This window comes from Citrus sinensis, chromosome 6 (genome assembly GCF_022201045.2).
Source record: "Citrus sinensis cultivar Valencia sweet orange chromosome 6, DVS_A1.0, whole genome shotgun sequence".
In the NCBI taxonomy this organism is placed as follows: domain Eukaryota; kingdom Viridiplantae; phylum Streptophyta; class Magnoliopsida; order Sapindales; family Rutaceae; genus Citrus; species Citrus sinensis.
This window is the reverse complement of record NC_068561.1, coordinates 13,034,539-13,168,077: the sequence shown is the minus strand read 5'-3', so window position 1 is coordinate 13,168,077 and position 133,539 is coordinate 13,034,539. Positions and strand designations below refer to the sequence as shown.

General features: G+C 32.7%; 10 protein-coding genes, 1 long non-coding RNA gene and 1 other non-coding gene across 22 annotated transcripts in view; 6 read left to right on the top strand and 6 right to left on the bottom strand.

The window, feature by feature from the left end:
• Positions 1-39,166: 39,166 nt before the first annotated feature.
• Positions 39,167-39,935, bottom strand: LOC102620570 (zinc finger protein ZAT11). Its single transcript, XM_006480680.4, has one exon. The coding sequence runs from the start codon at positions 39,846-39,848 to the stop codon at positions 39,330-39,332; it is 519 nt and encodes a 172-aa protein (XP_006480743.1). The 5' UTR covers positions 39,849-39,935; the 3' UTR covers positions 39,167-39,329.
• A 4,829-nt stretch (positions 39,936-44,764) lies between these two features.
• On the bottom strand, positions 44,765-48,802 carry LOC102619120 (uncharacterized). 9 transcript variants are annotated; one of them, XM_052443840.1, is made up of 7 exons: positions 47,961-48,802; positions 47,438-47,554; positions 46,749-47,197; positions 46,356-46,647; positions 46,063-46,260; positions 45,491-45,864; positions 44,765-45,410 (listed from the first exon to the last, which is right to left on the bottom strand). In XM_052443840.1, exons 5-7 carry the CDS (start codon positions 46,076-46,078, stop codon positions 45,234-45,236), a joined length of 567 nt encoding a protein of 188 aa, XP_052299800.1. In that variant the 5' UTR covers positions 46,079-46,260; positions 46,356-46,647; positions 46,749-47,197; positions 47,438-47,554; positions 47,961-48,802; the 3' UTR covers positions 44,765-45,233. The 9 variants fall into 9 exon arrangements, with proteins under 9 accessions (XP_052299800.1, XP_052299801.1, XP_052299802.1 ...); XM_052443841.1 differs by lacking the exon at positions 46,749-47,197; XM_052443842.1 differs by having other exon boundaries at positions 46,356-47,197; positions 48,228-48,802.
• Positions 48,803-50,423: 1,621 nt separating this feature from the next.
• Positions 50,424-57,201, bottom strand: LOC102618816 (kinesin-like protein KIN-5B). Its single transcript, XM_006480672.4, has 24 exons — positions 57,037-57,201; positions 56,715-56,898; positions 56,480-56,609; positions 56,217-56,372; positions 55,799-56,136; positions 55,569-55,707; positions 55,204-55,301; positions 54,949-55,105; positions 54,808-54,877; positions 54,646-54,722; positions 54,190-54,243; positions 54,031-54,111; positions 53,840-53,951; positions 53,674-53,760; positions 53,231-53,406; positions 52,967-53,128; positions 52,757-52,864; positions 52,497-52,655; positions 52,329-52,412; positions 52,030-52,235; positions 51,667-51,768; positions 51,459-51,568; positions 51,198-51,349; positions 50,424-51,048 (listed from the first exon to the last, which is right to left on the bottom strand). The coding sequence occupies exons 2-24, from the start codon at positions 56,894-56,896 to the stop codon at positions 50,830-50,832; spliced, it is 3,159 nt and encodes a 1,052-aa protein (XP_006480735.1). The 5' UTR covers positions 56,897-56,898; positions 57,037-57,201; the 3' UTR covers positions 50,424-50,829.
• Positions 57,202-58,029: 828 nt separating this feature from the next.
• Positions 58,030-62,063, bottom strand: LOC102618536 (diaminopimelate epimerase, chloroplastic). The gene is made up of 10 exons (XM_006480671.4): positions 62,042-62,063; positions 61,086-61,519; positions 60,801-60,968; positions 60,550-60,620; positions 60,204-60,261; positions 59,743-59,922; positions 59,072-59,156; positions 58,612-58,671; positions 58,442-58,515; positions 58,030-58,320 (listed from the first exon to the last, which is right to left on the bottom strand). The coding sequence occupies exons 1-10, from the start codon at positions 62,046-62,048 to the stop codon at positions 58,201-58,203; spliced, it is 1,257 nt and encodes a 418-aa protein (XP_006480734.2). The 5' UTR covers positions 62,049-62,063; the 3' UTR covers positions 58,030-58,200.
• Positions 61,893-63,815, top strand: LOC102618251 (pentatricopeptide repeat-containing protein At5g42450, mitochondrial). The gene has a single exon (XM_006480670.4). The coding sequence runs from the start codon at positions 62,095-62,097 to the stop codon at positions 63,658-63,660; it is 1,566 nt and encodes a 521-aa protein (XP_006480733.1). The 5' UTR covers positions 61,893-62,094; the 3' UTR covers positions 63,661-63,815.
• A 3,043-nt stretch (positions 63,816-66,858) lies between these two features.
• On the top strand, positions 66,859-71,308 carry LOC102617970 (serine/threonine-protein kinase AFC1). The gene is made up of 12 exons (XM_006480669.4): positions 66,859-67,154; positions 67,429-67,600; positions 67,874-67,900; positions 68,181-68,334; positions 68,406-68,454; positions 68,572-68,686; positions 68,900-68,991; positions 69,397-69,553; positions 69,633-69,697; positions 70,241-70,338; positions 70,432-70,537; positions 70,857-71,308. The coding sequence occupies exons 1-12, from the start codon at positions 67,047-67,049 to the stop codon at positions 71,013-71,015; spliced, it is 1,302 nt and encodes a 433-aa protein (XP_006480732.3). The 5' UTR covers positions 66,859-67,046; the 3' UTR covers positions 71,016-71,308.
• Positions 71,309-76,494: 5,186 nt separating this feature from the next.
• Positions 76,495-77,759, top strand: LOC102617692 (hypothetical protein). The gene is made up of 3 exons (XM_006480668.4): positions 76,495-76,688; positions 76,852-76,957; positions 77,134-77,759. The coding sequence occupies exons 1-3, from the start codon at positions 76,656-76,658 to the stop codon at positions 77,274-77,276; spliced, it is 282 nt and encodes a 93-aa protein (XP_006480731.1). The 5' UTR covers positions 76,495-76,655; the 3' UTR covers positions 77,277-77,759.
• A 3,304-nt stretch (positions 77,760-81,063) lies between these two features.
• On the top strand, positions 81,064-81,170 carry LOC112498723 (small nucleolar RNA R71). The gene has a single exon (XR_003066141.1). It is a non-coding gene; the product is annotated as a small nucleolar RNA R71 (small nucleolar RNA).
• Positions 81,171-89,331: 8,161 nt separating this feature from the next.
• Positions 89,332-90,888, top strand: LOC102617396 (protein SLOW GREEN 1, chloroplastic-like). The gene has a single exon (XM_006480667.4). It carries the CDS (start codon positions 89,440-89,442, stop codon positions 90,505-90,507), a length of 1,068 nt encoding a protein of 355 aa, XP_006480730.1. The 5' UTR covers positions 89,332-89,439; the 3' UTR covers positions 90,508-90,888.
• A 14,139-nt stretch (positions 90,889-105,027) lies between these two features.
• LOC102617097 (uncharacterized) lies at positions 105,028-111,496 on the top strand. Of its 3 annotated transcripts, none has more exons than XM_006480666.4 (5): positions 105,028-105,552; positions 106,285-106,373; positions 106,562-108,562; positions 109,109-109,289; positions 110,638-111,496. In XM_006480666.4, the coding sequence occupies exons 1-5, from the start codon at positions 105,477-105,479 to the stop codon at positions 111,258-111,260; spliced, it is 2,970 nt and encodes a 989-aa protein (XP_006480729.1). In that variant the 5' UTR covers positions 105,028-105,476; the 3' UTR covers positions 111,261-111,496. The 3 variants fall into 3 exon arrangements, with proteins under 3 accessions (XP_006480729.1, XP_024955946.1, XP_024955945.1); XM_025100177.2 differs by lacking the exon at positions 105,028-105,552 and adding an exon at positions 105,589-106,189; XM_025100178.2 differs by lacking the exon at positions 106,285-106,373.
• Positions 111,497-130,772: 19,276 nt separating this feature from the next.
• Positions 130,773-133,266, bottom strand: LOC102616595 (protein HEADING DATE 3A-like). Its single transcript, XM_006480665.4, has 4 exons — positions 132,963-133,266; positions 132,787-132,848; positions 131,801-131,841; positions 130,773-131,267 (listed from the first exon to the last, which is right to left on the bottom strand). The coding sequence occupies exons 1-4, from the start codon at positions 133,161-133,163 to the stop codon at positions 131,038-131,040; spliced, it is 534 nt and encodes a 177-aa protein (XP_006480728.1). The 5' UTR covers positions 133,164-133,266; the 3' UTR covers positions 130,773-131,037.
• A 210-nt stretch (positions 133,267-133,476) lies between these two features.
• The window catches only part of LOC112498547 (uncharacterized), a 2,118-nt gene continuing 2,055 nt past the window's right edge, over positions 133,477-133,539 (bottom strand). The window contains exon 3 of the long non-coding RNA XR_008055863.1: positions 133,477-133,539. This exon is cut by the window's right edge and continues 525 nt beyond it. This is a non-coding gene — a long non-coding RNA (uncharacterized LOC112498547).

Genomic DNA, 133,539 nt, shown 5'->3' with positions numbered 1-133,539 from the left:
CTAAATTTTTTTTGTTGAACTCTACTTGATATTATATTGTTTTGCACATTTCCATCATTGTGTCGTTGTGAAATGACAAATTTACCCTTATGATGTCAGCAAAATTCTAACGGTGTTATAACAAGAGTAGACCAATGAAAAAAAGTAACTTCAGATGAAGCACTGCAAAAAAAAAAAAAAAAGATTTGTGTATTTTTGAAAAAGATGAAAAAACGGGTGGACGGTAGATAATTTTCTTAATAATTATTAATATTCTTAATTATGTAAATCATATTTTTTTATTAATTTGAATTTGAATTATGTAAATAAAAAATTATTAATAATAGCAACACAAATGAAACATTATTATTGATAATATAATACAAAATTAATATTTTCTTAGAATAATTTTTTTTATTAATTAAATACATATAATACTATTATTTTTAAATAAATATAATAATATTATATTTTCAAATAAAGATAGAATACATTAATATTATTAATTCTCTATGAGTATAATAATATTATTTTTAAGTAATTTCAACTTAGAATCAATGTAAATTATTATTTTTAATTAAATATAATAATATTATATTTAAATATGCTTATTATTATTATTTTTAATAAATTTAATTTATAAAATAATATAATATTATTATTTAAATAAATACAATATTATTTATTCTATTTTATTAAATTTAATAAAATAAATATGTTTATTATTATTATTTTTAATAGATTTAATTTATAAAATAAAATAATATTATTATTCAAATAAATATGATTTTTTTATTTTATTAAATATTATTTATTTTATTTTAAATATAAGGCTAAAAAGAAAAGAGGAGGGAGTGGATTCCCGCTCTCAACTCCCCCCATGGGAGTGGGAATCCCACTCCCCACTCTAAAATTAGATGAGACTCACAGAGTGAGATTCTCACTCCCCTTTAAAAATTATAAGTAAACACAGTGGGAGAGATCCACACTTTTCACTTCTACTCCAGAAAATAAACACTACATAAAATCAATTCATAATGTCTTAGGTAGTGAGATGCCAACAATTTCAGGTTAGGGCATGTGGTTGAAGCACAAACATGAATTTTCATCCAATTAAAGATAAAAGAATCATGTGCTTGTTCCCTATGCTGTGCTAGTACAATAAAAGGAAAATTGAAAATATTTTTTTTCGCATATGCTAAGAATATTAGTCGCGGATTTTAAAATCCGTTAACTGATGATGTGGAAATGTAAAAGATTGATGAATTAAGAGAAACAAAGTTTTTAAATAATGGAAATATTATTGGTAAGTTTGAGTAATCAAAATCAAAATTTTGAATTTTTTTATACCAAACTTAAATATTGTGAATTTATCAAAATAAGTAATTAAAAAAAATTGCAAATAAGAACGTGGTCTATTTCTAACTGGAAGAGCCATGTCAGAACCCATAAAATTTCAGCAACAATATTGACCCATGTTTGGAAATTGAATCGGAATAATTAAAACCGATGGTCAAAATTTGATATAAATCTGCATATATATATTTTTTCCCCCTCTCTATTTTCACTCAACAGCGTCGTACTGTGACCTATGTTTGGGTCGTTGCTCCATATACATTTTGAAACTGGTTAGTTCAGCTCACTTTTCACACCAGTTAGACCAGAAGCAGAACAAACATCATACACAACTTTTTGGAAAATAGAATTTCTGATTTTTTTTTTTCAAAACATTGTTTATTAAAAAAATTGAGCTTATTCCAGTAAAACTAAATTATTATTTAGATAATATTGTCTTCATTTTTTGAATTGAATTTATGGTCTGTGGAGACTTAATTTCAGCATTAATGGCTAAGATATTCTGGCGGAGGGCAATCGTTTTCCAAAAATAGCTGCAAGAATAAAAGATTAGTGCGGTTTGACCTTGGAATATTTTAGTGAACAACAATTGTTCATCGTATTTTGAATGATATTACCAATTTGTCATATATAAAATGTCGTTCAATTAATTTATAACTTCAACTCTGTTCATTTTTTTTTTTTTTTTAATTTAGAAAGGTTCTCGAGCACTAACATTTATCTTTAATCGTCACTTGATTTCAAATTTCAAAGTAATTTGGGTTGCTTTTCCTCTCTCCTGCAACGCGTGGAAGCACTCCATTTGCTGTGTTACATACAGAGTCTGTAACATAGCAAGCTCCCACAATCAGTTTGAACTCCATTTGTGCATCGTACAATTGCGGTACAGGGTGAAGTTGTTCATCTATGGTAAGTATATAAAATTTAGAAATACATATAATACTTTATTAATTAAGATTTAATTTTTGTTTCGAGTGTTGTGCAAAGTGACGGCAAGTTTTTGGAGAGACACGGTTTAGGTTTTGTTGTTTTATTTCTTGTTTGTTTGGCCCTGAGAAAGAACGAGTAGATAGGTTATTTTACCTACTGCAACTTAATTTCGGTACCCATCATTGATTAGCCGTCTAATTTTCTGTTCAGGATTTGCCATTTGATATGAAAGGTTGCTTTGTCAAATCAAACGTCTTCCCCTCCTTTTAATGTTAAAAGACTTTAAGGTAGTGTTTATTTTATCGAGTGGGAGTGTGGAATGTGAATTTTTCTTACTTCAGTATTTACTTACATTAAAAAAGAAGAGTGGAAGTGGAAATCTGTGGGTCTCACTTAATTTTGGAGTGGAGAGTGAGATTTCCACTCCCATAGGGGGAGGTGGGAGTGGGAATCCACTCCCCCTCTTTCCATTTTATCCTTATAAAAATAAATAAATAAATAAATAAATAATATTTAATAAAATAAATAATATCATATTTATTAAAAATAATAATTATATCATATTTATTTTATTAAATTTAATAAAATAAAAATAAATAAATATTATATTTAAATTAATAATATTAAACATTAATTTTAATAAATATTAATTATTTATTCAATTAATAATAATAAATATTTTATTCTAAAAAAATATTAATTTTATACTATATTATCAATAATAATATTTCATTTGTGTTGCTATTATTAATAATTTTTATTCACATAATTTAAATTTAAATTAATAAAAAATTATGATTTACATAATTAGAATATTAGTAATTATTATTAATTTATAAATATAATAAAATATTTATTTTATTTTCCAAATATATTTTTTATTAATTTTTAATTACAAATTATAATTCTGTACATAAGGATAAAATTATAATTTAAAACAATTTATTCCCAATCCAAGATAAAGTAAACAAATAATTAAGATTCTGATTGACAATACATACTTTCATTTAGTCTAAGTAAACACCCTACTCCCACTCCCACTCCACACTCCTAATCCAAGGATTTCCACTTCTCAAGATTCCCATTCCAATCCAAAAAATAAACGAGGCATAAATATTTTGACTTTTGCCAAGGAATGGTAAAAGTGTAAGTCTGTGAGTCTTATTAAAATTGGCGATAATTTAAGTCATAGGGGTGGGCAAATAATGTGAATAGATTTGATTGAATTTGATCCGAATCCAAACTTTTCGATTATTTTTCCAATTTGATTGGTGGTACTTTCTCCGATTCAATCGAATCGTGATTGGATCTGCGCACCTCAATCGCTGCTGCAGCTTGCTCTACCTCGACCCACAGCTTGCTTCATGGTATATTTGCTTCTTGTTTATGGGAGAAACACGTTGATTTGCTTTGCTTTGATCTATTCGAACTCAATCTGAATTTTTGATTTGATCCGATTCGTTCTAATCATGTTCAGATCGGATTACAAGTTTGAATCGAGTTCAAATGACCCCTAACTCGGTTAACCCAAAACTGAATTCGATCGAAGTGGGGAAAAACAATAGTTATAGCCAGTTTTGATAATTTTTTACTTTAGTTTAATTTTGCATTTGCATTTTACCAATACACATTAAAGGGTCCAATTATGATATTTTTGGGTCCCGTACTCTGTAGTCTAGACGTTATAGATATACACATATACAGTCATAAAAATTTGACTATTTGATAGTGCTTAAATTGTGAACTATAACACTTAAGAGATCGTAATCATAGCTCAAATTAAAATAACACATTATTATTTTGTAACAAAACGTTACATTATTTTTTATGTAGAGAAAGTCGTGTATGGCTCCAAAGTCTTGATTTTATGCGTGTTGTCATGCATTATAACATATAAGACGGGGTGTGTCAAGAATTTATTTATAAAATTGTAGAACTTATAAAATAATATGACAAATAAAATCTTGACATGTGTTCCGTCGTACTCCATTAGATGAGTAATAAAGTGCACCTCTAATGCCAATTTTTATATTATTACATCATCAAAATTTACTTCAATGTTTATAGGTGAGTAATGCTAGACTGGTGGCAATAATCTTCAATCCTCAAAACAATAACAGCATGGAAATTCATTTCCTATTTATTTATCTGATTAATGAAGTAAATGACACCTATTGCAGCTTGATGTGACCCGAAAATATATTAGTCATAAATAATCAACATACCGCAGCTAAGGAAGAACTAAATCCATGCACTTGCTTGCAATGCGTTCACCGGCTTCCCATCTACTTCTCTCCCATAAATGAAACAAAGAGAGCATGACAAATTTATTATCAATACAGAATAAAAAATTAAAAAAAGTCTGAAATGTGGACGTCCTCAAATTTTAAATTCGATTTAATGCTGTGTATTATTGTATTGTCAAGTTCTAATTTTAATAACAAGTAGACTTTTTTTGCAATGGAAAAAGATTACTTTTATTATGGAAAAATGACACTTTTGATCCTTCCATAACTTGTTTTACCACATGCGTCTCTTTTAAATTTTTATTACACTAATTCATGCTTGGCAAAAATGTTAAGGGAAAAATGCAAATTATTGGAGGCTGGCCCTGGCCACCACCAATTAAAAAAAAATACTGAAAAATAGAAAACTAAATTGAAAATTTACATATTAATTTGAATTTTACACTTGGCGCCCTTATTTTTTACATTATTTTGTTATATAACCTAATAAATGTTATAGTCTATCCATTATAGTTTCGCTGTTTGGCCTCTTAATTTTACGAATTTTATGTTATAGTCTAATCAAGTACATAATTTTTCATTTGGACCTCTTCATGCTAAAATCATGATTCTACCATTGCATGAACGTGACATTTTTACATATATATAATCTAATCTTAATTTAGATACTAATGTTAAATTTTTATATACTATCAATTTATATGCTGAAAGGTTTTGTTGCCTTTTTAATTCAACGATTTAAGGCCCAACAATAAATGGTATAAAAAAATTCTTACAAAATACAGAAATACAAATATGTGAATCGCCATTTTATCATTATGTAACTTATTTTGGTGTACCAAAAAATTAATATACCATTCATTTTGTTACACGACCTCTCTTGAAAATTAGTATGCAATGTATCGAGGATTAATAATAATAATAATAATAAGTAAAAAAGTCCTAGCTTAGGTGTACTCATAAGCTGAATAAGATCAAAAGTAATATGTCACCAAAATCAGCAAAGATAAATCCTCTACACCGTATACGTACAAAATTGAAACTGATAAGGCAACGTCATTTGACACTAATTAGGTTTTTAATTATTTTTAATTGCTGTTGGGTATAGGGTGATCGTTCCCAAAATAATATAAAAAATAAAAATGGAAATCTTATTTTTTATGTTGCATTTACTGTGCTGTATATTGTTCGGCCGGTCCTTTGGTTCTGTTGTGGAAAAAGGTGCCACGATCCAGATAAATATTTCTAAAAAGTTTTAAATTATTAGATAAATTTATTGGAAGATTAGTACATTTTTCTAGCTTTTCGTACTTTCGGAAAGTAACATAAAAAGCTTGGCATAATAATTAATAATTGATTAACTAACAGGTGTCCGTTGATTACTGCATTTATTGACTCAAAAGCATAAGCCTGGATTGCCTTTGAACACGTGCCAAGTTTTAATGATATGGGTTTATACAGTCACAAAATCAAACTATAAAAAATGGTAAAAAATTAAGCAAAAAAAAAATCCTCTTCAATCCAAACACATATATTATAATGTTAATTAGTGGGATCAAAGGCTAAGTGCTTTAGTCCTCTGTCCCCTGAGATCAACAAAGATTAAATCTGTAATTATCGTAATTAATTAACTTTCTTTTATTAAAAAAAAATGGAAATGGCCAATAGTTGTGAACAAAGTGTCATGATAATCTCAAAGCTAGTCGCTGTGGCCTGTTGGTAGTGGCCCTAAAGAGATCCTGTGAATCGTGCCTGTAACCTAACTTAAAATTAATGGTTAATTATTGACTTGGTAATTTAATTAAAATTTGATAAGGATTTAAATTAAAAAAATCTAAAATTGATCGAAGGACAGACACCTTAGGGGAGGCAGTAGGCAGCGGATTGCGTCATTTGTAAAAGACTTTAGGCTAAGAAGAGAGCCGATAGCTTACCTAAGATTGATTTGAGCTTATCCTTTTGCCAAATGTATATGTATACATTGACTTGAAGAAATTTTAGAAGTTGTTTACATTAATCTACAGTTTGAAATTTTGGGTTTTATTTTAAAAATACTATCTCTATTCATCTAAATAAGAATGAACGTCTTTAAAAAGAAAAAAGAATTAGGTCATACATTTTTTTAATTTTATTTTTGAAGTCGAGGGTTTGAGTGAGAGTTTATTTCAATTTCTTATTTTCTTTGATTTCAGATTTTTAAACTAGACTTCAACTTTGATATGTCGAAATAGATTCTAGTAGATTTATTAGACTTCAACTTTGATGAGTCGAGATTTATTTCAATAGACATAGTAGATTGTATTTATCAATAGTTGTATTGTATTTTCTAACATAGTATTTCAAAAAAAAAAAAAAAGAGTGCTACAACATGGCAAATTATAAAGACCAACATCTAAACTCATGAGCTTATTTGCAATCAAAAAATATGATTTGAATTATCTAAATTGACAAGATTTTTGATTTTATAATTTAATATCATTTCAGCATTTGTTTTTCAAAGTTTAAACGCGTTTTGTAGTTATTGATCTAAAAAATTTTGTTGTTTAGAAATGTTCTTCTTCTTCTTCTTGTTCTAACAACAACAATAATAGCCAAACATTGAATTATTAATATTATTATCTTTTATAATAGAAAATTTTATATTGAAATATTAAAAGCCAAACATCGATTGCTTAACATCTGGCCTACTACACCGTTACGTACCAATTAAAATGCATGAATAACTTGAGAAATGTAATTCAAATTCAAGAATTGTAGACTCAACTTTGAAAAATAACTAAAGACTTTTACATTTGTAACATTATTGTATGTTTTGACCTTGAATATATATTTTTTTAAATATATTCTGTGTCCAAGTTCTAGGAATCAATACGGTAGTTATATAAGATAAAAATTTGAAATTAATTATAATAGTCATGATCCTCATTTATGTATTAATCCAAAATTTGATTCCCATTTCATTTGATAGAAATTTTTTTTTTGACGATCTAAGGCGTTTAATATGATGACAAATCAAAGTCGAATCCAAACTCCTCATTCCATGTTACCCTTTAGTTGGCACATTTGTGATTAATTAGCGGGGTTTAATTATAGTGCTTTAGTAAACAAGTTTAGGCAATGCAAGTACGTGTTTAAAGCACTAAGCATCACTTTTATTTGGACACGTGATAGTGATGGTTTCATCAACGATCCCTTTGACGAAAGCAATATCAATTAATTAACAAGTATTTTTGAAACATGCAAATTCATATGTGGTGCCTTGTGATTCGTCCACCATTATTGATTATTCTTTATTAAATATTATTTTTTCCTTTCAAAATCTTCTTTGTCTTCGTCAATTGTCAATATAAAGAAACAATAGGAGAAATAGCTTAATTGCATACTCCAATTAATTACTTGATTATCTTAATTATCTACCTTCCAAATTGAACGATGCTTAAGATTTTGATTAAAAGTGATTTCAGAATAATTAATAGACCATATATGAATTCTACGGATTATTCGATTATCTTAATTATCTAGCTTCCAAATTGAACGATGCTTAAGATTTTGATTAAAAGTGATTTCAGAATAATTAATAGACCATATATGAATTCTACGGCTCTGAGTGACTTGTCTCTTTGTATTTGATAGCAAAGCAAGCACATGATTCATGTATTTTACAATTTGTAAGAATATTAATTATTGTAACGAAAAAGTTAGTGTTAGCTAGCTCATCATAACTCACACAAGCTCAGGTCTCATTTAAGATTATGGTTAAAACGTTGAAGGAGGTTTATTTCAAAAAATTTGGTAAAAAGTTAATGTTGGGTGACTTTTTTTTTTTTTTATAGATGTTTTATTTTTTATTTTTTATTTTGATAGTAACTTCTAAAGCAAATAGGATGTTGTTTTAATAGAAACTTACTAAATAACTTAACACATAACTTATCACATAATTTTAAAGTTTTTATTGCAACCTTAGTTTTTTTTTTTTAAACAAAAGACGAATATGTCATATTTTTTCATAAAGTATGCTAGCCACAACCTTACCATATGACTATATCAACGTATTATTTATTTTATTTATTTAAATTTATGTACTATACTTTGAATTTTATCATATTTCGGTATTATAAAGTTCATCAAATTTTAATTAATTGAATTTCTTTCACTTTCTTTAAATTTTGTATGTGTGTGTGTGTGTGTGTGTGTGTGTGTGTGTGTGTGTGTGTGTGTGTGTGTGAGTGAGTGAGTATGTGTGTTTATAGATATGTTTAGAAAATTTATTAAATTTGCTCTATAAAAATAATAGGTAAATTAACTTTATGTCTATTTTGGTCATTGCATAATGGAACAACACTTATGTAATAAAGTTTACCAAATACATTTACTTTACTCTTCAAACTCATAGTAATCACAACAATGCAATTTGCCAAACATATAGCTACTTTTTCGTTTAGCAACTTATTTTATTAGTATAGTGGAAGCAATTTATTTTATCAACCACATCAGTCCCAAACTTATCTTTATTATTGTAAGGAAAATTTTAGGTACTTTCAATGTATTGTATATACCCAATCAAATAAGATTTCAAATAGAAAATATTCAACAAAATATTGAAATAGAGTATACATCAAGAGCAAATTAGATTTTTCTATTACCTTTTTGATTTTTTATTGTTATTCTATCTATATTATATATGACGTGTGGATATCACTAAAGTTTCAATAACTAAAATATATATAATCTTTTGCATTATTGCATTATATATATATATATAAAATCTAAAGGCTTTCCATTAATTTAAAGAAATTCTACTTCTTTGTACAATGTATTTCGATTTTAATTAACTAAATTATGCAACTCTAATTTAATTATTACTCTATGAGATATGAAGATCATAACAACTAATTTGTAGAATAAAAAAAAAAAAACATATTTTGTAATTTGCTTCTTTGTGAATGGTTGGTGGCTGTTTGCAAACGGATCAATTTCTGCTTCTTGAAACAAAAGCCGGTGGGGATTGAGTGCGTATTAATTAACATATGTCAATCAAGCTTAGATTAATTTTTTTTTAATTTTGCTTTTTAAGGAAAAAGCTAGGTACCCATGTAGGGTTTCTGGTCCATAACCCTAAACTAATAAAAATGAAGATAATGAAAGTTAGTTTACTTTTGTTTAACTAATTGATGATTAAATATATAACTAAGTTGTACGATTGCTTTTAAAGTATGTATGGAGCTTGTGTGCATCATAAGATGGTTAATACTTTATTATTAGAACGTGCTCCATATAGCGAGAATTTGATTTCCTCACTTTAGTAACCGACACAAGTTTTATTATTATAATTGGTCGCTTGACATGCACTAATACTTTGCTTAGAGGCTTAATTAAGAGTCATCACGTAGGCCTTGTCTCCTCATTAAATCCAACTAGCTCAAGTTTACTCTAGGGTTATTATTTATAAATTTTCTAGCAAAAATGAGAAAGAATGAATAAATTGATTAAACACTATTAGAATATGCTTATAATTTATTTTTAATAATTAAAAAAAAGAAGAGGAGAAATAAAAACAAATCACGATCTGGTGGTTGAATCGAGCACATGCAATTCACGGCTTCGCTTTAATTAGAATGGTTGAAATATTAATGATGAAAAGTGGGTTAGTTTTTTTTTTTGGGGGGGGGGGGAAGTGGGTTAGTTTTTTTTTTTTTTTAGAGAAAGTAATATTTTCATTCCATCAACTATGTGAATAAGTACAAAAATTGGTCTGGAATATCATCCACCCAACAGACAAAATCATTAAGTTCTAGTGCTAGCTTTGCAAGCGAGTGAGCTACACTATTACAATTTCTTGGAGTATATTGCACTTTTACATGCTTTAACCTTTTGATCCGATCATGAACCTCTGCTACAACCCAGAATATTTCAGTTCTTGTGCTTTTTTTACAAGACATTAAGCTCACAACCTCTTGCGAATCAGATTCCATAATCACTGGAATGCAACCTGCTTGCTCTGCTATCTCCAACCCAAACTGAGTTGCTTCAGCTTCTGCATAATCCACTTTATCCAAAAAGATTGTGGTCTTCATAGCTGCTGCTACAACCTTGCCCTCTGGATTCCTTATGACTACTCCCAATCCAGTTCTTTGCTGATCAATCTTCACTGCTGCATCCACGTTAGCTTTGAACCAGCCTGCTGGAGGAGGTTTCCACCTCATTTGGACAACATCTTCATGCTTTGAGCCTTCTTGCATCAGTGGCATTTGGATTCTTCTGTAAGCTTGCACAACTGCTTCTGCTGCCACAACTGATGACTGGGAATCTTCTCTTTTGTTTTTGAAAATGAGGAGATTCCTTGAATGCCATATACTCCAGCACAGTGCAACCATCAACTTCATTTCAGCCTTGTTTTTTCTCCCCGTCATAAATTGAAAAAAACTGCATACATCCTTGTTTTTGCACAGCCCAATTTCTTCTTCAAAACAAGTCAACTGCCATATTTTTTTAGAAGCTTTACACACAAAAAGAGCATGAAAGATGGACTCTCCCATTTTATAACACCTCTGGCACCGAGGGAATTGCACCACCTTCCTCTTCCATAAATTCTCCATAGTTGGCAACAAGTTATTAGATGCTCTCCACATGAAAATCTTTACTTTTTTTGGAATTTGAAGGTACCAGATAGCGTTCCAAAAATTCTGCTTCTCCTCTGAACAACTAGCCATGTCTGGGGTTTTCATCTTTAACGCCAATTGGTAGCCACTCTTCACCGAGTACTCCCCCTTCTTGTCATAGTGCCATACTACTTGATCTGGATTTGGTTGCCTTGGGAGCGGGATTCTTGTAATCTGGTCTGCATCGACTCTAAAAAAATTCTGTTGAATCAGCTCTTCATTCCATTCATGCTTTTCATTAATGAGCTCCGAAACAGATGTCTCTAAGTGCAATTTGGGGGGGGGGGGATATCAGCTTGAAAGTGTCAGGTCTTGGAAGCCATTTACTCTGATACACCTTCACTTGTTCACCATTTCCAATCCTCCACCTCAATCCCTTCTCAGTCACTTCTCTCCCCCAAAGAATGCTCCTCCATATGAATGATGGTTGATAACCAGCTTTTGCCTCCATAAAGCTTGAGTGCTTAAAATATCTAGCCTTCATTATTCTCGCAACCAAAGAATTCAGCTCTTGAATAATCCTCCAACCTTGTTTTGCAACAAGAGCTTGGTTGAAGTTAGACAAATCTCGAAAACCCATTCCCCCTCTACTCTTAGCTTGACACATTTTCTCCCATATTCTCCAATGAATTGGCCTGTGGTCTTTGCTGTTCCCCCACCAAAACCGAGCTATGACTTTTTGCATTTCTTCACAGAGACCTAAGGGGAGCTTAAACACACTCATAGTATATACCGGCACTGCTTGGGCCACGACTTTTATCAAAATTTCCTTTCCACCACACGAGAACAGCTTTGCCTGCCAGCTGGAAATTTTGCTGAGAATTCTAAGCTTGATATCATTGAAGAAAGTGGTCTTGTTTCTACCAATCATTGAGGGCAACCCAAGGTATTTCTCATGTCTAGAGACCAATGGCAGCTGGAAAGTGTCATTTATTACCGAGATCAGCTCATGCTTTGTGTTTTGACTAAAAAACATGGATGACTTTTCGAAATTAAAGATTTGGCCTGAGGTATTAGTATAACAGTCAAACACTCCTTTCAATCTCCAACAATCTTCTTTTGTGGCTCTTACGAAGATCAAGCTGTCGTCCGCAAATAAGAGATGGGTGATAGAGAGCTCCTTGCCGAACTTGATTCCATGAATGTGCTTGTTTATTTCGACTTGGCTTAGGAGATTAGAAAAAAATTCTGCACAAAGAATGAATAAATATAGAGACAAAGGGCATCCTTGCCTTAGCCCTCTTTACAGCTAAATCAACCCTTTAGCTACCCCATTTATCAACACCGAGAAGGATGGTGTAGTTATACATCTCATATTCAGCCCTACAAATTTTGAGGAAAAACCCATTTTTTCTAAAGCACATTGCAAGAACTTCCATTCCACCCTATCATAGGCTTTGCTTACATCTAGTTTCAAAGCTACAATCTCATGCTTCTTCCCTTTGCTAAGTCTTATTTTGTGAAGGCATTCATAACCTATGATTATGTTATCAGTTATGAGCCTATTAGGAACAAAGGCGCTTTGAGTTGGGGAGATAACATGATTCAAAATTAGCTTCAACCTATTTGCCACAGTTTTCGCAATAATTCTGTAAATAACATTACAGAGGCCGATAGGTCTATAATCCCCCACTTGCCTAGGCTTGTCAATCTTCAGAATTAAAGCAATAAACGTATGATTCAAGGGGGTGATATTACCTCCATCATTAAGGACACGCAGGCAGACAGCTATGACTCCTTAGTTTACGGACTTCCAGTGCTTTTGAAAGAAGGCTGCTGGAAGACCGTCCTTGCCCGGAGCTTTTGTTAGGTGCATTTGACTTATAGCTTCTGTGATTTCAGCTTCTATGTAGGGCTGATCGAGGTGTGCATTCATCTCACTTGAAATTTTGCAAGGCATGCCTTTAAGCGCTGACTCCAGTTGATGCATCGTTGGATGATTAGAGGTGAACATGTTGTCGAAATAATCATAAAGGATCCTCTCAATTTCATCAGCTTCTTTCGTCCATTTGTTCCTTTCGTCAACAATTCCTCTGAATTTGTTTTTCCTATTTCTTGCAGTAGCCTTGGAGTGGAAATACTTTGTATTTTTGTCTCCTTCCCGTAACCACACAGCCCTTGATCTTTGTCTCTAGTAAACTTCTTAATCAATGAGTAAATCGTCTATTTGTTTCTCTATTGCCTTTAGTTCAACTCCAGTGCAATATTGTTTACTGCTCTCCCTGTAAATCTTCAGCTCTTGTATCAGCTTTTCCAATTTTTCCTCTCTGCCCCGAAATTCCTCCTTGCTTCACAATTTTAACTCGGCCAGTGAATCTTTTGCTTTCTTTTTAAATTGTGAAATCGGATCTTCGCAATTCCAGCTTCTCTTTGCTTGCCACTCATAAAAAATAATCCCTTGACATTTCTCATAAAGGCTCCACATATCTTCGTAATGGACCCTTGAGAAAGTTCTTTTACTGTACTGCTTCCTTCTGCCTCTTTCTTCCACAATCAACAGAACTGGAATGTGATCGGACGTCCATGTCTCAAGATGCTCTGCAGCTATTTCATGAAACATGCTTCCCCAAGTTTTGCAGCACAGAAACCTATCAAATCTTTCTTCAACCAAGTTAGGGCCAAACCTCCTGTTAGACCATGTAAACAGATAGCCGTTATAGCCTAAATCTTTTAGATCGCATCCATAGACAGCTTCGCGGAATTCCTTTATACTAGCCACACATCTATCATTTCTTCCAGTCTTCTCATCCAACTTTAAAATCTCGTTAAAATCTCCAAAGCAAAGCCATGATAACGAGAGTAACCCAGCTAATCTTTGCAGTAAAGTCCATGTATGACGTTTCTGATCTGTTTCAGGATGCCCGTAAATCCTCGTACACCTCCACAAGCTACCATTTTCAAAGTGAACTACTGCATCTATATGGTGTTGGCTAAAAGATTTTATATCCACCACTACCTCCGATCTCCATAACAAAGCTAACCCACCACTCCTACCTCTACTACTCACAACAAAACAATTATCAAAGTTGAACTTCTTACCTTTATCATGCATTTGCCTGGATCTCATTTTAGTTTCGCACAAGAACAAAATCTCAGGCCTATGCATTTGGAGAATCTTTTGGGTTTCACGGAACGCTCGGTCATTCCCCAGTCCCTGAACGTTCCAGCTGATGACTTTCATTGCTGTCGGCGGGGCTGGCAACCAGCATCCGCCGTTGCTTCTTCCATCCTTGTTGCTGCTGTCATCTCCACTTCTCCATACTGAATCATTTCCCTCCCATTTGTTATTGTTTCTGTTGAGGAGCAAAGTGTAATATTTTTTTGGCTGCACATTCTCCTCCGTTTTTCAACTGAAGTTCTTTCACAATTGTCTTCCTTTGGCCTCTTTAATCTCTTTGACCCGTTGTTTGTATCCATTTTTCTCTCTACTGTTCGAGCCTGGAGCTTCCACTTTCGTTTCTTTGTCTTTGAACTTGTTGTATTCGGCTCATCAGCTTCCCCATATTTTGCTTCAAGTTGGGTTTGTGTTGCGTTTTTTTCTAATTGGGCCTCCTTATCATTTGGGTTATGCACACTTTTGTTTTCTTCCTTCTCATTTTTTCGTTGGCCAGTTCCTCTTTCTTCTTCCCTCTCATTTGTGCACGTTTTTCCCGCCTCACCTCCACTTGTTTGAAAATACTATGTCAACCCCACCTGGTTGTATCAGCTTTTGGCCGCATTTTATTGACTTTTTTGGGTTTCCTGCCTCTCCCATCCTTGGCCCACCCGTATTCTCCTCCTCTTGACTCCGGGTTAACCCGCCTTCGCTTTCTGGATCACTGTTACTATCTCTTGCTTGATGCCGCTGCAAATCTGTGCCGACCTCACCTCTTGTGTGTATTTGCCCCTCGTTGCTCTGTTTATTGGCCTCATTCTTCCACCTTTCTCTCCCTCTGTTCATTCTCAATTTTTCTACCATTGTAGTCGCTCTCAGCCATGGCCCATACGCCATTTCGAAAAGTAGGTTAGTTAATCAAGAAAAGATGCATCAAAAGCTAACAAAATAAATATGTATTAGCGTGACTAGAATGAAGATGAGTAGTGCTTTAATTACGTGGCCCATAAACACAAAAAGGGGTTTCCAAGAAATTTCAATATTATTATAATTAGGGAAAACTTCTTAAACGACCCTAATATGGGATTTCCTAGAAATGTCAATATCGTTATAATTAGGGAAAACTTTTTAAAACAACCCCTTAGATTTGACGTAATTATTCATGTTTTTCTTTTCAAAAACTACTGAAATAAAACTTTTTTTTCTACTTCACACTAGACCTTAGTACTAGACTAAGGTGGCGTTTGTTTTTTTGTCTGAAATCTGAATAGACCTGAATTAGTCTGAATTCTGAATAGGTTTGAATGTCTGAATCTGAATAATATGTTTGTTTTTTCATCTGAATCTCAGAAAATAAGTATTAAGTTATTTTTTTTAACTTAAAAAGCTGAAAATATGTACTTTACATTTGTATCCTTATTAAATTTGAATGTCAAATAAATAATATATTAAATACCACAATATTTTAATATTTATAAGTAAAACTATATTCAAGTGAATACATAATTATTTTGGAATTTTAATAAATAAAATACCATAAATTTCAAATTTTATCGTATATAATATAAAAAAGAAAAAACATTGATATTTTTATGTGGGGTAAATATCTATGGGTGAGTTTTGGGATAGATATGAAAAATAAATTATAAAACATGGATATTTTTGACATTAGCAAGTAATTGACTTAATTCAGATTTCTCCATTAAGTAAAAAGCCAAAAAAATTAGCTTATTTTATTAAGTCAAAATTATCTAAAAAGTCTCATTAAATTATAAAAACAAACACCTCTAATTAACTTAATTAATTAAGTTAAGTTACTTTCAGTCATTAAGTTAAAAAACAAACGCCACCTAAATAGTAAAACGTGTCAGTTGCTTAAATATTTTTATTTTATGCTCAATATTTTTTTTGGGAGTATTTTATGGTCAATATTTTAATATAATAGTATAGTGATTTTTGACTGCCCTAATTTCTGAGATTTGCCACTGAAATGGCATAAGTAGATTATTCATATGTTTTATCAAAAAATAGTATTTGGTAAATTTTTTTGAAAGATGCTTACTTTAAAAATTTGTCTATTTTGATAGTAATTTTTAAAAGTAGGTAGAGGTTACTTTTTATAAGAAGTTCATTAAATAAATCACTACCCTTTTCTATAGTTCCTATTATAACTTTAAGATTTTAACAAAACCACAATTATATCTTACTTTTTCCATAAAATATAATATATAAATAAAAGATAATTTAAATGAATGTCTATTTTGATCATTATATAACAAAATAATCCTCTGATAATAAAATTTATTAAATGCATATACTCTGCTTTTCAAACTATTAATAATTGCAATAACACAATTTACCAAACATCGAGTTACTTATTTCATTCGCACAATAAAGACAACTTTTTTCATTCACACAATAGAAACAACTTATTTTACAAGCCACCACAATCATGGGCGGACCCAATTAAGGCCTAGGAGGGGCTTCATTCGCCCCCCCCCCCCTCGCGGGCTATTAAGTTTTCTTTAAATGTACCCCAAGTCCCTTATGAAAAAGTTAGATAAACAATTTTGGACACTTTTTTCATATATTAAAAGACTTGTAGTTCAATGGTAAGAGTGTTATTTAATGGTTTCCAAATCTTAATTCAAATCCCATTAGTTATATTATTTTATTTTTTAAAATATTTTGTGGAAGCTACTTCGAAAAATGATATTTTCACGTATTTAAAATACTACTTCGAAAAATGATATTTTCACGCATTTAAAAAAATATAATTTATTATTATTATTATTATTTAAAATTTAAAAAATAATAATAAAATTTGAGTTTATAAGACTTAAAATGTATTCAAGTGAACATTAAAAAAAAAATCTAAGTTAAATAAAATTTTTTGAACTAAGCCCCCCTCATTTTAGTTTCTGAGTCCCCCACTGACCACAATCATAAATTGGCCCTTAAACTTTTAACTAAAGGTAATATTGAATTGTATTATTTTTTCCAATAAGAGCAAAAAGAATTATTTTGGGGAATCATGTCAATTTTGTGCAGTACTCTCCTTCAAACGAATTCAAACATTTTTTCAATTCTCAAATCAAAATCACATTCTACACGTCAAACCCAAAACTACCAACTACCATTAATTTTATCCATTTAATGTAAAAGAATACGAAAAAGAATAAATTCTCCAGAATTGAGTAGATAGACATTTCTACACGAAAGAAGTCTTGAAAGACAATGGATTAAAAAAAAAATTTGAATTTTCTCTTTCTGTTAATTTTTCACCCAAACCAATTTAATCTTTATATAATTTTAAAATAAACGGTTAGAGACATTAATATTCGGCGACGTCGATGGTGGCTAGGGTCTTGAAAGCCTGTTCTGCCGGTATGTAATACAAATATCCTTCAACAATGAATAGGTTGTAGGTGGGACAAGCCACATTCGCAAGATGCAACATCTAGAGCTATCAATTGGCCGCATATGCGGTCTGGGTTGGCTTTGCACAGCACCAAGCATGGCCGCGCCACACCAAGAAAGAACTAACCGGTATCTTCGCTGCTGCCACGTTATTGCAGTCACCACTCAATTGCATTATGCCACAAGTACACTTATTATTAAATTTGAAACGATCGTGATTTTAATGATAGTCTAGTATAGTGTGCTATGGCATCACCTAAGACTCGGTTATCTCATTCAGTAGACGTGTGATAGGTGTAATATTTGTCAATTGCATTGGGACCAAATTGCTCCAAAACCTGGCTGTTAACGTTGTAACGACCGTAGGTTTCTGTTATATCTAAGAAGTAGGGTGTTATATCTAAAAAGATTACCTCAAATATTGAGGGATTTCATAATTTTTCCTCACTATCAAGATATGATATTTTCGAGCTTTAATAATTATTTAGAGCTTTGTCGCGTGCTCAGTTAATTTAGCTGTTGAGTGGGTCAAGCAATTACTGGAACCCTAATTCTCAAATTTCTAAAGAGAAAAACTATCTCAAGAGAATGCAGGTTTTAATGATTTGTATAATTAAGATGGTTCCTACAATTTTTTTTTTTCTTTCCGGAAAATAGATTACAAATTGGAGAGTATTCTAGCCGTTGAGATATCCTTTAATAAAAGGATTTCATTGGAGATATAAAGCTAGCTAGCTAGGTGCTAGAGCAATATGGCCTCAAGTTACCTGTTTATTTCTGTGAAAAAACCAAAGCATGATTCATTCATGCATTAAGCAGTATTTAGTAAACAAATCATATATTAGTGCGATCAAGGCTTTTAGTGGTGTTTCCCAAAAGGAGATGTATAATATTTTAGCAAAGACGTGTGAAGATCATTCTCCTTTCCAGCACACATATATATGTTTAATGATTTGGTCTCTCTATTATATTAATTTATTTTTTAGTTTTGGTTCAATAATTGAAGGCATTCATGCGAAACTTCTGCTTTTCTTTAAGGTGAGATGGAATAGATACCAACGTTAATGAACATTAACATTTGTCCAAATAACAAGCTTATTCTAGTGCTCTTTTATAATTTTATTTTTCAAAAGAAAAAACTATGATACGAGCTAGGGTTTCTTCTGCATACCCAGCTCTATAGTGCGAACAAAAATAAAATACGCTGACTTTGGTTTAATGAGTTTAATCAATTTAACAATGCATAAGTAGTGAGAATTATATGTGTGTGTGTGTGTGTTTGGTGAAATGATGATGCGTTTGTGCATTATAGTTTATTTATAATTAATATATATACGCCAATCAGAGAAAGCTCATTCTCTGTTAGTATGATCAATAACAAAATTTCGATCCGAATACTCCATTAATGGAAAGTGTCCTGCGTCCTAATAATTAGTTGGCTTTCATGTGGCCAAGCTAGATTAAAGTTGTTGTGGTCCAATTAATCTTACCTCCTTTAGAAAACAAGTAACAGTGCATGACTCTTCTTATTTGTCACGATCGAAACTTGCTTATTGTTTTAATTGCACCTTAGCTTTTATATTTAATTTTCTTGTCCAATCCCTCCAAAGGAGGAAACGAAAATGAGATTGCGAACTTGCCAGTTATCACATTTGGGTTGGCATTAGTTTTTTAAGTCACAAAAAGCGTGGCCTCACTTTTAAGCCATGTTTGGGGAAGATGATAAATATTAGTTGTGAAAGTGGATTACTTAAATAAAAAAGATACAATGTTTGATTCTAGATTAGTATGATTAGCCAAGCTAAGTGCTCTAATCATGATCCCCATAAATACTCAAGTGGGAATTTCCAAGCACTTTTTATTATCATTAGAGAAACGATTTGAACTTTTAATTAACGGTTAAAGAGCTTTCTTTTAATTGGCTAATCTCAGAACCAACTGCAACATGATTTCAAAAGTGCTTCTCTGCCTCGCCTAGGGATCAAAGTTTGCTCAATGATCCGACAAATCTCTTCTAATCCATCTGTGCAATACAATGATTTAGTGCATATGTGATATAAATACGGATTCAGGGCCTCTCTTCACCTAAGAAATGATTATGATTGTTAATCTAACGTAATAAATTATCTTGATTATCTCAGGGTTTATTTGACTAGCTTTCAAGCATTTTTTATTTGACCACACAAATTCGCATACACAATTAATTTGGGCTTATTTATAAAAAAAAATCTTGATTAAAAATGACAAATAATGTATATATGACATTATGGCTTCAATTGGTACTATTTGTAGGAGAACTATAAATCTTTGATAAATACTTTCAGCTATGATTTATAAGCTAATGTGGTCTATCACGTAATTGTTTGCTAAAACATCAGATGATTATACCTTTACTAATTTCTTTATAAATAGATGTTGCATTAAATTCACTTAATTTTCACGGTTAAAAATCTGTTTAAGAAATTGGTCGTCACAATAAATAAATCTAGTCATGTCACTGACTATTTGTGTTGCCCCCGATCTATATGAAGTTTTCTCCTGCGAAAAGGATGGGGTATCCTTTTAGAAAGAAAGGGTTGGAATAACAGCTAGCATTGATACTTTGATAGCGTAACAATTTTTAAATTGTTAACATATATAATTCATGTGGAAAAGAAAATAGCTGGGTGGCTTAGCTTGATTAGTTTATTAATTAACAATTAATCCAATATGGGTTGCCTTAATCGATTACTGTTAAAAATTTTGAAAAAAAAAAAAAACAAACATAAGGCTCCAAGATCTCTGTGGTCCTTAATATGATGATATATAGAAATTAAGGAATTAAAATGTAATAAGATTATAATGTGGATATATTCCAAAAGAGACTAAGAAAAGTGATAAAGAGTCTCATAAAAAAAAAATGTCTACATTGTTTGAATTTTGAAAAGTAGCTTTTGATGAGCAATGCAATAACAAGCACAATGAAGAACAACACATTATATCTCCATGGCCTTGTGGTCAAATCCAACAAGCACTATGCTTAATTTCTTTTTATTTTATCTATATTCTTAGTTTCTGGCAGATGATACAGAAGATGAAGGAAGAAACCCCATCATTATTATTACTTTTTGTTTTAATCATGCCGGCAATAATGCTTAATTATCTTTAAATCACCCATGATAATTAGCTAAGCAATGACGTTAACTGTGTTTAATTAGCTTGTCTTATTGTATGGCACTAAGCCGGAAACATGATTCACATACTTTCTTATTTAGAATTAAAATTACGACAATTTCGAGGCACTAATTAGTCCATAAAGTGTTAATTCTATATTTATATATATGTGTGCGGCTCTCCTCAGTTGACTTTAATCGATGTACACTTGCTTAATTGGAAAGAAAAGAAAAAAGAAAAAACTAATTTCACATCAAAATCATCAATGATTTATCAAGATAGAAACCTAAATCTTGTTTATGGTATATAAATTCAAAGTTACTAAGAAGTTAGGGTTCCATTATTCTTCTGGATAATTATAGTTTAACTTAGTTAATAGAGTGTTGGATCAACCACCTCCTAGTTTCCATTTGTTGAGGTCAGATTTATATGTTCTGTGGGTCCAGCTCGCCAAATTTGTTAGCAATGATATTGCTTAAATTTTGCCTTCTAGTAGTGCGTAATCTTGTTTAAGCTACTTAGTTAATCACCATTGTCGATTCAACTAATTTTTGGGACTTTTACTAAGTGATAATTAATGTAATTTATAACCCACTTAAAACATACATAAATGAATAATATGTCAATAAAACTCATTTATTTTTGTAAGTTACATTATAAAACTCACAAACTCATTAGTCATTTTTTTTTTACAATTTTTTTAAGAGTAATCGATTAAGGAAACTCATAAGTGAATTGTAAGTTACATCAATTTAACTTTACAAAGCCTCGTAATCTCTCATAATCTTTAATAACTCTTTGATATTACTTACACTAGAGGTGGAAATATAGGGTTTATTGATTCAATGCGAATTAAATGAGTTTGGCTTTGAAAAAATTGAATCGTTTAATAAATGAGTGAATTCGATTCAATTCGCTAATTCAACGAATTGAATTCAGGTTTGAAGATATTGATTCGTTTATTCGTTTAGAATTCGTTTAATAAAGGGATCATAAGCGAATCGAATACATGTCGATTTGTTTAAAATTCATTTATTATTCGTTTAATTAAATTACTTTTTTTTCCTCAAATTTATTTGAATTTTTTTTTAATTTGAGGGTTTTTTGTATTATTAAGGATTTGTAATTTGGTATTTTGATGACTATATATTTAATCCTAGACTATAGATTGGGTTATTTGTATTTTGTTGTAGGATATTAAATTTGTGGCTTTTTAAAATTTTATTTTGCTTAATTTTTTTTATTAATTATATTTTTCTAAACAAATTGTAAAAGAATAATGATTTGATTCGATTTGTTATGGATTCGTACTAGGATAAACGAATAATAAACAAATCTAGATTTTATTCGATTCGTTAATTAATTCTACTAAACGAATTAAACGAATTGAACTGGATATTTGTTTAATAAACGAATCGAATCCGAATCCTGAGATATGAATTTGTTTAATAAATGAATGGAATATGAATCACTAGAATTTTGACCCAATTCATTTACGATTCAATTCAAATTCAATTCGTTCATTTGTTTTACCACCCCTATCTTACACCAGATGAAGTGTTCGCTCTAACAAAAAGATTTCTGAACCAATCGTGTGTCTTTTACAGAGGTTCCCACTTGATTATTTGAAGATAGATTCCATTAGTCAACAGGCTAACTAATTGGGTGTTTGTTGACTATTGAAAAAGAATATGAAGTCAAAGTGGGGAAAATGTGTGGCTGGGATTATCCGACAAGAAAACTTTTTTTTTTTAACGCATGAGAAACTTTCCTTAATTTTTGTATTATTATTTATAAAACAAACTCTTTTTTTTTTTCACCCCAACGATTTTAAATCCTCTCATGGGAAGTTTCTGCGGGATTGAAATAGATACCAACGATAATGAACATTAACATCTGCCCAACAAGCTTATTCTGCTGCTCTTTCATATATATATTTTTTAATAAAACCCTTTGATATGAGCTCGAATCCTCTCAAAATTTGAATTTGAGTGATCAACTACAAAAATTTGCTTGATGATTACTCAATTAAGTCCATAGTGACAGCCCTATAATAAGAATGAAAATAAATAAGTTGACTTTAGTTAATCAACCATGCATAAATAAACAGTCAGAATTATGTGATGAAATAATTATGCATTTCTGCATTATAAAAATCAGAAGGTTAATAATCAGTTTATAGCCCCATCAGTGTAAGCTTATTCGTTATAATCACTACAATCAATGACAAAATTTTCTATCAGAGTAATAGTCCATTAATGGAAAATATTAAAGTGTTCCATTTAATTGGCTTCCATATGTGGCCAGGCTAGTTATGTTGGTGTGGTCCAAAAACTAATAGTGCATGACAACTAATAGTGCATGACACTTCTTAAATGTCACGATCGAAAAACTTGCTTTGTTTGCACAAGTTTTGTTCATCTTAACGATAATGGGATTATCTTTGCCTTTGATAATTAGTTTTCTGGTAGTCTCCCCAAAGGGAGAAGAAAAAAAGTGATCGAGGTTACCGATTTGCCAATAATCAAGTGGGTCGGCATTTTTTGGGTCACAAAAGAGTAGGTGCTTGCAATTAAGCACATGCATGGCCTCACTTTTGAGCCATGCTAATTTTATAATTTGGGCAAGATGTATATATATTGGTTGTGAAAGTGGATTAGTTAATAAAATAGATAGCTGTGACCTCTAATCATGGTCCCCCATAACACAAGTTAACTAATTAGTGGGGACTTTCAAGCACTTTAAATTTTATTATCATTATAATAATGATTTTGAGCTTTTAATTAACGGTTAAAGAGCATGGGCTAATCTCAGAGCCAGGTGCCATAAGATTTCAAAAGTGCTTCTCTGCCCCGCCTAATATTTGTCAAGTTGCTCGGTGATTCTGCAAATCTCTTCTCATCCATACATGCCTATTAGAACAATTCAGTGCATTTGAGATATAGATTTGGATAGAGGTCCTCTCTTCACCTAAGTAAATACGTGATTATGATGAGTAATTTGTAAAGAATAAATACTCATTTAGTCCCTATAATTTGGATAAGTTACATAATTAGTCTTTTATTTTTAAAAAATAATTTAAGAATCCATGCCGTGCCACTTTTGTAGTGTCGTTGGATTTAATTTTCTCAAATTTTTTATACAACTTGAAGAGTTCACAAAAGGAAGATGTGCAATAATTGAAAAATAGAAAATAATAAGAGTAAAAGCTCATTTAATCCCTATATTTTAATATTAGTGTCCATTTAGTCCCTATATTTTTTAAAATGTCTCAAAACATCCCTGCTGTTAAAGTATTGATACTCCTACCGTTACTTTCTATTTCTTTTGGTTTACTTTTATAATACCACCCTTTTATAATAATTTTTTTGTTTGGACATTAATAAAAAGAAAATAATTAAATTACCAATTTAACCCTAAAAAAATTATATTAATTTTTTTGCAAGCACCATTTGCACACTTGATAGTTTGCATACAATTTTTGACAATTTAAAATTAATATAAAATTTTCATTTTTATTTTTAGGGTTAAATTGGTAATTTAATTATTTTCTTTTTATTAATGTCCAAACAAAAAAAATTATTATAAAAGGATAATATTGTAAAAGTAAGCCAAAATAAATAAAAAGTAACGGTAGGGGTATCAATACTTTAACGACAGGGATGTTTCGAGGCATTTTAAAAAATATAGGGACTAAATAGTCACTAATCTTAAAATACAGGGACTAAATGAGCTTTTACCCAAATAATAAAGTAGATTTTAACGAAAACATATTTACATCACAGATTTCTGTTTTTTTGTTTTTGTAAATTAAATGTAGCGAGTCATATTATCACTGGCTAATTGTTTTACCCCGATCTAGTTAAAGTTTTCCCAGCGAAACGGATAGAGATTGAGTAACAGCTAGCATTTATAGCCTAAAAAATTGTTAATATAATTCCTGTGGAAAATAATATACGTGGATGATTAGTGGATGCATTAACAATTACTCCAACATAGCTTTCCTTTAAAGGCAAGAAACAAATGGCTCCAAGAACTTCTCTTCGGTCCTTAAGACATGATTATACTAATCAAGGCATTAAAGTATAATGAAGTTATGATGCAGATTCCCAAAGAAACTAAGAAAAGTAACTCAAATAACATAAATTATGTATATCAATAATACATAGTCGTTGAAAAGCCACTCAAATGAGTTTTCTCGACAGATCGGTTTTGACGAGTACTGCAATAACAATCGCATTAACTGAAGATGTATTAATCCATGGCCTTGTGGTCCAATCCAACAAACACTGAGCTTTCTTTATTTTGTCTAATCTTCTGATGAGTTTTCAAGAAAGATTCCCAATTTAACTTCCTGTTTTGGGTCTTAATCATTCCGGCATTAATGATTAATTATCTTTAAATCCTCCATGAATCAGCTAAGCAATGACGTTATAATTAATTAGCTTGTCTTCTTGCATGGCACCAGCCGGGAACATGATTCGCTTACTTTCTTAATTTGATTAAACTTACGACATTTCCTAGGCATTATTTACACAATAGAGTGCTAAATAAGTTTAGCTCTCATCAGCTGACGTTAACAAATTACAAACCCTAGTTTAGACAATTAAATGATATTATTTACTTGCATAATTGACCAATGAGCAACTGCCAAACCCTTGCGTATTTCTCGATAGAAACCTAAATCTTGTTTATGATTTCTAAATTACGGTTCCGATAATCTTCTGGATAGAAGCCTAAATCTTACTTAAGTTACTTAAATAATAACTGGAATAGTGGTCCTATTGGATCAACCATCTTCAAGTTCCAATCATTGAGGTCATGTTCTTTCGGTCCGTCAAATTACCAAATTTGTTAGCCAATGATATTTGCTTAAATTGAGCCTTGCAGTAGGTAATTTTGTTTAAGCTATATAATAAAATTATCTGCAAGGGTTTGACCACAAATAACTGTATTTAACTGGTCAACCAAATTTGAATTATGAGAAAATTAAGAATTAAAAAATTAATTTGAGTTTTATTCATTGCTACCTTACAAAAAGAAAAAAAATAAAAAGGAAAGCTACTTAATTACATTAATAAGCATTTCCGTTTCACTTAACCAATATCCAATGATAACTTTTATATGAAAGCCGAGTATTATTTAATTTATTTGATATATATAACTCATCACTCTAACAAAGAAGCCTTTAAACGAATAAAACACATACCTTTATTTGATTATTTGATCTTTGAGTTGATGAGAGCAGTAGACATGAATAATGTGGCTTATATGGGCAGCTACTAATATTGGTGCCCACTTGATTTGAAGCGTAGATTAGATTCCATTAGTGAATAAGCTAACCTACTCGGGCGATAGTTGACTATTCAAAAAGAGTATGAAGTCAAAGTCAGCAACTCGTGTGGCTGTGATCATCCGACAACAAGACTTTCCTTAATTGTACATTTTTAATTCTAATTAAAAAGAATTCATTATTAGTCCTGGTCTCTATTGTCAACGTCAGGCTAGCAAATTGATAAATGCATGCCCTCCATACATTTATTAGAAAAGGCTAAGGCCAATAACAACAACGATCTCTTCGATTCCTCCAACATTCTAATCATTGAATAATTTCTGAAATGATCTTATCACCATGTAATAATAAAAATTTAATTATTTATTAATTCTTATTACACTCATATCTGACTTGTAGCAATGTTTTGAACATTATAATTGGACCGGCATTCACATCAAACGGCATCAAAATAGTTGAATTTCTTTCCATAAAAGGAAATTTAGAAAACGATGTTAGAGTTTTTAAATGGCATTATATATAATGTTTCGTCAGATTGCAAGTTGTTAATTATTCTAATTTGAGATATATACATTCATTATAATTTAAGGGATAGTTCAGTCTGGGTGACATAATCTGGTAAATCTGTCTTTTATGAAAGGGTTCTATATGCGACCGAATTTTTAATTTCAGGCTGTATGAGTTTGATAATCAAGTATATGTTGTGATTTTAAAGGCGTTGAACTTGACAAGAGCAACAATAATTGTAGGGATCAACTCTCATCAGCATCGAGCTTTTTCGGATCTATTAAAATGTGGCACTTATTAAAATGTGTGGTCAAGATTTATTCTTAAATTAATAATCTTTTCATCCCCTTCTCAGCCTCTTAAATGTTTTTTTTTTTAATAATTCTATTGAAATTTTTCTATCACGCTAATTTTTTGCTGAGAATGATGAAATTAAAGTTCGAAGAAAAATCATACTAATCAATCTCGACGGCCAGTAACTGTTGATTTCTTTGTGTTTCCATTTTTACAAGGATAAAAATTTTGGTTGTTTCTTAGTAATGAAATAATAGGTTTCAAGCTAGGTTTATAAATGGTGATGATTTCTTTATGGGCCAGGTTCTAAAATTTGTTTAAAAAAAGAAAAAGGAAAAGGAAAAGAATTTGATCTTCCTTGTGTGTTTCTGATTAATCAAACTTTCTATTAATTTTCTGGGACTCATTGCTAAAAAATCAAGTCACAAGACCTTAATCACAGTGATTCAATCCTTGTGGACTAGATGTAACGCGAGCTGACTTTGCGGCATGAGCTAGTTTAAGGGGTAGAGGAGGAGAACGAAGAAAGATGCAGGGAAACCGATGATCAATGGCTTTCTCAAAATTCGTATTATAATGGACAGTTGTTGAAAAGAAGAAACAGTAGCTGATGGAGAAATAGTAATCTGATTGAGGCGGAAATTGTGAAAATCATAAAGATCAGCGAAATGGAATTTTTTTTTTGGAGTAAAAACGTTATCGTTTAAGAGTTTGAGAAGATAGTGAAAAATAATTAACGAAAGAGCAAATCTTGACCGTGTGTTTTAGTAAATGCCAAATGTCAACATATTTGAAACAAAACTCAAACATTGATAAGATATGTGATCACCACCAATTGTTAGGATCTTTCCTTAGGTTTTGTTTTGAGACTCCTATATATATATATTGTCATACTTTTTTTTTTTAAATTTTAAAGGTGATCCTTGGAGTTTGGAGATGCCTGAATTATGCAATTACCGAATTAGTATTGTATTAAATTGTGGCTAATTTAGTGCATGAAGTGATATATGATGGTACATCTTTTAAAAAAATTATTCAAAAATCACTCGACCAAATTCTTAATGCATCTCGCCACTATTACTTATATAGAATGGACTTTGAGAACCAGCTTGATTACTAGTGAAAATTCTAAAAACCAAGCCTAAATCTAACCTAGTTAAACCTTACCAAACTAGCTAGTTAAACCTTAACAAACTACCTTTACTTAATCAAGTTAAATGACGTAACTCAATATCCTGATGTGAAAGATACCTTCCGGAGGCACGATGGTGGGAAGGAACTTGCATCACATGAAAGCTTTGTTAGTTGTTTCTTATTTAAACTGAGTCTGATTTGGCTTTAAAGTAACTTTATAGTAAAAAGCAGTTGTCAGTTATCATTATGCTTTTGTTTTTTTTTTAAATTGAGTTATCGTTATGTTAAGAAATCAAAAATAAACTTTTTGACTGTGCCAACGCGGATTAGTATAATGCAATAAGGTGTAGGGTAGTTTTAGTGACACGAAATTGATGGTAATCGTTTTAATAGATTGCTTTCTAATACTTACAAATTTAATTATTTCCAGTGATGACAAGATTATTTTGTATAGAAACAATTCAGCCTCAGTCATTTTCAAAACTACTTTTGACTGGCATAATAATACTTTTGAACGACCTCATTTGGATTATTATAGAGTTCATGATTGAAAAAAAAAAAAAAAAAAAACTAAACTAAGCTAGGAATGGTCCCAGGGTCGAAGAAATTGGTATCATTTGATGAAGATATAGACAACGAGTAGAGTTTTACACGTATTAATTACATTATGTAAATCAACTAGAGAGCTACTTCAAGGATAAAATAAGAAAAATAATTAATGGAGACTCCAAAAATATCATGAGAGTAATGGTTTTGGGTGACTGTGAAGAAGATAATTTCATATCGATGGATAATATGTTTCGGACAAATTATATACAGAAACTTGAAATAACGCTTACTTAAAGAGTTAAATAAATATACTGTAAATCTTACATTTGAAGATAACTTTGGTTAAGTTTCCATTTGAAGCTGATTTGTCATAATACTCATGTGGGATCGAATTAGAAGCTGCTCATTTTCTGTGCTATTCTTTAATTGGTACATTTGTCATAATCTATTCGACGGCTTAATATATGTGTTTAAAGCACTGAATATCATTTTTAAGGAAGGAGAAATCATTTGTCGTAATCTATTCGACGGCTTAATTAATTGCATATGCTTAAATTATTTGCTTGATTGTCTTTACTTATATAACTTGCTCCCACATTGAACGATGCTTAAAATTTTGATTAAAATTAATTACACTCAATAACCAAACTTGTCTCCTTGTGTTTTAGAACTAATCATGATTCATGCATTAGCATTTAGAGAATATTATTATCACCTATTACAATTTACAAGTCCTAATTAGTGCTCCAGCATTAGGCTTTATTATTTGCTCTCTATATGACGTGTGGAGGTCATTATAGTTTCCACAACGAAAATATATAATTTCTTTTTTTGCATTGTTTTCCAATAGTTTGAAGGCTTTCCTTTTGCAGAAAAGAAATTTTATACTTCATTTTGCTAAGCCTTATAATTTTGTAGCCAGAACGCGTGATAAATGGTTCATGTACACTGTATTGGCATTTTATATAATTGAAACTTCATTAAACAAGTCTAGTGTAATATTTTAGGACGTGTGGAGATCATTAAAATCAAAATTAAATTTTCTTAATTTGTTTGGTTCCTTGTTGAATGGTCGGTGGCTGTTTGTGAATTAATGATCGATTAATTTCTGCTTCTTTAAACAAGCTGGTGGGATTAAGGAGATTGCAGCACCTGTACCAACAAGCTTAAAAATTATGAAGAATATTAGATAGCCCACATAGGGTTTTGGTGAGTAACCCTAGTGAGAATGAAGATAAAGCGTGCTCACTTTTGGTTAATTATTAATTAATTGATTCATAGATATATATATAGTTTACTTCTACGAATGTTATTAAAAGATGAAGCACACATATATGCTTGTGCATAACCTAATTAAAAAGATTAATTTGTGTAGCCTGCTTAACGCAATGACATTATTTATCGAAATTACTGATTAGATTAAGCAAATGATTAGTTAAATCGTGGTTCATGAAGATATAAAAATTACTTAAAGCCCTTCAGAGTTTAGGACAATTGAATCACTGCCGATCATGTGGTCCAAAATTTCTTCCTTTAGAAATCATCCCCAGTTTCAAGATTATTGTTGCTTGGCATGCATGCGTAATAATACTTTTCTTATAGAGACATAAATTCATTAAAGAAAAATAAAATAGAGACTTAACTAAGACTCGTTCACTTAATTATCATTAAAGAGAAAAAATTAAAACGATACATATAGTGCTTGAATCGAACATATTACACATGCAAGGCCTTATCCTATCTATGTTAATAGATCAATAACATTTGTGTGGTGATGAAAGTGGATTAGTTAATCCAAAGAGCCAGAGCCCAGAAGGCTCGTCAATTCAAAAGCTAATTAACCAATTTTTTTTTTTGGTTAATTACCGTGATTAGTGCGTAGGTGTGTTGTGCTTTAATCATGCCCATGAATGCAGAAGTGGGATCGATTTTCAAGAACGTCTGGTACATATATGATGTGATTTGATCTTGAACTTTGTCGAGCATGATGCTCCGCTCTGGTTAAAGCTCAAACATTCTCCATATCTCTCCTCAGAAACCTAATTCAGGAGGAAGCTATAAATGAGATAAATCTGAATAACATTCATGCATTAGTTAGCATTTAATTGACAAAGTTTATGTTAATGAACATTAACAGCTATCCAACAGGCTTACTATGGCGCATTTTCCATGCTCTTTTAGATCTTTCTTAAATTTATTTTTTCTTTCCTTTTAATATTTAATTTGGGGTCCAGTATCCAAGGGAAGAGAGGAAAAAAGAATTGAGAGCTTCCAATAATCAAATCTAGGTTGGCACTTTTCAGTCACAAAGGAAACACATCGAGGGATTTGTATACGCTTTGAAATTGAACACATGCATGGCACCAGTTTTAAGCTATATATATATATATATATATATGTATGTATGTATTTGTGGACAAGATATATATTATTAGTGATGAAAGTGGATTAGTTAATGAAAAAAGTATATGCATTGTTTTAATACACATTATACAACTAATAATGAGGTTCTTGTTAGTATGATTAAGCGGACAGGCTTTTATCATGATCCTCAAAGATACACCAATTAAGCGGAAGTTAACAAGCACTTATTTTGAGCTTAATTTTAATTAAATTAAGGTTTAAAGTGCTTTTATTAAGTTGTTGAGAAGTGGTTGTCATGATACCTCAATCATTGAGTTGCTAAAGGATTCTACAAATCTCTCAAAATTAATCCATGAATTTGTGCATGTGAAGCTAAACATACACACATATATAATGCTTATTTGACTTAGGATTGAAATCTAGGATAAATTTATGGCGTTGTAAGTCAGTTTACAATATTGTAAAAGTTGATTTACAATATAGTAAATCTGCCATGAAATTTAATTCTTAGTTGAAAATATAGAAAATATGAGAATTTTTGGCTTTATTAGTTGTCATTAAATTAAGTTTTTGAATCATTGCAGTTTCATATTGATAACATTTCTGAATGACAAAGAAAACATCTATAATTTTAAGAATATACTCCAATGTGGGTTTAGTTAATAAATAATAAAGAAAAAAATCTATATTTTAAAAAACATACTCCTAATGTGGGTTTATTTAATAAATTAGCTACTCAATAAATTTACAAATGCAAGGCTCCAAAAGTTCGTTAATATGATATTCATTAAGGAGTTAAATATGTATATAATTCAATTATGATGATAAAGATTCCAAAGAAGGGGATATATAAACTCACAAAATTGTCTGCATAGTTAGAAAGGTAACTTAAAATAGTTTCCCTCGCCATCTCTTTTGATGAGTACGTGCAATAACAAGAACATTGAAGAAATTAATGGAGATTAATACATTAATTAATGAAGATTATTTCATGGCTGTATTAAAAAAAAGTTCATGGTCTGCTGCTCCAATATGTACAACGAATACTGGGCTTTATTAATTTATCTAATTTTCTGAGTTTCGCAGATGATAAATTAAAGACTATGTGAAAGCAAGAAGGCCCATTAAATTTCCATTTTTTGTCTGGCTGTCCATTCCAGCATTAATGCTTAATTATCTTTAAATTCTTCATCAATTAGCTAAGCAATGACGTTGAAGTTTAAAACTGTGCTTAACTCGCTTGTTCTCTTGCATCGCACTAGCCGGAAACATGATTCTCTTGTTGCTTTTGATTAAAATTATGTCAAAATTCTGAGCTTAATTAGCTCATTAATTAGTTGACTTTACAAACCCTAGATTAGAAAATTAAAATAATATAATTCATTCGTAGGTGGGGCTATTTGTACTTTAAAAGTTACTTTGAATACTTTCTTATTTCATACACTCATATACTAATTTTGAAAAAATAAGTTTTTCTTTGTATACTCTTTAAAATTCCCAAAAAAAAAATCCTTACTTAGACTTTTTAAATTAATTAATTTTGTTTATTTAAAACACCAATAAAACTACTCAATACACTCTATTCTAAGAGATTTAACATACTGCAATATTATAATTAACCCAAATTGTAAACAAATTATTTAACACAATTTATTTATCTTCAATATTGTATTTTGCACCCAAAACATTTAACAATGAGCAAATAATAATAATAAAAGAAGAAGAAGAAGAAGATCAAAATATTTCAAAATATTGATTTCCTCATTGTTCATCTAAATATTACCTAAGATGTTGGAAATAAAAATTAAGAATTTTACATTAGATAATGGGCATGTGGGTATTCAAAGAAATTATATAATACTGGCTTATAGTAAATTATCCTTAATAATATTCGTAATAATTTTTTAATTAAAATTAGAGTAATTTCTAGCGTGCAAATAGCTCATCCTGGACTCGCTCAATCGATCAATGAGAAGAGTGAAAAAAAAATTAACATTTCTTTATTAACCAACGAAAAATATTAACAAGAATTTACATTAATTTGTTTTGCTTTTGTGTTAATAATTTGATAAATTAATATTTTTTGTTTTAATGACCCAAAATTAATGTCGCAATAATATTATTTTAGAAACAAAGATAAAATAGGAGAATGAATATAACATATTTTATGAATCTATAATTCTACTCAATGCACACACACGTGTGCGTGCGCGCACACACGCGGCCACACCCACACCCACCCCCACGCACACACAACCACACACCTGCACACGAACGCACACATCAAAGTATTTACCCTCATTAATTACATTATAATATTATCTCACCTATCAAATTATTGAAATTAATACACAAATACACGTGCATGCACACGCGCATACACATCAAAGTATTTTGTCACATTAATAACATGATAATATTACCCCACTTATCAAATTATTGTAATTAATACTCACACACATCAAAGTAGCTACCCTCATTAATAACATGATATTATTAACCAACCTATCAAATTATTGAAATTAAGCTTCATTAACCAGTGCAATGGCACCACTCGGCCTTTGGCCGAGTCGTTGATCTGCTGCCCTCACAAGCGGAAGGGCAGCGGTTCAATCCCCCACAAAAGCATTGTGAGAGCTAAAATATTCATAAGTTATTCTCCCTTGCAAAATGCGAGTGGAGCATAGACATCACTCGTCTGTGAGGGTTATTTATCTGGGTATGTACTCCATAGAATTTAATGTAATAATGTAAGTCCCAGTTATATATATCTGATTATAAATATCAATGTAATATCTGCTATAATAACAGTTGTAAATATTTGTGCAATACAATAATACGATGTGTAATTAATATTAGAAAAAAAAAACCAGTCCAATTCTATTCTTTAATGTCATGTTTTGAGGGCCCATCGTACAAATTTATTAGCCAATGATAATGCTTAATTTTAGAATGGGGTAATCTTGTTTAACATTTATAGTTAATGTCACTAAAGATAACTTATTGATAATGACTTGCATGCATTACCTCAGAGCCGACCTTCATTTTGTTTTAAACATTTGATTAAGTTAATTGTTATCGATCGTGATCCCTTGTTCGTTATTATCCTTAGGTTTGCAAATAATACATGCATCTCCGAGGCTGAGGCCAATATCAACGATCTCTTCAACTTCATTCTTATTCTAATAATTTAATAAAAATTTTAAATGCTCTTATCGCTATCTCCGTTTTGATATAAATAATATATTAACTCTTAAATATTTTACTCGGTGAAGTAATATGATAATTAATTAGTCAGTTTCCATATTTAATTAATGGCAGTGTTAGCACTGTAATCGGACCGGCATTACAAAAACGACATTAAAATTGACAAGTTTCTTTCCCCAAGAAGAAAAAAGAAAACGATGTCTATATATATATATATAATTTAAGGGAAAATTAGCAAGACCACTTCCAAGATTTAGAGGCATGATCATGCATATTTCTAAGTTTTCGATGAAGGACACTAATACCTCATTTTAGCTATAATAACTTTTAAATAAAATAACTAAAAATAAATAGAGTGTAAAAAATATTTTAAAAATATAACTATAATATAAATAATTTAATATGTCTAGTAGACTAATATTTTAGTATTTAAAATAATTTAAAAATATAAATTATTATATTTCTTAATAATATATTTATATTTATTACAAATATTTTAAATAAATTTGTGGGTTAAATAGATTTTACAATTAAAATATATATCTCATTTATTAATAATATTAAAATTATTTAGCATAAAATTCAAAATAATTTAAATTCCTATATATTTATTTTCATAATATTTTCTATTTAAAGTAAAATTTACTTTAAATATAATAAAAAATGTATAATAGATTGTAAAATATTAAAATATTTTTTGAAATTTTTAAAATTATTTTAAAATGTATATATTATTATATTTTTTATTATAAAACATTAGAGTAATTTGTTTTATTAATAGAGTTAAAGAATATTATAATAAAAAAAAATATTGATGTGTTTCTTAAAAACTTAATAATTTTTCTGATCGATTATCTAAATCTTGAGAGTTTAGTTATCATTTTTTCTTAATTTAAGGGATATTACACTTTCAATTCAGTGACATGACATGATTAAAGTGAGCTTTTATTATATTCTTCTACACACGGGCAAATATTTAATTTTGGTGGCGTAATTCTGAAAAGCAACTAGTTTATTTTCATTGAAAAGCATTGATCTTGATAAAAGCATTTACTACGATATTTAATTAAGTGAACGAATTCTTAAAACCTAAGGAGGATGCAAATTTCATTATAAGATTTTTGGTTTACTATTGGATTTTGAGAGATTCTGATTAGGTATAACGCATAGTATTAATTGTACCTGGCTAAGCTTAATTTAGCAGTGGAAACTTTATTTAACATATTTATTAATAATTTCCTAGTGTCTTGTCTGCCTCATGTTAAATCTAAAGTAACACAAATTTATTGAAAAAAAAAAAAGAAGTGATGAAGAGCCTGCAGTATAAACATATCTACACATTTGTTTAAAAAGAAACTTAAAATAAATTTTCCTATAATCTCTTTTGACGAGTACTGCAATAACAAGAACAACGCAGAACAAATACATTAATGGAGATTAATTCACGGCCTGGTGGTCCAAATTTCCAATCCAACAAACACTGTGCTTTCTTTATTTTATCTAATCTTAACTGAGTTTTGGAGGAAGAATTCCCCATTAAAATTAATTTCCCTTTTCGTCTTGATCATTCCAGCTAGCATTAATTGCTTAATTATCAATTGGCTAAGCAATGCCGTTAAACAGCGCTTATCATTTATAGCTTGTTTATATTCCTTGCATGGCGCCGGCTGGAAATTACCTGATTCACGTAGTCGCTTGATTTGATTATTGAACACGTGACAAAATTCCGAGGCATTATCCAAGAAACTTCTTACTAACTAGAAGCTCGCTAGTTGACTTTTACACATCCTAAATTAGAATAGATAATCAAAATAATGTAATTTACTTGCTCTGTTGGCTTACGAGGAACTCTCAAAACCCTTGCATGTACGTATAATTTACGGATTAGAATTCTATTACAGTCTTTTCTCTTCTAATTTCTCCTAACCTTTTAAATTTAACGAAAAAATTAACTTAATTGTAAAAAAGTGAAAAAGAGCTGGCGTAATTGTCAACATAAAAATTTAAAATTTAATCTTAAATATTTTTATTTCACTAGAAGAAAAACAATTACTGTGGGATAATCCTTATCCATAATTTAAAACTCTTGTAAATAAGAAATTTAAGGGTTTTAAGTAGCTTGAGTTAGAGTAGTAGCTTAAGTGATATGAGAGAAAATTGGAAAAGATGAGAAAAAAAATTGGAGGTATTTTATTTAAAGAAAAAGAGAGGGAGAGATATGGGCATGAAAAAATTATCAATGAAAAGCTATGCCATCATCTATCTTTAATCCTTGTCATTGAATCATTGATAGATAAAAAATTCAAGCTTGAAAAATTGTGTTAAATTTTTTTTTTTTTTTTTTTGTAAAGCTATGGGATCCAGCCCCGGATCCATCCCCATAACTAATAATTACTTAATTACTGATACGTAATATTCAAGTTATTGGTAATATGAAAGTTCATGGATATAATTTTATTTCTAATTAATTGATAAATATTTTCTAAATTACCCACAAAATAAAAAAAAATTAAATATGTAAGCATGCATATTATGTACATAAATATAACTGTAATAGAAGTGGGGTTTTATGAGTTTCACGAAGGAGTGCCAGCAGTTGAATTCATTTATTTATTTTTTGTCAATTCCATCTACCTATAAACGCCCAAACCCATCAAATTTTATTCTGGACCAATTTTAGCCCATTACAGGGGGAACAAAGGGAAAATAAAAAGCCTTATGCACAGAATTCAGCATAGTCGTAGTGGCCTAATAATCTACATCGGACAACCATTGGGCTCGGTGGTCAAGTTAAGAGTCATGAAGACAAAAGCAATCAGCACGTAATAATTCTTTGATTCATTACTAAAAACTTAAAGGCTTACGGAGTGAGGAATTGATGTTGGATAAGTATGCTTAAAAGTTGTAACATGAAAATATTTGATAAACGTTAATTATTATAATTTAAAAATTAAGTTAATTTAATTTTATATGTATATAATGAAAAAAATTTATATATTTACTAATTTTATTAAAATTATTATTTAAAAATTATATTTACTGGATACTATTAATTTTTATCTTATACTTATGGTTTTTCTTGTTATACAATTGTAGTTTAAAGGTTATAACTCTTTGATACCAAACAAGGCCTAACCAGAGACATTCTATAGAAGCTTAAAGAGTGATAACTGCTGATATATATAATTTTTTTTTTCTTGATAAGGATAACTCATGATTTTATCGTGTCTTCGAGATGATTGCAAATCATTTATTGTAATTATTTATTGAAGTATTCTTCACATTTTTCTGTATCATCCACTTATAATTGTAGTGAAGAGAAGAGTTGTTTTTATTGACTATTATTTCTACATCATCTGGGAGCGACCGTAATGATCTTTTTGATACATTTGAGCACTCTAGCAGATAATTAAGGCTTCATTTAAAAAAAAATTGGACAAATTATAATAACATTCCCGTATTTGTGATCTTTGAATCAACAAGAGTTAGCGGATACATATTATTCCTGATCTGAAGTGAATTGTGAGTTAATTAAAAACATATTGATTAATTGGTCGTTAATAAAATTGAAGATAACAATTTGAATAAATATTTATTTAGTTCCTATATTATCAATTAAGTATGTCTTTGGTCCTTTCATTTTAAAAAAAAAATTTTAAGAATCCCTCTTGTTGATTATATTTTATTTATGTCCTTAATTACCTTTTCTTTACTCTTACAACAATTTTAGGGATCTTATAAAAAAAACAATATTCATTTATCTTAATTTTCTTTAAAATAAAATATAACAAAAGAATTGTGCATTAACTTTTATTTTACTTTTAGCTTTAATTTAATCAAGTTATTATTGATTTCTTACGTTAGAGTGCACTTGCAGCTACCCATGAAGAGCTAACTGTAATTCTCATATTGTGTGCTGCATATGGCCATAGCCATTAAAGGAGGCTCAGTTGATTTAAGAAAATCATTGAGATTCAATCAGAAGAAACTTGGACGGTGAGGTTTCAATAAAGTCCCATTTGCCAGCAAGGCAACAAGCTAACAACATTAATTCGAAGATTATTGAGTATTCAGGAAGAATACGAGTCAAAATCAGCCAATTAAGCTTGAGGCAGCTGGGATCCAAAGCCAATACCAGCGACCTCCGCAGCTTCACCGGCATTAATTTTAATTGAATAAATTAATCTTCAAGTTAATGCTCTTACCTCCATGTTACTTGTATGTAACAAAATTTAAGTTAATTAACATGGAAAAAGCGACTTTGACCAAAAATTGGGGTACAAAATTTTGACAAGAAATATGAAAAGAATAAAATATCTTGATAAAAAGTAAGTTGTGCATAATTTTTTTTATGCCTTTGTCAAAATTTTGTAATTTAATATAATTTGTGATGGGTTATAAAGTAGATTCTTAGAGATAAGGATGTATAATGTGGTGTAATATAAAATGTGATGAGTTATAAAGGAGATTCATTTATGATCCTTTATGATAAGATATAATGTCTAAGAGTGATTGAATTTCCTGTCTACATAGTTCCTCGTCATGAGGCATTCCTGGATATATATATATCTAGCGAACACCCTCAAAATTTTTTTTTTATACGGACACACTTTTAAACCGTGTGATTTAATAGAGTCAAATTTTAACGTTATTTAATCACATATATTTATAGTGCATTAAAAAATAGCTTTATTAAGCCATATAACTTAACAATTTGTCTGCACTAATAAAAAAAATGAACGCAACCCCACGTGTGCGCGCGCACACACACATATAGAATTGTTAACGTGTGTATGAATATTATTATAATTGTTTACACTTGCAAAAAAAAAAGTTAATTTAATCTTAATTATTAAATTCTTGATTTTGAATTCTTACTCTAATTTTGAGAGTTAACGATGATTACATCATCTAATTTTTATGTGTAACATAATGGGCACAATCGCTCTTTCAAGAACAAATTAATTCAATCCTCGTCATCTCTTAAAGAAACATAAAAATTTCATATCATCATATAAGTGTACATAAAATAAATGAAAAAATGTGATAAGTTAACTATGAAACACCCCCCCTCCCCCGACGCCACCAAAAACCAAAAAAAAAAAAATTAATAATACAAGTTATGGCTCCAAAATTAAAGATAATCAAGTCATTAATAGATCAACCTTAGGAACCATCTTCCCAAACAAAGCCTCCAAATCATTCTCTAATGGAGTCAAGTTCAAATCCAATCCAAAAACCCTTCTGCTGCTATTCGATCTCCTTAACACCGGCGGCGACTGCGAAACGATCACGGCAGAATTCAAGCTTTCATTCATGGCGATCCTGTGCCTTCTCATGTGACCGCCCAAGGCCTGCCCCATAGCAAATTCCTGCCCACATATTGAGCATTCATGCAGCTTCGGCTTCGTCGCCGTCGTCGAGCTCAACGTTTTGGTCTCGCCATTGATTAGTCTTGGCTTCTTGTGGCTGGCTCTGTGGCCTCCTAGGGCTTGAAATGATGGGAACTGGCGATTACAAGTCTTGCACTCAAATACGTCGCTCGCCAAACGCTTCTTAATTGGCAGCTTTGCTCTATTGCTACGTGTAAGCAACATCAAACAGTTAGCCAGTGCTAATCTCTCCGCTATTTCTCCATTTGCTAAACCTCCCTTCACGGCCATGAGAGAAAAATAATAATTTTCACACGTAAAATGTCTCTTTATTTAGGGTTTTGTGTAGGTAACGTTTTGATGGAGACAATAAATCTCAAAGTTCTCATATTTATAGGCCTAGAAACTTTGACCCTCGTGTGCTTTCTAAACTTATTTTTTTGTTGTGTTGGAAGGGGTATCTGTTGGAATAAAGAAAGTTAGACTACATGCTTATTTGACGACGGCACAAGTATTCTTTTGACTGAAAAGAAGTTTCTCCACGTTGGTATTATTAATTATTTTATAACTGAAAAATTAAATGAAACTATAGGGATCGAATGGATATTTTACCGCACGCGAAAGCGTAAGCAGTGAAGTGTCTGGTGAAGGAGTTGTAAAGAGACGAGTCCCCGTTGGCGAGCTAACTGTCGCTTGATGGAAGCTTCGTCGGTTCTTTGAACGAAAAAGCATAATTTATTGAAGCCTTGATCTTGCTTTCAAACGCGGGAGCTGGATCATTAAGAGAATGTTCAACGTTAAGTGACAGTCAAAATGGAACAACAATTTCTTGGGATGATTTCTTTTCTTCGTACTAGGAATTAATTTTACACTTCAAACTAAAATTGCTGCCAAAAATGTTTGGATAATAAAGATAATGGTATTTAATTGAGATAATAAATTAAATTTCTCATGTGAGGACGAGATGGTTTTAATTATATAGAGAAAAATGTTGGAATAATTTTTTTGTTGTGTTTTTTTTTAAAAAAAAAAAACTAGTCTTAACAAACAAGCCTCCTCATGTGAAACATGAATCCAATCCGCATGAAACAAAGGTCTAGAATGGTCAAAAATTAATTGACAGAGACAGGAAGTGAGCAGGTGAAGGGCCTTAATTACCTCTGATACAATGATTCTAATAATATTAAAGACACGTGTTAACGTAATCTGGATATTTTATTTGTGTAATTGAGTATTGTTATCCACGATAAAGTGTTCGGTGTTCTAGCCACTTGGGTTTTAGCCGAGTGGTGAATCATTATTTTTAAAGTTGAGGACTATGAGTGTAGTGGTTTTAATTTTTAGTTTTAACCTCTCTCATCTGTGAGGGTTATATGTCTGAATATGTACTTCATAGAATTAATATAATAATGTAAGTCTCAAGTTATATATTTGTGTCTGCTCTAATGGCATTTGTAAATATCTATATAATATAATAATCTGATATGTAATCAGTATTAAAAAAAAAAAAAAGTCTTCGATGTTTTTGGAATATTACTCTCTATTCATTTACTACCTTTTTAGGAAGGAAATATGAGGCCAATGATGAAGCGCCACGTGTCGATATTTAAGAGATTAATTTATCTCGGGTCCCTTGGGTACCCCGGCTACCCTAAGCACTCCGGGGGTATCTCGGGTACACCATGAAAGGATATAAAAGTCTTCGTAAATATGTGAAAGGATATGTGGGCCCCGAATCTCAAAAAGATCGGTTTGATACATGTAAAAAAAATAAGAAAATCTCATGCCGCAAAAGAGGAGACAACCGCCTGTCATGCCAGCGAATCTGCCAAAAGTGTGATATTGTGACAGTTGGGACCACCAGCTTTTCCTGCTACGCCTGTAAAATTACAACGGAATTGTAGAAGTACGCGAGACCACCACATTACGCCTAGCACGTGAATACGCCACAAACTTACTCTCCACTCATATTTTTGAAACATCTAAGCCGTCATACACATGAAAATAAGAATATTCCTGATATGACAGCAGGGAACGCCACTAAAATAGCGCCAGGTGGCACGACGATCGGGGTACACCATATAAATACTCAGGTTTGATTTTTATTAAGTAAGTTAACACACTCACCACAAAAAACTAGGGTTTCTTCAACCTCAAAACCTCCATTACCGAGAGCTTGCAAGCTCTCTAACCTAAGATAACCCGACTCTGACTTGAGCGTCGGAGTGTGGTCGCCGGCCACCACCGACTCCACCTCTGACCTCTTTTTTGGTTGTTTCGCAGGTTTAAGGCGAGTTTCACTAGCCCTCCGTACCTGAAGTCAGACCCCTTCCATATCCACCGTCATCTCAATCCTCCTTCACTCTGCAAAAAGCCTAAACAGCCCGCATGTGCCGAACAAGCGAGGTACCCCGCTCCCCGACAAAAATATAAATTTATTGCTCTTGGGTTGGTTTTGTGGTTTTTTATTTATTGACCCAAAATCAGCCGCAAACAATTGGTGTCGTCTGTGGGGAGTGCGCAAAAAGCCTCCATACGGTGCTAAGCTTGTCGGTACGTGTGCTTGCACAACCATGGCACCCGACGTACCCGCTGATAACCAAATGCTAGGTCATGATGGAGCGGAGGACCACGATAGTGATGAGAGGGGTGACTCGACTAGAAGGGCATCCCGCCTAGAGAAAGGCAAATTTGTTAAGCAATTAGCTGGTATTCAACCCGACGAGGAGCCCGTTACTCATAAACACTTTGAGGATTTGGCTCATGCAATTCTTAGAGCAATAGGATCTCGTGTACCCAAAGCAGCCACTTCCTCGGTAACTCAAGATGTCCTGCCCCCATGCGGTGAGAAGCAGATTATACCAAGATCTGAAATACCGGAAGGAAGTAGACAAAAGCATGGGCTGTCGAGCACCCGTTCAAAGTTTCAAACCGATGACTCTCGGGAAGAACGCTCCACTGCTTCTTGTTATTCCCGTAGCAGCCAGGGTACCAGATGTAAACAAAAAGTCCATGAAGATCTACGGCACAAGTTGAACACCAAAAGAGCTTCCCAAACAACTGCGGCATCCTTAGGTGCACCTGGGGTATCCCGCGATTTCCTGGAAAAAATGTAGTACCTCGACGCTCAAGAGAAGCCCCTTTTTGAAAAATAAAACCCCACCAATGCTCTAGCGCCAGCAGCGTATAACTCGCCATTCACCATGGAGATTCGAACAGCGGTTCTCTCGGAAGCGTTCATCATGCCTCAAATACAACAATACTCGGGTACCTCGGATCCCGTGGAACATGCTGAGTTGTATCGTGACCAGATGATGATTAAAGGAGTGGGCAAAAATGCTATGTGCCGGATGTTCCCGCATACCCTCACCGGACCAGCCAAATCATGGTTTCGATCGTTGAAGGCAGGTAGTGTATCCTCCTTAGACCAGCTCCTAAAAGATTTTGTTCATGAGTTTGGTTATGCATCCACCCAAGATATAACATCCTCCAAGCTTGCTTTCATCAAGCAAGGGGATTTGGAGCCTTTAGCCGAATACGTAACCTGCTTCCACCAAGGGGTGTTGTATACCGGTATGTTTGGTCACCAACATACTCACACTCATTTTGAAAAGAATTTGTGTTTGAGGAAGTTATAGCGGTCATTTCAAAAACACAGCCCTCTTTCATATGGGGAAGCTCGTTCTCGAGCCCTACAACAAATAGAAATAGATGAGAAGTGTAACCTAAAGCGGGAGGAAGACAGAGTCGAAGTTGTGAGAAATAAGAAGAAACCTAAGAGAGCCGAGGTACCTCAGGTACCCTCTCGAGCACCCCGGGTACACAGCTTACCTCGTCCAACCCCACGTGGGAGAGGGCTGAATATTCCTGGTGTACCTCGAGTACCCCAGCAGTCCAATGACATTTATTCGCCTTACTAATTAGGCGCTTGCAAGACAATGAAGAGCTGGGCGGTGGAAAGTGTTATAGACAACTAGTCCTCTAAAACAAAAAAGAGTAGGGCCAATTGAGGTAGATGCGGTTATGAATGATGTACCCGCGGTACCCCAAAGTCCTAATTCAGCGTTAATCGAAGAGTTAGAGGTACCCCTGGATCCCCAGGTGCCGAAGGAAGAAAATGAATGAGCACACACGCTACTCTAAATGAAAAGAACAATTATAAAACACTTATGAAATGCTGCCATACCGAGGAAGTACTACTAATAAAGGGAAGCACTTTACCTCTTTCTATTTACTTTATTTATTTTTCTTCAATGCTTATGCGTTTATAATATTTGATCTATTGTGTGGTGTACTTTATCATGCGGGGTACCCAGAGTACCCTAAACTGATTAGTTGCACTTTTCAATTCTCCAAGTCTCTAATGACATGGGTGATCTTAGGATCCCCCATTTCTTTAAGATAATAGAACATTATCATGTAATGATCTTGGTTCTATCGTTTATAAGTATGTTTTTTACTTTATGAGATGATGTGTATTTTCCTTTTTTATTACCGAATGTGATTGCAGTTAAATTTTCGCCATTAATGTGACTCTATCTTATTACGCCATGTCTTATTCAGCTATAATTGCTCCATTTCAAGATAATCATGGGAACCTGAGGTATCTGCCTCGATTCGATCGTGAAGATCTGTTCGAGGTCAACGTCAATAAGAAAGAATACAACAAATTTAAAGATGGAGGGTCAGAGAAGGCTCGAGGGCGAGGTAAACCAGCATACCTTAGTGCCATGAGGCTCCGTTAAGGTATGCACACGCCCACACCTCCATTCTTTTACTTGAGCCAAGTAAAGAATAGATAAATGAAACGAGGTAGGCAAGCATGTCCTTCAATTTGCATTATTTTATTAAATATTAACTAGAAGTAGATGGCAAAACTAGTATATTTTTAACCATTTCTGCAAGAAAAGAGGCCAAGAAAGTCCTCGAACAAAAAAAAAAAAAAAGGTACATGGGGTACCCAAGGAAACTCCACAAGTCTATTCGAGATACGCCATAACCTTTATTTACATTTTGGTTGCGCCAATTATGAATTTCATTTTATATTATGATGATGCACAGATTATTAAATTTTTGAGATACACCATAATCTTTATTAAGACGAGCAGCGAGCATGTCTACGGAAATCACCACGCAAGCCCCAAAAATACATCAGCGGGGTGCCTGGGGTACCTGAGAAAACCCCACGAGTCAACACAAATCAATCATAAGCAAGAAATTCAATGGCATTTATAGAATTTTAATGCGAATAAGTAGCAAGATTGCCGAGGCAACCTTCCAAAAGATAAGTATCCCAACACACCAAAAGGATGAAACTATACTACAAAGGTACATAAGCAAAGAAAGAAAGCTGCTAAGGCATCTCGAGATAAAACTCTAAATAGCAAGATCAAGCAGAAGAGGGGACATCCTCTACACCGTTCCCCTCAACGGGGGCATCAACAGGAACACTCGCGGTCAAAGAGCTGCTACCCACACGAACAGCACTAACCGAAGGAGATCCGCCTAGAGTACTTGGGGTACCCCCGAAGATTGTTGTGGGCTGTAAGATGGTGGAGCCTGGGTTACCGTCTTGTGCTCTATCACTTTCAGGATAGTCGACTTGTCCATCATCTCCGATTAGCGAGATAGTAGCCCACCGTGCTTAGACTTTACCTCTTCTAACTTCTTGGACATTCAATTGTTCTCTCGGGCGTGGTCGTCCAAGCGCCTTTGCAAAGCCCTGACCTCCTCTCCCAGCTTCTCTTCCCGAGACTGGCCGAGCCTAACCTCACGTCGCAGCCTCTCTACCTCGGTCTGTGCAGCCGAGATGCCACTAAGGTCTCGGAGACCATGGCTAAGGTAGAAAGCCGCCTACACAAATAATAATAAAAAGAAGAAAATGGAGTCAGAACGATATAAAAAAAGAGAGAAAGAGAGTGAGAGGCACTCACGTCATGACAAGCTTTGAGCGCTCGGCTATAACGCTCATTTAAGTCCAATCTATCTGCCTCCATGGCCATGTCAGTGGAAATGCACTCGGAGGAATGAAGAAAGTAATCGGGAAGATGAGATATCCGCTTATTTGCCACCAGGTCCAGCTCACCCTCCACAAGATCTCCAGGAGCCGTGAACAAAGAGCTAAGCTTCCTCTTGTGAGTAGCCGGGGTACCCCGAGAACTCCCAAAAGATGAGACGGACAATTTGCCCTTGCCGCCTGGAACGACGGGAGGTCGGTCACCTTTTACTGAGGTACCCAGGGTATTGGAGGAGCTGCCGCTCATGCGACTGAAGAAGGCGTCAAAATCTTCGGCAAAAAGGTCCATACCTATCCAACAGCAAGTAAAAAAAAAAAAAAAAAAGAGGTGAGACAAAGAGACAAATCATGAAAATAAACAACAAAGTCGTCATTAGCAAAAAGGCACATTAAGAAAAAATAAGAGATGATCACCAAAACAAAAAAAAGAAGGAAAAAAGTTTGTTCAAATAATGGGAACACCCCACAGAACCAATGAAGGCAGGGTACCCCAACAACACCACATAGCTGTACGTGAATCGCCCCCCGAAGAAGACGAAAAACTCTTCTCGATCAGACCAGCTCTCGTCAACCGGCTAGTGCTCAAAACATCACCATCACTCTGCAAAAACTGGAACTTCTCTGTAACACCACTCACTTTTCTCCCCACTTCATGAACTGGGCATGTTCCCTTGGTCCAAGTGATGTCTGCAAAAATCCCAAGAAACAATAAATAAGAAGAAAATTCATGCGAGAAATGTATATATAAATAGAAAGGGAGAGAAGAGGAAATAAACACATACTATCTTCATTGAAAAAGTTCCGAACTTGCACAACTTCATTCCCCGCTGGAATGCTCCTCCCCTACTCGTCCTCAGCCACAAACCACCCATATCTGTAGCCCTTTTTCAGCAAGGGATCCAGTCTCACCAAATTACCATGAACCCCTTAAGTAGCAAAATAAACTACGGATAAACCAACGGGCTTCTTCAACTGATAAAGCCCCTTTAGATCTCCATAAGAAATATCCTCCCCAAAAATATCTAGCCACAGAACCTCCAGTCCCGTGAGCAGTCTCCAACCGGGTAAAGATAACTGTCCGGGAGTAATTTTCATCTCAGTAAATATTTTTCTAAAAAATGGCTGAAGAAGTAAACGGAGACTTAGGTCAAAAATGTCAATATGGAAGGCAATACCTTCAGAATGGGGGTGCTCAGGGCGCTCACCCTTGTGAGGTACCCTCAGGTGGACAGAAGGATGTATGTTATATTTAGCTCTAACCCTTTCTAAATCTCTCGGAGTAGCCGGCCTACCCCATAATGCATAGAGCTTACGAGCTACAGGGACAGAGGGAGAGATTAGGGGAGGTTCTGGAATGCTGACAGGAATAGGAGATTTGGGTCTGGAAATCTTTGCACGAGTTTTTCTATGGGCTGGATTGGCTAGGTGTTTCCCTTTAATCTTTGATTTTTTACTAGGTTTGGTTCGAGATAACTTAGGACTAACTGAAGGGGACCCATCGTCGTCACTAAGGGATATATAAGGGGCTGAATCAGAAATGGGAACCTCCTTACTCGTCTCCCCCGACTCCCTGACCACATTACGACCCTTTTTTCCCAACAATTTTTCTCCCCATCTTCTTTCCCTAAAAACACAAGACACAAGTTGAAAAAGAAAGCCTCCACATCAAAACATACCCCCACAACTTCAGACCTCATCCATCACAAGCCAAACACCAACATCCACCAATAAAAGCATAAATAAAAAAGAAAAATGCCAACACTTTGCATGAAAACTTGAAACAAATCTTGAAACAAATCTAGAAACAAAGCCACAACATTATTTTTCAAAATAAAGAAGCAAAAATAGGTATAAAAATTCATACCTAGATCTCACCGAGAGCAGCAAATTTCAGTCACAAAAAAGTAAGTTTTAGACTATAAATCGCCAAGAGAAGTCACAGATCGCCAAAAATTGCTTAAAAGATGGAGCTGTGCAGAGGCTGTCATGGACACAATGAAATTCGTTAGAGATAAAAAGAAAAAGGGAGAGCCTGGAGATAAACAAAAAAAAAAGAGGAAGTCAGAATAAAAAAAGAGCTTGGATGATATAAAAAAAATGGGGAGAGCCTGGAGATTAAAAAAAAAAAAAAAAGAGGAAGTCAGAATTAAAAAAAAAAGGGAGCTTAGATGATATAAAAAAAATGGGGGGAGCCTGGATAAAAAAAAAAAGAGAAGAGAAGAAAGAAAAACATGTGCTGCATGGAGAAGTATGTGTGTATACATATATTATAATAATAGTTATAATAAATGTGATAAAAAAAAAGAAGCCAAAGAAAACGCAGTAGAGGAAGAAAAGAGAGAAGAAGAAAAAGAAGTGAATGCGGGGGAGAGAAACATCACGCCAACCTGCGGGAAGGAGACCTCGCTGGAAGCCGTGAGACACGGCCGCGCGCCGGGCAGATCGGGCATCGGAGATCGCCTCAGCAACCGCTAAGAGCCCGCCGAAAACGCGCAAAAAGAAGTGCAGCCGAGAGGGAAGGAAAAAGAGAAAAAGAAAAAAAAGAAGAAGAGAAAAGTAGAGTTGACCGAAAGAAGGGAGAGAAGCAAAAGAGAATGAAAAAGTGATGGTGGGCCAAGAAAGAGAAAGGAAAAAGAGAAGTAAATGAAGATTACCTGGAGGAGAAATGTTAATAGAGTCTGGAAGAAGATAAAGAAAAGAGAAAAAGGAGAAATGCAAAAAGAGAAAGAAAATGTGATGGTGGGCTGGGAGCAAGCAAAGAAAAAAAAAAGGGAGATGGATGCCGAAAGGGCAAGAAGCAAAAGGCAGAATAAAGAAGAAAAAAGGGAGATGAGGAGGCGTTGGAAATTGGAGAAGAAGAGAAAACAAATTTTTTTGGGGATTGCAAAATGAAAGAGAGTAAAGTGGAAATAAAAACGTGTAGAAGATGGTTTGCCAAAAAAAAAAAAAAGGAAGATGACATAAAGCCTGTGATTGAAAAGATTTGACTAGATTTGAAATTCAAAAGCCAGAGCAAGAAGAAGCCACGGGAGGCAATTAAACTTGATAGGAGATTTTTTGGGATTTTCAAAATAAAGTGGTAACATAAAAGGAGCGGAGCAGGATTAATTCAACCTGACAAATCATACTTTATGAAGTGAGAGGTTAAATAATTTTTGCAGAATGGTGTTTTCAAATTCAAATCATGTGTCAGGTGGTTACCGCTCCCTCAAGAAAAGCTGGAGAGACGTGAAGACATGCATCAGTTTGATGTTTCAAAAAAAAAAACCAGGGGGATGTTCCTCCAAGAAGACATGCATTAGTTCAGTGTGTAAATATCACCACGTGTCACGCACAATTCCTCTAAGAGTTTCTTGTGCATCAATTACATTCGCCACAAAGAAACTAGGGGGATGTTATTTAGGAAGGAAATATGAGGCCAATGATGAAGCATCACTTGTCGATATTTAAGAGATTAATTTATCTCGGGTACCTCGGGTATCCTAGGTACCCTGGCTACCCTAAGCACTCCGGGGGTACCTCAGGTACACCATGAAAGGATACAAAAGTCTTCGTAAATATGTGAAGGGATATGTGGGCCCCGAATCTAAAAAAGATCGGTTTGATACGTGTTAAAAAATAAGAAAATCTCGTGCTGCAAAAGAGGAGACAGTCGCTTGTCACGCCAGCGAATCCGCCAAAAGTGTGATATTATGACAGTTGGGACCACCAGCTTTTCCTGCTACGCCTGCAAAATTACAACAGAATTGCAGAGGTACGCGGGATCACTCCACTACGCCCAGCACGTGAATACGCCACAAACTTGCTCTCCACTCATATTTTTGAAATGTCTAAGCCGCCATACGCATGAAAATAAGAATATTCCTGACATGACAGCAGGGAACGCCACTAAAATAGCGCCAGGTGGCACGGCGACCGAGATACACCATATAAATACTCAGGTTTGATTTTTATTAAGTAAGTTAACACACTCACCACAAAAAAACTAGGGTTTCTTCAACCTCAAAACCTCTATTACCGAGAGTTTGCAAGCTCTCTAACATGAGATAACCCGACTCTGACTTGAGCTTCGGAGTGTGGTCGCCAGCCACCCTCGGCTCCACCTCTGACCTCTTTTTTGGTTGTTTCGCAGGTTTAAGGCGAGTTTCACCAGCCCTCCGCATCTTAAGTCAGACCCCCTCCATATCCACCGTCATCTCAATCCTCCTTCACTCCACAAAAAGCCTAAACAGCCCGCACGTGCCGAACAAGCGAGGTACCCCGCTCCCCGAAAAAAATATAAATTTATTGCTCTTGAGTTGGTTTTGTGGTTTTTTATTCATTGACCCAAAATCAGCCGCAAACACTACCTATCACTCCTGTATATATTTTATTATTATTAATTAAAACACACGTGTGATAAACAGTAAATAAAAAATAAGCAGTGTTTCAAGAGTACTTGAGAATTTTATGCTTTGTATACACATCCAACTACACACTCTATAACCGTATTTGTGAAAAAGTGGACAATAGTCGCTATCTAAATATCGAAGGGGAAAAAAAATGGCACGTGGTTGTTAAAGAATTATATATGTCATGAATAATTAAGTCATGCAAGAAAGGATCAGCAGTTATCATCAGCTAGCGCCGCCGGCTGAAGTAATATTCATGAAATAATTCACTTATAAATAAATTAATTTATCTCTTTAATTCGGCGACTAAGATTTGGTGTGAAGCATTTATTCCTATATTGAACTAAATTAAAAAACAAAGCAATTAATACACACTTCCTGTAATCCACAGACATGCGGTTGCTTTTTGAATGAGCAAATTAGGCGATGGCAATAATTTTTCCAAGCTTAAGGCGTTAAAAATTGACTTGTCACATAAATCAGTTGAGATTGTCCAAGTGAAGCTGCTTTGGAAAAAATGAATAAATAAATAAAAAAGACCAAAATGGACAGAAGTCCAGCAGTCAATAACAACCAAATTGCTCCTGCCTCCTGCTTCTAAAATGTTCAAAAACTCTTTGGCTAATCGCTAAAGCTTTCAGGTTTAGTTAGCGGATGTAACTTGTAAGTTCACAGGAATAGTAAAAATTATTGTTACAATATAATAGACCATATATATATATATATATAAAATAATGGTATCAACTTCTTAACAAAATATGCAGACTAACATGGCTAATCTTAGAATTGAACTCATCGGTTGATGAGCAAAGGGCGAAGCTGCTCTTGTTTAAACAGTTCCGATCATGTACCAAAAAGCTTGAAATCAATTGACATCTGAGAAAGGAGTTCTATTAGGTGAAGCTGCCATGTGCAGCAGCTGCGGGATCTTGCTTTCATGGTGGCCTAATTTCGATCTGTTGTTGTCTGAAATGTTCTCTACTTGGAGATTTTCGAAGGCAGGCGTTCTCATCTCTTCTATGGATGCCAAGCTGGGCACTGTTATAGCTCGTTTCTTTGGTGTCGTGCTAGTGTGCTGGTCAACCTGTTCATATAAGAATGTGTGTACAGTTCTGTGAGGACTTCATTAAAATTCAAAGGTACATTTTCAAGGAAATGTGAAAAATAGGATTTAGGGAATCAAACACTAGTATATTTCAAAATGACGTGAAAATTCGGGCAGTCAAGACTTACCATGTAATCTTTTGTGAAGCACTTTTCTGCTTGGTTTCTGATGGTTGATAAGTTTTCACCATGCTTTTCTTGTACGAATTTTAGTTGATCCAAGCAAATGGTAGTTATAGAGTCAATTTCCATCTTACTTTCACGATCCCGCATTAGCAAATCTGTCAGGCGCACACACAAGTGTTATTGGTTTAGGCACAAGAAGAATACTCAATTTCATAGAGGAGGAGGCAAGGAGCTCTTTTCTGGTGCATAACCAGTGAGAATTACCATTTACAGACACAACGATATCACCAGCTTTAGCACCAAAATCCATATCCATTGAAGAACAAGCAGATTTAAATTCTTCATGTGCGGTTTGATTTGCACTAATATTTTCCCTGTTGAAACACTCATGGTATGATAATTCAACTTAAGGGGGAAAAAACAAGAAAAAGGATAGATTCAGATAAACTATGGAATGAGAAAAAGCACTTACTTTATAGCAGATTTGATCTCCGCAGTGCTGCTTGTATTAAGATTCCTTATGTACGATTGAGCATATTCCCACTGCTGCCTAGAAGAATCTACAGTCTTTGAGCTGCTTGCAATGAAAATATGAGTACTTAGCATTGATTACAAAATACTTGCATTTCAATGAAATTGAGCTTAATCGCAACTACTCTGTGAAATGAAGGTAAATCTTGGCTACCCCCATTGGGGAGTAGCCAGCTATCCCCGTTTGATTGGAGAGTTTAGAAAAATCTGCTGTCAGATACTAGGATTTGTAAACTTATATAGGATGAGGAATTTTCCTTTTCTGTTATGATTGTTAAACAATGTAAAAAGGAAAATTGCTGACCACTCTTGGAGGCTGTTTTCCATGATAGCTCTGGACTCGGCTGCTGAGAAAGTGTCTTCCATGAAATGACTTTCCACATTTTGTATGTATTTGCTCAACTCCTTTCTAGCATCGGTTGACACCTGCTGCACACTAGAAATCTCATTTTGCAATCTCTTATTCTGCTGTATATTTGTGTCTTGGATGTTACTCGATGCCTTTGAGACCTAAAGATTAAGATATAATGTCAAGTACAAAATAATGGAAGCTGTTCAAAATTCAACAGACACTCCAAGAATTGATGATATGACTCATCTCACCATAGCAGTTTTCCGTGATGTCAAATTTGCTAATATCACGGCAATTTTTTCCAAAGCATCTTTTTCCTCCTTAGCAGCCTCTTCCTGTTTGTACAGCAGTGGGTGTTTGTCAGTCTCTATACTCCAATTAATCTTTACATGAATCCATTCTCCAGCATAAAACCTTACCTTAAATGTCTTCTTGAAGTTATCTAATTCCTTTGATTTTTCAGTCTGACTTTCTTCAAGAATTGTCTTGAGTTTAGAAGCCTGACGATGGATGTCATTGAAAAAGTCCGTAGTTGCCTTTGAAATTTCTTGTGAAGAAATCCAGCTCCGTTGTAAACCCTGCCAATTCCAATAGAATGATCTAAATTAAATAAAAAACTAGAGACTCGAATGATATACCATCAGTGAAAGGAAATAAAAATACAAAGGTGCCACCACACCTCTTCTTGTTGTTGAGCAGATAATGCTAATAGCCCTTTTTGCTGACTCAGAGAATTCTTGATGTCCTCAATAACCTCCTTGCCCTCCGACACCATGGTAACAAGAAACTGTAAACCAGGAAAAAAAAAAAAAAAAAAACAGGAGTAATTTTAGCATTTCCATTTGAAATATATTCAAGGAAGAAAAATTATTCTCCTCTGACTCCATACTTGCTCAACGGCCATGGTTTGAGACGAGACTTTAGAGCTTATCTGCTCCATGTCAGAGGATGCTTTCTTTTGCATTGAATTATCAAGTTCCTTCAAGAGTTCTAGGCCTGCAGTACATGTCTCTGACATTTTCTTAATCCTTGATTCCAAGATATGTGTTGCCTGTCAATCATTTTATGGTCAATTATCATCGAGATAATCTGATAATAAAAAATAATAATTAAAAAACAGAAGAAACAACAATAAACAATTTTGGTCTCTTACATCGCATTTACTTGCTAGGAATGACTGAGCATGCTCTTCCATGCATCTTAGTTGTTGCTGTTGTTGAGAAACTGAACCAAGAATGGTCTTGTGCAACTCTTTTAAGCTCTGATCTAGCTGAGAACCAAATGATAAAACAAGGCTCTGATTTTCTGCTTCCATCCTGTCTTTTTGATCTGTAAAGAGTTCAACAGTTTCGCTTATTTTCATGAAAACAACCCTTAAAGACAATGAATTTAAGATGTGCTTATGTGCTTTCAAACTATATTAGCCAATTTCAAAATCAGATTACTAGATCCATATTTAAAAGAAAATAAGATATTAACAAAAACCTATAGAACATTTTGAACTTCATTTAACGCATCAAAAAGATTTATGAGAAATACACGTTAAGAAATATTCATTAGTGCTATTTTAAACAAGAACTGAACAGTTTTCCATACCTAACTTTGAGAAGAGTGAAGTTATATCCTCTGATGCATTTTGCAACTCATTTCGCAACTCCTTTGCTTGTTCAATTATGGATTTTTCTGTTCATGGAAATAGTTTTTAATATATAGGTAACACATAATGGTAGGTCCTAAATGTTGATGATGATTAGTATCTTACCAGAGCATAGCAACTTGGAGATTATAAACTCCTTTTTCTTGAGAGTCGATAGGGCTATCATGTGTTTCTCTTGAAGATCAAGCAATGCTTTGCTTCTATTTTCCAGATTTATCTGGAGAAACATTCATTACATTATTATCAGAAGACAGACAATTGAGCACGAATAAGAAAACTTTTAGCTTCATGATTACCTTGCATTCCTTGAGCTCGCTTTCAAGATCTAGTTTCTGTTCTTGCTCAGTGAGATACAGTTCACGGAATCTGTCAACCTCCTGTAAGAAGGTAAGAGTCTCTTAAACTGCCGCAAGCATCGTATATGAGAACAGGAGAGAACGAAAATTAAGTTATACCTTCTCACTGAGGTTAAGGTCATTCTCCAATTGCTCGATCTTCTCAATCCTTGCCTGCGAGGTGTGTTCATCCATATGCATTAAGATTTCCAATCAAATCAAGTTCCATGTAGGATTGAGAATTTCATTGATAATTGCAGGTCCTAAAATTACTTCATAAACTGAATGACAAATGGTTTATTGGATATTGAATATATGTAGATCAGCTTTTGTGTTTCACATTTGGTGTGGCCTTCAACTTAGACATAGGTTCTAAACTTTTTTCCTTTTTTTTTCCCTCTTTTGAGGATTTAGTAGATTAATTTAATGATTTGGAGAAAAGTGATAGCTTGAGAGTTTCATGACTGAGGATATTTGTGACTTCACTAATAAAAAGATGCATATGAATCTATAAAGCACTAACAATATGGTCTATGTATTAAAAAGATGTATGGAACTTCATTTTTAAAACTTTACCTTCTTTTCAGCTTCCTCCTGGGCATATCTTTCATGCGGAACGTAAACACCATTTTTGTCCCTAGCAGCTCGAACATCTACACATTAATTTTCTCATGGATAATAACCAAACCCGCTCTTTGTTTATGTAGAATAATCTACAAATGCAAGAATATGTCAAACCTTCTTTCATTCTCTCAATTTCCAAGTACAAATCCTTAAGCAGCACAGCTTTGGACATTTTTTGGTTTGCCTACAAAGATAAGCTTCATCTCAGTGGAAAGAATGAAATGTAAACAAGGAAAAAGAAGTTGATGAATAAACCTCTGGTTTATTTTTAATGTTCTTAGCACGGTAGGCATAGTCTAGAGTGCTCATAGTTTCTTCCAAAGAATGGGCAGATGGAGAAATTGTAGCAATGATGCAAGTTTTTGTTTTCCCTCCCAAAGAATCTCTTAACAGCCTTGTCAGCTTGCTATCCCTGTGCAGAAATTTTGGCAAACACGAAAGAATAGTTGAGAAAAGCAAAATACAAAAGAACCAGAGTACTTGAGTTAGTTGGCAGGCATCTGAAAGAACCTATAAGGAATATGGGCAGAATGTTCCACAAGAGCATTTATGACACGGCCCAGTGTGAGTAAGCTCTTGTTTATTTCCCCCGCTTCCCTTGCACGACCCTGTAGTTTAGTTGAAGATTTAATTATAGTAGCCATCATAAACCTGAACTTAAAGGAAAAAAAACTAAATAAAAAACTTGTTCGGAAGCCTGTTCTTTACAAAATTGTATGCATGAGCTTCTTAGATTTCCAATCAGTAATTTCTTGCAAAACTAGATATTTGAAAACTTATAAAAGACATCACAAGTTTTTGTTCTATATAGCTAATAAACAATCAAATTAATCACCAGAAACATAAATTCTTATATCAACTAGAGATTTTCATACCTCTCGTGCACCTGAACGAGATATATTTTCTGATCCTGCCAAATCAACAAGATTAAGCTTGCCACATTTAATAAGCTCCTCATCTCCAACGGCTGCTTCTTTAATATGAACAGTAATGGAAAAGACAGAATGGGAGCGGCTGTGAAAGAAAAGAATCTAATTTAGCAAAATTTCATTTCCATAATTCAAAATTTGTGTGTGTGTTGAAAAATAACAGAAAAGAATTCGACCTGCTGCGCTTGTTTAACAATGTATCCGCTGTGCGCCTTTTTGCCGATCCCCTTTCCAAGATGGTATAAATATCATTTGCACTATATACAGCTTCTTCTTCAAGGCCTCTTACAACCACACAACCCTTTCCATCCTCCATCAAGGAAATGGGTTTCTTCTGCTTGTCTTCAGTAGATTTTGAATGATCTTCCTGAGCTAACAAATCAGTTATATCTTCATTGTACAGCTCTAGAAATGACACTTTCATGCTATAGTCAGCATTCTGAGCCTCAAGTGTATCGAAAATTTGGCGAACTGCTCTTGGAATAACACCAGCCTCAGCAGGTAGATCCCCACCCTGCAGCATTTCATGAGACTAAAGCCTCAGCAGGCATCAAAAACATGGACGACTAAAACTATATTTTGTCTTTTTTGTACCTTATTTCTCATCCCACCCTCCATTGTATATGTTTTGCCCGTGCCTGTCTGCCCATACGCGAAGACCGTGCAATTGAAACCGTCGAGAACTTCATTAACAATGGGAACAATTGCTTGGTCGTATATCGATCTTTGTTGTGCTTTTGGTCCAAAAACCTAGCAAAAAATTTAAAACAAGATAAGACATTCACATTTAAGCACGCAACTCAGAAGTCAGAAACATTCAATTGCCTAAAGCAATCAATACTGAAACAGGAGCTTACCTTATCAAAAGTAAAGACTCTGTCAATTTGCTTGTTGGCAACACTTTGCAAGACAGTAACTTCTCTTTTATCTTCACTACATGAAATCACTCTCGGTACATTCGATTTTTGCTCATCATCACTCAGCGGCCTGATTATATCACAATTGAATTATAGCAATAATCCAAATGAGTCCAAGAATTACAATTATTTGAGACTTCACAAAAAGCAGAGAGGTAGGCAATTGGAATTTGACCTGCATCTTAATAGAACTTGCACATTGACCTCTTTATCTCTATCATGACGATTTGAATTCCAATCGGATCCTCTTGACTCAGGACGACGCCGTTCGGGACGAGGCGTGAGGAAAGGAGACGGCGATGGCGTTAACCCCGTTCCAACTTTTCTAAATTGATCGGGAGTGAGTGACATCATCATACCTGCATCATATCATGAAGATACCAAAACCTAATTTACTCTTTATCACTCAGTTTTCAATATGAAAAATAATCAAAGACGTTTCTTTTTCTTGTAGAAAGTTTAGAAAAGCTTCCAGTACAAAGAAACCGGCAACTTACCGCGACTGTTTGGCTGAGAATCTGAGATGAAGGAGCGAATTGGAAAGAACTTTTTGATCGTGCTTTTGTGTTTTTCACTTTTAAGAACTCTTTGTAATGAATGATCGAAGATTATTATGCTTTTGTTTAAGTGTATCGCAGGGAGTTTTTCAAATTAAGCAAGGGGCTTGATTCTGTAACGGCTAGTTTGGGTATTTGTAAGGAGGAAATAGCCGTTGTAGGTAGCCTTGGCCTTTTTTAAAAAAAAAGTGGGCCCCGTGGGTTAAAATTTCAAATGAGGCGCCTCACCTTATTGCGTTTTCCGGTTGAAACTTCAAAGTGAAAACTTTACTCTAATTGGAAATGGAGAAAAGCTATCACCAATCTTATGAGCTCTCAATTCTGTTTAATCAACTTCTTGTAATTATCAAGTAATTATCTCAAAATATTCATTTCAAACTGACGTGATGCTCCATCAAGAGGATTTTGGTAAGGCTTCTTCGGAGGTAACGTCACATCCCTCTTAATTGATAATCTTGTGGTAATCATTTGGGGCTTATAACGATAATTTAGCCCGAACAAGAAAACAATAATGACCGAATCAAAGTCATTTGACAGTGCAGTGTGTCGTTTCAAATGCTACAGACTACAGTATTACCATGCGCTATTTTTTGTCGGCTTTATGACGCTATTAGGGCCAAATACCCAATAACCCAAATGTTCCAGAACACTAGAAATTCCCACTTGACCAGACTACTAGTACTGTGGATCATTTTAGAGTAAATACGAGAGACCATATGGTATCTTGAAGACACAGATTAATTACTGTATATTTGACTAAAGGCCGACTACTCATCCTCCAGCCGAAATATATACATGTATATATATATCAAATAAGACTTCCAACCTTTCAGTTATCGTCTTCAATACACAAGTTTTCATTGTATTTGCACCCAGATCTTTTGGCTACCCTGATGTGCACGGTTGAAAAGAGAACCGAACTACCAAAGCATATTAATGCGTAAAGCTTCAGCCTTAAGAAAGTAAATAAAGTCATAGACAGCATTCACAGAACTAGAGCACGGAGAATACAAAAATTTTATTCACATTCGTACATCTTTCTAGCTAACAATGCGCGTCTGCAAAATTCAGGTAATCTGAGACAAGGAAGTTCTCGACAATAAATTAATTTAGCAGGACCGATCCATAAAACACTACTTCTGCCGGGCCAGTCATATATACATGGTTGTCTTCCTCCTCCCACTCAATATCCAATGGCCCTCCAGGTAGACCGACAGTGCATCTCTGTTTACCGAGAAAATTGGTAAGTACGAGGAAAATGAAATACAAACACAAAGAGGGATTTTGGGATTGTTATGGCATCCTAAATGGTTATAACATTTTCTTATTTCCATGTTAAACTTACTCTCTCGGCATGACCCTCAAGAACTGCTGCGACCACGACTGCACAAGCACCAGTCCCACATGCCAGGGTTGCTCCTACAGTTAGAAAGAAAGTCATGAAACTTTTAGCATAACAAAATACAATAATCCCATGACTTTTAGCACAGTGAAACATCGGCAATAATTACTAACCAGCCCCACGTTCCCAAACACGCATCTTCAGTTGTGAAGGAGAAATAATCTCCACAAATTCTGCAAATCACATCAGACAAAATTCATGACAACTCAGTTTATGTCATGACAAGGCGAACTTGTGTATTATGATAAAATGCAAAAGGAAAGGACCAAGATCCAATATGTCCTAGGCATGAAGATGAAGATATCATATTTACCACTTTTTCTTTACTAGCATATGCTAGGAAGTTTACCAAGGTCCACAATTTTAGAGGCTTTGAGCATTAATGATACAAAGTTTAATTCAAACCTTGCAAACTCATTTACAGTCATAAGACTGCAGAGTTCAATTATAACTTTACCAACACCAATTCTACAAATGAAATGAACAATAATTTTAAATACAAAACCTTATAAAGGAAAGTATTGGACTCATTTCCAGTAAAAAAAACATCTCCATAATAAGATAAAATCTAACCTGTATTAGTTCGTGCTGGGAACACAGAATGATGCTCAAATTTAGGACCAATTTCAGCCAAGTTTAGTTTATCAACCTTCAAATTCTGTTCAATAGCAATCATTAAGCAAAGAGATCACTATCAGAGAAATAAATGAATGAGATTGAAAAGAAAAAGTTACACTAGAATGAGACAAGTACTTCGGATAAGAATAATTATACAATAATCTATGAGCATATAGAACATTTTTGCACATAGTGATGAGAAAGAAGCTGCCCAAAATCAGAGATTGAGAAGGAAAAATACATTTTGTTTAAAGCAGCATGAACTTTGTTAATTCTTTATACTCTTTCTCCCCATTCTACTCATCATTTAGACCAGTGTAATAGTAAAAACATTATGCCAACAAAGCTAATAGAGTTCTAGCCTTATAGGATATGCGCCATGCATGAAGTTATTAGGCCCTACAAACATAACAAAATTGTTTCTAATAGTTAAAATGCTTGTGATACATTTATCTATAGAATATTTTTACTCAGGTTAACGTTTACTTCAGTGATAGATACTGTACGATTGATGGCTTTATATATGTCAGAGAGAAATAGAGCAAAAAGCAATACCTTAAAAGATATAACAGGATAAACCCAACAAAAATATCATTCTCACATAACAATTTATTCAGAATGCATACCTGCCCTTCTTTTGTACCAAAGGTTACACAGTGAGGGTTTCCCATGCTAACACAAGTCACATTCCATTTAACACCATCAACATCAAGTTCTGACTTAACAACAGATTGATCTTTATTTGCTGATAAACTTGTAGGTACATCTGAAGCTTTAAGTATTGGTTCACCCATATCCACTTTGACCTGAAAATGCAACAAGTGACTGATACAATAATGATACACACACAAAAAGGATAAGGTAGCTTGTGATACAAAAGCAGAAAAGAACTTGAATTGAAGCACAACATAAAAAGCATGCCACCAGAAAAAGCAGATTGATATTTTAAGTAATTATGTTGCATCTTGTAACTGCTTCAAAATATACAGAGCTTTGCCACATGACATGTTTAACGTCCTCAAAGCACTAACATGTTAAGAAGTTAGGAGGATTGCAAATATGCAATAAAGGATTCTGAATAACAAACCTTCCCGTCATCTTGAATTTCTGGAACAATGAGACCAGCTCCAGTGTGGACAGTGAAACTGCATCAATTACCAAAGGAAAACAGATTAGTAAATACCCTCCACGAATAATCAAGATGGAATAAAATAATTAATTGCAATATAATATTTTTCAAACAGTTTCTTTTTACTGAAATTTCAATATCAGTTGCAACTTCCAAATTAATTTTCTCCAAAAATTGACTTAAAAAACAATTGGCAAGCACAGCATACAATTTAAGTTTGCTTATGTGCTGTACTGAGTGATATCCTAGCAAGAATTATTCATTGATAAGACAATACAATGTAAATCCAACTGGTAAACATCACCTTTGCTTCCCATTTAAATTTTCAAGCTCAGCAATGAATCTGGCAAAGCATCGAACTCCATTGCCACACATCTAGAAGACAGAAAAGTGATCATTAAAATCTGACCAAAACTCAATAAATAGCAGCTACACACAGTTTCCTCAACAGTAGAAAATTGTTTTATTCGATCAATATCCATCACAGAAGCAAACATCGCAACATAACAAATTCACATAGATCAACCACACAGGGAATTAAACAAAGGGCCAAACCTCTGGCTCGCTACCATCAGAATTGAAAATTCTCATTGTATAATCAGTGCCATTGACTCCAGGCATGGCGAAGATCACTCCATCGGCCCCAATGCCAAAATTCCGATCACACAGCTTCGCCGCTTGCTCCGGAGTTATCCTAGGTTCCGTAGAATTCCTGTTATCAACCTATTAAAGAGATAAAGATTTGAGTAAAAATTTTGTAATTTGACTAATTTCTAAAGAATTGCTAAATTTTCTCGGGAACCAAGCAGAAATGGAGAAGAAGAAAGAGAGAGTTAGCACCAAAATGAAGTCGTTGCCGAGGCCATGGTACTTGACGAAATGAAGGAAGCCGCTCTCTCTGCGGTCAAGAAAAGAGGTTCGCGAAGCGCTCTCCGGAGCGTGAATGCTGCTCATAGAAGATGCCGAGACGCGGAAGCTAGGGACTTTGAGAGTCAAATTGGAACTGAATGGTCGAGTCAACGAATAAGATAAAGAGGAGGATCGAAGAGGATTGATTGGAGTGGCAGAGCGGCGAGTTACGGGCGTGACGGAGAGTGAGCGCGTGGTGGTTATGGCCATGCTCGATGCTTGCTTTGACGGCTTTTCTGTTTCTGCTCTTGGTCGCGGTAATGTCAAATGCGGTGGTTGGTTTAGTTTGTGTGATACAGTGCCGTTACGTTGAAAAGAGAATCTAGGTTTTGTTGCAAGAGAAGAGACGGTATCCTCTGCATTTCCTGCAGAAACGTTACCGTATTATTTCTAAAATAAAACATCTTGTTACGTTACATAATTTTTGTACACCCGTTTATTGAAAATCTAACTGATATGAAAATATAAAATAGTAAAATCTTATTATTTGTACAGCAATTGGATTTTTATCTAAGAATTACATATGAGGCAATGTATAAACAACCTCTAAATCAAATTTTTTTAATTATTTATCTTTTCATAATTTGAATTCGGGTGATTTAACTGAAAAAAATTTCATAAAAATCACTAAGCCAAACTTTTAAAGACCTCACAATACTGACATAAGATTGATTCACACATCACATATTTACAGGATAAAAAAAATCTTAATAGTAAATCCCTTAATTTGAATACATAGTAAAAATTATTATTACTTTTGTATTAATGTCAATTATGTTTTTCTTTGAACCTAAATAGAACGTAATTTGCATTAACACTAGTGTTTGTACTACTAAAATCAGCATGTGAATGTTACATCAATCATGCATTAATGGGATAAAGCGAACCTTTCATGGTGTGATTGGGAGTTCAAAATCAAGATAACCCGCCAAAATCACACATGATCCAACTATTATGTATATGCAGATCATCTCTCTCCCTTAACAAGCTCAGCAAACTGCACTCTTTAGCCCCTAATTACCTGATTGAAACCCAAAAAGCCAGCGTACAAAAACTCGAAACCCCAGCTATTCGAACGGACAGTGTTAGCTGCGGTAGCGAATCAGACAAATTTTCGAGTGTTCACCAAGTGTTCGATGAAGTGCCTGACTTAAATGTGGTTTCCGCCACAACCATAATTGGCCGTTTTGCTAAGCAGCACCACTATGAAGAAGCCATATATCTCTTTTCAAGAATGCTTCTGTTGAATATCAGACCCAGCGAGTTCACTTTTGGATCTGTAATTCCCTCATCAACTGCTTTAGAGGACCTTAATTTGGGCAAGCAACTACATGCCTGGGCAACAAAGGTGGGACTTCAGTCGAATGTATTTGTGGGGAGCGCTATTTTGGATCTTTATATCAAGCTGAGTTCAATCGAGGAAGCTACACGAGTTTTTGAAGATACTCACAATCCAAATGTTGTTTCTTATACTACTATGATATGTGGGTTATTAAAGAGGGAAAGGTTTGAAGATGCTCTGAAGCTCTTCCAAGAGATGCCCCATAGAAATGTTGTTTCGTGGAATGCAATGATTGGCGGGTATAGCCAAACGGGCCGTAATGAAGAAGCTGTAAATCTTTTCATTGAGATGTTGAGAGAAGGGTTGGTGCCGAATCATTCGACTCTTCCATGTGCTATAATTGCTGCTGCCAATATAGCCGCACTTGGTATGGGCAAGAGTTTTCATGCCTGTGCTGTCAAGTTCTTGGGCAAGCTTGATGTGTTTGTTGGCAATTCTCTAATCAGCTTTTATGCAAAATGTGGAAGCATGGAAGATAGTCTCTTGGTTTTTGACAAACTCACCGAAAGGAATATTGTTACTTGGAATGCTGTAATATGTGGTTATGCACAGAATGGAAGAGGAGAAGAAGCTATAGAGTTCTTTAAAAGGATGAGGATCAATGGTATTAGACCTAACGGAGTCACTCTTCTTGGCCTGCTATGGGCATGTAATCACACAGGGCTCGTTGAAAAGGGTTATTCATATTTCAGTCAAGCTAAACTTGAGGATCCCGGTATGCTAAAGCCTGAGCACTACGCTTGTATGGTTGATTTACTCTCGCGTTCAGGGCGTTTCAAGGAAGCTAAAGAGTTTCTTTATGATTTGCCTTTCGATCCTGGAATTGGGTTCTGGAAGGCATTGCTCGGAGGTTGCCAAATTCATTCAAATGTTGAACTGGGAGAATTCGCAGCACGAAGAATCCTGGCATTAGATCCTGAAGACGTATCATCTTATGTGATGCTATCAAATGCACTCTCAGTGGCTGGTAAATGGGATAATGTATCCAATATAAGGCGAGAGATGAAAGAGAAAGGAATGACGAGAGTTCCAGGTTGCAGTTGGATTGAAATCAAAAGCAAAGTTCACGTTTTTGTTACTGGAGACCGGAACCATCATATGAATGATGAGATTTATGCGGTATTGAGGTCTTGTACAGAGCAAATAAGGGAGTTTGAACTTTGAAGCTTCAAATTTTCTTGTAGGTTATTGAATTTATCTACATTAGCTTAGACCTCAGTGCTATACTATAATGAGAATGAGAATGTAATATTCTTTTTGCGAGATTATAAGTTGTATTTATTTGATAATCGATTTTGGTAATTTTATATATATATATCGATATTGATGGAGCGAGGCGTAGCGGAAGCGAGATTGATTGGATAGAAAACACTAGATATTGTTCTAGTATTAGACCAAGTCAACGTGATTAGCTTACGCTCTAATCAAAGCGTGATTAGATATCATTCTAACCAGGATGACTCAATGAGATTTTTAATAACGCATAAAGTGAGATTAGATGACGCTCTAATTCAAACAACTCTACAAAAGAGATTTTAATAGATAATCCTAGAGGGAATTATAAAATGAGAGTTTTATTGAATAATTGAATCTGAACTTTTCAAAACAGTGACAATGCCTCTCTATTTATAATAGAGGAAACCCACTTCCCTAAGTTAACTTAAAATGAGAAACTAAATCACAATTATAATGAAAATAAAAGACTAAAATACATACTATAATTGACTCAAACTAAAATAGAAAATCCTAAAACAATAAATATTCTAGAATCCTAAATTACCTAAAATAACTTAAATTAACTTCCTACATCATTCTCCCCCTCTTAAAAGAAACTCATCCTCGAGTTTAAATACAGTATGTAGGATGAAACTTATAGTGTAGGTGCAAATAATCTTGTAATTCAAACTTGTAGCCTTACTCATCAATCTTCCTCGAAACTTTGAAGTATCCAAACTTCATCAACTTCCTTCACTTGTACATTCTTTGAGCTGATGGCAACTTCCAAGAATGAACAACGATCAAATAACTCTTGCCCTTTCCCAATTCTCGCTCAATGCGCTCTCCAATAAATTTCACATTTTCAATCAAATCTTCTTCAAGCACAATCTTCTTGTCTTCAATGTGAATAGGTAGAACTATTGCAATCATTTCAACTTTTTCAACTTGATTTTTCTGCACATCCTCGATCGTACTATTAGGGTTATGTAGAAATCAAGGGTAGGTTGTTCTACTTCGTCAAAAATCCCAGAGAGATTAAAAAATTCATCATCTTCAACACTTGTCTTGTCCTCCAAGGAAACATCATGCAAATTCTTGCTCTTGTCCTCCAAGGAAACATCATGCACATTCTCGCACAAATTTTCTGATTGAAACTTCAAATCAATAATAAATTGTACCTTTTCCTGCGGTATCTCACGCGAGTCTTCTTCCTCAATGAAAGGAGAACTCTTTGGTACATCTCTTAGCACTTTCATAGAAACACGCCATTCCTTGATTAAATTCTGGACTTCATCAAGTTTCTTAATCGCATCATCAAAGTTTTTTTGTTGTTGTGACTCAATTTGCGATTCGATTTTCTTGGCTAAATGAATTGCGTGTTGTAAATTGTAGATAGTGTATGTAGGCATTCTTTCTTGAATATGCAAATTAAGCCCTTTAATAAATCTTGTAACTGTATTATCTTCAGGCTCATAATAATAATCACATCCATAAAGTCGTTCATAAGCATAAGAAGAAATGGATCTTGTATCTTGCTGTACCAAACAATAATAAAGAGGGACAAACTCGGATCGCGAAATACGCTTTATACGATTCCATGATCAAACTTTGCATTTGCCTTGCTCAATTCGAGAAATTTGCAACTCATCCTACCATTATGAAGCACTTATGCTTAATCTACTAGCAGCAAATGATACTTGTTTTTCTTTGGGAGTTCACCAAAATAGAAACCAATGCTCAACCTTGTCTAACCAATCAAGAAATTTGTCCGGACAAGTGTAAGCAAATAATAACGGCACATGATAAATAGGAGGACAATAATGGTAATTTGCCATTTAAGTTTCCACAAAATGGCAAACTGTAATTAAGGCTCAACTCTCAGGTTTGGTATGATCATTTTTCAGAGTGAAGATGGTAAGAGAAGGTGGTTTTTAAAAGAGTTAGGGGCTAAATTAAAAATTAAATAAAATTATCGGGTGAAACTGTAATTAAGCAAAAATTTATGTTTCCTGTGACGGTGGTTGGAAATTGGTTCTGGAAAATTTGAGGTCGGTGAGTGTGATGGTGGTGGCGGTTTGGCTCAAATAATCTCAGATAAACCAAAAAATTGAATTAAATTGGCGGCGGTTGATGGTTGTTTGTGGCGGTTTATAGCCGACGTTTAGAGGCAAAGGGCGGTAGTGCTTTCGTCGGTAGAGGGTGGGGATGCTTTTGGCGGTGGTGGTCGACGGTGGAGCAACGGAATCGATGGTGGCGTGTGTGTGGATGACGCGCGGGTGGGTGTTTTGTGTGGTGGCTGCGGGATTGATTGGATAAAAAACACTAGATATTGTTCTAGTATTGGACCAAGCCAACACGATTAGCTTACGCTCTAATTGAAGCATGATTAGATATCGTTCTAACTAGGACGACTCAATGAGATTTTTAATAACGCATAAAACAAGATTAGATGACGCTCTAATCCAAATGACTCTACAAAAGAGATTTTGATAGATAATCTCAGAGGAAATTATAAAAGGGGAGTTTTATTGAATAATTGAATCTGAACTTTTCAAAACAATGACAAAGTTAAAATACACTTCTATAAGTTAACCTAAAATGAGAAAATAAATCATAATTAAAATGAAAATAAAAGATTAAAATACATACCATAATTGACTCAAATTAAAATAAAAAATCCTAAAACAATAAATATTCTAGAATATTAAATTACTTAAAATAACCTAAATTAACTTTCTACATCAAATATATTATAATTAGAACTCTACAAATATTTATAATTAGAAATCATTCAGATTTTTCTTAATAATTTTATTATAGAATGATTTTGGTAATTAATAATTCTATTTTGGTAAGTTGGTAATTAATAGGTACTCCTTTTTAAATTTAACAAATAATTTTTAAAAATTAACATTACGAAATTAAGATATAAATAATTTTTTTCCCAACGGAAAGTAATGAAATATTCGTGGGCCTTCAGGTGGGGTCCAGAGTTAACCACGCGTCACAAAAAAATGCATCACTGATCCCGAAACTAATCAACAAGCGGGGACCCACATGCTAACCATAGTAAGGAACTAACCGTCATCTCGAGTAACTCAACCTCAGATCATGGTTAGATTCCGCCTCAGGTTTAGCTCCCCAGATCTTCCTCTGTCCTCCATCCAATTCGAAGATCAATCCCCAGTTAGGGTTTCCAACACTGAAAATCATTTCTTCAAAATTTCCTTAATTTTTTGCTCTCAATTTTTTTTAAAGCATTATGATTCAAATTGAGCTTAATCCATGGCTCTGCTAGATTTTTTGAATTGAAAATTTAAACAATAAAAGAAATGGAAACGCAGAGAATTATAGAATTTCCGCATAAAAACATGGACAAGCGTCCCAGAAAACGACCCCGTTTAACGTGGGACGTGCCGCCTCCTCTTCCTCCTCCCAAGGTACAAGCAAGCTTTGCACACCCCTTTTATTTGTTTTATTTTTTTAAAAAAAATAATATTGGTAGTTTCTTGTAATTGCTTCAATTTTGTATCCCATTGTATCTGTAGCTGAATTAATTAAATTTAATTCAAATGTAAGCAGTTTATATGTTTTATCGACAAATCTTTGAATTGGATTATACAATTTTGAGAATTTATCAGTTGATTGATTTTGCTAATTAGCATATTTATAATGGTCTTTTTAATTTTGTTTTTCAATTTTTATTTGGTGCAGGTTCTTCCGGCTCTGTATTGTGTTCAGGAGTTTGGGAATGGAGGAATGCCCAATTATGCCTGTTCATCCATGTTTTATGGTGCGATTCCTCGCACTGGATCACCTCCTTGGAGACCTGATGATAAAGACGGACATTATGTTTTTGCCATCGGAGAAAATTTAACTCCTCGCTGTAAGTATATCCCATTCGCTTCAAGCTTTTAACAGGAAGAAAGTGTAGAACTAGAAGATATTGTGTGTCTGTGTGTGTGTTTGTAATTTGTAAAACAGAATTAGAATATATTGCAGTGTGGTTGGATTTATGAGTGTCTGTTCTTGGTAATGTAGAAGTTTTTGTCTGTTCATTGTGCTTTATTCATCTTTGGGTTTGTCTATTTTTCTGTTTGGACTATGGGGTGTAATCATATTCTGTTCACTGATACCCTTTTTTGCCTCATTCTTTCAGACAGGATTCTCAGCAAAATGGGTGAAGGTTAGTATTTACCTTTTGATTTCAGTTTTTTTTTTTTTTTTTTTTTTTTTTAATCATTTACTTTTCCTTCTATATGCATCTTTCATATTCTTGTTTTCTTCGAATTGGAATTTTCTTTTTGGGTAAGAGTTCTATATTTCTCGGCTTTACAGTCTTTCCATCTGATTATATTGTTGCATGGTGTCTTTGGTGTCGGTAATTATGCATCCTGGATTTTTTATGTTTTAAAAAATTTTGGTAGCATCTGTTATTGAAATCCCTTTTTCTGATGCATTCTCAGGGACATTTGGGCAAGTCGTGGAATGTTTTGACAATGAGAAGAAGGAACTTGTGGCAATCAAAATTGTTCGCTCTATAAACAAGTATCGTGAAGCAGCCATGATCGAAATTGATGTTCTACAGAGGCTTGCCAGGCATGACATTGGTGGCACCCGGTAAGAATGTTATTCTCTACTTCTCTTCACTTATTTATTTTCAGAAGTTTGAAGTGATTTTGGTTTTGCAGTTGTGTGCAAATACGGAATTGGTTTGACTATCGTAATCATATTTGTATTGTAAGTATTTATTCGTGTTTATGATTTGATTAATTTGAAGGGGCAATGAATATTCCTTCATGCCTAAATATTCTGTGAGTTAAGAAACTTGCGGATGGATGTAAATGGTTTCAACAGGTATTTGAGAAACTTGGACCAAGCTTATACGATTTTCTCCGCAAAAACAGCTATCGTTCATTTCCCATTGATCTTGTTCGGGAGCTTGGCAGACAACTATTGGAGTCTGTAGCATGTGTGTGGACAATTCTTGCACCATTTTCATCTAATATCTTGTTTAGTTGATGATTGAACACTATTAAATTCTGATTTGGGCATCAATAGTGTATTTGGAATCAAGTTATTTGAATCCTATGGCAGTTTTTGTTTGGCCTAGTGTGAGCTGTTGATTAATAAGGATTAATTTGTTCTGCATCATCTTAACTCTTTCCTTTCTGTATGTTTGCAGTTATGCATGAATTACGTCTTATACACACTGACTTGAAGCCAGAAAATATTCTTCTTGTTTCCGCTGAGTATGTTAAAGTCCCTGATTATAAGGTACCTTCCCCAAGGCATGCTTTCAGTTTTCAGACATTTTTATCAATGGCTTCACGTGTATATATCTGTATAAATTGATCAAATTTCAAATGCATTGGGGCTGTTTTCAATTAAATTTAGTTCAATAAATCAAATTGTGTATTCATCAACACACACACACACACACACAAACACAGCCTCATACTGTCATACAGGTATGTAGATATGTATTGAGATCTTGCTATGCTTGCAGAGTGACAGCATACTGGATGTTATGTTAATTATAAGGAACCTAAGCAAGGATGGGTCACCATTCATATTTTGGATTTTATCCAAGCATGATTGAATTCAAGATTTTGAATCTAATATCAATGAAACTTCACCTCTCTATCATGACTTGTTAATTTTATTTTGACTGTGATTTAGTTTCTATCACGATCGTCAAAGGATGGTTCCTATTTCAAGAATCTTCCCAAGTCAAGTGCAATTAAGCTAATTGATTTTGGAAGCACAACATTTGAACATCAGGATCACAGCTATGTTGTATCAACACGACATTATCGTGCACCAGAGGTTATTTTAGGTAATAATTATGTCTGTGATTATATTGTTGTCATTTTTCTACACATTTCTTTTTATGACATTTGAGTCATTTTCTGCAGGCCTTGGATGGAATTATCCTTGTGATTTGTGGAGTGTGGGTTGCATTCTTATAGAACTTTGCTCCGTAAGTAACTGTTACCTAACACCTTTTGCTTGAAGCATTTATTAGTATTCTTATTAATTTGGTAAGTTTAATAATTGTTCACACATCATATCTAATGGTGTTTGTGTTAGTGTACTGTTTGTCCCATGTTAAGTTTACTGTCACTTATCTGGTACTCATTTGATGGTTTAACAGTTTGGTTACCAGATCTGCTACTATTTCATGGATCTGCCTATATGTTTGCCCAAATGCGTATTAATGGTGGAATGAATGCTTTCACACATGCCTATGAGTTTTGATTTGTATTTTCCTTTTCTTCTTTTTTAATATATTTGCTAATATGTTTGTGTTAGTGTACTGTTTGTCCCATGTTAAGTTTACTTTCACTTATCTTGTACTCATTTGATGGTTTAACAGTTTGGTTACCAGATCTGCTACTATTTCATGGATCTGCCTATATTTTTGCCCAAATGCGTATTAATGGTGGAATGAATGCTTTCACACACGCCTATGAGTTTTGATTTGTATTTTCCTTTTCTTCTTTTTTAATATATTTGTGGATAGGGCGAGGCTCTTTTTCAAACGCACGAGAATTTAGAGCATCTTGCCATGATGGAGAGGGTTTTAGGGCCTCTCCCCCACCATATGGTGATAAGAGCTGAGTAAGGACTATTACTTTGCTTTTTCTGCATGTTAAATTCTTCCATTATTTTCAGGTGGACAAAGTTCTTAGCTTGTGCATGATCTTTTTGCAGCCGCCGTGCTGAGAAATATTTTAGGAGAGGTGCACGACTGGATTGGCCTGATGGTGCAACTTCGAGAGATAGCATGAGGGCAGTTTGGAAACTTCTCCGTCTCCCGGTAATTTATTTGTACTCTGCATCTCCTAATTGCTTATGTAAATTCTATGCTATCACCCATTGCTTATTGTGCTCAATTTTGTGCTAATGCTGATTTTAATTTTTGTTCTCTCCATATAATTTTTTTTTAAGGACTCCTTTGCAATTTCACCAAGCTATTGCTTATTTCTGTTCACTGTAACCCTTCTATAATCTCAGTCCCCACTTGATCGAATTTTTTCTTAAAAATGATACTCTTTTCCATGAGGAATCAAAGAGTTAGTCCTTTTCCCCTGCCTCCCTTTGAATCATTTTTTTGACTTTCTGCACTCTCGTTGCAGAACCTGATAATGCAGCATGTAGATCACTCTGCCGGTGATTTGATTGATCTCCTTCAGGGGCTCCTCCGATATGATCCAGCAGAGCGGCTCAAAGCCAGGGAAGCCCTAAGACATCCTTTCTTCATGAGAGATGTGAGAAGGTGTGGCTTTCCCTTGTAATTGCAAAGCCTCGTCTTTGCTATTGACGAGCTTGTTCAATTTTAGAAAAGAAATAATACACAGCCATGCACGTGGTGAATGATATTCTATTGTCTCTTTTTTATACATTGCTGTTTGTATAGTAAAATTTATGTTTCTGCACCCACCTGTCTTGTTTCGTTTCTTTCGGCACTATAATGGTAATTGAAGTGTATCCCCCAAAGAGTTTCAGTTGGCTTTGTGATATTCGTTAAGAGAGAAAATGGATTGTAATGTGATCCATTTCCAAAATTATAGTAGTATCGTTTTCTCCATTGCCGTATCTTTGTGGTGTGTTTACTTCCTGATTGAAAAATTGGAATTTGGAATCAGAATCATTAACAACGATTAATTTACAAAATAATAATAGTAATTGCAATCGGAATTGTGGAGATCATATCAATTTGGGAATTATTCTCTTTGATTTCATTCCTAAGCAGACTTTTGTTTTCATTTTCACTTTTAATTAGAGCGAGCTGACTCGATTGCTTGGGGATTTGTCCAGACCTACCTTGCTCGTTGCAACTGGGGAGACTTGAACCAAAACAAGTGGCCACCACTCAAGCAAAGGTGATAATTGATAAGCGAGTAAGCGAGTATTTTTGGCAAAAAAGGTGTTTATATGGCATTGGTGAGTCATTATGCAAAAGCCAATTTTGATTAATTAAAAAACCAAAACCATTTCTGTTTCATATTTGCATATTAACAACAGTCTTGACTCTTGAGGTGAGGTGAGGTGAGGTGAGGTGAGTACTCTTCAATAGTAATGTAAATGTGAACCAACAGTAACAGTGAGCCATGTCATTATCAAGTCTAGCTGTAATTTCACCAACAAATATTATATGAGGAATAATGGTGCACCTAAAACAATATTTTAAGTTGCAGGCTGGTGACTAAAGTCGACAATGTGATAATGCATCGGATGCTTTTGGCGATTAAATATTTTTTAATCGCTTTGAAAGTTTGTGGGGAATGCTATTATTTCACCCATAAGCTCTATTAAGGATAATCACTAGCAGCTTCATGCTGATTCCAGAAGCGCTTTCCGTTTCCAACTTCCTTTTTTCCCCAGCCAGCCCCCCGCATCTGTACTTGTTAATCCACACCATCTGTCAAGAACATGTTTTAATTTTTTCAGGGTACTCATGACAAATTGTAGGAACTGTTGCTAGATTTTCAACAGGGTACTTCCTATTTCTCTAGGAAGGAAATACAAAGGCTGTACATGACATATTTTCTTTTTGACTAGTCAGTTTTTTTATTTTTGTTTTTTTTTTAATTTTACTTTAAAAGCAATGTGAAAAAAAAAAGGATTATAATTGTCATCAGCAACCATCATTGACCATAGCACTTGATGTAGCTCGTTAGCCACCTTCGACTGTCTAAAGTGGAGAAGACAGTGGAGAATGATTACGGTCTAGACGTTGTCAGTAAATGCCGTCAGTAAACGTCGTTACGTATTGACGGTATTGTTTATAAAAAAATATTTTTAGTTATACTATTACTTTTTCTTTTCCTACCTTCCAATTTTATGATATATCAAGTACTATAAGTTGAGATTATAATTTGAAAAATATTGTAATTGAGAATTTATAGTTTTCATTAAAGAATGAGCATTTTACCTAATAATCACTATATCATAGACATGTCCAAACAAAAAATTAAGGTATATATAAACCTAATATTTCTAAAAATATAAAGAAGGAAAATTGAGTATCGAAAAATTATACATTCAATAAAGTTTTTTTTATTTTATTTGTGTTATGATTAAGTTCATCATATCGCCTAAAATTTGATTAAGAAACTGAAACGTTTTGTGAGTTAAAAATATCACACCACTGTGACACAAACAAAATAAAAAATTGATAGCTAGATGAGAGAAATTATCATTAATGTATGTTGTACATATGATATAGTATGTAGTATGATCATGTCGACACTGCCTAAGACTTTTTCGGCAAGTCGGCAGCATTATTGCATCTTATCAATAAATATGCATTGATTAGTGAATCATCCAGCTCAAGCTACAATTGGAATCCACACACTTGCTACAATGAGAAAGGATTGAAGAAAATGGCAATGTGGTCCGGCCACTGGTGTTACCATGAATCGAATAAAAACAGACTACTTAAAAAAAGGTTCTTTCAATTTATATGTAGCAAAGGAGTGAAGCCTTGAGCACTGAGCAAGGCATTTCCACCGCCGTACCTAACTCATCTACAAATGACAAAGCAACCAAAACTGCAAAATTGTTCCATGCTGTACAATTGCCTAGAAAAGAATCGAGGGCCATGCTTTCACGTGAAGGTGTCATGTGTCACGTTTATAGTAACACTGAGTCTTGATTGCTGATAAATAAATAAACAAAATAATCATTTAGCCTCTACTACGGATGTTCTCATTTTAATAAGATGTAGATGTTATTAATTAATAAATAAATAAATAAATAAAATACAATCTTAATATATTAAAAAAAATTCTCCGAAGGTATCGAAATTAAAAGATTTGTGTTGTCCATTGCAATCTCATTTCTGCAGAATTTATATTTATTTTCCATTTGGTATAGACGTTTGCACGTTAATAAAATTTGAATTTAACATTATACAACTATTTAAATTGATGTTTACCGGTATCACTCACTAGGGTTTCAGCGGTGCCAGAAATTTAACTTAGCAGGGGATAAGTTTAAATAATAATGTAATTTAAAAAAGGCCAACAAGTAACAAGTACCAAAAATAAAAATTCATTAATATATTCAATACATTTATAATTGATCTCAACGTATTTTCATATGTTAAAAACGTTAAAGAATAAACGTATAATCAACAATACAAAATAAATCTTTTTCTACATGTGCAATAATAATATTACTCAATTATTAATCTCTAATCTGATTTCACAGGCGATTTTTCACAAAATTCATATTTGAAAATGCTTTTTATTACTGTAGTCATGACAATTAGTAAAATCAATGTTAATATTATCAATAAATAAATTAATGAATACAATTTATCCTTTTTAGTATCAATTATTTTTCTTATTAGCCTATCAATCTCTTTCAATTTTGAAAATTTGTTATTAGAACCCACCTATGTAATGGAAACATCAACTTGAATTTGAAGTGTCATAAGATTCATTGAAGAAAAATCATTTTGATAAACTCAATAAATAAAATAATTTCTTTTTTTTTTTGTGTGTGAGAAGAGTTAGGATGCAACGAATCTCAAAATAACAATTTCTTTGTGGGTTGGAAGTTAAAGATAAATACTTAATATTTTGATTATTTTTAAATTTTAACAAGAACTTTTATGATAAAATGAGACAAATATTAAATAAAATTTGTAAAATTTGAAAAGTTAGAGGGGACTTTAGCCCCTCCTAGTCCTAACATGGCACCGCCTATGTCCGACAGGACAAAGAGATACAGATGGGTGGAATTTGATATATGCAACCTAGAAATCCCATGACCCACTTTCCCTACGAAATATCAATATCCAAGTACAAACCGACATTTCATGAAATTAAAACTCATGTACCGTATTTAGGGGTGGGCATTTTACCCGACCCGACCCGACCCGATAAATTTCGGGTTCGGGTCGGATCGGGTCGGGATCGAAACCCGATCGGTTTGAAATTTACAAACCCGATCGGGTTGTGATCGGTTCGGGTCAAACCCGACCCGATCCGAATACCCGATCGGGTTCTTAAAAAAAAAAAAAAACGTACTGACCCGAATTGACCTGATTTCAACCGACCCGAACTGACCCGAATTGACCCGAACTGACCCGATTTCAACCTACCCGAATTGACCCGAATTGACCCGAACTGACCCGAATTGACCTGAATTGACCCGAACTAACCCAAATTGACCCGAACTCAATTCTACCCATTTTAAATCCAACCCGAACATAACCCGAATTAATGACCCGACCCGAACCGACCCGAATATAGTTCGGGTCGGTTCGGGTCGGGTCATTAATTCGGGTTATGTTCGGATTGTTCCTTGTCTAACCCGAACAACCCGAAACCCGATCGGGTTGACCCGAACCCGACCCGAACCCGATTTTGCCCACCCCTAACCGTATTATATAAACGTGAAGGAAACAACATGCTAAATACAATGATAGCAAAATTCTACGCGTTGATGTCCACAAACTCATACGTTAACTTTAATCTTGTTAATGCCCTTTTTCTTTTGATGATTCCATTTTTAAATATTTTACACATGGGAGATAATAATTTTATTGTCATGCTTATAATATGTAACGTTATGTTAATATCATTCAACGTCAACCATAGTGATCAAATTAATTGATGTCGCATTAATAAGCGATGGACGTGTTTATAACCAATGTAGCATAGATTTTCCAAGTAATATTATTGTTTGATTCTTTTTAACCATAATTGAAATGAGATAGTTTTGATAGTTGTAAAAATTTACTACTCGAGTAATGAATGTTACATCACTTTAATTTTTATTTTTTGAATGGAAAAATTATTTATCATGTTAGATTAGATAATAACTCGAAAATAATGTTTATTCTATTGATATTTATCACTTGAGAATCTATATTCATTAAATATACTGTGAGCATTCTTCATTTTGGAGACATCTCTTAAAACATCAATCGTAATCATGTGCTTGGTTGAATTTCGCATCACTTATAGTAAGTTGTAATAATAATAAAAAATTACTATTAGTATTTCTAAAATTTAGTACTATCTACGTTCTCATTTAGTAGATAAGAATTAATTTTAGATTATTATTGGTAAATTGATTATCTTATAAATAATCTTTCATACTTTTGAAAGTTTCAACTTATTCTCATTTTATTAAATTTTTTTTTATTAATTAACCCTCACTTTTTCTTATTTTTTAGAATAAAAATAGAGATAGCTTAAAATTTTAAAAAATAAGGGAGATAATTTAAAAATAATCGAGTCAAAATCAACACATAGAATAATGGTTGCATTTGTCCTTTTTCGCCGTTAAAAATTTGATTGGTCAAAAGAGGAGGTTAACGGAAGGACGCAACGGGGAAGCCGAGCACAGTACGGCAGTTTCACGGGCCGTTTATAATTTACAGCGGGCCCACGTAGAGCTGCACAGGAGTGTGGAGAGAGCAAGGAGCACCGTGCTCTTGAGAGCGTTACCGAGGAATTCCATCGGACCCCACGTGTCACGTGGGAGTTTGACGAAAGTGTCCACGTAGGCGACAAACAAGAGGCTGCTTATAGAATCTCCTCTAATCTCCTCTCCACCAATCGTAAACCTTCTCCCACGTGGGAATTTGGACCCCACCAACCAAAAAAAAAGGAGAAAATCACATCATAAGTCCATAGAATCAAATTTATGACCCATCTTTCTATTAATTAATTAATTAATTAATAATATCTCTATCAAATAATTTTTAAATTTTTACTCACAGCTCAGCTCACTAAGGCGAAGTCATATTGTATATATTTTACATTTTTGGCTCTCTTGATCTTAGCTCATTCTTCCTTCCTCTTCACTTTCCTTACAACCTTTGCTAGTTTCTTCCGCCACTTGTTGATTTCTCTACACTGTTTAATCATACAAGATTTGATACACAGAAGGTATTCGGAGAAAATTGTACCACCATGGATGACTCTTCTGCTTCATATATTCATTTGGTAAGTTGGTAAATATGACTAAAAGGAAATCAAATCAACTGGGCTGTATTAATTTGTTTAAACACGAAGCGAGATTACCGTCAGTGTTCATTATTGATTTTGTGATTATTGATTGATTTGTTGTTGGTGGTGGTGATGATGCGTGATATGATCGTCGATGCAGGTGCACCATCTAATAGAAGAGTGTCTTGTATTCAACATGAGCAAAGAGGAGTGCATGGAAGCTCTCTCCAAACATGCAAATATCAAACCCGTCATCACATCAACAGGTAATAAATACTACATCGTATCATATTCTTCATATCAGTTGCCTTTTTCAAGTCCGACGCACACGCGCGGGCACACGTATGTCTATTCACACGCACACACACATATACACACACGCACACACATATGTACGAGCACGTGTGTGAAAAGACATGTATGTATTTGCTTTTGAATACAGTGTGGAAGGAATTGGAGAAAGAGAACAAGGAGTTTTTCGAAGCCTACGCAAGAAAAAATGCAGAGAGAGCTACAGTAATGGAGACTAGAGAAAGGATCGAGAAGATACTCGCAAATTCTACTACCATTAGGGATACCAAATAGGCAACTAATAAAAAAGGAAACATTAATATTAATTAATTTTATTAGTTAGCGGTGCCATACGGTACAGGCACAGCTTCAGCAGCATCAGCTTCATCTTTTCTAGGTAGGTGTCGTCTAATAATAAAACGACGCCGTAGGGCGTTATGATTTGGGAAGCGTGAAGCATGACGGCATGTGGGAACACTGTTTGCATGAAGTCACTGTACGTTGCGTAAACGTGGCACCGCCCTCTTTGTTCCATTACCTGCGCGTCTATTTTCTTCGTCTTAGTTTTGTAAAAAAAAATTTCTCCATTCATAGAATAAATATTAATAATACGCATGCCCAACCACCCCATTTGCTTTGTTTTCTTCTACTCGACCATCTCTCGTGTTCTTTTTCTTTAAGTGATTTTAATATCTTCATTTGTATTATTATCGGTTAGTAATCTTGATGTAATAAATGAAGTGAAAGTGGGGCTTGATTTTGGGACCATTTTTTGAAGTGTTTGTCGTCGATCATCACTTGTCACTGTCCCGAGCTTTCAGGTTTTTTGTTTGCTTTGCTCCAAATTGGAGCCGTTGATGATCAATGAATTAATCCTTGTATATATATTTATAATTTCATCTCTTATGCTGAATATTGAAGCTTTAATGACTTTCTAAATCGGTCAAAGATACTAAATAATATCGTGACTATGAACTCACCCACCAAATATCAACCTTTAAATGTTATTATTATTTAGACTTGCCATAAAGTGCATTTACCAGCTGAATTATGCTCAAGGAGGACTCCGGTTCGTTTGTCTTACACCTCGTGGATGTTACTAACATTTTGTTAGTTCTCGAGCAAAAACTAAAATAAAAACTACGAAAAGAAAATTCTAACTAAACCACTTTCGCAGGTGATCGCGATTCTATTTAGTGTATGCAACAAGCTTTTAAACCCCTAGGCGGCCCTAATGGATGAGTTATAGTCTCGTGAGGGTTTCCAGCAATGATACCCACAAACATCATAAAAAAAAATGTCTCAAAGATTGTATAAAAGTATATAGCTCAAAGAAAATTAAAAATATTGGCAAAGTTCTAACTTTTAATTGAATAGTCAGCCTCATCTCATATTGGATTCATGTGTTGTATGTGAATCAATTCATTCAAAACTCATTCTCAAAATTTTCAATATCAACAGCCCTTGTCTCGAATAATAAACTGAGTAGGTCAAACTAACATCATCATTTTGATCTCTTTTTTTTTTCCTTAGGCATAAATTAGCATTTTCTTTTTATTTTTCTTGAAGCACATGCTTTTTCTTTTCTTTTCATTTTTTTTTCATAGTTAGGAGCTTTCACTCTACCCCTTAAGGTAGCCTTCTTCTCATGGTAGATTGTTCTCTACATACTAGTGATACAGAGGCCCAAATTACTCAAGGATAGCTTCACTTTTAAGGGTTATAGGTAGCTATTTCTGACTATAGTGCCTGGGTAAACTTAAGTACCATAGAGTCGGGTAAACAATCATTTACTCAATCTAAAACTCTCAACTTAGGCTGTATCAATCTCAAATCTCAAGTCAAAATTCTGAAAGAATCGATATAAGTGCGCAAGATATTTAAAGAATCACAATCAAGACGAAACTAACACAAGAATCAAGTATAAACTAAGACAATATTCATCCATTTCTAAGAACCATATTCATTTTCAATCATAAACTCATCATAGGCATTAAAATCTTTTTTTTTTGAAAAAAATGAAAGCAAATATTCCCACCCCCAAACTTAAAATAAACATTGTCTTCAATGTAAAGAAAAAAGAAAAGAAAAGAGAAACTCCCCCAGTTTTGCACTTAAAGATGTAAAGTTGTAGCTGAGTCGTTGAAAGGCATGTGGAAAGTTAATGTTCATCGACCCCCAAACTTGTGCAAAATCCTAAAACAAAACAAAATAAGTAAAAGAAAAGAAAAATAAGGAAAGATAAAAATGACAATAATAAAGTTTAGAAAGCTTGGGTTGCCTCCCAAGAAGTGCTTAATTTATAGTCATTAACTTGACTGTCTTTGAAGAGATGGTTCAAGGAGGCTCGTGGATGGAAGGAGATGATCTGGATGAACCTTGCCCAAGTTTCTTGTAATTAGGTCTCTTCCCACGAAAATGAGGTGATGCATCTTCATTAATAGACTGCTTATGTATTATATAAATGTCAGGAGGGTCAGATAGATGCTCATCCTTAAATGGTTTGGCCATTTTTATATCCATGATGTCTTCTTGGAAACATTCTTTGAGTTCAATTGGATACTTGATAGGTGTGTACACATTGAAAATGGCTTGCTCATTTTGAACTCTTAAAATCAATTTTCTTTCCTGAACATCAATCAAAGCTCTTCCTGTAGCTAAGAATTGTCGGCCTATAATGAGAGGTAACTTTATATCTTCAGTCATATCCAAGACAATAAAATATGCAGGGAATATAAATTTGTCAACCTTCACAAGCACGTCCTCAATTATGCCTCTTGGGTACTTTATAGATCTATCTGCCAATTGTAAGGTAACAGTTGTTGCCTTACGTTCACCCAAACCTAATTTCTTGAAAACAGAAAAAGGCATCAAATTAATGCTTGCACCTAAATCACACAAAGCTTTATCAAAATAACAATTTCCAATAGTGCATGGAATATTAAAACTCCCTGGATCTTTCAGCTTTGGTGGCAATTTATTTTGTTAGATGGCGGTGCAGTCCTCAGTCAACATTACAGTTTCATGCTCCTCAAGTTTCCTCTTGTCGGACAACATTTCTTTCATAAATTTGGCATAAAGCGGCATTTGTTCCAAAGCATCTGCAAAAGGAATATTAATATGCAATTTCTTAAACACATCAAGAAATTTTAAAAATTGCTTATCTATGTTATTTTTTCGGAGACGTTGAGGAAAAAGAATTGGAGGAACATAGGCCTTGACTGGTGTTGCTAGTTTAGGTTGTGGTATTTCTGAATTCGCTGCCTTTGAAACCTTAATTATGTCTTCAGTTTATTCTTCATCAACTTTCTTTGCTTTTTTTCGCGGCTCATCAAGTTGTTTACCCCTCCGAAGTATAATTGCATTAACTTGCTCCTTTGGATTTGTCTTGGTGTTGCTTGGCAGAGAACTATGTTGTCTACTGGATAGCAAGTTTGCAATCTGACCCACTTGTACCTCGAGGTTCCGAATTGATGCAGCTTGATTTTGAAAAGTTGTCTCTGTTTTGGTCATGAATTGAGACATGTTTGTTGTAAGCTGGGTAAGAGCATCTTCTAAGTTTGACTTCTTTTCTTGTGGTTGGAACCCTGGAGGTGGTGCCAATGTATTCTGAGTGTTGTTCCATGACAAATTCGGGTGGTTTCTCCAGCCATGATTGTAGGTATTAGAATATGGGTTATGTTGTTGTCTTTGGAAATTTGACACATAATGAGCTTGTTTAGCAGATGACGACGCAAAAGGACTTCCAACTTGGCAGTTGACACTGGTATGGTTCCTTTCGCATAATTCACAAACTTTAGTTTGAATAGCACTGACATTTAGGTGCTCCAGCTTATTAGATAAAGCAGTCATCTGTGCAGATAAAGCAGTGACAACATCAACATTATGGGCTCCTATAATTTTCCTTGGCATTAATCGCTCTGAAGTCCACTGGTAATTGTTGGATGTCATCTCCTCTAATAATTCATAAGCTGCTTCTGGCGTTTTTCCCATTAACGTTCCTCCTGCTGCAGCATCAATCATTGTTCTGGTATTGGATCCTAAACCATTGTAAAATGTTTGCACCTGAAGCCAAACTGGTAGACCATGATGTGGGCATTTTCTTAGTAGGTCTTTGTATCTCTCCCACGCTTCATATAATGATTCCATCTCGAACTGAGCAAAGGTTGTGATGTCATTCCTCAACTTGGTTGTTTTTGCTGGAGGAAAGTACTTTGCTAAAAACTTCTGTGCTAAACCATCCCAAGTAGTGATTGTTCCAGCAGGGAGTGAGTTCAACCACTCTTTTGCTTTATCCCTCAATGAAAATGGAAAAAGCCTTAGCCTGATAGCATTATCTGAAACACCATTTTGCTTAAATGTGTCACAAATTTCCAAGAAATTTACAATATGAGCATTTGGATCATCATTTTGCATCCCAGCAAACTGTACTGACGTCTGAATCATCTGGATTATGGCTGGCTTAATTTCAAAATTATTGGCTTGAACGGTAGGGCGTGCAATGCTTGAGCGAGTACCATTAACTGTAGGCACAACATAATCTCTTAAAGGTCTCGCATCCTCATTTCCATGTAATGCTTCGTCAACCATGATTAATTGTTGCTCCTGTAAAACTTCTCTTCTTTCTTTATTAAGCCTTCTACACGTACGATCAATCTTTGGATCAAAACTTCTTGAACGTCTCATTAAACAAAAATTAAAATAAAAACAATAAAAATAAAATTCAAATTAAACTAAGGTTAGTTGGTATCGATACTAATCCAAACAATCCCCGGCAACGGCGCCAAAAACTTGATGCGTAAATTAGCAAGTGTACTAGTCGGCACAAGTAATATAATGAAGAGTAGAGTATCGTCCCACAAAGATTGTATATCCTATTAGTTACCGAAATTATTCTAACTCTAATTTATTTGAACAATCGAATAAGCGAATTTATATTAAAATTAAATAAAATAAAATAATTAAAAATTAAATAAAGATGCAGGCAGTAATAGAAATCACTAAGAGATTAAGACACTAGGACATTCGATTTCACCATAACCAATCCAATTTAATCCTCCATCTATGCTATTAAAATTTACTACCCATGTTGATAGTGAATTTCCCTAATCCATTCAATATCCTCTCTCGAGTAATATTAAAAATACCTTCACACATTAACCCATTATATCTCTATGTAAATTTAAATATGCAAAGATTCATTAAGTTCCATGAAAATTCTTAGAAAAACTGCACGAATCACGTTGGCACATCTTTGTCTTTCGTTCAATTCATGGCATTCATTACACAGAGCAAAAATACATAAATCTCCTCTCGGTCTCATTATGTATCCTCAAATCATTCAAATATTGGCCAGATATTTAAAAGCATTAAGCACAATAATGAACACTCAACCATGGAATAATAAATTAAAAATAACATGGATTTATGGAATTAAATCTTCATAGTTAGGCTACATCGTAGCCCTAGTAAAATAAATTAGTTCATGAGAATATAAAGAGAATTTATTAATTTAATTGGAAACATTCAAGTAAGATAATAGAGAAGAAAGAAAGAAAAACTCAAAAATTAATGTGTCTTCCTTCTGCTCTAAATTATTCCTGCTGCTCTCGGTTTTGTTCAAGACTTCTGACTGCTGCTCTATTATTTCTTTTCTCTTGGCTTCCATTGCTCTTGTGCGGCTGCCTTTTTTTCCTTTATAATGTTGTGGCTTCTTCCAAATCCTTAAATGAAAAGGATTTCAAAACAAAACAAATCCAGCCCACGAATCCTTAAATAAAAAGGATTTTAAAAACAAAACAATTCTAGCCACCTTTTAAGCCCATCCACGTGACTTGTAAAGTTTAATTGGCCAATTTGCAAATTAATTCTTTAATGCTCCCCCACTTGCTGTCATATTTGTCAACTAAATATTCAAGACTTCCCCCACGTGTTGCATGCATGATGATTAAATTCAATCATCCTTAATTTGGCTTTTTATTTTTTTCCCTCTTTCTTTCACATTATTTCTATTATACTCCAATTTGTTTCCTCTTTAAGCTTCTTTTCTCATAAATATTTTCAATATTCCTACAATGACAAAATATAAAAATTAAGATAAAAATTAATATAATAAAATATAATTTAACATAAAATTAAGTTATGAAAGTATTAAAATAATAGATAAATTATGAGAACATCAGTTACAAAGATCACAAAATTTTCTACTATAATATGTATTGTCATAGTTTCAAAATTTTGCTTCACAAGACTGTAAATGTAAAGAAAAATATTGAAAAATGTAACCCAAAAAAAAAAAACTTCTTTTCGGTAATGAAATTCTGTCGCCAATAATGAAATATTTGTGAAACATATTACCTATTATAAGGTAGTATTTGAGCAACGTATATAAGATTAATTGGACCAAATTTTAAACTGTCTTTCGAATATTAGTTGGGTCCATAGGTTTTCATATAGCATCAAAATCAAACTTATCCACAAGTGGGTCTTTAAGCTACCTTTTCCATGTGACAGGACGGATGACAAAGGTTGTTATTTGATCATTTTTGGGCGTAACGTGTTTAGGAGATTAGCGCATTGCGGTGTTAAAGTGATTGTCTCATATCATTATGCCTCGTTGGTGTATGGTAAGTAGTAACCAAAAAGACCAATTAGAATATGAAAAGGGGACAAAATCTTCATCAGAGTGTTATAAAGACTTAATAAAAAGACTGACATGGGTGTGATATAGGCAAAAAGATCAGTCTAGCATGATAGAGGATATTAATTAAGGAGATTAGTTATCACACAGAGGTGACAAAGGATTAGGCAAGTCAAGCTTAGGAGTGACATATGTATGAGTGTCAAAGAGATTATGCCCTATGGGACTCACAGGAGGTGTTAAGGAGATTATCACAAATTGTTAATAATATATATATCCTACGTCGAGTGTTAACCAGATCATCTCTCATCTACTGAAAATGGTTTTTGACCAAGCTATGCTGGAAATTATTTCATAATGTAAGCTTTACATTGAGCAATAGAGGTGATTTATTTATTTACTTATTTTTGTATGAAGCTAGAAATTGTATTAATTAAAAGAAAAAGAATTAGAAACTGGCCCATAGTTTGACATCCCCAACAGTCATCAGTCAAGTTTTCTGAATAACACACGGGGATATATGGTCATCATCCCACCGAATTTATATAATTAGCGTTAGCATTAGAGGTTGTTGGTTGACAGTTTATAGTTAAAAAAATAATAATAATAAAAATGATGCAATTTTACTCCTGCACGAAAGATTGGATACACTAGTCGCAATTTAATTCTTAAAAGACTCATCGAGCGAGAAGATTTGAATTAGATTAAGGGTGCGTTTGAGATTGAGGTGCTGTAAATTTTAAGTTACAGCTGCTGTAGAAAAAAATTATAATTATGAAACAAAAATTAATAATTTATAGTAAATATAAAATTTAAATAATAATTTTGACAATATTATTAAAGATATAATAAATTTTTCATGATATAAGTGGAAAACCACATCAATATAATTTTTAAACTACAACAGCTAATGTCTACCAAATACTTTAATGTTATAACTTTTAAGTTACAGCTGTCTAACCTCAATCTCAAAAACATCCTTAACTCTTCTTACAAATGATATATATACTTAGAAGGGATAAGAGGAAGAAATTTGTCAGAAGTACATAAGCATGTCTAGGACAATATTCGAACCTGAAGTACAAACCTGTTTCAGCGGCGGTAGTTAAATAAGTAAATGCGCACTACACAGCAATAAAGTTTACTGTTAAAATGAGATAGTTGAGACCCCCCATGTCAGCACCATCTAAGCGTACATTAATTGAATGCATGGAAAGTTGGCGATGAGATTATTTTGGGAGTCAATAACCAAACACGGTATATACAATCCTATAATATTAATAATGTTATGCTTATTTAGTTGGGATATTTAATTTGTATCCCAATTGATGTGGTATTATTTAATTGACCCAAGTGATGATTAAGTATTTCACTTATCTAAATGGTGAAATTATATTAACAATAGATGAATTGAGATAAAAACTAAAGCATTTTAACTAAATAATTTAGAATAACATTACTAAAAATCTTATTTCATATAACACAATCTAAGTCTTATTAAGCCCACATTGAATGCAAACCTAATTATTAGGTATTATACTGAATTACTGATAATATCTCTAAGTCCAGCGCGAAATGAATGTATATTTATTTTATTCTGACTGATCGTATCCAATTTACTGTTTATTTTTCTTTTAATAAGGTAGATGGAGTAGGTCATAAAACATAACTTAATTTTTTTTCTCTCATATAACTGCTTAAAGCTACTTGGTTAAACCGCTAGGAGCAAACAACCTCTACTCTAATGATAATTTAGACCATTAATCATTTCATGGATATACAGTCATAAATAAAAATCATTGATCCTTTCTCTTTCTCTTATAATTTTTCTTAAAAATCGTTTCTTTTTGTTTCCCTTTTTTTTTTTGTGTGGTAATTTTGTAGTGTGTATATATATAAAATCCTAAAAGTAAAAAAAAGTTTAATTATCATTTTTCTTTCTATTTCTCTTATAATTTTCCTTAAAAATCGTTATTTTCTTCTTTTTTTTAATTTTGTAGTATATTTATATAAAATGATGAAATCTTAATAAAGTTCTTTCTCCGTTAATTTAAAACTTCAATAAATTCCCCCCGCCCCCTCCCCCTCCACACCCCCAGCAAAAAAAATGAGGGTTTCTAAAATGGTTTAACAAATAGACATGTGATTATAGATAGAAGAAAACCCCATGACTGGGTCTTGAGAGATGTTTTTCATTCAGGAAGGATACAAGAATAATTTTATATTTAATTTTTTTTTCAAATAAGTAATATAAATAGTTTAATAACCAATACCTTATTTGGGAAGGGACCTGCATTCGATGAAATCCCATCCTCTCCCATTGTCCTTGTTCTATTTTACACCTTTTTCAAAAATACACAATTCTTTCATTTTTTGATTGGAATCCACCTAAAGTTACATTTTTTTTCACTTTTCCACTTCCGTTTGGAATCCGTTAAGCAAACTAACGGAAACTTAAAAAAATGACCATTTTACCCCCAAAACGAAAATTACAATTTCACCCTAAAAAATGCCAAAAATAATAAGATTTAATGATGAATATCATTATTGGTACGTTAATGAAGTACAAAAAAATCTTAACTACTAGAGATTATAACTCAATGAATAATAAAATTTTACTTATCTTAAATTCAATTGATGGTTTGTGAGATTGGGCTATTTTTAATACTACTGTTATAATTTAGCATTCTAATTACCGACATATTTTTAAAAAAAACCTGTATTTGATGGTTGTGGAATTAATTTCTTTATTGACCGATGGGGAAAATTATTAGATTTAATCTAATTATTTTTTATAATTTTTAAGGTGAAATTATAATTTTCATTTTGGGGGTAAAATGGTCATTTTTTTAAATTTCCGTTAGTTTTCTTAACGGATTCCAAACGGAAGTGGAAAAGTGAAAAAAAATGAAACTTTAGGTGGATTCCAGCCAAAAAATGAAGGAATTGTGTATTTTTGAAAAAGGTGTAAAAAACGGGTGGACGGTGGATATTTTCCCTTTTAATTTTAATTTTAATTTTCTAAAGCTTTTAGTGAATATGTTTAAAATTTAAATTATAGTAGTATGGATGTAACAAATATCCTTATATTTATTAAAATAATATAAATAAGAACCAAAATAAATACTTGAATGAAATTTGCCACAATTATTTTTTCATAAACAAGAGACTAATTATGTTTTTTTAATGAATTAATGTTAATGCAAGAGATGATATCTTTTCACAGATGTGTTAAACTTTGAAGATTTACTTTTGCTTAATCTGACATATTATCTTGTAATGTTGATGATATTAACTCAGTTTGATGGAAATGATTACTATAGTTCATTTTGATGTTTTGTGTTGACAATGCTATCTTACACTTTTATTTCAATATGATAAAATCAAATTAAAAAAATAAGTAGTAGTTACTCGGGAATTCTTTTTTTATTATTCGAGGATACCCATCCCCTTCTTTCAAATAATTATGACAAAGTCACGGAGGATATGAAGATATAAGCAAAATATTAAGAATAGGTAAGGAGATGTGGATCCCCTCCTTTTTGCCATCCTGATGAGTAATGATATTTAAACTCTCCTGTATTTATCTCACTTGCTCCCACTTTTTAGTTAACACTACTTATTTCAAAGTTACCTTTATTAAAAAATAAAAAAGGTTAATGTATTTTTTTTTATTTCTCATTTTCTTTCTCTCTCAAGAATCACCTTCACCCCCATTATATTTTCATCATCACCAAATTCACCATTAAAATCACTATTACCTTCATTAATCCATTACCACTTGCTGCAGATAATGAGTTTTTGTTGTTGGGTTTTGTTAAATTTTATAGCAAATGGTGAGTTTACTAATTTTTAATTTGTATGAAAAATAAATCAAATAAACCCATTATATTTCCAATTCAAGAAAAAGAAAAACCTCTTATTTTAATAACAAATTAATCACTTTCAATAATTGAGGGTAAGTGTTTTTTTTTATTTCCTTTATTTATTTTCTATGTGGTATATATCCTTTTTTTTTCTTCTTACTTTGAATGATTCTTATCTAAAAATATCAAATCGATTCATTTTCAGTTTTGAAATTAATCCCTTTATTTAGCTACTAAAAAATTTCAGCTTATTTTTATTAGGGATAATTTTATTTTTTAATAAGGATAATTTTAAAAATAGATAAGAGTTAAATAAGAAATTGGAGGCCAATCTATATATATATATATATATAAAGTTAGGACTTGAGGAGGTGATGTGGCATCACCATTTCTCATCATTTCATATTCTCTATTATCTAATAAATTGGTTGAAATTAAAAAATAATTACATTATAAAATATTAAAATAGAAAATAATTATTAGATTATAAATGATTACATGTCTTTTTCTCTTTCTATTTAAATTCAACAATATGTAACCATTAATAATAATTAATTATAAGTCTTGAAATATTCATTTATTTTATTATTCCAACAATTAAATTTTAGTGGCTTAAAATACATCAATTAATTAATATAGGAATGAAGGTTCCTTCATCTTCCCTCAACAATGCCATTAGAGCCCAATTTTAATGTCATAATCTCATATTTAATTATTCAATCTTTTGTTTAGTGCCTTTTGGCTTTTTCAAAGTCCATAAATATTAAATATTTAAGATTTGTGGCATCATTATTTCTCATTTTTTTATTCTCTATTATCTAATATATTGGTTGAGATTAAAAAATAAATACATTACAAAATATTAAAAATCTATATCTATCTATCTATATCTATATCTATCTATATATATATAAAGTTGGGACCTGAGGAGGTGATGTGACATCACTATTTCTCATCTTTGTATATTCTCTATTATCTAATAAATAGTGAAATTTTCTTTTAGATTTAGTTTTTCATCTTCTCATAATTAATTTGATTGTTATTACACAATAACAATTATGTAAAGATTTTAATGAAGCATATTCTTTGTAATGAACATCCAAGGGGGAGTGTTACGAATTTATTAAAATAAATGTAGATGTTCATAATATATATCTTTTAGTCTCCCCACTATCTCCCATTAGCAACCTTTAGCTTCCCTATAACTCCCACTATCTCACAAGAAATTATGATCCATAATTTTTCATTAATTTTATGGAGTGATTATGTAACTATAAAAGAACTCATCTTTTTTTTTTTTGCACACACACAATTAGAATAAATAAAATCACTCTATAATATATTCTCTCATTTTATTCTTTATCTTGCGTTGCTTCTTTATTTGTATTGCTGGCTAATAGCTTTTTTTGTTTTTTATAAAGCTATCTCATCTGTAAAAAAAAATCAATTCATATTTTTTATCAGTTTCATCAAGTGTAAAATAAAAAAATATTAAATTTTTTTTTCAAAGTCACGTGAAACACGATTATATTTTCTAGTGAAAATAAAAAAAAGAGTCTAAATGTCACTGCCCTATTCTTATATGTGATACGTGTGAAAGGTTTGCTAAAAAAGAGTAAACAAGTCTGTTCACATATTGGGCTCAGAAAGAAAATTTCTTTTTCACGAAAGACTGATATCGCTAAATACACGCCTTCCCAATGTTAAGCACACGTAATGAGGCCAACTGTTTATTGGGCGTAGTGGGCTCCGATTAAGATAAGGCCAAGCCCGTTTACGTTATAGGCGGAAACTCACTCTAATTGGGAAAACGACATCGTAAGAGCGAACGGTGATTCTCGAGGTCGAGGGTTTTAGAGAACTTCCTCTTTCTTCACTGTTGACTGTTTATCGACATATTTCTTCATCATCATCATCATCATCATCAGGGTTTTAGAGTTTTTAGCAAAATATGGAATCCCTTGCTAAATTACACGGCGGTCACCAACCTCTATCTCTTTCATTCAATCATCACCGTCCATCATTCCCCAAATCCATTTCCTTCATTTCCCTCCGAACTCCTCCCTCATCATCACCGTTCAAATTCTCCTGCATCAGAGCCTCATCCTCACCCGCATCACAACAGAACCCTAAGCCTTCCCTCCTCCGTACCCTAACTCCTCTCTCTTCACCTCTCATCAAAATCACCTCCGTCACCGTAGCCGCAGCCGCATTACTCTTCATGCGCCTCCCTTTCCACAGCATCAAACCCGCAATTGCCGCCCCCGTCGCCGCCGCAGCCACTGTGGAATCCACTAACGAATCGACAAAGGATACAACATCAGCTCGAGAGGATGTTTCTTACGAAGAAAAAGAGAAGGAAATTGAACAGCACCTGGCTGCAAACCCTAACGATATCGAAGCTCTACAGACCCTGATGGAAGTCAGGATCAAATCACACAAGCTCGTAGAGGCGGTCGATGTTATTGACCGCTTGATTGAGCTTGAGCCGAACGAATTCGAATGGCAGTTGTTAAAAGCTCAAGTTCAGAGCTACGCTGGAGAGTCTGAGGCGGCGATTAAAGGGTTTGAAGAAATATTACGGAAAGACCCTCTTCGAGTCGAGGCTTACCACGGACTCGTGATGGCTTACGATGGGTCGGATAAGAAGTTAAATGAAGTAGAGAAGAGAATTGAGAATGCAATGGAGAGATGCAAGAAGGAGAAGAAGAAATCTGATTTAAGGGACTTTAAGTTATTGATTGCGCAAATTAAAGTGATGGAGAGTAAGCACTCCGAGGCTTTGAGGGTTTATGAGGAGCTTGTGAAAGAGGAACCGAGGGATTTTAGGCCATATTTGTGTCAGGGGATTATTTATACTTTGTTGAGGAAGAAAGACGAGGCTGAGAAACAATTTGAGAAGTTTCGAAGACTTGTCCCTAGAAATCACCCTTACAGAGAGTATTTTGTTGATAACATGGTTGCAACAAAGATTTTCGGGGAAAAGGTGGATCGAGAGAGCATGGCGTCCAAGAGCTGAGAGAAGTGGCTCATTCTCATGTATTGAAAACTGCTGGTTTAATATTGATGAGTTTTTATGTTTAGTTTTTTTTTTTTGAAATCCTTGTTTACTTTAAAAATTGTAGTAATTAGCACAATATATTAAGAGAGGCTTAAGTGAAAAGTGTGTTGAGCGCCATGGCTATCTGTTTCTCAAACTTTTAGTAGAATATATTAGGGAGGAAACTATTCCAGCTGTTTTGATTTAGAAATAGTGGCATTTCTGTTAATCTTGTAATAAAATTTAATTCAACTAGAGCTCACTGGATATAATGTGGAGCTTGCCAAATACTGTCTCTCATTGTAAAGAATGGAGGCATTTTGGAGTCGTAATTGTTAAAGACGGTGACCCTTTAAATCATCTGCATTTTGAGTCCTTTGTTATTTATGTAGTATTGAGGTTTTAGCTTGTTCAATGTTGTTTGACAGGCTGACTAGCTGCAAGAACTTCTGATCTATGATGTTAGGTGGGAATTTAGCACAACTTTGTATGCAGTGCACATTATGTTTTGAGATTTTTGGATAAAAACTATGTTTCTATTACTTTCGTGGCTCATCTCACTGCCCTGGTGGTGTGTAATCTCATTGGTTTTTTTTTTTTAAAAAAAATTCATAATGTATTTGTTGTTTTGACTGTATATAGTACCTGATTATTTTGTTCAAAGATTTTGCTTTTTGATCAGACAAGCTCTTTATTACCATGCTGCACCATTTATCCTATCCTAGTAAAAAGTTCTTCCTTTTATCACATGTAGCATAGTAAAATGTTCTTCCTTATATCATACAAACTGACTGTTTGGGCAGTGCACAAGTGATCCTGTGTAGTATAGCACTGTTTATACAATCTGGTTCAAGTATGCTGCAAGAACTACCAGTAGCATTTGATTAAAAAAATTAGTGTTTGTGGTAATGATGTGTCAATGAATAGGTTCCATTGTGGCATCATCTGCCAATATATGAATGTTTTTCTTATTTTCCTCTCTTTTGTTTTACTAGCAATATCATCGAAATATTTCAAAAATTATTATCTTGTACTTGATAATTTATTCCTTTTGATTAATGTTTCTTCATTACCTGCGTTTAATTAATTGATGGTGTGGTTTATCCTATACATATTCATTGGCAGTTCTTGGCAGAAGTGTCGGTAGGTAGATAGGTTGATAAAACTAGAACACTTACAATAAACTTTTAGCTACTTTAAGTAGACCTTAGTACATTAAAAGGGAGGTGTCATCAAATGTTGCTGCAGCATATAAGCAATTTTAATGTGACTGTTGCCTTTATTTCTATTATTTGTAGCTGTGAAGTTTTGCTTGGGTATGTTTTGAGAGAGTTTTATTTTTATTCTGATTATTTAACTGAACATGTCATTTGTTCAGTGATATTATCATTTACTCAGCATTTGGTTCAGCTTTGTGTTGGAAACACTTGTGCTTTTTCTTACCTATTTCTTTGAAATCAGTACTTAAATGACATTTTTTCTTCTGTTTTTCTTCATTTTTCTAATGGGATCCTTTACTTGGGTGCTTCCCCCATATTTTTTCCTGGTAAGCTTAGTGATTCTTACCATGATCGAAATCCACGATTGCCGTGTAAAAAATTCTTCTATACCGTTTATGCCTCTTGTATTCACAGGTTCAGCGTGATTCTTAGAAGTGATTATGTCTTTCCAGATTTCTTTTTCAGCTATAATTTCTTGAGGGAAATACAGCAGCTTCTGCCCCTTAGCGTAGATAGAATATGCAGTTTGAAACTAGTTTGCAGCATATTAGAATATTGAATTTAAAAAGGACCATCCCAAATCCTGCCACACGGCTCAATGAATTCTGGAATAAGCTCATACTTAATCGTGGGTTGGGTTGGTCAGAACTCGTTCACAGTTTTTAGGCTTTTATTGGATTCAAGCTTAGCTCAAACCTGTGAATATTGATATTAGTTCAATTGGTTGAGCCATACCCAAATTGGTAACTTTTCCATTAATTGAACACCCTTTTATTTTATTTTATATATTTTTTTAAAAGTGATACTACTTGTTAAGATGTAGCATTAACGTATCATTTACGACATTATTTCATCATTAACATGGTATTATTACCATATCACTAAACAGATTATTACAGATTACTTAGAAAAATTGGGATGCACTGATCCCGCTTAGGGAGTGGAATTTTCCTTTTTTCACTCCAAAATGAACTTGGAGCTGACAGCGGTTTTGCACAAACACCTGGAGTGAAAATTGCCAAATTATCTGTGGTTGGGCCGGTTCAGTAGCCCCACAAGAATTTGTTGTTTTTGATCCCTCTGAATCAGTTCTTGATCCGGGGTAGAGACAAGGACGGTAGTGAATCCGGATATTTATAGCCCGTTTAAGACAGCTGCGCTATGAAAGAGGAGAAATTTTATTCTCAAAATACACAGGGCAGCTGTCCCAAACGGGGCCTCAAGAGTTACGGAAGTGTAGCTACTAGCTAGGGGCACATGTTGTGTTTTCCGGCTTCTACTTTGTAAAAAAATTTTGAAAATCTGAAAAGCTAAAAGGGTGATTTTTAAAAATCTCTCCTGAGGTTTGAGCTTGTTGTAAGTAGATGGCGAGAATTTATTTATTTGTAAAAAATTTTCTACCGTCAGTTAACTTTAATATTAACCGTTAGTTGACTGTACAAAGATAATATTACCATTAACAACAGTTTGTAGACGGAAATAACTAAAAAAAATTAAAATTATTGGCGCAAAAAGCACAAACCCTATTTTTTGATAATTTTATCCTTGTCAATTCTAAAGATTTACAATATCATAGGTAAAGATTATAAATATTTCATTTTCAAGTTTTTAATTTTATCTTTTTTATAGGAACTTTAAGAAAATATTAATAATTTAAAGAGAATTTTTTAATTTTTTAATTTTATTTTTCTTGTAGGAACTTTAAGAAAATATCAATAATTTAAAGAGAGTAAAATAACCAACAATTTTAATTTTTTTTTAGTTATTTCCGTCTACAAATCATTATTAAGGGTAATATTATCTTTGTACAGTAAACTAACGGTCAATATTAAAGTTAACTGACGGTATGAGATTTTTTACAAATAAATAAATTCTCGTCATCTACTTGCAACAAGCCCAAATCTCAAGGGAGATTTTTAAAAATTACCCAAAGCTAAAACTAGAAAATGATCATTGTAATTGGTGTGCTCATGTTTTTATTCTGATCAAATGGAGATGAGTCATTGTCCCTGCTAATGTCTCCCTGAAGGAAAGCATGGCCCGGATTAGCAGGGTCCTTTTTTACATTTTTATGCCTTCAAATTCCTCAGGGATTCTTTTTTTTTCTTGGATTCTCGCGCTGATGTGAGTCTCGGCCGCGCTTGGCGGAGATTCTTAGACTTTCTTTTCATTTCTTTTGATTATATGTTTGTTGAGACATAAGAATTTACTAATAAAGAGCCCTTGTTTTAATAAATATCTTCTGAGGTCATGCCTAATTTGTCCTCCATTATTTAGCATGAGTGATGCCCATCATGCTTGAATTTGAGTTATAAGAAAGTCCTAGGTGGTGCTGATACTATTATATCGCATGTAAGCACACTACTCTATCGTGCAATTAATTTTCTTCACATACAAACTTATCGATAAATTAAGCATCATGCACATTTTGTATGTATGGTAAAATTTTATTAAATAGCAGTATACGGAACTGGTTGTGTTGTCATCATCTAAGGTTTTGTCCAAAATTAGAATTTTATTAATTGTAACTAATTGGGCCTTGGCCCAGTGGCCAGGACCCTGCATTCACAACTGTAAGCGCAGCGGTTTGAGCTCCCGCGACGCATGTAGAGGTTTATTTCCTTCCTTAATTATTAAGTGAAGACATTCTTCTCCATTTCGAAATGTGAGTGGAGTAGACACCCCTTGAATATTAGAAAGGGTAAAATCTGGGCAGTGCTATATAAGAATTAATATAAATTAAGTCCATTAATTGCCTAATTGTAAATATCAGTTGTAAATCTCATATAATATGAGTTGTAATCTGAGCATTAGTCTCATATAATTAAAAAAAAAAAGAATTTTATTAATTGCCATGTAAACTAAAAAGAAATGCTCACCCAAAGTTGGTGGCTCAATGTATTAAAGCACAAGAAGTCAGCTTCAGTTGGGTTTGACTTATTGGCTTGCCAAACCATAGCTTAAGAGGAAGATTGCGGCAGCTTCATATAAGGTTAATAATCACAGCCAAAGCAATGCTGTAAGGTAATCCAAGGTCCATTTATCATCTAAATTAACACCATTTGTGTTCAAAAGGGAAGAGGTAATCATTCAAAAGCCATGATTATCGATGTGGCCCTGCAATTCGCTTTTAGTGTAGACAAATTTATTGACCCCTCTCTCTTTCCTTTTACTTTTAACAACCAATCTAAACCTTTGTCTTCGTTTTGTCCCCTTTTATTTTCCTTCACAGGGCAGAAGCCACTTCCGTATGTCTAACATATATGGCTTCTCTCGGTTATAATGAAAATAGTTTTGGAATTTTTTTTTTTTTTTGGAAAGCAATTTTTTTTCATGCATTAAACATAATTTTATAAGTAATGGACAACTACTCTTAGGCGCAACGGTGGTCAATTCTCTCCTCACCTTATCAATGAGGTTGAGAGTTGAATTCTCCCTTATGTTTTATTTAGATAACTTTTCTTTTTTATTTAAGAGTAGCGTTTGATTAAAGCAAATTTTTAAGTTGGACTTCAACTAACCTTCATCGAGGCAGGTGCCAACATACTTATTATATAACTATTAGTAGATATATTATGTTATTGAACGGCACTTTGGATGGTATAATTATGGTCAATAGTGTCAAAGAATTGTTGTTTCTTGGTAATTCATGCTACATTAATTAAACAAAAATGCTATCTTACGACGGTTTACTATAATTATAACAAGTTTTCATTAATTACTACTCACAAATTTTTTGATACAATTTTTGAAGTTTATCGTTCTATTTATTACTACTCATAAATTTGTATCTTATAAATAATTTGAGAAGTTTAACCAAAAAAAAATGAAAATACATAAAAGAATTTTGTGATTATTGTAATAAACAAAAAAATGAACAATTATAAAGGCAAACGTTGGTTAGAATAACCCCATGCCTTGCTCCCATCAATCATGCAAGGTTTCTGTGAAAAATCTTTGGATCCCTCTGGAAAGAAATAAAGAGAACCTTCCAATCATTATGATGGAAAATGGAATTGGAGCTTCTAAACTTTATTGTAGGGATTGGAGACAATGACAATAATTAATGTCATCACGTCATTATGTTGCCTTTTTGCTTATTGGCGCCTTTGGACACTGAAACAGAGGGCCAAAGGCATAGCATGCCGTGCAAAATGTGGAAATATGTGCTCAATGGTTTGCTCCTTGTCAAAATTTATTACAAAGAAGTTGGTCTGCCTACTACATGCTCGGTTCCACGACTAATAAAGATATGACGGACAAGTATCCTCTCGTAATTTAAGTTATTCTTAATTTTAAAGAATTTGCGTCACGTATATTTTAATGTTAGTGTATAATTAAAATTTAATTATTTTTATTTTTAATTTGTTAACTATTAATTACGTGAATAAAATTTTTATTCAAAAAAATATTAAATCATGAAAGAATTTTAATCCAAACGAAATATGTAATAATTTATAATGTTTTTGTTTTTCTATTTTAGAGTTTCGACCCTCATAAATTCTAAGTTCTTCTTCTACATACGGATTTATAATTCAATAATCCTTCGCCTTAGCTTAGGTTAACAAAAGGAGAATTGGGTGTTTAATATGTCACATCAAGGACTTGCAACTATAATTTGAACTTTCATCAAATTTGGACCGAATTTAATCAATTACATCAATGTAACCCTTTTTTGAAAGAGCGACATAGTGGAGAAGAGCGTGTTAAAAGAGCTAAGTGGTTCTACTTTTTTGTGTGCATACTATTTGTTAATAGAAGTATTCTATGCCAAGGTATCTTTAGTACTCTTTTTTACTTATTTCTGTGGTTCGTTAATAAAATTTAAATTGTTGTTTTTGAGGATCTTTTAAGAGTTAAAACCAATGATCTTACACATTCATTTGAACAAAAATTATTTAGAGAGAGGGAGACAAGATCATGTACGTACGTTGAAAAGCCACGACTGATCTTTATTGCCCAGCTCCCTTCTAACTCAATCCAAATCTGCAAGTTGCTGCCTTAATCCAAGTTTGAAGCAGCATACACCAAAACTAAGCAGCGCAAGAACTAGAGAGAGATGAGAGTGAGTACACTCTTGGCCAAAGCACATATGATGACGGCATAGTAGCTCTCAATAGGTCAGAGTTAATTATGTATTATGGCTGAGTGTAGGGACTCATGTGTTAATACAAAGTTATCTAATGTATTATAGGCTAAAATAACATAATTAAAGGTTATACTTATCCATAATATACTACTGCATAAGGTGCAATAAATTAGACTCATTAATCTATACAAGATGTAATAAATTAGACTCATTAATATAATACATATTTGATAACACAATAAAGGGTCTATCAAAATTACTACTTAATATTTGACATTAGTAATGTATTAATCTTCTAAAATATAAAATAATTAGAATGATTTATGCAATGAGAAATAAATATAATAGTTGTGTGATCAATTGAGGTATTGTAAATCTGTAATAGAGTATTGTAACCGATCTTATTGGATCTATTATATGGTAAAGCTTTGTGCTGTAGGATTTAATTAATAATATTATTACAGGAAATTAAGTCAAAAGCCAACTAATTAAAGCGAAAATATTGGTTATCCCATCAAAACAAACATCCCAATAATTGCCCTAAAACTTGCTTCAATCGCAAACTTTAGTGCAATCATCGTGCATGCATGAATCTTGACATCTTGTTATTATTTTCTATTACGCATGGTAAAAGGGTTCCCATAAACTCACCGTTGTAACCGAAATTAACAGTAAAAAGACCAGAAATTAATTTAATTCGTGCCATGGCATTACAGGATTCACACAACAAGTTAAGGTCGCAGAAAGCTGTACGATTGGCACAACTCTACTATGATACATATTGATAGGGTGGATAACGAAAACGAATTGATAGGATAGATAGATACTAATAAGTATCGTTCTAACACTAAATAATATATAGTAAAAATAAAAAGATTTGGATCAATTTAATATTTAATATCTTAATAAAATTTATCTCGTTCCAACAAACTTTATTAAACTTACATTTATAATTTCTAATATATTGTATCCCATAAGTTTGTTACATCACAAGTAGTCATGTTAATCTTTTCTTTCTTTCTAATCTAAACAAAGACAATCAGACAAAGGGGCTGCGTCAACTTCATAACCTAAAGAAAACAAAGACAAACCCTAAAGATTTTACCTATACCTACTACCTAGTAGTAGTGCCTATACGTTTTCAATTTTTTTCTACTAACTTCTAAGGCTTCTATTATTATTACTCTGTTTGGTCTGTGTCGTTATCTTATCTTTCACTGCGGAAATCTTTGCACTCAATTTTAATCCTGAAAGAAAGCTCATCAAAGGTTGCATTACTTGGCTTGTAAAAGCAACAAAATAAGACAACTGTTAATTGTGAAAAAAAAGATGAAATTATGTAATTGGTTTGGCACTCTTACTCCTTAAGAGAGGTCAGGAGTTTAAGTCTCATTCTCGTATGAATTTATGACTTTAGCCAGCACTTTACTTTTTACGAGTCAATCCGGTACGAGCAGAGATTAATTTAAATTGTGCTACGAGCTTAAAAGTACATTCCACAATTGGGATCCACTCAAGACCACATCGTGGTTCAGACAATTAAAAAAAAACAAATAATTAAGAACAATGCCAGCACTGCACAGCTAGTTTTCTCACTTTAAGAAGTCACCCTCCTAAGGAAAAGGCTTTTGAAGTTAGGCATATTGGCAATTTGGGTTTGACAACAATTAATAGACGGATTCGTATTGGTTTAAACACTTTGTATCATTAAACCTTGTTTAGATGTATTAAGTAAAAATTTAAGATTAAAGGAATAGTGGTATTTTTTTTTTTTTGGGGTAAAGGCTGAGTTTCGATTAATAATTGTTTTAATTATCTTGAGTATAAGACCAATTTTTTGCCTTGCAAGGGTGGCCATATTTGGGAAGAGGAATAAAACTTGTCCTTTATGGTCGAGTCCTACCAAATTCAAATGTTTACGACATTTTACGTGCTGTTATTGTAAATTAGCATTATTTTATTGGATATCTATATATCCAAACCAGAATATTGCTTTACTAACAAATTGATATATAATCTTTTTTATTAAAAAATAATGGCAGTATTATCCCCGAGTAAATTATTACAATTTAGTTTTTTTTTTAAGAAAAGCCACAAAGCGCTTGAAAACATATTCAAATTAGGGTAAACTTCAGTTCACCCCCTACTTAAAGTAACAATCTTAATTTATTCCATAAAATATAAAAACATCATTTACCCCCATTTACTATTTTATATATATAGAGAGATAGAGAGAGAGAGAGAGAGAGAGAGAGCGAGTTACTCTCTTCAAAATAGCCCATAAAGATTCAGAAATATTCATTTATCTTCGTGATTTCTCCATTAAAGTCAACAACATAAAAGACATAATCGTATTTGAACAAATGTGATAACTATTTTTAGCCTAGAGTTACGCGACTAGCGTCATTCTTGATATGAATGTCAAATCAAAAGCAAGAAGGCAACCTTTCAACTATCCCTTAATTTTATAATGGGTATAAATCTAATCACTAATTTCTTACTTTTGTGAGGGTTGATTTTGGATTATCCGCTTACAAATTGACTATTTGTATTTGCCCCTTTAACTTTTCAAAATCTCTATTTACCTTTAATTTTTGTTAAGAAGAAAAAAAATCATCAATCCACTTTTATTTTTCTCTTATCTTTTGAATAAAAATAGGAATAACTTGAAGTATTAAAAAATAAAGAGGTAATTTAAAGATAGTCAATTTACATGGGGTTAATCTAAAATTTAGCCATTTTATAATAACTTATTGATTACTTGGAAAATATATAAATGGAAAAATGTAAAAAAAAAAAAAAACAACAAAGCAACTTTGCCTCTTAGCGTGAACTACCATCTTCCTCACAATCTAAAGAGAGAAATTTAGAAATAGAACATCAAGATATTGACAATAAACAAAGTGTTTTAGTTCTAAAGTATACATAAAAGTGATTATTGGAGAGTGCTTATTAGAAACAACAACCTTACAATGGTTGAGGTAAGGATTTCCATAAAAAGGTTTTAGTAAAATTTCATATAATATAGAACATTATTTAGTAACAAGGATATGTTGATATGATCAATTTATGTTGTTATTGTTATTATTTAAAAAACTAGATTAAACCCTAGTTTTTAGTGAATTTAGGGCTTTTTGTTTTAACATATCATTAACGAAATTTATGGTATTTATTTGAAAAGATAAGCTGTTAAAGACAACCAAGCATTTATATACTTGTATAATTTATCGGTATATATTGTTTTGAGTGGTTATTTTAACAAACATAACTATGGACTACCTTGCATGTTTAGGTTATTGATATTTTAGTTTTGTTTTTTTCATTTTGTGATATCATGGCTATGTTGGTATTGTTACTAATTTTAGTTATGAATATTTTTTTTTTTTTGTATTTCAGCTAAACTTAAAGGGTGAAATGCTTTGTAAACTTGTTGAATCTTTTAAGGTTCCCTTATTGACCCTAACTTTCTCAGTAGAGTTATTCTCATCAATGTTGCAATGAAAAGAATGGTTGAGAGAAATAGTTATGAAGATCAGATATTCATCATTGAACTTACATTGCTATGAAATTGAAAGAATGTTAAAATAGATAATGATCACGAGCTATATCAGATATGATACTTGTACAATGAGAAGAGGTATACAAAGATTGTGTTTGATATTCTCATAGCACTTAATGTGATAAATGTTATTAAGAGAATGTTGTTTTAAGATGATGTATAAAATGTTGTTGCTGGCCCTTATGTTGAACCTCATAGTATTTTATTTGTGTTTTAAAGGCAACCAATTGATAATGTTTAAGCAGAACAACAACAAAGTGGAACTGCTATTACAAAAAAAAAAAAAAAAAGAAGTTGTTGAGAAGAAATAGATTAACAAAATTCACAAACTATAGATTTTCCCAGCTTTCCATTTCAGAACCATAGACCACTATTGAACCTAATGCTAAAATGAAACCTAAACCTAAAGTACAAACCACAACTAAACTTAACACTATACTAGAACTTCAACCTAAAACACAAACTACAACTAAACCCAACATAACTAAGTCCTATATTGTCAACATCGATTAGTATACATGTAACTGTGGGCTGTGACAAATCAATGGCTTACTTTGGAAGAATGTAATGCCTTCTACAAGTCACATAATGGTTGCTTATGAGAAAGATGTTGCTCTTTGATTTTTAAAGGATGCATTTTAGAGATGCTACTATGGCATTATTCATCTATTACCTAAAAAATCTAAATGACCACATATTAAAGTTGGTGAAATATAACCCCCAAATATTCAAAGACTACCTAGTAAACCCAAGACGTGCAGAAGAAGGGAGGCTGATGAACCACTAGCATATATAGGAAGGTTAACAATATGTTGTGCATATTGTGAAGGTATTAGTCATAATATAAATGACTGCCTTATTGATCCAACCAATGTGCATAAGAAGACTAAAAATGATTGGTCAGTTTCAAGATTCTTGAATTGTAGTTATTGTTAAGTACGTATAATGAAAACCCTTCTAGATCTATCTAGAAAAACCTACAACTAGATTGATAAGAACCCAAGAAAGCCAATATGATTAGAATTTAGATAAAAGATCTAAACCCTTGAGAAGCTAAGTCTGAAGAACCCGGATTGCTAAATAGGATGCCACAAATGTTAGCAACTCCTTAGATAAGTCTAAAGTTCTTTCAAGAACAAGTTAAGAAAATCCTCTCTATGGTATCAAACTCAAGATTGTCAAAGGTGCATTCAAAGAACATAAAAAAGTGTTTATATACGGTGGTTAATCATAATTTAACTTTAAAACATGAAAAAACCATAAAATTAAAACTCAGAGCCGCGTGGGCATTAGCTTGCAGAGCCATTGATATTAAATGGACCGTAACTGAGGCATATGATGTCGGATTTGGGTCCACAATATATCATTTCAAAGCTCTTGATGTAAGGAATGCAACTACAACTTTAGAATTGATTTTCTAGCTCTTTTCTACTTCAAAAATCATCATCTCCGATGCTCACCCCCTCGTTAGGTTGAATTAAGTATACCAAGGTTGGTTCCTCATCTTTCAAACCCATTTTGAATATTGGTCTCTTGTAAAGTAGCTTGAACAAATCCTTGTATTGCTTCTTTGATCTTCTTAACTCGTGCTCGAGCAAGTGGCCCTTTTGGAACAAGCAACGGATCGTTAATGCTTTGAGTACTCTAGATCACATTAACGCATATAAGGGAATTATGTAATATTAACAAAATTTACTGCATTGTGTTGAACAGAAACATAAGAAGAAATTGGCAGTAGCTTTAAGCTCATAAGCATCATTTGCAAGGGTTAACGCTGTTGGAAACTCAATGCCTAGTGGATTTGCATTATGTAATGTTTCATAAACTATAATAAAGTTAATATTTTTTAAATGAAATGCATATTTATTTACATTAGTTAAACTTGTGACTGATGGATGCATTATGAATAGTAGCAAAACCATCAGCTGATACTTCAACACCAAGGCTAAACTAATCAACGAGGGGTTCAACAACAAGTAGAGCACCAACAATAAAGAAAACATCAACAACAAAGAAAACATTAGCAACAAGTAGAGCGCAAGCAACAATGAATGCATCAATAATAAGAAATGCACCAGCAACAGGAAAAGAAGCTTTTGATACGTTTCTAATGCCATCTTCAATAGGTATTGTAATTAGGGAGGGGCAAATCTATAAAGGACACTCTATAATCCATCCTTGTTCAAATAATGAGAGATTTGAAGGGCAAAATAATAGTTCAAAGTAGCTTTAATTTTTTTTCTTTAAAACTTAGAGTTTTCTACTTACATGTAGAATATTAATTTTTCTGATATGCTAACTAGATCAATGCTTTGACTTTATGTTATAAAGAACTGCAATTACATTTAATGGCATGATGGTAGTAGTATCAAAATTTTATTGAGCCTTGAATATGAAAATTATGCTACTGATTTTGATATTTTGAAATCTGAATACTATATATATATATTGGTAAACTTTATAATATTGAGATGTAGTACGCGTGCTTTTGTCTTTTTGGATAATTAATTAGTAGGCTAAGTGAGTATTTTTTGGAGGTTGTTGCAGTTAATATTTGATCTATACATCACTTATTATAAAAGTCAAAAGACAAAATGTAATATGCTGCTGGTGAATATTGACTACAACAACATAAATGTAATATTTTAAACTCAAAATATATTTAATTGGATGTTACATATGAACTTTTTAGTTACATAGAAGTATTTCATTCAACCATTTCATTTCTATAACTTTTTGACCTTATACTTCAACTGTAAGCGACATGAAACATATACATCATACAAAGTGTCGGTATGACAAATTGATATACAACATCCTAATGATTGAATATGAGTTTGCAATAAGCTTATTAACCATCTTCAACATCTTCTTATCTTTAATTTTGGATCATCATCGCTTTCCAAACCCTCACTCAACTTTCCTAATCCTTTTATAATTACTTTATACTTATACATACTTAATCCCATCATTTGAAGAAGTTGCAGCATTTATCGTTGCATTTGTAGTTTAGCTTTGTAGGATTTGCAGCAGACTCTAAGATGTATATAAATGCACATTAACCACAATCTTTGCATGCTTTTTCATGAATTTGATCAACTTCCAATTAATCTCCAACTTCTTATCTTCATCTTCATTTTCGAAATCATACCTCTTCAAGATGACATACCTACTATTATTTATTGATATTTTGTTTTGGGTTTATGATTTCGCTAAGTATAAAGCTTGTTGGTACATGTATTTTATGAACTAAATTAATGATGGGTTTGAATATTACCCAAATTTCATTAATGCGCATCCCATTTACCATCATCATCTGAATGAAATGGAGATAAATTAAAATTTTTACACTTTTAGAGGATAAATTGAATATTGTCATTTTATCTTAGGGATGAATTGAAGTACCCTTCAATTTACATGCATCATTTATCTTGAAAATTTGTTTAATTAATTTTATTGTATTTAAAGAACATATTATATGAAGTTGATAGAATTTCATAATATTCACTTAATAGAGTGAAGAAACCAAATTTATGAAAGAAACCAAAGTTATGAAAGAAACAAACTTGAATCTTGAATCATTATTAAAAGAAAATATTAAAATGATATTCAATTTTATTTTTGAGAATACATTATTTTATGAGAAATTATATTCCAGTCTCTAAATTTTCATAATTTTTCAAATATATCCATGGTTAATTGCATCAAAATATATGTAGCCATTACGCGTGATATGTTATAAGCTAAGAATGCACTAGTGAGTTGTGCTTCTGCACAACAAGTATGGCAATGTACTACTTTTGTTAATCTACTACACAATTCCGAGGTTGATTTGTGGGGTTTTATGAAAATGTTTAAAGTGATTCTTAGAATAGATGAAATTGAGCTTTTTGTATTGGCGATAGTAGGCCGTTTGAAGTGTTATGGGAATAATTTTTTGTTCACAAATATAATGGATTTCCCAAGTCAAATTTTAAGCAGGGTTAAGAATATATGAATTCCTTATTATGATATGGTAATGTTAATTGTTGTGGATGACTTAATTTTCATTCTGGTGATGTTATTCAAGCTAAGAAAAAAATACTATGTTTTGATTTCTTAGAAATTTGTGATTTGACTTATCTCCATTAGAATTTAAAATGACTTTCTTACAGGCATTAACGAAAAGTAACGTAATAAAAAGAAAATATTCTTCGATTCATAGATTAGTGAAAAGTTGTTGTTCGGCATATTTTATTATTATTCGACACATTGTACGAACTTAAAATCTTATTGCCATTGTTTCGACAAAATTGGCTTTCTAATTCTGTATGTAGAAAAAAAGAAGCTATGGACCTGTTTAAAACTTATGGACAAACAATGTCGTTGCATGAGAAACAATAAAGTGTAGGGATCTAAATGCTATAAACTAATTTTATTTTTCCCGTTTCTTAATTCTTACCGGAGGTGGTGGAGCGTGAAAATTTAAAACTTGGATTCGACCACAAGCCGGAAGCGGAGTTGACGTGACATGACTAAGAAAGCGACACGTGTAGTATACGGCACGGCCGCATGGAAATTGACTCAAACACACCACTTGCCCGCGCAGCGCCTTGGTCCTGTGTCAGATGCTATAGGTATTTGAATGTTCAAAAACAACAAGCCGTCAAGTCAAGCCCCACACAATTTACACACACACACACACACTCGAAAATATTTTCTCTCTCTTTCTCCCTCACTTTCTCTCACACCAAACACATTTTTCATTTTCCATTTTTCATATCCTCACTGTTCTAACGGAGCTCTCTCTCTTTCTCTCTTTACATTACGGCGTCCCGTTTAGAGCTTAGCTACAACACTCACGCACTAGCTCCGTGTAATCTCTTTCTTTTCTTTTGTTCAAGATCTGGCAACGAAGATTTTAAATATTTTTGGAAAATTAGCTGAAAAGTAATACTTACAATGCATGATCTTCTCGGATCCTTCCTTTTGTTCCGAGACTTTCGATCTAGATTTCTTCCGCATTACGTGTTCGTTTTCTGAAAAAAAATCAAAAATATTATATTTCTAGATATTATTATTAGTTCTTTAATGAGTGCAAATGGAGACGTTTCAGCGACGGAGGTCAAAGATTACGAGCCTCACTGGTGATTTGCTTCAACCTGCATTCCAAGAAGGTCAGTGCTTTTTCTCTCTTGTTTCAAGTTATCTTGTTTGGTACCCGAGAAAATCGAGTAAAAAAAAAAGTTAAACATTTGCAAAATGTCTTGTCCTTTTTATTATTTGTTTAATATATATATTTTTAAATTGCATTTGCTTTCAGCAAAACATAGCAAGTCCCTCTTTTCAATTATTGAGCTGAATTCGGTGGAAGATTTTGTGAAATTTGGTTTAAGATATCAAAGTTTACAAATTAATATTTCAAATTATTTATCTAGTAATATTTCTTTTTGAATTTTCTTGGCAACCAAACAGACTTTTCCCTTCCTCCTTTTCTGGCTTTATCATCTTGCAGTTGTGTGCAACGTAGAGGTTGACAGCTTAAGTTTAAATTTTGGCTTTGCTTCTACTTTTGATAAAGTAATGTTTTTTTTTTTTTTTTTACTGCTTCTTGACTTTCGTGTAGTGGCATCGGCATGATTTGGTTTGTTTCTTTAATAAATTCTATGGTTATGATGTGATATAATTGCAATCATTTGCCCACTGTTTTCTCTTAAAAGTGTTTCTCTTTCATTTATGCAATTACTTCTCTCCGAATTATTGTTTCATTTGCTTATATATATATATTGTTAATGGACAATTTTTTCATTCAAGGTTAGTATTAAATTTTACTATATATAATTCACGCCTTTCCATTTATTTAGTTCTGGGATAGCAATCCTAATGTTGTGATAGGGGTTCGTCTCCAGGAAACAGGCAGGTACTAAACAAGAGAAATTTTCCGAAATTGGCCTCTGATTCTAGTTCCTGCAGTAGTGATACTACAGATGACGATTCGGTGCGCTGATGTTCCTGTTTTCTGTTCATTAATCATTTGCTTCTGATTTACTCCTATGTTCCTTTTCAAAAATCAAGTGATACACAATCCTGTTTTGTCACTTCTTCAGCCTCTATTATATAAGAACCTGTCATATTGTTTTAAGTAATAGACGGACAACTGTAAACGTATGTATTTGATCCTTGTAGTTGATGTTTGATTTCGGGAGGAGATCTTCGAAACAAGCAGTGAGAACACCAATGAAGAAGTTGTTGGCCAAAGAGATGTCAAGGGAAACTGAATCCAAGAGAAGATCACCTAGCGTTATTGCGCGATTGATGGGTTTCGATGGACTTCCAGCTACACAAGCTGCTCATAAACAACATAAAAGATCTGCGGAGAATAATCAACCTTGGACAGCTTCGGCAGAGAAAGCTCAAAGGAGTACCACATCTTCTGGCCGCCGATCTTTCAGGAAAAGCTCAAAGGAGGAGCAAGAATTTAAAGATGTGTTTGAAGTTTTAGATGCATCAAAGATGGAGACTTGTAGCAAACAGGAGAGCACAAACTCAAAGCTTTCTGAGGCTGAGATGGTTTTTATTAGGCAGAAATTCATGGAGGCAAAGCGTCTTTCGACTGACGAAAGGTTTCAGGATTCAAAGGAATTCCAAGATGCACTTGAGGTGCTAGACTCCAATAAGGATCTTCTGTTGAAATTTCTTCAACAACCGGATTCATTGTTCACAAAGCATCTGCATGATCTAGGTGCCTCTTCCCAGTCCCATTGTGGTCATATATCAGCAATGACGCCATCACTTGCTCGACAGTGCGAGAGCAGTGATGTGGGTTGGAAAGCAGAGAGAGGAACTCAATGTAAGAATCAACGCAAATCTTCTCAGGAACATCCTGATGGTCTTTCCAGTCACTCTTCAAGTGGACATGCTGCTCAGAGTTTGAATAAACCAGCAATAGTTCAATTAGAAGGGAAAGAAGACCATTCTGTTCTCCCTACAAGAATTGTTGTTTTGAAACCAAACGTTGGAAGGGTGCAGGCTGCTGCTAGAACTGTTTCATCACCACGTTCTTCTCATGGTTATCCATCGGATTCTAGGAAGCACACAGAACTTCCAGGTCCAGGCATGGAAAATAGAGAGCCAGAAACGTGGGAGAAGAAGAAGTTTCCTGATGATGTAGGTTTTTCAAGACATAAGTCCAGAGAATCAAGAGAACTAGCCAAGGAAATCACTAGGCAGATGAGAGATAATTTAAGCAGTGTTTCCATGAAGTTTTCAAGTACTGGATTTAAAGGATATGCAGGGGATGAGAGTTCAAGTAATTTTTCTGGGAATGAGTCTGCAAATGAATTGGAAATTAAAACAATGACTTCCAAAGATGGCTTTATCAGGCACCGCAGATCCAGATCTTCTTCATCCCATTCTTCAGAATCATCTGTGAGTAGAGAGGCCAAGAAGAGACTATCGGAGAGGTGGAAAATGTCTCATAAGTCGCAGGAACTGGGTGTGATTAATAGGGGTAACACCTTGGGTGAAATGCTTGCCATGTCTGACAGGGAAGTGAGGCCTGCAAATGTGGATACTCTGATTGGTCAGGAAGGATTCTGTGACAGACGTGATGGCAATAATGGACCGACCAGGTGGGTTGAACCTTTGGGTATTAGCAGTAGGGATGGCTGGAAGGATGGTCGTATTAGTACTCTAACAAGATCAAGATCTCTTCCTACTTCTTCTACCCTTGCAAGTCCTAAAACAAGCATGCGCTATGAATCTCTTCGTGATGACCGCTACATAATACCAAAGGAAACCATAAAGCGTGAAAGAGGCAAGGCAGTGAAGGGAAATTTCAACCAGAGAGAGGGTTCGTCTAGTAGAAGCTCAAAAGCCAGTCGTAGGAAATATCTGTCTTCCCAGTGTACAAGTAGAGAGAGTAATATCACATCACCAGATACTCATTTCACCCTTAATCAAGTTGAGAGCAACATTAAAGAGTATGACCCATCTGAAGAAAGTTTTATGGTTTTGGAGTCCTCCCCGAGTATAGTTATGGAAACAAATTCAGTTCTCGAGAATGTTTTGCATGTGGAACATGACAATACAATCATATCTTCTCGATTGCCAAATCCAGAATTCTCTTCTCCTTTGTTGCTAAATGCTGATTCGTCAACTGGTGACTTGGATATTTCAAGTTCAAAGGTGGGGATTTGAAAACTTCCGAATGATTTTAATATTTCAAGTAAATAATTATTGCAGCAATAAAGTTTTGGTAGTTTATTCCTTTCAAATCCCATGAATTGTGATAAACTAATGACAACCTTGAATGTCATCTTTTCTATTCGTGCATTAAAATGGTAACGGTTAACTACATTTCGGTCCTTCATCAGCAATCATGGACAGACCATTAGCTGTGTGCTTGCTTTTGTCTGCTCCTGGACTATGCATAAGCATTAATATTAGATTTTAGAAATCTGGATTCATAGAATAATGATTACCACAGATTTCTTTCCTTTGCTTTCAGATTTCTGATGCCAATAATATTAAGAAATTATCCTCTTTCTCTCCCTCGCAGATCATAAACACTTAGCATATTTGTTTAGATACTTTTAAGATACATCCTTCAGACTTTACATAATTATCTATTTCATTTCTTCAATGATGGAAGTTGAAATATTTTATTAGTTAAACTATTTAAATCTTTGTTGAATGAATTTCTCATAATTTAAGTCTTTCTCAATATTCCAGGAACCATCAGCTGGATCATCAAAGGAAGTGCCTTTGCATCAAACCATATCTGAAATAGAATCTCCAGCAAGATCTAAGGAAGCCGATCAGCCAAGTCCAGTTTCAATATTAGAAGCTCCTTTTGTAGACGATTTGTCATGTGGTTCTGAATACTTTGAGAGCGTCAGTGCTGATCTCCATGGTAAGCTTAAAAAATCTGTTACTTCACTTATTTATCCGAAGTAGTGTCTACACCCATCTCGACATTGCAATGATTACATTTCAATTTCCATAGGCTTAATAGATATAAACTTTCATTTAGGTTCTCCTTTTTCTAAAATGATTATGAAGCTGCTAACTATTAGACCTTCTGATCTGACAATTTAACACCACTTCTATTTCTCCTTTTCCATTATTTGGAATCTTGCTTCTTTTTCATTTTTGAGTTATTTTAGATAGTTAGGATCAGATGATGCATTGGGTACAAAGCTTTTCTTGAAATATCATACAGAATAAACAGATTAAATATTAATATCATAGGCAATGACTTATGACTAATAAAAACTTCAAATCAAGACACATGGAAGAAATGACAAAAGTAATGACTATTAAGGGTCTTAAGACATCCGCAAAATACATAAAAATGCTGACAGAACCAATAGCTTTTTCTTTTTATATATTTTTTTTCCTTGTTAATTTACCTATGGTAGCTGATTACAGCAATTTCCCAAGTACCTTTAAAATTCCTGAGAAAAGGAAAACCATGGGCTGTGGTCTGATCTCCTGAGGGCAGCTTAGAATCCATACTTATTTCCTTTTTTTAGAGAAGTAACAATTGGAATTACAAGAAGCATGTCAAAGTAAAATCACAGTAAACTACATCTATATTATCCATTTCGAATCAGCGTTATTCAAAGTATCTAGAGCATTTTTACAATTCTCTACCCTTTTTTGTTGCCATTATGGATCAAGTAATAATTATAACCAATGACCATACAAGAAAATAAAAAGATATGAGATTTATTAAAATGGCAGGATTGGTTTCTCATGTCCAAAACCTCTTCCCGTTGATATTCAATCAGGCTTTGTTAAAGAAACTGCTAGCTAGAGAAAGCATAGGTTTAATGTTTAGTAAAGATTTATCAAATCCTATAGTCATGTTGTTTCTTACTTGAACATGTATGTATGGTGTACTGCTGCCGTTGTAATGCTGCAGTTTTGGATTGGGTTTAATTACTTTTTGGATGATATTTGAATAAAGAGTAATGATACAGCCACAAACTCTTGTACAAACCTATTTTGTACAAACTGATGTGGCATGATAAGATTGGTTGAATTAAATATCACTTGGCCCACATGATTTGTTTTTATTAATTTATATTTTCATTCAACCAATGATATCATGCCACGTCAGTTTGTACAAAATAAGTTTGTACAAGAGTTTGTGGCTGTATCATTACTCTTGAATAAATTATGAGGGAATGCATGTAGTTTTTTGGTGGCCCTGTTTCCTTGCTCTTAATTTTTCTTTTTCCATTTTGTGGTCCCAGGTCTTCGAATGCAACTTCAACTACTGAAGTTGGACAAATTGGAGTCGGAGGCATTTACAGAGGGAACTATGCATATTTCAAGCGATGAAGATGAAGAGGAAAGATCTGTTGGAGTTACAGATGAGAAGAGCATATTAAAAGCTGAAGAGAACTGGGAACATTCGTATGTAGCTGATATCTTAATCCACTCTGGTATCAAAGATGTTAACCCGGAGATGTTTGTGACGACATGCTATTCTCCAGAATGCCCTGTGAGCCCCTCGGTGTTTGAAGAACTTGAAAAGAAGTATTCTAATCTGAATTCTTTGCCAAGATCAGAAAGGAAACTACTGTTTGATTGTATAAATGCTCAGCTCGTGGAAATTCACCAGCGATTTATAGATCCACTCCCGTGGGTGAGGACTACGATTAGGGTGAAGCCTAAATGGAACGAGAATGGGCTCCTAGACAACCTGCGCACATTTCTGATCAGCAAACATAAGAAAGTCGACAAAGATGCAGGCGAGAACGTGCTGGCAAGAGAGTTGCAGTGGCTGGATACAGCAGACGACATTGATGTAATAGGTAAGGAAATTGAAATACTACTGATAGATGAGCTAGTAGCAGATGTAGTGGCAACGTAAACATAAAAGTTGTTTTTGTTGTAGGAAGCTTAGTTACATATATATACACAAATGAAGTGATGGAATGATCATTTCGTTTGGAGGTAAATAAAATGAGTCAATATATTTGCATTAAAATGAAAAATCACAAAGCCATCCTACGAAGAGACAGATGACGATTACGATGCTTCTAATTCTGTAAATGAAAATCTATTTTACTGAACCAGCATTTAAATTTTTTATTCTTGTTTGATTAATTTATAATGCAGCTGTCATTTTTTTTTTTATAGTTTTGGAAAAATGAAATTAGAAACCAACTTCCAAATATTATTTAGGAATCAGTTTCAATTATGTTAATAATTCTGTCTCTAGCTGTCAAATTCTGGTCACCAAGGAGTCGAAGATCCGAGTAATTTTTTTAATCGAATTACAAACACTAATCCGGCGATGATTTTTTTTTTTTTTTGAATATATTTTCTGCTAAGAAAAATCCTGTACTTTTTATAAAATACGGGAAGATTTTTAACAATACAATGTTGTAAATGTACTCTTTTATCATTTTGAAATTTTTAACAGCGTTGTAAAATTGGGATCTTGAAATTCATCTTTGAAATGATTAGTAAAAGAGACACAGATTTGAGCTAGTCAGTTCAAATCAGCTTAAAGATGTTAATTTACGTCTGTGTCGTGTTCTATGTTGGTGTATGCATTGTTTTTCAAGTAATTTGTCTGCAGTGACAAATAAAATAGACCTATTAAAACTATGCCTTATCAAACCCTCGATAGCCCAAACATGTTTCATTATTCCATACTAAATCATTACAATTTATTTGTACGTGCTGCTGCATATTGACAACCGGAGACTATAAATATGACAAACGGGAGGCATTTATCACCACTTAAAAACTTAATTATTCGGTAGTATCGGACCTTCCGGTGGCCAACGGGTAGATGGTCCCGACGGAGGAACCGGCACGCCCTTCGGCAGTTTCCCGAAATTCAGATCTCTAGAAAACGAGTAATAGCCGGAAGGCAAACGAGGAATAGTTGCACCCTTAGGTAGCAGCAGCACTCTGGCATCAGCTCGGGAGAAGGTAAAGCCAAAAGCTAATGCCATCATAAAACCAATAAACACAAGCTTCTTTCCCGTTATCTCCATCCTCTTCTTCTTTATGAGATTTTGTTATATATATCTTTTGTAGCCTTGGCGATACCCTTTTTTTATAGTACAATTTGGACACTCGGAATAGGTAAGTAATCTGACAATTGACTAAATTATTGCAAAATGAGTAACAAAATCGAATTACATTCTAGCAATACTTAATTATATATTCTGAATCAATGTCATTTACTCGGTGAAGAATTTGATCCATATTCTTTGAACCTAGAAATACTGAAATAGCAAGCATTCCATTTTTTTTCTTTCTTAGTTATGTCCTCAATGAAATTGCATGATCAAGCACTTACCTTAATACTAAACTACGATTAAGATTTGATTACTTATATATTTTTATCTAATAACTACTAATCACAACTTTCCAACAATTCATTATATAGAGGAAAATAGTTATATTTTTTTGTAAAAAATATTAAGCTAAATGAGTAACAAATCAATTTTCATAATAGCATATTTATCTTTAGAGATGGCTAATGTGCCGGCCTAACACAGCCCATCAGCAGGCCCATAGATACAGCCTACTGAGTTGATAGGTTAGCCCACTTGTGTCTAGCAAGAGGCCCATTTCTTTTTATTTTGCTTTTCCAAATTGAGTAGGGTTGCTACTTTTATTATATATATATAAACAAATTTAGAGTAATAAATCAATTTTCATAGTAGCATACATTATCTTTAGAGATGGCCAATGTGCTAGGCTGACACGATCGACCATAAGGGGATGTAAGGCGTTAGGAACAACTTGCTGAGTTGTTGGGCAGTAACATGCCTAAGTTTTTAGGAGACCGATCCACTTGTGCGTAGAAAGAGCCCATTTTGTTTTCTTATTTTTCCAAAATTGAGTTGGTTTCTACTTTTATTATATAAAAAACATTACAAATTTCACAACCTGGGTATTGAACCCAAGTTCTTTAACACTTTAATACTTTAATCACTAAGCCAAAGCCAATTAATGATTTTGTAATTTAAGCAAATATTTAAATAGAGTACAGAAATTAAAAATGAGTCAAATTAATATATTTTCCATTAACTTTTATTAGAAGGGGATTAATTCATTAAATTCAAGTATATTAAAGATAAATTTTCACATTTGCATAACATAACTACAATAATAGTACGAAAACTTAACAAGCAACATTACACTTTCTTATAAAAAAAAATTCAATTCAAATGTAGTTAATAACTAATTAATTTGTAATTTAAAATAGCATAAAGTTAATGAATAATACAAACTCGACTCAATTGGAATGGAATATAATATAATTAGATTTAATGTTTTTCAATTCAATCGCATTTATTTAAAGAATATATTAGTGTAATTCAATTAAAATTAAGGTGGTTTTTTTGGTCTAAAATTTGAATAAACTTGAATTAGTTTAAATTTTTAATAGAGTTGAATGTCTGAATCTAGATGATATGTTTTTTTTTTTCATCTGAAAAGTTAAAATAAATATTAAATTTTTTTAACTTAAAAAATTTGAAAACTTGTATTTCTACATTTGTGCCTTGCAAATTATAAATATTAAACAAATAATAAATATCTCAAAGAATATCAATAAAATAATATATGATCATAACATAAATTATATTCAATTGAATACAATCCTTTAATATTCTAAATTGGTATATATTAATCAATTTTATTGTAGTTTATGATGTTTTATATGAAAAAATTCATAAAAATTATGAAGACAAATAATGCTAATTTAAAGAAAATAAAAAGATAATAATAATAGTCTACCACTATATCATCACAAGTTATAAAGATGAGAAATAATGCTAATTATTAAAATTTATTTAGGAAAAGATGAAAATTAATTAATTGCATAAGGATTTTTTGGAGAATATCTTTTAATGAGATCATTCAAAATTTTTATATTAAGGAAAAAGTTAAAAAAAGGGCTTATAACTTAATGATTTGATTACTGAAAATTTAATTAAGTTAAAAAAATAAATGGACATAATGACATAACTTATTAAAATTTAGTCAATTAAATCATTAAGTAAAAAAAAAAAAGAGAAAAAAAACAGCCCCTAAGTCGTACCTTGACTCTTCTCAAATCATGCCAGACTCTAAAGTCACGTGCCGTTTCTATACCATGCCTCATGTTGCCCAGCTTGTTGGCCATCTCTACTTATCTTTTAGGATTTATTGTCTGCTATAATTTTTATTTTATTTTTCAAAAGAAATTAATACAAGTAATCGATGGGGAGGGAAAGTTCGAAGATTTATAATCATATAGTTAAGCCTCTCCCGATACTGTTCATATTTTAAAACTTGAATTTTGGTGCTTAATATAGAATTTTCGCTATTCATTGTAATTAATTAAGGAAATAATCAAACTTCGTTTCGAAATATTGCAGCTAAATTTGTGAAAAATCAAAATTTCGTACGAGCATAATTAGTTGGAATCAATATCATTGTGTTCTGTGAAGATTGAGATCATATAAAATCTGCAAAAATCTTAAAATGAAATTGATAAAATGTTGAATACCGATTACCGACTTTGTTTATGATTACTTAAATTTTGTGGTTTGGGTCAAAGGGGTCGGAAGGTAGTCAGGCACATGGGGTAGTTAGAAAGAGGAATGATGGATCACAATTTTATGTAAATTTATTTATTTCAAATGAATGACATAATTGCATTGGTTAAGATAAATCATATGAATTATGGGGTACTTTATCTAATCATTACAGTAATGGTAGATAATTTTATATAAAGTTTATGACTCTAATATTATGAGGTTAGAAGTATTAAATTTTATGATCGTCTTCGGTGCACCACCATTGGGCCAGTGGTTACACACGGATACATGAAGAACCTAACACATTGTATTGCATTAACCATATTGCATTATAATATATTGCATTGAGATGCATTGCATTAAGTTGTAATACAATACTATGTTTAGTGTAATATGGACTGTATTATAGAAAATAGTATGATTTTATATTAATATTACAATTAAATTAGTATTATTTAAATTTATTATTATTATAAGATTTTATTATTAAGAGTTGAACTATTGGCACCCCTTCATTAATCTCATAAAACCCCTGTTATATTACAATTACATTTAAAGATAAATATAAATAGAATTAAGCCATTTATATTTTCTCTCTCTCTTCAATTTTATTTTGCTTGCAAAATATAAATTTTTTTATCATCAAATTAATCTGAATTTATGAAGTAATCCTCTAAGTCAAAACAAAATTTTTGCAACAAACATAATAACTTAATTAAGATACAACATAGTGGAAAATAAAGAAAACAAAATTTTATCTCGCTGCAAATAATTTTTTAAAAATTCTCAAACTAATTGTTGAACCCAAAATTTGTAGGTAGGATAAAATTATATTAAACTCATTAAATATCATTATTTTCTAACTATAATGTTTTTCTTACTTTTTCTTTTAGATTTTTTTCTTTGGAAATTAAATAATAAAGAAAGTTTGAAGAGAGGAATACAAATATTAAGACTAAACCAATGAGAAAATTATTAGAAACTGAAAAATTCATAAATGAAAAGAACATTCATTTAGAAACAATGAGAAAATTATTAGAAACTGAAAAATTCATAAACGAAAAGAACATTCATTTGGAAAAAAGGGCACTTTTGGTATTAAATGAAATATAATTTAAAAAGGAGTTTCAATAGGATTTTGGAGGGGTGCTAATAGTCCGACTCTATTATTAATTAATACTTAATTTTCACAATATAAAAATGATTTAATAATATACTACTATTATATAATAAAATATTACAATATTATGTTATATTATGAAGAATATTACATTATAATATAATTTATTTCTATAAATTAGTTATTATAATACATTATAATCATATTATAATATAGTATAATTTAATATTATATTGTCTTAAAATATAATACTATATAATCATATTATAAAAGATTAATTAAATTATATTTTCGGACAATATAATGTTAAATTATAAATTTATTTTTAAATTTAATATTTTAGTAAATAATAAATGATTAAATAAAATTAAAATATATTTAATGTATTTTAAATAAAAATGTTAAAATAATTTTATGTAATGAAAGTAAAATAATGTATTATCACATATTTATTAAATATTTAGGTTTATTACTATTTTATATTATTATTGAAATTAAATTTGTATTTAAATATAAATATAAATTAGTATGTACTAAATTTAAAATTATTATTTTTATTAAATAATAAAAGTTAAATGATTATATTTCAAATATAAATAATATTTAAATGCAATACAATGTAAACCCTACCAACTCCATGAGTTTAATTAGATTATACATCTTTTATTGTATTAGTCCCCTTTTTAATGTAGTGCAATGCAATTAAAAATTACTGTCAAATATAGGTTAGTATAAGAATAATATTTTAATGCAATATAATACAATAAAATACAAGTTGTCAAAACCATCTAATTGTACACATTGTAAGTGAAACTTTAGTATTGTAGATAGAGTATTGGAACAACAATTTTTGAGATGGAGTCGTGCCTTCATATGGGCAATTACATCGCACTTACGTGTTTGAATTTGAAAAAGTAACTTCCATTAACTCTTTTGAAGTTATTTGTTAAAATTTGGACATGTAAGCTGTTGTCTCTCGTAACTCGTAAGGGACACATACCCTCTAAGCAGAATATACGGGATTCATGGTGTATCAACTTTGTGATACATCCTGTAAAGATCATTTGAGGGATACATAATGAATTAATCCCCTACTTTTCAATAATTCGAATTCAGGCAGCAAGTCAAATAAAACTATTTAAAAACCACTCAACTAGACTCTTGGGCTAATTGTGAAAGTATTTAAATACAGAAAGTGGAACAATTGACGTAATTAGGTACTAGGAGTCACATAAACAATCACAAGACAACTAATTGTATGGTAAATTATGAAACATGAAAGATGGATGATTACGAGGCTTGATTGGAGGGATTAATACTTTAGAGTAAGGATATAGCTACAAACTCTTGTACAAATTTATTTTGTAGAAACTGATGTGGCATGATAAAATTGGTTGAATTAAATATCTCTTGACCCATATGATTTATTTCTATTATTTTATATTTTCATTCAACTAATGAATTAATGACACATCAGTTTGTATAAGATAAGTTTATACAAAAGTTTGTAACTGTATCATCACTCAATACTTTATATAGGAATATCCTTAGCAGTTAATTACTGGCGAAAATGGGTTAAACTTATGATCGGGATATTTCAGTTCTGATTGATGACGAAGAATGCTGTCATAGATTGCTAGAAATTTTTTGATTAAGATGTAACTGGGTGTGTTGAAAAAATCTAGATGGGTTGCTGTGTGATGTCTGCAGGCTAGATATTTTGATTTTTGACTTAATTTTAGTTAAAGACGCAAAGGGTTAATTTTACTGTTAATGAAGCTCGATGTAAACATGAATAAGCTATACTGTTATTGAAGCTTCATTTTGTACTTCTGCTGGAGCTTGGTTGATTAATTCGGTTATTTGTTGAACACTTACATCTAAATGTGTAGGTCTTGTACTCTTGTCCGTCTTATCAATGCATCTGATTCGTAAACTGTTGTAAATTTAGTTTGCTCAACATGGCTACAGAGTTTCCAGCTGATGTTAAATTGTTGCCACTCATTGGTTAATGAAATTCAGTTCTTTGAGAAATAAATTAAAAGTCGTGTGAGAAATAATTTTTTCTGGGAGCTTTTGAACAGATGTTGACTGAATGGGAACAAAATATGGTCTTGAATGTGAGATGACATTGCCTATTTATGGCAGCAATACAACAGATGCGTTCTCTAGTTCTATTTTTCTTTGATTCAGTGAAAGTTGTGATGTTTGGAGGGTAGGTGCATGCATGGCTTTAATTTCATCCGAAGTTCTTTTTACTGATCACTTTAAAATCAAAAACTTGAAAACCACAGGGCATCGTATCTATGACCAAAATAGACTTGTAAACTGTGCCTTAACACCCTCAATGGCCCATTTATTATTCAAGATTACTATTTCGCACTACCGTTTTCTAAATGCCGCATGATGGTAGTGAGTGAAACATAGCCATTTTAATTTCATGCTAAATAGTGGGTGTTTATGGGCCGGATGGAAGAATAGGCACGCCCTTATTACTTGAATCCTATTATCTAGAAAACGAAGAGCGTTCTTTAGGCGGTGGCAGATTGATCTGTGGACTGGATCCTTTGTTAACCGACAGGTCTTGGAGGATTACTTAGTGTCTCGAAATTCAAATCTCTAGAAAATGAAGAAAGGTCTTCTGGCGGTGGCAGATTGATCTGTGGACGGGGCCTTTGTGAACCGAGTAATCTCGGAGATTTACTTAGTATTCCGAAATTCAAATCTCTAGAAGAAAGACCTTTGGATGGCGGATTGATCTGTGAAGGAGGACCTTGTGAACCGGGAGGCCTCGGAGGATTACTTAATGTCCCGAAATTTAAATCTCGTGCACTCGGCCTAGTTGGAGAAATAGATGTTCTCTTGGGTAGCATTCCTGAATTCAGCTGAAAGTTTCCGGCATTTGCTTGGCGAAATGCAAAATAAAACATCCTTCAATAGTCCGATAAAAAATTGATCAATAGTCTAGTTTATAATTTAAATAAACTAAGTGTTCAAATTATACCTAATCGTTCTTTGTAGGTAAAGTTATTTCTTGTTCTGATGGTTCTCCATAAACTTGACTCTAATGCGTAGCGAAGAAGGTACTCCAACGCTCTTATTAGATTTGTGTTCCTTGAATTTAGTAAATCAGGGTTCTGGTTTTCTCGAAACAATAAGAGAATGGCCAAATGTCCTTTGTCAAACATTTTGGCTGCACTTATAGACCAAGAAAGGTGCGTTTGGTGGGAGATTTTAATTTTAGATATAAATTTCCACCGTCTGTCTTTTCCTTTATATTGCATGCATAGTTAGATTTATGTCTATTTTTTGCTCTACTCGACCTTTAGGCTAGTGATTTTTTTAGTAATCATGTGTCGTTCACTGCTATATTTTTAGATTAGGCCAATAATTTTTTCTACGTTTTGTATGGTTTATCATGTAGTTTTTCAATGTCACAAACACCTGCTTTCTCTCCTTTAATTTGTTGTTATAAATAATAATTTATCATCTCCAAATAGGTGCTGACTTAATTTTATGTAGTATGGATTGACTTGTATTATTAAAAATTTTTATTACTGTATATGAAGGATAAATTTTTTTACTAAAATATAGTTTAATATAGTCTATTGTGATTAAAAAAAATAATGCAATACAACCTAATACAACACATAATAACGAATAAGAACACTTAAATTAAGTAAAATGATAAAAATGAGAATACAAAAAATTATAATACTTTTTGTAATAAAGTTATTGGGGTTACATGATTTGTTATGCATGTAAGTAAGAAGTACTATAATATTTTTAAAAAAAATTGTAACAAAAAGAGTATAAAATGTTAAATGAAATTTGATAGTGGATTTAAAAAATTGTAATATTTAAAAAAAGAAGGAGTATATGGTTCTAAATTAAATACGTCAATTATTCAGTTTCAAAATAGGGTATGGATTCGTGAATCACATGAGACAAAAAAAAGAAAAAAGAGTGGGACTTTTGGCACCCCTCCAAATATCTCTTAAAACCCATTTAATTATTATACAATTTTAACTTTTATTTAAAATTACCTAATAGGACAATTTCTAATTAAGCCCCCGCGCAAAAGTCAAATAATTTTTCCCCTAAAAAAATCTAACATTTTATAAATTAAGAAGTTTGCTTTTTTCCTCTAATTTTTGGGTGAAGAATTTACCACCGGTGGCTATAATGGGGAGAATAAAAACTTTTTTTTTCTTTTGAATGGAAGAAATTATTATTGAAATGGGGTTTAATAATTGATAACTCTATAAAATGAGAGTTATCAGGGTACGTTTAAGCTTAAATCAATATTATTTAGAGAGTAAATGATGTGTTTTTGTTGCATTTTAGTTACATTTTGTAAAAATATTTATTTAAGTTTAATTTTGATAAATTAATCATGTTTGAGTTGTTGCATTTTAATTATATTTGGCATAAATATTTATTTAAGTTTAATTTTGATAAATTAATCATGTTTTAGATCATTTGGTGCTTAGATTATGTGCATGATTGTAGAAGACCAAAAAACTCAAGTTTTATGGATGGAATACTACTGCAACAGACTTGCAAAGATAACAAAAGAATTTGGCTGCAGATGAGTTAAAACAAGTATGAAACAATGAAGATGTTGTAGCTGTTTGTATAACAATTTTGTAGCAATGACAGATTGGATTTCGAATGCATTGACTGAAAGATTGTGATATCAAGTTTCCAAAAATGGGAAATACGCGGCCACATGCTTTTGATTGCTCTAATTCCAAGTTATAAAAGGAGCACGTATGAAAAGAAAAAGAAGGAGAGCTATCACTAAGAAAACATATATTAAGAGAGAATTGAGGGCTGCAATAGATGATTCACAGAGAATAAGAAGGAGAGATTGCAAGATCAAGTGGACTTCAACTCTTTATCTTAGTTTCTTGTTTTTTTTTTTTAATTTATGCGAATCTATTGGATGGCTAAAACAATTTTTGTTACTGTTCTATCGCAAATCATGAGCTAAATTTTATTGTGGTTGAGTGATGAACAAGTTTAATGGTTAACTGACTGTTATATGCGTATTTCTCTGAACTTGCTGTGACATTTTGTCTTAATTTCAATTATTGCAATTCGCATTTCGGATGACCACCCATTTAGTGGATACTAGCTAAAAAAGAGCCCAAAAAATGTGTGACTTAGTGGAACAAATTAAGACAATACTTATTTTTAGATTGAGTTTCCCAAATTAAGTTAATCTCGATTAGAATATGGTCATGCTTGATCTAAAATTAGTGAAGAACTAGACATAGAGATTTACCTTGCATGGTAAATGGAACCTATAACATTTAATGCTATATCCAATGTTAGCGTAACAATTGGTCACTGTTATGTTGCATTAGGTATAAGATATCCAACAGACGATAACTGAGGATGCATGAGAGATTCTACCCAGTATTGTAGTAGATGTTGTAGCAATGATACTGAAATTGAAAAAAAAATAGTTAATACCATTAAGTGAGTTTAATCACTTAACTACTCTTTTTCCATTGAATTCATCATTGTGTTTGGTTAGAGAAATTTTCTTATTGTATTTTATTTATTGCATTTACTTTACTTTAGTTAGTTCATTAGTCTCACTAATTATTTTCATTTTAATCTAGACTGAAATTGCACTGTTAAAATTGATGTAGCAAATTTGATAACATCAATCCTTATAGAGACGATCTGAATACTTATCAGTATATTATTTGTTGTATACACTTGCACATTGACATCTATTGCAATAGAAATCACCCAACAATAATTAAAATAAATAAAAATTAGAGAATTGGGTTTACACTAATAGATTTTAATTAAGAGTATTTTTGTCATTGATGAAGGTGTTAAAAAATTTTATAATTTTTTAAAAATATTTTAATGGGGTTAATTAGGAAAAGGGGTGATAAGAGATATTTAGAGGGATGCCAAAAATCCCAATCTAAAAAATAATAATAAAGGTGAAGTAAAGGCTTTGAAACGGAAAATACCTTATTAATTACTCTCCTGTCTCAAAAGTTAAGCTTTAGGTAAAATTTTGTTTAACATTAATATCACGGTGGGGAACAACGTTAATTTTATTTTGGTGTCGGATATTCAGTTATCAAATTGACCATGTATTTACTTAATAATATAACCATATACTCAAGTTCATTTTCTATTACCTGTTTGAATGAAACCACCAAATATGAGCAAACACTAGCCATCACCCACTTCACATTGTCTTTGGAAATTTTATCTTATTGTTGATACGCAAATTAGAAGTTGAGAGATCACTAATAAAAAGAAAAAGTAAATACAGTGGCCTTTGATTGAAAAGGGAAGTTTCTTAAACAGAAATCTTATATCCATTCCTGTGAGATACATATATTTCATTTATGTCTACATTTACTTTGCGGATCTACAGTTTCTAATTGAATTGTTTGTGAATTTGTGTTTATTTTTTTATACGCCTTATAATAGAGTGTGTTATGTGGCTTGGTTTTATAGTTTCAAAAGTAAGTATTTTGACATATACGTCCTTTTAACTTCTACATATATGTATTTGTCTATTTGAAATAAAAATTTTATAAGTCTGAGTAGTTTATCAATATTTTGAGGGAAAACGAGCACACCCGTCGCGTTATTTAATGAAACTATGTAAACTCCCCTGATAGTTTAACAAAAGTCCAAATCTCCATGTAATTATAACGCTGCTAACTTTATTAATCATTTTATTATTTTACTCCTTATCTTGATGTCAGCCATAGCGTTTAAATATTTTTGGAATATAAATAAATTAAAATGAACTATATACCTTTAATGAATGAATCAATTATACATAGCAATAAAAGAGATTTGCACGAAATATAATTATCATAAAATAAAAAGAAATTTATATTGCTTTGTTTATATTTGTTCAGAAAAATTTGACAAATTCCAATTTTAATATGAGCATGTATGTAGCTCCCCTTTTAAATAATGATACTATTTTAGAGTGCACTCCAATAGTCACATATGGTCAAATGTGACATTACAATTTTAATGAATACTTTACAACCATTAGGAGTAGTTTTCATATTTACCGTACAAGTAATTAGGGCCACTTTAATCAACACCTTTATTATTTGAATTAAGAGTATACAAGTCATTTCAATTATTTAATTTTACCAAAATTAACAAATTTTACTTTTGAAAAATAATTTTTGACCCTCCCAACAATAATTCCAAATTGGGTCTTAGCCTTGTTATTGTGATAACTAATATAATATGTTAACTTAATTGATTCCAGTGATGGAAAATTAACACATATATCTTTGAATGAATCAGGAATATTCAAGATCCAATCCAATCCAATCAAACCAATCGATCCAATCCAAACTAATTTAATTTCTAACATATTGAATTTTTGACTAGATTGAATTGGATTGAAAACTAAAAAATCTAATGTTATTGAATTGGTTTGTGGATCAATGTGTTCAAATCCAATATAAACCAATCTAATTAATTCATTTTATTTTTATTATTTATTTTTTTTAAACTACATGTCACTTTTATATTTAACTTTCCAAAAAATAAAACCTAATTTTATATAACTTTTGATATATAATAATAATGGAATACAAATTACAAGTTGCAATCAATGTTTGCTTTCAATATTCACTTTTCAAATTTTTTTCAACATTATGATAATAAAATACATGAATCATGAAATATTAAAAGATTTTTTTAATTTTTAATAATTAGAACTCAGGAGAGCAATTGGCAATTTTTTTCCGTAAATTTTAATTTGATTGGATAGAATTAAATGGATTTGACTTTTTATTGGTTTGGATTATATTTGATTTTAATTAGTGATTGGTTCGTATTGGATCCAAAATATAAAATTCAAAATATAGTGGATTGAACTTAGATTTGACAAAATCTAATGGATTTAAACCATTGAAAAACCCTACTCTGAACTATAATAATATACAATGATAAATGCTTGTTTGGCCCTTATATTCTTACTTACCTCAATATAACGTTGTTATTGAATATGTTACATTCTTTCCCTCACTTTTTTGTTTACTTTTACAACAATGCCCTAGCAACAATAGTCTTCAAATTAATTAATCAATCGATTAAAAAAGTTAATTAGAAAATTAAATAATAATTTTTCATTAGCAAATTAATCAATAAATATTAGTATAAAAGAACTAGTTTTTTTTTTTAAATAACTTTGTAACAATCTTGCTAATAATTATTTATAAATAAATTATATTAGCCAACTTAAAGTAACGTTAATATACAAGGATAAATGCTTGTTTGGCCCTTATATTCTTACTTACCTCAATATAACGTTGTTATTGAATATGTTACATTCTTTCCCTCACTTTTTTGTTTACTTTTACAACAATGCCCTAGCAACGATAGTCTTCAAATTAATTAATCAATCGATTAAAAAAGTTAATTAGAAAATTAAATAATAATTATTCATTAGCAAATTAATCAATAAATATCAGTATAAAAGAACTAGTTTTTTTTTAAACAACTTTGTAACAATCTTGCTAATAATTATTTATAAATAAATTATATTAGCCAACTTAAAGTAACGTTAATATCCTTGCAACAATCTCACTAATAATTATACATACAAATTTAATTTACCAAATTAATCCTAAAAATAAATACATAACATAACAATTTACATTAGTTTTTTTTTGGTTTTATGGCCAGTTAGATGAATTAACATTTTTTTTATTAATATCTTCAAGAATATTGTCGTAAGGGTATCATTGTAAAAAGAAGAAGAAGAAGAATTATGAGTAGGAACAAATATATTTAGCAATATGGGTGTTTTGAGGTATTTTTCAAAATATAGAAACTAATTAACTCTTAAATTAAAATATAAGGAATAAACGAACATTTATCCATTATATAATTGCAATAAAGTAATGAAATGTCAGTTGTAGTGCTTCTTCTTTAAACTCAATAATAAACTATTTGAAGATAAAAATACTATATGAAAATAAATGAGCTTACCAAATAAAAAAAATTTAATTGTAGTAAATATGTGAAAGATAGTAATTGTGAAAATATAATTTAATGAAACTATCATTTCATAGTAGCCATGGGAAATTAAGATATGATGATTGTTTTTTTTTTTTTAATTTATTAATTAAACATACATGCATGCTACATAAGATTCAAACCAAAAACTTAAATCTTGGTAAAACTATCCACTAGCAGGTGGAGCTAGGCCCTATCTCCATGGTTTTTCTGTTAAATGAACTAATTAGTAAGCTTCCTATAAAAAAAAAAATTAATAAGGTAATCGTAGAAGTAATCTAAAAGTGTTATTATGTGGGATTCCTTCATAATCTACTTCAAAAAAAAAAAACTCCCAACATCCTTTTAAGACTGATGTTAAAATGAAGAAATTTATAATATATGAAGATTCAAAAAAATTATCAAAAAACTTTTTAATAAAAATTTTGAACTCTGGTACTCTTGGCGTTTCAACAACAATTCCAAATGAAGCCTTAAAGTTACCAGTTTTTATTCATTATATATATATGTGTGTTTGTGTGTTAAAAAATTATTTTTCTAACTCTGTCCGTTAAGATGAAAATGTATTCGGACAAAAACAATGAACACCCTAAAATGTTTGATTGACAAATAATAAGTTACAATTGGACTTCAAACGAAACAACCGTCCGAAACTTAATATTGAACGGTTATTTTTCTCACGTAATTTATTCATTTATAAGAAAAAGTTAATTGTTGGCAACTTCAAACCAATGCCGACCAACTCAATTAAGCTAATAATATAAAAGCAAAATTTTAAAATAAATAAAATAAAATTATGCACCTATTAGTATAAATGAATAAATTATGCCCTTACCTTTTTTTTTTTTTTTGGAGCTTGTTACAATTTATAAATATATCACAATATGAATTCTGTCATTCACTTATAGTTTAATTCAAAATCGGTCAAAAATTATTTGAAAATTTATCCCACAAATAAGCCAGGAGAAATATACCCCTAATCCATACTTATAGAATAGAAGGTAGAATCATCCCCTACGAGGTGTCAAACTCATGCCTTCAAGTATTTTCAGGCATGGGTTACTGCTGACAATTAGGCCCAGTGAAAAATTATATCCTTACTTGAGAAACTATAAAAGATCAGGGACCCAGATAATATTACCCTTATATTTAAGGAAAAATATCTACCGTTCACCCGTTTTTTACACATTTTTTAAAAATACACAATTCCTTCATTTTTTGGCTGGAATCCACCTAAAGTTACATTTTGTTTCACTTTTTCACTTCCGTTTGAAATCCGTTAAGAAAACTAACGGAAACTTAAAAAAATGACTATTTTACCCCCAAAACGAAAATTACAATTTTACCTTAAAAATGACAAAAAATAATCAGATTAAATCTAATTATTTTTCCCATCGGTCAATAAAGAAATTAATTCCACAACCATCAAATGCAGTTTTTTTTAAAAAATATTTCTGTAATTAGAATACTAAATTATAACAGTAGTATTAAAAATAGCTCAATCTCGCAAACCATCAATTGAATTTAAGATAAGTAAGGTTTTATTATTCATTGAGTTATAATCTCTAGTAGTTAAGATTTTTTTGTACTTCATTAACGTATCAATAATTATATTCATCATTAAATCTTATTATTTTTGGCATTTTTAGGGTGAAATTGTAATTTTCGTTTTGGGGGTAAAATTGTTATTTTTTTAAGTTTCCGTTAGTTTTCTTAACGGATTCCAAATGGAAGTGGAAAAGTGAAACAAAATGTAACTTTAGGTGGATTCCAGCCAAAAAATGAAGGAATTGTGTATTTTTGAAAAAGGTGTAAAAAACGGGTGGACGGTGGATATTTTCCCTATATTTAACAATAGTTCCTTTAAAAGTCTGTCAAACTTCAGCTGACCTCTTAAATATGTCCTGCCCTTTTTATTTTCTATATATCTCCCGTCATCTTTGAAAAATAATTACGAGAATCAAAGGCATTATGAATATTCCATTCGTAGTTGATACAAATCCTTTAACAGTAATTTTTTTTCAGTTCTAATGTTTGTCCAACATGTTTCAGTTTGTTTTTAGTTAAAGAGAACAAAGAAGGAAAGAATTTGTTGGCTCCTAAACTTATGCTGAACAAAATAACATCCTTGAAGAACACTGTAGAGAGAATCATGGAGTAAATATAGCAATAGGAAATCCTTTGTGATAAGGGATTGATTTCTTATACAAGATTTACTTGAAAGAGTACTTTTTTTTTCCACCTAATAATCCAGACTTTAAAAGAATTAAATAACAAATAAATACTACAGAAGTAGAATTTAATCGTGGGCATGCATGCCACGTACAATCTAGTTAATCAGCCAAACAGAAATCTTCTAACAAATCCACATACAGACACATAAATGTCCATAAAAACTCAATCACACATATCCATATATTAGCTAGAGAATATAATTATACCTTTTGTTTTGAGAGATTGCTAATTTATTCCCTACTGAAATTAATTTGTATAATTTATTCTCCTACTATTATCATAATACCCAAAGATTCCCTAGCACTGTTGAAAAGCTTAAAATTGAGCTGATAATTTTGTTTGGAAGCTCAGAAAATTCATGAGAAAATGAAACTAGAAGATTATGAAATTTCTTTTTATTCACTTACATCACAAATGATGATCATTGTAGTATTTATACATGTTGCTTACAATATGAAAACATAATTAAAGCAAGGTTAACAACTATAACAGAATCAAAAGCATGCTTAACTAGTTAACTGAGCTGGCATCTATTTCTTAATTAACAATGCTGACTAGACCTTAGTTCACACGTGCTCAATGTGCTTCCTCAACAGCGCCCCTCAAACTCAAGGGGCATTGATGCACATTGAGTTTGCTTCTGAAGTAGTTGAAGTGAATGAAAGTAAGAGGCTTTGTTAGAATATCTGCAACTTGTTCATTACTTGGAATGTACCTGATCTCAAGCTCTTTTGCAAGTACCTTATCTCTTATAAAATGCATGTTTAACTCAATATGCTTGGTTCTTGAGTGATAGACAAGATTATTTGCCAATTCTATTGCATTGACATTATCACACCAAATTGTAGGTACTAATGTGCATATGATTTTGAGCTCACTGAATAAGGACTGAATCCATGTGATTTCTACACTTGCAGAGGCAAATGCTCTGTATTGACTTTCTGCACTCGATCTTGTAACAACTGATTACTTCTTTGATGACCAATATATTAGGTTGTCTCATAGATATATGCAGTATGCACCTATTGACTTTCGATCATCAACATCACAAGCCCAGTCTGCATTAGTGTACCCTGTGATCTTCATTTCTCCTCTAGCTGAAAATCTAAGACCAAAATCTTTAGTTTCTTTTAGGTATCTAAGAACTCTTTTGCAAGCTAAACCATGTTGAAGTGTTGGAGCTGACACATACTGGCTCAGTTTATGCACTGCAAATGCAATTTTTGGTATGGTCAAAATCAAATATTGTAAGCCCTCGACAATACTTTTGTAACTTGTTACAACTTTAATATATTACCCTAGATAACCTTTAGCTTCTTTATGAAGTTTAGACCCTGTCACCATTGGAGCATCACAGCCTTTGCATTCCAACATATTAGCTTTATTCAGTAGATCTCTAATATATTTCTTTTGAGACAGATAAATACTATCCTTGGCATAAGAGACTTCTATTCTAAGAAAGTATGATAATCTTCTCAAAGTCCTTTAAGGGAAAAACTTTGCTGAATTCAGAAACAAATCTTTCCAACTCTTCAATATTGAACCAATGATTAGAATATCATCAACATATACAATCAGCCATTCAACAAACCACATAACAAAATCAAAACAGAAAACTCACTTCACAACTATCACTAAATGATCACCATATCAAAATATGGTATCTTTAAACCAAAATTGTACACTACCATTATATCCAATTCAGAACCTAACACGGTTCAAGAAGATCTAAATGATCAGAATTGGTACCAAGCAATGAGAGATGAGTATGAAGCCTTAATTAGAAATGAGACTTGGTCACTAGTACCACCTTCGGTTGAATATAAAGTTGTTGGGAATAAATGAGTATTTAGGATTAAACAAAATACTGATGGAAGCATAGCTAAGTACAAAGCCAAGTTTATTGCAAAGGGCTTTCAGCAGACAGAAGGTGTCGATTATTTGAGACCTTCAGTCCTGTTATAAAGTCATGCACTGTGAGAATTGTACTAAGTCTAGCTATAATGAATAAATGGATGATAAGGCAAGTAGATGTAAACAATACTTTCCTAAATGGAGAGTTAATTAAAGACATCTACATGTGCCAACCTGAGGGTTTTGTTGATCTACAAAAACCAAATTTTGTGTGTAAACTGAAGAAGGCATTATATGGTCTGAAACAAGCTCCTAGAGCTTGGTATGAGAAGCTAAAAACGCGTTTGATTACAAATGAGCTTGCACAATTTATAACAAGACTGAGTGTATCTTCACTAATAGATGACAACAACCATCCAAGTAGAGTCTGATCTTGTGACCTCCAGTTTTGATACTCAGGATTATCAATTCGTTGAATAAATCCATCAGCTCCAATTCATTCTTCAGGTGCTTGTTTTGCTCCATTGATAAAACCTTCCAATCTATTGCCTCTAATTGAAGCTAAAACTTGTGAACGCCATGAAAGTAATTAGAACGATCTAACTTGATTGGATTGTTAAAAGAAAAAGTGATTTGAGTATGTTGATTTGCTTTTGTAGTTGTTGGATTTCTAGATATTGTTTGTTGATTGCTAGAGCTTGCTCTGTATGTCTCTGATACTATGTTGAAAAGCTTAAAATTGAGCTAATAATTTTTTTTAGAAGCTCAGAAAATTCATGAGAAAATGAAACTAGAATAATTTGGAATTTCTTTTTATTCACTTACATCACAAATGATGATCATTGTAGCATTTATACACGTTGCTTACAATATGAAAACATAATTAAAGCAAGGTTAACAATTGTAATAGAATCAAAAGCATGCTTAACTAATTAGCTGAGCTGGCATATATTTCCTAACTAACAAAGCTGATTGGACCTTAGCTCACACATGCTCCTCTTAGTTCACACGTGCTCAGTGTGCTTTCTTAACAAGCACCAAAAAAAAAAAAAAGATAAATAGGTCATTTTCTTGATAGTTTATCTAGAGAATATAAAATATAAATTTATTATAAGAAAAGTGCTTAAAACATAAAAAAAAAAGTACAAGAAAAATATATTATTATTAATTTTTTTCACATCGAAACACATATTTCTTATTTTTCTTAAATTTTTAATAATAAATATGAATAAAAGTGTATTTAAAAATAAAGATAATACTGTAAAATTATGTTGCCACCTAGTTATTTGTTATTATGAAAAATAGTAAGAGAATAAGTGGTATATATTGTTTTAGAAAGAGAAAATTAGTGATCTCCCTAAAAAAGAACATAATGAATAAAATAGGTTAAATTATTTTACATACAAATTAATTATTATTGCTATTTCCTTGCACAGTTTAAATGGAATAATATTATTGGATACAAAAATTTAAAAAAAAACATATAATTAAATAACACAAATACCAAAACGTTCATTCGCGTCTTCGATTCAACATGGACAGCATCACCAAATAACATGCATACAATTATTTTTTTACAAAAAAAAAAAAAAATTCCATCTCTTTTTATTACAATCTAATTAATTGTAAACAAAGTACAACAATCTTCCTTTCTCACTGTTTGAAGCATGTAACTTCATCTTCAGAGTACGTTACAATAAAATGTGAGAAAGCCAGAGAGGAAGATTAACCATGACATAATTATGTTAACACTAGCTAGCTAGCTCTTAATTTTGGATATATATATATATATAGTGCGTGTGTATATGCGCGCGCGTGTGTAATTTGATATCAAATTAAGCATGTACGGATCATCGTGTCATAGTCCTTCCGCCGGATCCGCTCTCCCTCTGGCAGTTGAAGTAGACAGCGGCCACCGGAGGTCCCAGATTGTAAAGCTCAGCAAAATCCCTCGTGCTGAAGTTCTGACGCCACCCCGGTGCATAAACAGTCTGCCTTCCAAGTTGCCGGAACAACACAAAGACAAACCTGTGAATCCCCATCGTTGGCCTAGGGCTTTCATAGTTCACAATATCTTGGCCTGCATGCATATGTAATAATATATGCAAATGAAACAAATTAGCGAACATGTATAATTGACTAGTTGGTCAAGTGATAATGAAATATTTTGCTTCTTGCTTAACGAATAATATTCTGTGTGAAACCTAACTAAGAATGGCTCAGTCGTACAGAAATCCTAAAAGATTTAATAAAATGTATTTATTTTGGTTGTGGTTTTAATGAAATGTTGTTTAATTAAGGAGGGAAAAAGAGGGAAAAAGAAAAAATCACTGGCCACAGCCAATTGACAGATCGAGTATGGCAATGGATGAAAGAGATGGCGCTCTTACTCTGCAAGCAAAGAAGGGAAATAAGGAAAGGAAATGGAGGATAATTGTTTTAAATAAAAAAACTTGAAAATTAACGACAAGATCTCTTGCCTTTGTCCACAAGGGGTAGAAAAAAGACCAAAAGCTATAGCTACAGTGTAAAAGCTGAAACATGAAACAACTCATTCACAAGTAGAAAGGACCGTGCAATATTGTTTGGTTTAATATAAAGTCTGGCACTCACCAAAGCTGGCCCCTGTGGTTGCTGGAATATCAGTCACCAACCTGAAATTTCATTTTCAAAAAGCAGCAAATTTCTAATTAATCCAAAGAAAAAAGGTGATCACTTACCGCGAACACATGTACTTGCAAGTTGTAATCATCACAATCAAGAAAACCAGAGGTAAGCATAAATGAGGGAGGTGGAATTTATGGGAAATAAGAGAACAAAATTGATGATGGATTCACCGCCATGTAGATATAAAATAAATTTATTATTAAAAAACAATAGAAAAAAGATGATAAGTTCGTGATGTTTTTTAGCGTTTTTTCCTTTCTTTTTTTTTTTGAGGTAAAGCTTAATTAGGTTCCTTCTAAATGTCGTATTTTTTTATTTAATAAAATTTCGTTGTTGGGGGGGAGCGAAGAAAGGATGAGAAATTATATACCAATATAATTGATTAGATACATGTGTGTAGGACCCCATAATGTTATCCCAGAATCGTATGACATATAAAGATACTTAGGTTGTTTAATTTGGTCCTTCTTGACTTGTTGTTTCTTGATGAAAGTTGCATGCAATCGAACAGTCAATGAAAAGATGAAATTATATAAATGAATGAATCACAAATAAACAGCCAACAAATATGTCGCTTTCATGATCTGCTCACATATGAAGCAAAATGGGATATATAGCTATGGCTTCCGATTACTCATAGTGAGAGAAAATCGAAAGTGATTTTTAGTGTTGCCTCAACTGCATGCTAAGTCTCTTAAAAATATTATGTCATTCCAAGGTGATCAATGGCACAGTGAATTAAGAGACAAAAAGAAAGAAAGAAAGAAAGAAAGGAACAAATTAAAATAAAACAATCATTCAAGATCAACGGAACATTAAGTTAATACTCTCATGAGAATTAGAAAATTTTCTTCCTTGTTAATAATAATAATAATAATAGTATATGTATGTTTTAATGTGTGTGTTTTTGAGATCTAGAAAAGAGCACTTACCAATGCAAATACTCCCTAAGGCTGGGGTCACTTGGGCTCGGTGCATCAGGATCAACCATTACCTGAAACAGTGGCAGCAAATGCCCACCGTATAAAAGACCTAGAAAGCAGTAGCCACAAGTAGAAGCAGAAGCAGCAGAAGCAAAAGGAAAAAGCAAAGGCTTATTAATTATTACCAAAGTATAAAATGTCCTAAGATCATCACCACCAATTTCAACCCTAGGCTGGTTCAGAACTTCAGAAGGTTTGAGCTCACGGCCATTATTAACATCCTTGTTTAAATAGGTAATCCTCATAGGAATTGTTCTTGTAAAATTGTCAAGAACATCACCAACAACGCGGCCAAGAATAAGAGGATCTCTGTCCCTGCTAGACATATCAACAACGCTAAACACAAACAAACACTCAACAACACTTAGCACAAACAAATACACGCACACACAGCCTACAAAAGTAGTTGTAAGACTATTCAAGTGATGAAATTTTGTTGGTAGGATGGATGATGAATTACGAGTTGTGTGAAGCTATTTATATAACTTTTCTGTGGTGCCGCTTTTATTTTTAGCACCACTCATAGAAAGAATCTCACTTTATATTGATTAGTTCTTTTCTTGCTTGTAAGTTTCCTACCTTTGATTCCTCGCTGGATCGAATGTTGATGACTCAAACATAAAGTGAAGTGGACCTGTTTATCTTTCTGTATTCCGATTGAAACAAACAACAGAAATTTATTGTATTTATATGTGATAAACC

What these genes read in the sequence shown, in the direction of transcription:
- LOC102617692 (XM_006480668.4), top strand. Translation starts at nt 76,656, where the DNA reads ATGGATGACTCTTCTGCTTCATATATTCATTTG. An exon ending in CTGCTTCATATATTCATTTG is followed by an intron (nt 76,689 to 76,851) that starts GTAAGTTGGTAA and finishes TCGTCGATGCAG; the next exon opens with GTGCACCATCTAATAGAAGA. An exon ending in ACCCGTCATCACATCAACAG is followed by an intron (nt 76,958 to 77,133) that starts GTAATAAATACT and finishes TTTTGAATACAG; the next exon opens with TGTGGAAGGAATTGGAGAAA.
- LOC102620570 (XM_006480680.4), bottom strand. Translation starts at nt 39,848, where the DNA reads ATGGCCGTGAAGGGAGGTTTAGCAAATGGAGAAATAGCGGAGAGATTA.
- LOC102619120 (XM_052443840.1), bottom strand. An exon ending in CGCTCAAAGCTTGTCATGAC is followed by an intron (nt 45,411 to 45,490) that starts GTGAGTGCCTCT and finishes TTATTTGTGTAG; the next exon opens with GCGGCTTTCTACCTTAGCCA.
- LOC102618536 (XM_006480671.4), bottom strand. An exon ending in CTGATGGTAGCGAGCCAGAG is followed by an intron (nt 60,621 to 60,800) that starts GTTTGGCCCTTT and finishes TCTGTCTTCTAG; the next exon opens with ATGTGTGGCAATGGAGTTCG. An exon ending in TTGAGGGTCATGCCGAGAGA is followed by an intron (nt 58,321 to 58,441) that starts GTAAGTTTAACA and finishes CTCGGTAAACAG; the next exon opens with AGATGCACTGTCGGTCTACC.
- LOC102618251 (XM_006480670.4), top strand. Translation starts at nt 62,095, where the DNA reads ATGATCCAACTATTATGTATATGCAGATCATCTCTCTCCCTTAACAAG.
- LOC102617970 (XM_006480669.4), top strand. Translation starts at nt 67,047, where the DNA reads ATGGAAACGCAGAGAATTATAGAATTTCCGCATAAAAACATGGACAAG. An exon ending in AGAAAATTTAACTCCTCGCT is followed by an intron (nt 67,601 to 67,873) that starts GTAAGTATATCC and finishes TCATTCTTTCAG; the next exon opens with ACAGGATTCTCAGCAAAATG. An exon ending in CATATGGTGATAAGAGCTGA is followed by an intron (nt 70,339 to 70,431) that starts GTAAGGACTATT and finishes ATCTTTTTGCAG; the next exon opens with CCGCCGTGCTGAGAAATATT.
- LOC102617396 (XM_006480667.4), top strand. Translation starts at nt 89,440, where the DNA reads ATGGAATCCCTTGCTAAATTACACGGCGGTCACCAACCTCTATCTCTT.
- LOC102618816 (XM_006480672.4), bottom strand. Translation starts at nt 56,896, where the DNA reads ATGATGATGTCACTCACTCCCGATCAATTTAGAAAAGTTGGAACGGGG. An exon ending in TCCTAGCAAGTAAATGCGAT is followed by an intron (nt 53,129 to 53,230) that starts GTAAGAGACCAA and finishes AATGATTGACAG; the next exon opens with GCAACACATATCTTGGAATC. An exon ending in CATCACGGAAAACTGCTATG is followed by an intron (nt 52,236 to 52,328) that starts GTGAGATGAGTC and finishes CTTAATCTTTAG; the next exon opens with GTCTCAAAGGCATCGAGTAA.
- LOC102616595 (XM_006480665.4), bottom strand. Translation starts at nt 133,163, where the DNA reads ATGTCTAGCAGGGACAGAGATCCTCTTATTCTTGGCCGCGTTGTTGGT. An exon ending in TTAGGACATTTTATACTTTG is followed by an intron (nt 132,849 to 132,962) that starts GTAATAATTAAT and finishes CCACTGTTTCAG; the next exon opens with GTAATGGTTGATCCTGATGC. An exon ending in AACCACAGGGGCCAGCTTTG is followed by an intron (nt 131,268 to 131,800) that starts GTGAGTGCCAGA and finishes ATATGCATGCAG; the next exon opens with GCCAAGATATTGTGAACTAT.
- LOC102617097 (XM_006480666.4), top strand. Translation starts at nt 105,477, where the DNA reads ATGGAGACGTTTCAGCGACGGAGGTCAAAGATTACGAGCCTCACTGGT. An exon ending in TCAACCTGCATTCCAAGAAG is followed by an intron (nt 105,553 to 106,284) that starts GTCAGTGCTTTT and finishes GTTCGTCTCCAG; the next exon opens with GAAACAGGCAGGTACTAAAC. An exon ending in TGGATATTTCAAGTTCAAAG is followed by an intron (nt 108,563 to 109,108) that starts GTGGGGATTTGA and finishes TCAATATTCCAG; the next exon opens with GAACCATCAGCTGGATCATC.